At 33.2% G+C, this 142,621-nt stretch overlaps 13 protein-coding genes, 2 long non-coding RNA genes, 1 other non-coding gene and 1 pseudogene across 42 annotated transcripts; 10 read left to right on the top strand and 7 right to left on the bottom strand.

The window, feature by feature from the left end:
• Positions 1–564: 564 nt before the first annotated feature.
• Positions 565–7,406, top strand: LOC148240386 (uncharacterized). The gene is made up of 10 exons (XM_088209746.1): positions 565–678; positions 789–925; positions 2,908–2,989; positions 3,077–3,151; positions 3,554–3,647; positions 5,918–6,033; positions 6,118–6,306; positions 6,404–6,514; positions 6,613–6,726; positions 6,851–7,406. The coding sequence occupies exons 1-10, from the start codon at positions 565–567 to the stop codon at positions 7,205–7,207; spliced, it is 1,389 nt and encodes a 462-aa protein (XP_088065872.1). The 3' UTR covers positions 7,208–7,406.
• A 10,412-nt stretch (positions 7,407–17,818) lies between these two features.
• LOC148240385 (uncharacterized) lies at positions 17,819–21,333 on the bottom strand. 5 transcript variants are annotated; one of them, XM_088210021.1, is made up of 10 exons: positions 20,992–21,333; positions 20,783–20,911; positions 20,372–20,662; positions 20,206–20,256; positions 20,051–20,116; positions 19,768–19,981; positions 19,547–19,612; positions 18,561–18,851; positions 18,199–18,422; positions 17,819–18,033 (listed from the first exon to the last, which is right to left on the bottom strand). In XM_088210021.1, the coding sequence occupies exons 1-8, from the start codon at positions 21,244–21,246 to the stop codon at positions 18,844–18,846; spliced, it is 1,080 nt and encodes a 359-aa protein (XP_088066147.1). In that variant the 5' UTR covers positions 21,247–21,333; the 3' UTR covers positions 17,819–18,033; positions 18,199–18,422; positions 18,561–18,843. The 5 variants fall into 5 exon arrangements, with proteins under 5 accessions (XP_088066147.1, XP_088066148.1, XP_088066149.1 ...); XM_088210022.1 differs by having other exon boundaries at positions 18,199–18,677; positions 18,753–18,851; XM_088210023.1 differs by having other exon boundaries at positions 18,199–18,674; positions 18,753–18,851.
• Positions 21,334–31,383: 10,050 nt separating this feature from the next.
• On the bottom strand, positions 31,384–34,392 carry LOC148240384 (uncharacterized). 5 transcript variants are annotated; one of them, XR_015814146.1, is made up of 9 exons: positions 34,051–34,392; positions 33,842–33,970; positions 33,431–33,721; positions 33,265–33,315; positions 33,110–33,175; positions 32,827–33,040; positions 32,606–32,671; positions 31,620–31,910; positions 31,384–31,481 (listed from the first exon to the last, which is right to left on the bottom strand). XR_015814146.1 is itself a non-coding variant. In XM_088210032.1 (8 exons), the coding sequence occupies exons 1-8, from the start codon at positions 34,303–34,305 to the stop codon at positions 31,903–31,905; spliced, it is 1,080 nt and encodes a 359-aa protein (XP_088066158.1). In that variant the 5' UTR covers positions 34,306–34,392; the 3' UTR covers positions 31,384–31,902. The 5 variants fall into 5 exon arrangements, 2 of the variants coding, with proteins under 2 accessions (XP_088066158.1, XP_088066157.1); XR_015814147.1 differs by having other exon boundaries at positions 31,384–31,736; positions 31,812–31,910; XR_015814148.1 differs by having other exon boundaries at positions 31,384–31,733; positions 31,812–31,910.
• A 24,152-nt stretch (positions 34,393–58,544) lies between these two features.
• Positions 58,545–59,302, top strand: LOC148240383 (cation/H(+) antiporter 23, chloroplastic-like). The gene is made up of 2 exons (XM_088209745.1): positions 58,545–58,814; positions 58,934–59,302. Exons 1-2 carry the CDS (start codon positions 58,545–58,547, stop codon positions 59,300–59,302), a joined length of 639 nt encoding a protein of 212 aa, XP_088065871.1.
• A 2,672-nt stretch (positions 59,303–61,974) lies between these two features.
• LOC110808811 (UPSTREAM OF FLC protein (DUF966)) lies at positions 61,975–64,624 on the top strand. Its single transcript, XM_088210196.1, has 7 exons — positions 61,975–62,130; positions 62,478–62,667; positions 62,776–62,845; positions 62,911–63,020; positions 63,115–63,553; positions 63,649–63,723; positions 64,368–64,624. The coding sequence occupies exons 2-7, from the start codon at positions 62,535–62,537 to the stop codon at positions 64,480–64,482; spliced, it is 942 nt and encodes a 313-aa protein (XP_088066322.1). The 5' UTR covers positions 61,975–62,130; positions 62,478–62,534; the 3' UTR covers positions 64,483–64,624.
• Positions 64,625–64,762: 138 nt separating this feature from the next.
• LOC110808899 (elongation factor 1-delta, putative (DUF936)) lies at positions 64,763–67,671 on the bottom strand. Of its 2 annotated transcripts, none has more exons than XM_022034569.2 (5): positions 67,533–67,671; positions 66,833–67,440; positions 66,342–66,599; positions 66,173–66,264; positions 64,763–65,702 (listed from the first exon to the last, which is right to left on the bottom strand). In XM_022034569.2, the coding sequence occupies exons 2-5, from the start codon at positions 67,427–67,429 to the stop codon at positions 64,952–64,954; spliced, it is 1,698 nt and encodes a 565-aa protein (XP_021890261.2). In that variant the 5' UTR covers positions 67,430–67,440; positions 67,533–67,671; the 3' UTR covers positions 64,763–64,951. The 2 variants fall into 2 exon arrangements, with proteins under 2 accessions (XP_021890261.2, XP_021890345.2); XM_022034653.2 differs by having other exon boundaries at positions 64,763–65,471.
• On the top strand, positions 67,593–68,841 carry LOC110809020 (uncharacterized). Of its 4 annotated transcripts, none has more exons than XM_022034760.2 (2): positions 67,593–67,723; positions 68,148–68,841. In XM_022034760.2, exons 1-2 carry the CDS (start codon positions 67,718–67,720, stop codon positions 68,658–68,660), a joined length of 519 nt encoding a protein of 172 aa, XP_021890452.2. In that variant the 5' UTR covers positions 67,593–67,717; the 3' UTR covers positions 68,661–68,841. The 4 variants fall into 4 exon arrangements, with proteins under 4 accessions (XP_021890452.2, XP_021890527.2, XP_088066323.1 ...); XM_022034835.2 differs by having other exon boundaries at positions 67,627–67,719; XM_088210197.1 differs by lacking the exon at positions 67,593–67,723 and adding an exon at positions 67,782–67,965.
• Positions 68,842–68,968: 127 nt separating this feature from the next.
• LOC110825574 (uncharacterized) lies at positions 68,969–79,396 on the bottom strand. Of its 5 annotated transcripts, none has more exons than XM_088210193.1 (14): positions 78,833–79,376; positions 76,920–76,978; positions 76,609–76,819; positions 75,345–75,414; positions 73,983–74,179; positions 72,593–72,668; positions 72,424–72,507; positions 72,257–72,336; positions 71,653–71,779; positions 71,333–71,392; positions 71,165–71,215; positions 70,908–71,066; positions 70,197–70,329; positions 68,969–69,445 (listed from the first exon to the last, which is right to left on the bottom strand). In XM_088210193.1, exons 3-14 carry the CDS (start codon positions 76,755–76,757, stop codon positions 69,273–69,275), a joined length of 1,359 nt encoding a protein of 452 aa, XP_088066319.1. In that variant the 5' UTR covers positions 76,758–76,819; positions 76,920–76,978; positions 78,833–79,376; the 3' UTR covers positions 68,969–69,272. The 5 variants fall into 5 exon arrangements, 4 of the variants coding, with proteins under 4 accessions (XP_088066319.1, XP_088066320.1, XP_088066317.1 ...); XM_088210194.1 differs by lacking the exon at positions 78,833–79,376 and adding an exon at positions 77,913–78,802; XM_088210191.1 differs by lacking the exon at positions 76,920–76,978 and having other exon boundaries at positions 78,833–79,375.
• Positions 79,397–81,408: 2,012 nt separating this feature from the next.
• Positions 81,409–82,390, top strand: LOC148240382 (uncharacterized). Its single transcript, XR_015814044.1, has 3 exons — positions 81,409–81,830; positions 82,041–82,111; positions 82,345–82,390. It is a non-coding gene; the product is annotated as an uncharacterized LOC148240382 (long non-coding RNA).
• Positions 82,391–87,545: 5,155 nt separating this feature from the next.
• LOC148240381 (uncharacterized) lies at positions 87,546–89,064 on the top strand. Of its 2 annotated transcripts, XR_015814043.1 has the most exons (3): positions 87,546–88,504; positions 88,715–88,785; positions 89,019–89,064. It is a non-coding gene; the product is annotated as an uncharacterized LOC148240381 (long non-coding RNA). The 2 variants fall into 2 exon arrangements; XR_015814042.1 differs by having other exon boundaries at positions 88,715–89,064.
• Positions 89,065–90,548: 1,484 nt separating this feature from the next.
• Positions 90,549–91,866, bottom strand: LOC110810350 (non-specific lipid transfer protein GPI-anchored 14-like). 2 transcript variants are annotated; one of them, XM_022036507.2, is made up of 3 exons: positions 91,439–91,866; positions 90,987–91,088; positions 90,549–90,891 (listed from the first exon to the last, which is right to left on the bottom strand). In XM_022036507.2, the coding sequence occupies exons 1-3, from the start codon at positions 91,770–91,772 to the stop codon at positions 90,761–90,763; spliced, it is 567 nt and encodes a 188-aa protein (XP_021892199.2). In that variant the 5' UTR covers positions 91,773–91,866; the 3' UTR covers positions 90,549–90,760. The 2 variants fall into 2 exon arrangements, with proteins under 2 accessions (XP_021892199.2, XP_021892207.2); XM_022036515.2 differs by having other exon boundaries at positions 90,549–90,879; positions 91,439–91,848.
• Positions 91,867–95,774: 3,908 nt separating this feature from the next.
• LOC110810341 (oxidoreductase/transition metal ion-binding protein) lies at positions 95,775–96,125 on the top strand. The gene has a single exon (XM_022036495.1). The coding sequence runs from the start codon at positions 95,775–95,777 to the stop codon at positions 96,123–96,125; it is 351 nt and encodes a 116-aa protein (XP_021892187.1).
• A 4,174-nt stretch (positions 96,126–100,299) lies between these two features.
• LOC110810335 (AAA-ATPase At4g25835 pseudogene) lies at positions 100,300–102,141 on the top strand (annotated as a pseudogene).
• Positions 102,142–108,278: 6,137 nt separating this feature from the next.
• CPSF100 (cleavage and polyadenylation specificity factor 100) lies at positions 108,279–123,231 on the top strand. 6 transcript variants are annotated; one of them, XM_022056234.2, is made up of 20 exons: positions 108,279–108,559; positions 111,867–111,934; positions 112,134–112,302; positions 112,615–112,783; positions 114,740–114,836; positions 115,091–115,217; positions 115,306–115,421; positions 116,043–116,137; positions 116,221–116,372; positions 117,957–118,014; positions 118,104–118,211; positions 118,588–118,840; positions 119,780–119,964; positions 121,070–121,162; positions 121,387–121,485; positions 121,946–122,077; positions 122,164–122,208; positions 122,301–122,468; positions 122,777–122,851; positions 122,967–123,231. In XM_022056234.2, exons 3-20 carry the CDS (start codon positions 112,154–112,156, stop codon positions 123,066–123,068), a joined length of 2,223 nt encoding a protein of 740 aa, XP_021911926.1. In that variant the 5' UTR covers positions 108,279–108,559; positions 111,867–111,934; positions 112,134–112,153; the 3' UTR covers positions 123,069–123,231. The 6 variants fall into 6 exon arrangements, with proteins under 6 accessions (XP_021911926.1, XP_088066036.1, XP_021911924.1 ...); XM_088209910.1 differs by lacking the exon at positions 111,867–111,934 and adding an exon at positions 109,302–109,567; XM_022056235.2 differs by lacking the exon at positions 108,279–108,559 and adding an exon at positions 108,724–109,025.
• A 214-nt stretch (positions 123,232–123,445) lies between these two features.
• LOC110825739 (Calcium-binding EF-hand family protein) lies at positions 123,446–124,284 on the top strand. Its single transcript, XM_022056237.2, has one exon. It carries the CDS (start codon positions 123,710–123,712, stop codon positions 124,154–124,156), a length of 447 nt encoding a protein of 148 aa, XP_021911929.1. The 5' UTR covers positions 123,446–123,709; the 3' UTR covers positions 124,157–124,284.
• A 768-nt stretch (positions 124,285–125,052) lies between these two features.
• On the bottom strand, positions 125,053–125,134 carry TRNAS-GCU (transfer RNA serine (anticodon GCU)). Its single transcript has one exon. It is a non-coding gene; the product is annotated as a tRNA-Ser (tRNA).
• Positions 125,135–125,538: 404 nt separating this feature from the next.
• On the bottom strand, positions 125,539–135,359 carry LOC110825740 (las1-like family protein). Of its 4 annotated transcripts, none has more exons than XM_088209913.1 (9): positions 134,783–135,359; positions 132,849–133,034; positions 131,851–131,942; positions 131,672–131,746; positions 130,460–130,566; positions 130,288–130,343; positions 129,127–129,301; positions 127,603–127,893; positions 125,539–126,612 (listed from the first exon to the last, which is right to left on the bottom strand). In XM_088209913.1, exons 2-9 carry the CDS (start codon positions 133,020–133,022, stop codon positions 125,687–125,689), a joined length of 1,896 nt encoding a protein of 631 aa, XP_088066039.1. In that variant the 5' UTR covers positions 133,023–133,034; positions 134,783–135,359; the 3' UTR covers positions 125,539–125,686. The 4 variants fall into 4 exon arrangements, with proteins under 4 accessions (XP_088066039.1, XP_088066040.1, XP_088066038.1 ...); XM_088209914.1 differs by having other exon boundaries at positions 125,539–126,609; positions 132,849–133,031; XM_088209912.1 differs by having other exon boundaries at positions 132,849–133,031; positions 134,783–135,358.
• Positions 135,360–142,621: the final 7,262 nt, after the last annotated feature.

The following is a 142,621-nucleotide window of genomic DNA, read 5'->3' as shown; positions in this document are numbered from 1 at the left end:
TATATATATGTCTATATCTGTATATGTGCACAAACTGAAGTGTTTTTCTTTTACATATAATGAGTGTTTGATGTTTAGTATAAGAGAAAGACAAAAACATTACTAGTAATGAAGAATTTATCATACTAGAAAGAGAGAATGACAATCAAGATACGAACATATTTATATATGTAATGTGATATGTATATAGAGATCTACGTATCTATATATATGCATGTAATTAAGTGTTTGTTTAGGATGTAATTCACATCAACTAAGTATAAGAACCTATAGTAATATATGTGCACATATTTATTTGTTACCTAGTTGATGTTATATATAGATATATATATATTACTTAAGTTTTTGTTTATAATGTAATCTCACATCAACTAAGTATGATAACCTATAGTATTTTTTTACTATCATAACATTTTAGGTTAAATATAATATGATTTAGAGCCAATTAAGTATTATATATACAAGCTATCTTTTATCGATATTATTCTATCTATACACAATGATCATCTTAGGTAAGAATCTAAAAGTAATACTAATAACATTGACTCAATTGTTATAGCAGCAATGGATGGAGAGGCAGTAGCAAAAAGGGGCATCAATAAAATAGGGAATGCGGCGGTAATAAGTTTTGACAATGATGAGATAGAAAGAACGACAATGGACATTGGAGGCGTAATGGTATTGGAGAACTTGAATATGCTAAAATGCAATCCAATGAGAAAACTATTTTTACTTCTGCAAATGAAGATCTTGGGTCACTAATGAACTTACTATATGGAAAATTTAAGTCTAAAAATGATGTTGTTAGGCCTGAAATTGATGTTCTGGGTTCTGCAAATGAAATTACTGGTTCCACTACTGAAGAACTAGAGTCGTTAAGGGTTCAAATTGATGGATTTGCTGGAGAAAATTGTCCAGATTTGGGGTCAATAATAGAGGGTCTTTGTCGATTCAATCATTGTTGATTCTTATCATTATATTGATATTTTCTTAAATTTTCAAACATTTTTATTAAATTAAATCCTTTATATTTTATTAAATATCTAGACATTTTGATTAGATTAAATCTTTTTTATCTTTTTAAATTTTCAGAAATTTTTATTAGATTAAACTTTTTATCATTACACATCTCTTTCTATTGTCATTTTGACTTGGTATTAATAATTTTATTATAAACATATAATACACCTATCAGTATACAAATACAATTTAAATATAATTTCACTTCATTATATAAAATATGTCGAGTAGCATGCATGCTATGAATGATAACACTATTTACATACGATATATGCATTTTAAGTCTACTGCCTAATTATAACTATAGTCATATCTAATACCCACATCACACACATGTACTATACTCATCATAAAATATATATGATGATCCTTGTGAACACGTGTATATGTACAGTGTGATTAAAAGAAAAGATTGAGTAATTAATGGTGTCTCTAACTTAATAAAATTTATCATAATTTATATAAGTCTAATATTAGTTATATATAAAAGTTCATCCAAATGTTTGCACCCTATAAAAGAAATTCATCCTACATTTACACACTTGAAAGGAAAAGTAAAAAAGAAATTAATTATTTGTAATTAATATATATAATATAGGTTTTAAAATGAAGATGGAATAGAGAAATTAATATTAGGAAGTTATTTTAATTAAATAGAAATAAAAAAGGGTAAATAATAATAGGTAATAAGGTCCATGCATTTTCGTGTTCAGTTTTCGACATGATAAATACACAAAATGTATAGCATTTTATTCAATAGATAATTTTATATGTAATATTATTGCTGTCAAAAGCACTTTACTTTCAGCAGAAGAAAAATATATAAATTCGGGATATAAACATAAATTATTTTTCTATAAACCTTCTCTTTATATCTTGTGCCAATTAAAAAAATGTCAATATTGTACATATATCATTAATTAAATTTTAAATGTAAGAGTTGAGAATAAAATTAATTATAAATATGTAATTAAAAATTTAACTAAAAATACATAATTTTATGAAATTTTCATATTCATTGACAACCCTATATTAGATTTAAAATATCAAATACATTTTTTACAAAAAAAAATTAGGAGAATCAACAATTCAAAATATCATATGTATGTATATTTTACTGTATACAATTTATTAACTAAGAATATATAAATTTTGTAATATATTTTTTAAAAAAAAATTCTTCTCTCTATAAACTCCTTGATTTTGGACTTGATAGATATGCAAAATCCATAACATTTAATTCAATAGATGATTTAACCTGTAATGTTATTGTTGAGCAATCAAAAAGCATTATAGTTTATGAGATCTATAATGAGGATTATTCCGATCAGTAGAGATTATTCCGATCAGCTGTGGAAGTCACAAACTTTATAATTTATGAGATCTACCCAGACAAGACAACTCCCAAGCCAAGGAAGACAAAAGTAGAAGAAGGGAGTAGTTCTGCAGTGCCAACAGAGGAAGAGAATACCCTAGAGAGGAAGAAGGTTGGCAGGCCAAGGAAAAATAAGGTGGATGGGGAACAAGGGAGTACCCTAGAATGAAAGAAAGTTTGCAAGCTAAGGAAAGCGGTGGATGGGAAAAATAAGACTTCTTCGGTATGTTGTTTTTGAGTGTATATATATATGTATGTATATATATTGGAAATGTTAAAAAGTCATCATTAATTTTTTAATTATAAAATATTTTATCTAGATTCTTTTTTTTTTTTTTTGTGCAAGGTACGTGTTGTGAGGGAACAAAGGAAGAAAATGGAGAGAGAAAAGACTCCATCAGTGAGTGGAATGTATTTATTATATATATGTTTATATATATGTATAAGCTGCTTAGATAGAAATGCATATAATAGTTTCTCAATGTGTAAGATTTTGATCAAAATGTACTTAGTTCACCTATTAATTTACACATATCAACCAAGAAAGAAAACCAGAAAGGGGTGGCAGGAGATATGCCTTCTGTCGTTGATGAAGTAGTTAATTAACATATAAGACTGAAATTGATATTTTTATTCATGTGCATATTATTGGATTTAACTTGGTTTTGTGTTCTTGTATAGATGATGAATTCTTCAGGGACAAGCTCCATAGATTCCGAGATAAAGAAGGTAGCAAATGAGAATGATTCTGCCCAAGTAACTCACTTAACCTAATTATATAATATGTAGTTATTAATAGGTACATATGAAAGAAAAATACTGTGACTTCATTTTTTTGTACTTATAGATGACAGTGAAGACAACAAGGGTAGGAGAAAGAGGGTAGAATAATCAATTGATCCTATTATAATCAGAATAGTTTTTTCACACTATACATTTATAAATTTTATGGGTGAAATAACTTCGTTTTTTATTTTTATAGATTACAAATTATTATTTGGTGGGTACAATTTGATAAATATGTAAGTTGTTATACGGTTATGCTATAAGTAAACTATTTTTTTTAAGCAGAAATAAAAAAGAAAAGTTATTCTTCATAAGATAGAAGAAAATACAGACAAGTGTAACTCAAACTATAAGCCAAGACGCGTATTGAAGAGGTATGATCAGGAGATGAAAGAGAAGATTCTAGAGTCTATTGAGAATTCTTTAGAAGAGCTACTCATGAGGATGAGCTTACACTCAAACAAAGGTATTTCAATCAATGAAAAAGATAACAAGAGAAATAATGATGAGGAGCAAAAGATATATACCGATGGTCTTTGTGAAAAAACCACGAAGGACCTCCAATACTTCTTCGAATTTAAATCTAGAACCATCTGTAAGTCTCTCTTAATTAAATAAATGGGTAAAGATATAATATTTCAACCTAAACCTAAAACCACTAAGACTCGTATTTTGGCAATCATATATTCTTTATATTTATCTTTTGCTTTTGCTTAAGATGTTACATATATATGAACATCAATTAAGTATTTATTTAAAAAGTAATCTTATATTTAGGATGTAAATTCACATTAACTAACTATAATAACCTATAATAATCATCTACTTTCTGACTAGTTAATCTTGTAATATCATAATATTTTAGGTCTAAATCTAATATAATTTTAAAACTAAAATTAAGTGTTATATAAATAATTTATTGTTTGTTAATATTATTCTACCTATACATTATCTCCTCATATAAACTTTTTATATGTAATCATATTAGGTAAGAATCTAACGGTAATATTAGTGACATTGAGTTGATTGTTGCAGTTGCAAGTGATGAAGAGGTAGCAACAGAAATATAAAAAAAGACTGTGGAGATCATATACGAACTAATATTGGAGAACTCGAATCTATCAACGATGCAATGCAATGAGAATATTATTTTATCTTTTACAAATAAAGATTTCGATTCGCTAATTAACTTAGTAGATAGAACTATTAAATCTACAACATATGATGTTGGGGTTAAAATTGATGTTGTGGGCTTTACAAATAAAATTACTGGCTCCACAACCGAAGAATTAGAGAAAGTTGTTCAGATTTTGAGTCAATAATGAAGGAGGGTCTTCGTCTCCTAGACCATCATTGATTCTAATCACCATATTTATATTTTCTTAATTTTTTAGATACTTTTGTTATATTTAACCCTTTATCATTAGAGATCTCTTTCTATTGCCATTTTGACTTGATACTAAGAATTTTGTTCCTTACATGTAATGTACTTCCCACTATGCGCGTAACATATAGTTTACATATGTATGTGCATTTAATATGATGTATAACTTCTTTTCCGTACATATCATATGCCTAGTAGCATGCATGCAATGAATGTTAACACTATTTGCATATGATATATGTATTTTAAGTACAGACCAACACTATTTGCTTATGATATATGTATTTTAAGTACAGACAACTTGTGCTGCCTAATAATAACATTAATCATATCTAATATGCACATTATGTACGTATAATATACTCATCATAAAACATAAATGATGATCCTTGAATACATGCATATGTTTTATGTAATTAAAAGAAAGGATTTAGTAACTAATGGTATCTCCAACATATCAAAATTTATCATAATTTGTATAAGTCTAATATTAGTTATATATAAAAACTTATTCAAATTAAGTCCCTATAAAATAAATCGGTCTGCATTTACACACCTTAAAGGAAAATTAAAAAGAAATTTAATAATTATAGGTTATAAGATGAAGGCGAATGCGTAAAACTAATATTAGGAAGTTATTTTAATTAAATAGAAACAAAAACAGTAATTAATAATGGGGAATGAGCACTTTAGTTCGAAGTTGTATTCACATATATATTTTTTTATTTATTTGTTCACACGTATATATATTTTTTCAAAAAAAATATTTGATAATGAAAAACTAAATATGTATCAAGAATATCTTTATAATAAAATAAGACAAAAAGTTATTATTTTATTTGTGCTCAAAATTTTTACTAAAGGGCATTATTTAATTATCAATATGTGAATATATATATATATATATATGAAAATATTATGCTATTACAAATATATACAGACACACACACACATAATATATAAGGCTTAGTAGGCTGAGATAAAAACTATATTTGTTATTAAATAATTGCAGATTTTTTAGCTTTAATTGGTCAGATTTATTAGTGGGCAAAGGGGATGGATTGAAAGAGGGAAAAAAGAGAAAAGAGATGTAGATGGACGGAAAAAAATAAAAGTTAATAATTTTTTAGGTTAAGAAAAAAATATAAAATGTAATAAAATATGTTTCTTTTACTCTAAAATAAGGGAAAAAAAAAAGAGATATGTAATAAAATATCCAACGCCGCCATCCTCAATTTACATTTCTCTCTCTCTCTCTCTGTATCTCTCTCTGTGTGTGTCCCTCTCTCTCCCTCTCTCTCTCTCTCTCTATCTCTCTCTCAATTTACAGCATGTCTCGTACAAAAATTGAGAGTTCATACAGCCATACATTGAACGACATGAAGAGACAGGTGCATCTAACCGAAATTCAACCTCTAAAGGATCGGAAGCATCAAACTTAATTGATCGAGTACGAGCTATAGTCGGAGTAAGTATCGAACTATACAGATATGCGAAGGATCCGATGGGTTTTTTTAAAATAAATTTACTAACACGCTCCCCCTTGAAACAGAAAAGGGTAAGGGAGTTGCGAGCGAAGGTGCAAGAAGAAGAGAATGAGAAGAAAGCACGCGAAGCAGCCGAGGCAGAACGGTTAGCTGCAGAAGGAGAAAATATTGCATCTGAGACCGTGGCAGCTATCCCCATTTCTTTCAGAAGGCCTGATGAAGAAATTGTCCATCCATACGAACCCAGTCAAATGGTGCGTCCACAATCTGCATATATATGTGTATAGATATATATATATATATATATCAAATTTTTTCTAGGTTTTTTAGATTACAGCTTGATGTGTGTAGGGGCACCAGCAGCAACCTAAGAAACGACAGAAATGTCCAGTAGCAGGAAGAGCCACAGTTTCTTTTACCCTTCCAGAGGATCTTCTGGTCTTAGCTGATAACATCCAACTGGTTAGTAAATATTTCTGTCGCTTAAATCTCTCCTATCATCTTGTATGTCAAATGGGTTTTGTAGAAAATTGGTAAATGGTTAATTTTCTTGATGGTAGTATACTTCTGACCAACTCATTCCACCCAAAACGAGTCATCGGTACACAATCAGGCAAAGAACCGAAGGGTGGACTATAGAGAGACGGCGACGTGCAACTATGAGATATGATTCAGTAAGTCCCATTAATTTTTTGAACTGAACAAGCTGGTTTTTTCAGAGCATGCATCTAGAAATTGAGAACTCTACACATGGTTTCCCAAGAACATTGACAACATTTACTTGATGTGTTACTGCAGTATTTCATTCATAGGGAATCACAGGGATTATTCCGATCAGCGGTGGAAGTCACGGACTTTATACTATATGAGCTCTACCCAGAGAAGCCGACTCCCAAGCCAAGGAAGGAAAAAGCAGAAGAAGGGAGTGGTTCTCCAGTGAGGAAGAAGGTAGGCAGGCCGAGAAAAAATAAGGTGGATGGGGAACAAGGAAGTACTCCGGTAAGAAGGAAGGTTGGCAGGCCAAGGAAGGTGGTCAATTTAATTAAAAATAAATCGACCTCTTCTTCCATCCTCTTTCTCTTTCCCTTTTCCTTCCTCTGCACATCCACCTGCACAACAAAAAAGAATAAAAGAAATCTACATAAAATATTTTAGTATTAGAAAATTAATTGTGACCATAATATTTCCAATGTGTGTATGTATATACACGAAAAAACACCATACAGAAGAAGTCGGTTTTTCCCCATCCACCACCTTCCTTGGCCTGCCAACCTTCCTTCTTACCGGAATACTTTCTTGTTCCCCATCCACCTTATTTTTTCTTGGCCTTCCCACCTTATTTCTCACCGGAGAACTACTCCCTTCTCCTGCTGGCACTGCAGAACTACTCCCTTCTCCTGCTGGCACTGCAGAACTACTCCCTTCTTCTGTTATTTTCTTCCTTGGCTTGGGAATCGGCTTCTCTGGGTAGACCTCGTGCAGTATAAAGTCTGTGACTTCCACTGCTGGTCGGAATAATCCCCGTGATTCCCTATGAATGAAATACTGCAGTAACACATCAAGTAAATGTTGTCAAGGTTTTTGAGTAACCATATATAAATTTCTAATTTCTAGATGCACGCTCTAAAAAAGACTTGTTAAGTTCAAAAAATTAATAGGACTAACTGAATCATATCTCATAGTTACACGCTGTCGTCGCTCTATAGTCCAACATTTGGTTCTTTGCCGAATTGTGTACCGGTTATTCGTTTTGGGAGAAACGAGGTCGTCTGAAGTGAACTCCCTTACCCTTTTCTGTATCAAGATGGAGCATTTTAAAAAGTTATAAAAAAACATATCGAATCCTTAGCACATATGCATATTTCGATACTTACTCCAACCATTGCTCGTACTTGATCGAAGATGTTGGATGCTTCTGATCCTTTAGCGTTTGAATTTTGATTTGATGCACCTGCCCCTTCATGTTGCTCAATGTATGGCTGTATTTCGAAACCAGAGAATTCTAGACTCTCAATTTTTGTGTGGGACATGTTGTACAGGGATAGATAGATAGATAGATAGACAGAGGGACAGAGAGAGAGAGAGAGATGTTTATCTGGAGATGAATCAAGTAGTGAACGGTCATATATATTGAGAATGGCAACCTTGGATGGATTCTTCATTTTTTTCTTTCCTTTCTGTCTTGTTCTAAAAAACGTCTTTGATATTTTTAATCTAATTTAAGAATATTGTGAATGAATATGGAAATTTTATAAAATTTAATGTGTTTTTAGTTAAATTTTTAATTTTATATTTATAGTTAGTTTTAATTCTTAAGTAATACATTTATAATTTAATTAATGATACATGTACAATATTCAAATTTTTTTAATTGGCTCAAGATATAAAGAGAATGTTTATATTAATAGTGAAAAATATCTTACCTATTTTATCAATATCAATAGACATTTTTTGTTCATATCAAAAATTTATATGTTTTCCTTCTAGTGAAAGCAAAATGATTCTTGACCGCTCAACATTAACATAACAATGAAATGTATCTATTGAATTTAATGCTATGGATTTTGCATATCTATCATGTCCAAAACTAGACACTGAAATGCATGTACCTTATTACCTGCAATTAATTACCCTTTTTTGCTTCTATGTAATTAAAATAACTTCCTAATATTAATTTCTCTCATTTATCTTCATTTATAACCTATATTATACATATAAATTGCAACTAATTAATTTCTTTTCTCTTTTCCTTTTCAAGTGTGTAAAGGTAGGATGAATTTCTTTTATATGGCGTGTACATTCGGATCAATTTTTATATATAATTAATATCAAACTTATAGAAATTATGATAAGTTTCATTTTTAGTTAATAAAATATATATATTTTTTAGTAAAAGATACATATACTTGATGTTTTGAATTGCATAATTCTCTTATATTTTAGTAAAAAAAGGTATTTGATATTTTAAATCTAGTTTAGGAATATTGTGAATGAATACGAAAACTTTATAAAATTTTTGTTTTTAGTTAAACTTGTAATTTTATATTCATAGCTAATTTTAATGCCTAATTAATTATAATTATGACTTAATTAATGATACATGTACAGTATTCAATTTCTATTTTAGTTGGCACAAGATATAAAGAGAATGTTTATACTAATAGAGAAAAACATCTTACCTATTCTACCAATAGACATTTTCTGTTCATATTTAAAATTTATATATTTTACAGATAGTGAAAGCTTATTGATTGCTCAATAGTAAAATGTATCTATTGAATTGAATGCTGTGGATTTTGCATATCTATCTTGTCTAAAACTGAACACTAAAGAGCATGAACCTTATTCCCCATTATTAATTACCGTTTCTGTTTCTATTTAATTAAAATAACTTCCTAATATTAATTGTCGGCATCCGTCTTCATCTTATAACCTATAATTATTAAATTTCTTTTCAATTTTCCTTTCAGGTGTGTAAATGCTGACCGATTTATTTTATAGGGATGTGATTTGAATGAGTTTTTACATATAACTAATGTTAGACTTATACAAATTGTGATAAATTTTGATATGTTGGAGATACCATTAGTTACTAAATCCTTTCTTTTAATTACATAATACATATGCATGTATTCACAAGGATCATCATATATGTTTTATGATGAGTATATTCTATGTATGTAATGTGCATATTAGATACGATTATTATTATTATTAGGCAGCACAAGTTGTCTGTACTTAAAATACATATATCATGTGCAAATAGTGTTAACATTCATTGCATGCGTGCTAGCTACTGGGCATATGTTATGTACGAAAATGAAGTTATACATCATATTAAACGCATATATCATATGTAAACTATATGCTGCACGCATACTGGGAAGTATATTATATGTAAGGAATGAGATTCTTAGTAGCAAGTCAAAATGGCAATAGAAAGAGATCTCTAATGATAAAGGGTTTAATATAACAAAAATATCTAAAAAATTAAGAAAGTATAAATATGGTGATTAAAATCTATGGTGGTCTGGGAGACGAAGACCCTCCTTCATTGTTGACTCAAAATCTGAATAGCTTTCTCTAATTCTTCAATTGTGGAGCCAGTAATTTTATTTGTAAAACCCACAACATCAATTTTAACCCACAACATCTTATGTTGTAGATTTAATAGCTCTATCTACTCGGTTAATTAGCAAATCGAAATCTTTATTTGCAAAAGACAAAATAATGTTCTCATTGCATTGCATCGTTGGTAGATTCAAGTTCTCCAATAATTGTTTGTCTATGATCTCCACAGTCGTTTTCTCTATTTCTATTGCTGCCTCTTCATCAGTTGCAGCTGCAACAATCAAATCAATGTCGTTAATTTTACCGTTAGATTCTTACCTAATATGATCACCATATAAAGAGTTCATATGAGGAGATAATGTATAGATAGAATAATATTAACAAACGATGTATTACTTATATAATACTTAATTAGTTTTAAAATTATATTAGATTTAGACATAAAATGTTATGATATTACAAGAGTAACTAGTAAGAAAGTATATGATTACTATAGGTTATTATAGTTAGTTAATGTGAATTTACATCTTAAATGTAAGATTACATTTTAAATAAATACTTAATTGATGTTCATATATGTGTAACATCTTAAGCAAAAGCAAAAGCAATACAAAAAGAATATATGATCGCCGAAATACGAGTCTTAGTGGTTTTAGGTTTAGGTTGAAATATTATATCTTTACCCATTAATTTAGTTAAGAGAGACTTACAGATGGTTCTAGATTTAGATTGAAAGAAGCATTGGAGGTCCTCTGTGTTTTTTTCACAAAGACCACCGGTATATATCTTTTGCTCCTCATCATTATTTCTCTTGTTATCTTTTTCATTGATTGAAATACCTTTATTTGAGTGTAAGCTCATCCTCATGAATAGCTCTTCTAGGGAATTCTCAATAGACTCTAGAATCTTCTCCTTCATCTTCTGATCATACCTCTTCAATACACGTCTTGGCTTACAGTTTGAGTTACACTTGTCTGTATTTTCTTCTATCTCATGAAGAATAACTTTTCTTTTTTTCTTTCCGCTTAAAAAAAAATTTTACTTATAGCATAACCGTGTAACAACTTACGTATTTATCAAATTGTACCCACCAAATAAAAATTTGTAATCTATAAAAATAAAAAACGAAGTTATTTCACCGATAAAATTTATAAATGTATAGTGTGTAAAAACCATTCTTATTACAATAGGATCAATTGATTATTCTGCCCCCTTTCTCTTTCCCTTGTTGTCTTCACTGTCATCTATAAGTACTAAAAAATGAAGTCACTGTAATTTTCTTTTACATGCACCTATTAATAACTACATATTATGTAATGAGGCTAAGTGAGTTACTTGGGCTGAATCATTCTCATTTGCTATCTTCTTTATCTCGGAATCTATGGATCTTGTACCTGAAGAATTCATCATCTATACAATCACACAAAACCAAGTTAAATCCAATAATCTGCACATGAATAAAAATATCAATTTCAGTCTTATATGTTAATTAACTACTTCATCAATGACAAAAGGCATATCTCCTGCCACCCCCTTCTGGTTTTCTTCCTTGGTTGATATGTGTAAATTAACAGGCGAACTAAGTACATTTTGATCAAAATCTTGCACATTGAGAAACTATTATATGCATTTCTATCTAAGCATCTTATATATATACACACATATATATAATAAATACACTCCACTCACTGATGGAGTCTTTTCTCTCTCTCCATCTTCTTCCTTTGTTCCCTCACCACATGTACCTTGCACAACAAAAAAAATAAAAGAGTCTAGATAAAATATTTTACAATCAAAAAATTAATGATGACTTTAACATTTCCAATATATATACACTCAAAAACAACATACCGAAGAAGTCTTATTTCCCATCCACCCCTTTCCTTGGCCTGCCAACTTTCTTTCGTTCTAGGGTACTCCCTCGTTCCCCATCCACCTTATTTTTTCTTGGCCTGCCAACCTTCTTCCTCCCTAGGGTATTCTCTTCTTCTGTTGGCACCGCAAAATTACTCCCTTCTTCTGCTTTTGTCTTCCTTGGCTTGGGAGTTGTCTTGTTTGGGTAGATCTCATAAACTATAAAGTTTGTGACTTCCACAGCTGATCGGAATAATCTCTACTGATTGGAATAATCCTCGTTATAGATCTCATAAACTATAATGCTTTTTGACTGCTCAACAATAACATTACAGGTTAGATCATCTACTGAATTAAATGTTAAGGATTTTGCATATCTATCAAGTCCAAAATAAAGGAGTTTATGGAGAGAAGAATTTTTTCAAAAAAATATGATTACAAAATTTACATATTTTTAGTTAATAAATTGTATACAGTAAAAGATTCATACATACGATATGTTGAATTGTTGATTCTCCTAAATTTTCTTTTTGCGAAAAATATATTTAATATTTTAAATCTAATATAGGATTTTGTGTGAATATGAAAATTTTATAAAATTATGTTAAATTTTTAATTTCATATTTGTAATTAATTTTAGGCTTAACTCTTACATTTAAAATTTAATTAATGATATATGTACAATATTGAAATTTTTTTAGTTGGCACAAGATATAAAGAGAAGGTTTATAGAAAAATAATTTATGTTTATATCCCAAATTTATATATTTTCCTTCTGCTAGAAGTAGAGTACTTTTTGACAGCAATAATATTACAGATAAAATTATCTATTGAATTAAATGCTATGCATTTTGTGTATTTATCATGTCCAAAACTGAACACTAAATGCATGGACCTCATTACCTATTATTATTTACCTTTTTTTTTGTTTCTATTTAATTAAAATAACTTCCTAATATTAATTTCTCTGTTCCATCTTCATTTTAAAACCATTAATATATATATTAATTAAAAATAATTAATTTCTTCTTTACTTTTCCTTTCAAGTGTGTAAATGTAGGATGAATTTCTTTTATAGGGTGTGAACATTTGGATGAAATTTTATATATAACTAATATTAGACTTATATAAATTACGATAACCTTTATTAAGTTGGAGACACCATTAATTACTCAATTTTTTCTTTTAATCACACTTTACATATACACGTGTTCACAAGGATCATCATATATATCTTATGATGTGTATAATACATGTGTGTGATGTGGGTATTAGATATGACTATAGTTATTATTAGGCAGTAGACTTAAAATGCATAGATCGTATGTAAATAGTGTTATCATTCATAGCATGCATGCTACTCGACATATTTTATGTAATGAAGTGAAATTATATGTAAATTGTATTAACATACTGATAGGTGTATTATATGTTCAGAATAAAATTATTAATACCAAGTCAAAATGGCAATAGAAAGAGATGTGTAATTATAAAGAGTTTAATCTAATAAAAATTTATGAAAATTTAAAAAGATAAAAAGGATCTAATCTAATCAAAATGTCCAGATATTTAATAAAATATAAAGGATTTAATTTAATGAAAATGTTTGAAAATTTAAGAAAATTATTTTGTTGATGCCTCTATTTGCTGCTACCTCTTCATCCATTACCGTTGCAATAATTGAATCAATAAGATGATCACTATGTAAAGAATGTATATGAAGAGACAATGTATAGATAGAATAATATTGACGAAAGATAGGTAGTGTATATGATACTTAATTGATTCTAATATCATATAAGATTTAGATAAAAAAATTTATGATATTACAGGAGTAGCTAGTTAGAAAGTAGAAAATTGCTATAGGTTATTATACTTAATTAAAGTGAGATTGTTGTCTTCCTTGGATATTTTAAAGCAGTTTGTTAATACTGATACAATTAACGAACTTTGTACATCTTGACTTGTAATTTGACGAAATAAACTAGTTTACCTAAAGCAATGAGTTTGTAGAGAGAGGAATTCTTGAAAAAACATATGGAGATTTTATGAAAATTTATGCGTCTTTAGCTAAAATTTGTAAATATTTTAATAAAAGATATATACATTTGATATTTTAAACTGCATGATTCTCTTAATTTTTAGTTAAAAAATGTATTTGATATTTTAAATCTAATTAGGAATATTGTGAATGAATATGAAAATTTTATCAAATTTATGTATTTTTAGTTAAATTTGTAATTTTATATTTATACTTAATTTTAATGCTTAAGTAATAAAATTTATAATTTAATTAATGATATATGTACAATATTCGATTTTTTTTAATTGGCACAAGATATAAAGAGAAGGTTTACATTAAGAGAGAAAAATATTCTATCTGTTTTAGCAATGGACATTTTCTGTTTACACCCAAAATTTATGTATTTTCCTTCTAGTGAAAGTAAAATACTTTTTGAGTTCTTAGCAATAACATTGCAGATAAAATATATCTAGTAAATTAAATACTATGGATTTTACATATCTATCATGTCCAAAACTAAACACTCAAATGCATGGACCTTATTACCTATTACTACTTACCCTTTTTGTTTCTATTTATAGAAAATAACTTTCTAATATTAATTTCTCTTAATATATATTAATTACAAATAGTTAATTTCTTTTTATTTTTCCTTTCAGGTGTTTAAATGTAGGGTGAATTTGTATATATAACTAATATTAGACTTATATAAATTATGATATGTTTATCAAGTTGGAGACACCATTAATTACTAAATTTTTTCTTTTAATTATGCAATACATGTAACGGCCCTGGAAATTTAAATGAAGATGTATGTATTAAAAATTTTAAATGCGGAAGCGAAATAAAAATTCTGATTAACATCCCTTACACAATAACCAAAAACGTATTCAACGTATGAAAGAATAAGCTAATTAAAAGAAATACTCGAAATAAAAACTATAAATAGAACTATAAAATCTTTAGGCGTCTAACTCGCCGTCTTCCTGCAGAACGGGCTCGGGAACCACGTCTTCCTGATCTGAAATGGTTAAGTAAGGAATGAGCTACACTAGCCCAGTAAAGACATCACACTATCTCACTGCCACAGAAGTAAAGGTTGGTAGAAAACAAAAACGACCAATGGAGCATAATTTATAACAAACTCATTTATTAATAATAAAAACCTTTACGATCCGCCTCGGGTTGGCTGTTTTCGGCCGAATTCGGCCAAACTGGCATTGGTTCCTGCGATAAAACAACCTTAGGGCCCTCGGTGGGCAGAAAAATCACGGAAAACCAAGACTTACCGGCGGCGCAGCTCTCGGGTGCGGCGGCTTCTCCGGCGCGAGTGGCGGTTTGATGTTTTGCTCCGGTCAACCTGTAGAGAAAAGGACGGTGATCACAGTGGTGTAAAAATTGAATCGAACGGGAACCAGAAAGGGCCTCATCAGAGGCAAAAATCGAGGGATGTCGCGGCGCCGCCGCTGGACTTCGGTGGTGTTTTTCGGTCGATTGGCCGACGGTTTGGCTCCAATTTGGCCATAGGCGGATTCAGCATCGAAAAAGAGCCAAGGGGAGAAAATTTACCTCGTTTGGCGGTCGAAAAACCCTCCGGTGCGGCGGCGGGTGGCGGCGGCCGGCTCCTCCTCCGACTGGTTCTTCTTCTCCGGTGAGGGTACTGGCGGCTAGGGTTTGGGGTCGGGTGTGGGTGAGGTTATTTATAACCTTCCCCTATTAATCTCAGCCGTCCATCACGATTTAATCTGCACCGTCCGATCGCGATTAAAATTGGAACAACTCTGGGCCGTCCATCGCGATGCGATCTGGGCTATCTGTGCGTGATTCAATCTGGGCCATCCGCACGCGTGAGATCTGGGCTGTCCGTGCGCGTGAGATCTGGGCCGTCCGCACGCGTAAGATCTGGACCGTTCGATCACGTGCACGCGGATCGCTCATGTGGCTCCGTCCCGCGTGGCCTCCCGCGTCAGCTTCTTTGCCATACGGCGTGTTCTGGTTGGCCGGGGCTGCTGACGTGACTGCTGACGTGGCACAACCTTTCTTAATTGCGTTTTTACCCCCCGATTTCTGATTTTCCTTTCAAAAACACCCCCAGAATCTAAATTTTCACCCCTTTTTCCCAAAATCAATTTCAATTAAATCCCAAAAATAATTTTACCCTATTTTATCATTATTATTATTTTTATTTTTATTAAATTAAATTAAAACCTTATAAATTAAATATTAAAAAATTAAACTTTAAATTCTAATCTAAATTAAAAAATAAAAATAATAAATTTGGGTGTTACAATACATATGGATGAATTCACAAGAATCATCATATATGTTTTATGATGAGTATAACATGTATGTAATGTGGGTATTAGATATGATTATAATTATTATTTAGGAAGTGTACTTAAAATGCATATATCATATGTAAATAGTGTTATCATTCATTCATGCACACTACTGGGCATGTTATATGAAAGAAAATGAAACTATATGTAAATAACATTAGCAATCTAGTAAGAATATTATATGCTCAAAATGAAATTATCAATAGCAAGTCAAAATGGCAATAGAAAGAGATCTGTAATGATAAAGGATTTAATCTAATAAAAATGTCTTGAAATTTGAGAATACATAAATATGATGATTAAGATCTATAACGATTAGAATTGACAAAGACCCTCCATCATTATCGACATCAAATCAGCACAGCTTTCTCCGGCGAATCCATCCACTTAAATCCTTAAGACTCAAGTTCTTTAGCAGTGGAGCCCGTAATTTCATTTGCAGAACCCACAACATCAATTTTAGGCCTAACAGTATCATTTGTAGATTTAACTTCTCCATCTGCTAGGTTTATCAGCAACTCGAAATCTTTATTTGCAGAAGTAAAAATGATTTTCTCATTAGATTATATCCTTGGCATATTCGAGTTCTCTAGTATCACTTTGTCTCTGATATTTACCACCGTTTTCTTTATCTTCTCCTTGTTATTGACACATTTTCTATTTTGTTGATGCCCCTTTTTGCTGCTGTCTCTCAGTCTATTGCCAATGCAATAATTGAATCAAACTTCGTGCCATCCGTTAGATTCTTACTTAAGACGATCACCATGTAAAAAGTGTATATAAGGAGATAATGCATAGATAGAATAATATTGACAAAAGATAGGTGGCATATATAATATATACTTAGTTGGTTCTAATATCATATTAGATTTAGACACAAAATATTATGATATTACAGGAGTAGCAAGTTAGAAAATAGATAACTACTATAAGTTATTATATTTAGTTGATGTGAGATTACATTCTAAACAATCTTAAATAACGTGTGTGTATTTTTTATATATAAACATCCATTATGTAACATGTAAACATTTGCATATAGTACTATAGGTTCTTATATTTAGTTTATGTGAATTACATCCTAAACAAACATTTAATTACGTGCATGTATGTACATATGTAAATATATATACATATATATACATATCATACTATACATATAAATATGTGTGATTGACATTCTCTCTTTCTGGTACAATAAATATATGTGGTTCTAGGTTTAGATTGATAGAAGAGTTGGAGGTTCTTCTTTGTTTTTCCAGGAAAACCACCAATGTATAACTTTTCCTACTCCTCATTATTATTTCACCTATACAGCTCTTCTACATAATTCTTTTTAGGCTCCGACATCTTCTCTTTCATTTTATGCCTGTTCGTATTTCTTTCTGCCTCATCAAGAACAACATTTCCTTTTGCTTCCTGAACAAAAATTATATTACTTGTAGTTTAATCGTATTATAACTTAAATATTTATCGAACTGTACCCACCAAATAACTTTTTGTAATTTTTTCATTGGGTTCAAGTATCAATTTCTGCTTGAAACGCTCTATCAACTATAGGAACAAGAAACAAAGTTTATTTCAGCTGTAAAATTTATAAATATGTAGTGTATAAGAATCAATTTAATTACAAATGGATCAACCTCTTCTTCCATCCTCTTTCTCCATCCTTTTTCCTTCCTGTGCACATCCACCTGCACAACAAAAAAGAATAAAAGAAATATAGATAAAATATTTTAGTATTAGAACATTAATTGTGACTATAATATTTCCGATGTATGTATGTGTACACTGAAAAACAACATATAGAAGAAGTCGTCTTCTCCCCATCCACCACCTTCCTTGGCCTGCCAACCTACCTTTTTTTACTGGAGTGCTTCTTTTTTCCTCATCCACCTTATTTTTCCTCGGCCTTCCTATCTTCTTTCGCATTGGATTATTCCCTTCTCCTGCTGGCACTGCAGAACTACTCCCTTCTTCTGCTGTTTTCTTCCTTGGCTTGGGAGTCGGCTTCTCTGGGTAGACCTCATATAATATAAAGTCTGTGACTTCCACTACTGATCGGAATAATCCCCGTGATTCCCTATGAATGAAATATTGCAGTAACACATCAAGTAAATGTTGTCAATGTTCTTAGGCAACCATGTGTAGAGTTTTTAATTTCTAGATGCATGCTCTGAGAAATCCAGCTTGTTCAATTCATAAAATTAATGGGACTTACTGAATCATATCTCATAGTTGCGCACTGCAATCTCTCTATAGTCCACCCTTCGGTTCTTTGCTAAATTGTGTACCGATGACTCGTTTTGGGCAGAACGAGTTGGTCAGAAGTATACTACTATCAAGAAAATTAACCACTTACAAGTTTTCCACAAAACCCACTACTTTGAATTGGACAAAATTATTTACTAACCAGTTGGATGCTATTAGCTAAGACCAGAAGATCCTCTAGAAGGGTAAAAGAAACCGCGGCTCTTCCTGCTACTGGATATTTTTGTCGTTTCTTAGGTTGCTGCTGTGCCCATACACACATGTTAAGTTATATTCTTAAAAACCTAGAAAAAGTTTGATATATATATCTATACACATATATATATATACAGATAGTGGAAGCACCATTTGACCGGGTTCGTAAGGATGGAAAATTTTTTCATAAGGTCTTTTGAAAGAAATGGCTCAGCTGCCACGACAAAAGATAGCTCGTATAGATAATACGTAATTAGTTCTAAATCAGATTAGATTTAGACCTAAAATGTTATGATAGTAAAAAAAAATTACTATAGTTTATCATACTTAGTCAATGTGAGATTACACTATAAACAAACACTTAAGTAATGTGTATATATATAACATCAACTAGGTAACATATAAATATGTGCATATATATAACTATAGGTTCTTATACTTAGTTGATGTGAATTACATCCTAAACAAACACTTAATTACATGACTATATATAGATATGTAGATCTGTATATATGTCACACTACATATATAAATATGTGTATATCTTGTTTGTCATTCTCTCTTTTTAGAATGATAAATTCTTTATTACCAGTCATGCTTTTGTCTTTCTCTGTTATCAAACATCAAACATCAAACATTCATTATATGTAAAAGAAAAACACTTCAATTTGTGCACATATATAGATATAAACATTTATATATGTATCGCCTCAACTGTGTACATATATAATATGTTAATACCTTGACTGACTTTCTCATTTTCTGGAATGAAAAATTCTTCGTTGCCCATCGTGCTACATCCCTCATCTGTTACCAAATATGAAGCATTCATTACACTTAAAAGCAAGAACAAAAGCAATACATACACAACACATGATTGCCAAAATTTGAGCATTAGTGGTTTTAGGTCTAGTTCGAAATATATATATCATTATCAATTTGTTGAGTTAAGGGAGACTTACAAGTAGTTCTAGGTTTAGATTGATAGAAGAGTTGGAGGTCCTTCTTGGATTTTCCAGAAAAACCACCAATGTATAACTTTCGATGCTCCTCATTATTATTTCTCCTGTACATCTCTTCCACAGAATTCTTTTTAGGCTCCGACATCTTCTCTTTCATTTTATGCCTGTTCGTATTTCCTTCTGCCTCATCAAGAACAACATTTCCCTTTGCTTCCTGAAAGAAAATTATATTACTTGTACCTTAATCATACCATAGCTTAAATATTTATCGAACTGTACCCACCAAATAACTTTCTATAATCTTGTCATTGGGTTCAAGTATCGATTTCTGCTGTAAATGCTCTATCAACTATAGAAACAAGAAACAAAGTTAGCTTCAGCTGTAAAATTTATAAATGTATATTGTATAAGAATCAATTTAATTAAAAATGAATCAACCTCTTCTTCCATCCTCTTTCTCTTTCCCTTTTCCTTCCTCTGCACATCCACCTGCACAACAAAAAAGAATAAAAGAAATCTACATAAAATATTTTAGTATTAGAAAATTAATTGTGACCATAATATTTCCAATGTGTGTATGTATATACGCGAAAAAACACCATACAAAAGAAGTCGGTTTTTCCCCATCCACCACCTTCCTTGGCCTGCCAACCTTCCTTCTTACCGGAGTACTTTCTTGTTCCCCATCCACCTTATTTTTTCTTGGCCTTCCCACCTTATTTCTCACCGGAGAACTACTCCCTTCTCCTGCTGGCACTGCAGAACTACTCCCTTCTTCTGTTATTTTCTTCCTTGGCTTGGGAATCGGCTTCTCTGGGTAGACCTCGTGCAGTATAAAGTCTGTGACTTCCACTGCTGGTCGGAATAATCCCCGTGATTCCCTATGAATGAAATACTGCAGTAACACATCAAGTAAATGTTGTCAAGGTTTTTGAGTAACCATATATAAATTTCTAATTTCTAGATGCACGCTCTAAAAAAGACTTGTTAAGTTCAAAAAATTAATAGGACTAACTGAATCATATCTCATAGTTACACGCTGTCGTCGCTCTATAGTCCAACATTTGGTTCTTTGCCGAATTGTGTACCGGTTATTCGTTTTGGGAGAAACGAGGTCGTCTGAAGTGAACTCCCTTACCCTTTTCTGTATCAAGATGGAGCATTTTAAAAAGTTATAAAAAAACATATCGAATCCTTAGCACATATGCATATTTCGATACTTACTCCAACCATTGCTCGTACTTGATCGAAGATGTTGGATGCTTCTGATCCTTTAGCGTTTGAATTTTGATTTGATGCACCTGCCCCTTCATGTTGCTCAATGTATGGCTGTATTTCGAAACCAGAGAGTTCTAGACTCTCAATTTTTGTGTGGGACATGTTGTACAGGGATAGATAGATAGATAGATAGATAGACAGAGGGACAGAGAGAGAGAGAGAGATGTTTATCTGGAGATGAATCAAGTAGTGAACGGTCATATATATTGAGGATGGCAACCTTGGATGGATTCTTCATTTTTTTTCTTTCCTTTCTGTCTTGTTCTAAAAAACGTCTTTGATATTTTTAATCTAATTTAAGAATATTGTGAATGAATATGGAAATTTTATAAAATTTAATGTGTTTTTAGTTAAATTTTTAATTTTATATTTATAGTTAGTTTTAATTCTTAAGTAATACATTTATAATTTAATTAATGATACATGTACAATATTCAAATTTTTTTAATTGGCTCAAGATATAAAGAGAATGTTTATATTAATAGTGAAAAATATCTTACCTATTTTATCAATATCAATAGACATTTTTTGTTCATATCAAAAATTTATATGTTTTCCTTCTAGTGAAAGCAAAATGATTCTTGACCGCTCAACATTAACATAACAATGAAATGTATCTATTGAATTTAATGCTATGGATTTTGCATATCTATCATGTCCAAAACTAGACACTGAAATGCATGTACCTTATTACCTGCAATTAATTACCCTTTTTTGCTTCTATGTAATTAAAATAACTTCCTAATATTAATTTCTCTCATTTATCTTCATTTATAACCTATAGTATACATATAAATTGCAACTAATTAATTTCTTTTCTCTTTTCCTTTTCAAGTGTGTAAAGGTAGGATGAATTTCTTTTATATGGCGTGTACATTCGGATCAATTTTTATATATAATTAATATCAAACTTATAGAAATTATGATAAGTTTCATTTTTAGTTAATAAAATATATATATTTTTTAGTAAAAGATACATATACTTGATGTTTTGAATTGCATAATTCTCTTATATTTTAGTAAAAAAAGGTATTTGATATTTTAAATCTAGTTTAGGAATATTGTGAATGAATACGAAAACTTTATAAAATTTTTGTTTTTAGTTAAACTTGTAATTTTATATTCATAGCTAATTTTAATGCCTAATTAATTATAATTATGACTTAATTAATGATACATGTACAGTATTCAATTTCTATTTTAGTTGGCACAAGATATAAAGAGAATGTTTATACTAATAGAGAAAAACATCTTACCTATTCTACCAATAGACATTTTCTGTTCATATTTAAAATTTATATATTTTACAGATAGTGAAAGCTTATTGATTGCTCAATAGTAAAATGTATCTATTGAATTGAATGCTGTGGATTTTGCATATCTATCTTGTCTAAAACTGAACACTAAAGAGCATGAACCTTATTCCCCATTATTAATTACCGTTTCTGTTTCTATTTAATTAAAATAACTTCCTAATATTAATTGTCGGCATCCGTCTTCATCTTATAACCTATAATTATTAAATCTCTTTTCAATTTTCCTTTCAGGTGTGTAAATGCTGACCGATTTATTTTATAGGGATGTGATTTGAATGAGTTTTTACATATAACTAATGTTAGACTTATACAAATTGTGATAAATTTTGATATGTTGGAGATACCATTAGTTACTAAATCCTTTCTTTTAATTACATAATACATATGCATGTATTCACAAGGATCATCATATATGTTTTATGATGAGTATATTCTATGTATGTAATGTGCATATTAGATACGATTATTATTATTATTAGGCAGCACAAGTTGTCTGTACTTAAAATACATATATCATGTGCAAATAGTGTTAACATTCATTGCATGCGTGCTAGCTACTGGGCATATGTTATGTACGAAAATGAAGTTATACATCATATTAAACGCATATATCATATGTAAACTATATGCTGCACGCATACTGGGAAGTATATTATATGTAAGGAATGAGATTCTTAGTAGCAAGTCAAAATGGCAATAGAAAGAGATCTCTAATGATAAAGGGTTTAATATAACAAAAATATCTAAAAAATTAAGAAAGTATAAATATGGTGATTAAAATCTATGGTGGTCTGGGAGACGAAGACCCTCCTTCATTGTTGACTCAAAATCTGAATAGCTTTCTCTAATTCTTCAATTGTGGAGCCAGTAATTTTATTTGTAAAACCCACAACATCAATTTTAACCCACAACATCTTATGTTGTAGATTTAATAGCTCTATCTACTCGGTTAATTAGCAAATCGAAATCTTTATTTGCAAAAGACAAAATAATGTTCTCATTGCATTGCATCGTTGGTAGATTCAAGTTCTCCAATAATTGTTTGTCTATGATCTCCACAGTCGTTTTCTCTATTTCTATTGCTGCCTCTTCATCAGTTGCAGCTGCAACAATCAAATCAATGTCGTTAATTTTACCGTTAGATTCTTACCTAATATGATCACCATATAAAGAGTTCATATGAGGAGATAATGTATAGATAGAATAATATTAACAAACGATGTATTACTTATATAATACTTAATTAGTTTTAAAATTATATTAGATTTAGACATAAAATTTTATGATATTACAAGAGTAACTAGTAAGAAAGTATATGATTACTATAGGTTATTATAGTTAGTTAATGTGAATTTACATCTTAAATGTAAGATGTCATTTTAAATAAATACTTAATTGATGTTCATATATGTGTAACATCTTAAGCAAAAGCAAAAGCAATACAAAAAGAATATATGATCGCCGAAATACGAGTCTTAGTGGTTTTAGGTTTAGGTTGAAATATTATATCTTTACCCATTAATTTAGTTAAGAGAGACTTACAGATGGTTCTAGATTTAGATTGAAAGAAGCATTGGAGGTCCTCTGTGTTTTTTTCACAAAGACCACCGGTATATATCTTTTGCTCCTCATCAGTATTTCTCTTGTTATCTTTTTCATTGATTGAAATACCTTTATTTGAGTGTAAGCTCATCCTCATGAATAGCTCTTCTAGGGAATTCTCAATAGACTCTAGAATCTTCTCCTTCATCTTCTGATCATACCTCTTTAATACACGTCTTGGCTTACAGTTTGAGTTACACTTGTCTGTATTTTCTTCTATCTCATGAAGAATAACTTTTCTTTTTTTCTTTCCGCTTAAAAAAAAATTTTACTTATAGCATAACCGTGTAACAACTTACGTATTTATCAAATTGTACCCACCAAATAAAAATTTGTAATCTATAAAAATAAAAAACGAAGTTATTTCACCGATAAAATTTATAAATGTATAGTGTGTAAAAACCATTCTTATTACAATAGGATCAATTGATTATTCTGCCCCCTTTCTCTTTCCCTTGTTGTCTTCACTGTCATCTATAAGTACTAAAAAATGAAGTCACTGTAATTTTCTTTTACATGCACCTATTAATAACTACATATTATGTAATGAGGCTAAGTGAGTTACTTGGGCTGAATCATTCTCATTTGCTATCTTCTTTATCTCGGAATCTATGGATCTTGTACCTGAAGAATTCATCATCTATACAATCACACAAAACCAAGTTAAATCCAATAATCTGCACATGAATAAAAATATCAATTTCAGTCTTATATGTTAATTAACTACTTCATCAATGACAAAAGGCATATCTCCTGCCACCCCCTTCTGGTTTTCTTCCTTGGTTGATATGTGTAAATTAACAGGCGAACTAAGTACATTTTGATCAAAATCTTGCACATTGAGAAACTATTATATGCATTTCTATCTAAGCATCTTATATATATACACACATATATATAATAAATACACTCCACTCACTGATGGAGTCTTTTCTCTCTCTCCATCTTCTTCCTTTGTTCCCTCACCACATGTACCTTGCACAACAAAAAAAATAAAAGAGTCTAGATAAAATATTTTACAATCAAAAAATTAATGATGACTTTAACATTTCCAATATATATACACTCAAAAACAACATACCGAAGAAGTCTTATTTCCCATCCACCCCTTTCCTTGGCCTGCCAACTTTCTTTCGTTCTAGGGTACTCCCTCGTTCCCCATCCACCTTATTTTTTCTTGGCCTGCCAACCTTCTTCCTCCCTAGGGTATTCTCTTCTTCTGTTGGCACCGCAAAATTACTCCCTTCTTCTGCTTTTGTCTTCCTTGGCTTGGGAGTTGTCTTGTTTGGGTAGATCTCATAAACTATAAAGTTTGTGACTTCCACAGCTGATCGGAATAATCTCTACTGATTGGAATAATCCTCGTTATAGATCTCATAAACTATAATGCTTTTTGACTGCTCAACAATAACATTACAGGTTAGATCATCTACTGAATTAAATGTTAAGGATTTTGCATATCTATCAAGTCCAAAATAAAGGAGTTTATGGAGAGAAGAATTTTTTCAAAAAAATATGATTACAAAATTTACATATTTTTAGTTAATAAATTGTATACAGTAAAAGATTCATACATACGATATGTTGAATTGTTGATTCTCCTAAATTTTCTTTTTGCGAAAAATATATTTAATATTTTAAATCTAATATAGGATTTTGTGTGAATATGAAAATTTTATAAAATTATGTTAAATTTTTAATTTCATATTTGTAATTAATTTTAGGCTTAACTCTTACATTTAAAATTTAATTAATGATATATGTACAATATTGAAATTTTTTTAGTTGGCACAAGATATAAAGAGAAGGTTTATAGAAAAATAATTTATGTTTATATCCCAAATTTATATATTTTCCTTCTGCTAGAAGTAGAGTACTTTTTGACAGCAATAATATTACAGATAAAATTATCTATTGAATTAAATGCTATGCATTTTGTGTATTTATCATGTCCAAAACTGAACACTAAATGCATGGACCTCATTACCTATTATTATTTACCTTTTTTTTTGTTTCTATTTAATTAAAATAACTTCCTAATATTAATTTCTCTGTTCCATCTTCATTTTAAAACCATTAATATATATATTAATTAAAAATAATTAATTTCTTCTTTACTTTTCCTTTCAAGTGTGTAAATGTAGGATGAATTTCTTTTATAGGGTGTGAACATTTGGATGAAATTTTATATATAACTAATATTAGACTTATATAAATTACGATAACCTTTATTAAGTTGGAGACACCATTAATTACTCAATTTTTTCTTTTAATCACACTTTACATATACACGTGTTCACAAGGATCATCATATATATCTTATGATGTGTATAATACATGTGTGTGATGTGGGTATTAGATATGACTATAGTTATTATTAGGCAGTAGACTTAAAATGCATAGATCGTATGTAAATAGTGTTATCATTCATAGCATGCATGCTACTCGACATATTTTATGTAATGAAGTGAAATTATATGTAAATTGTATTAACATACTGATAGGTGTATTATATGTTCAGAATAAAATTATTAATACCAAGTCAAAATGGCAATAGAAAGAGATGTGTAATTATAAAGAGTTTAATCTAATAAAAATTTATGAAAATTTAAAAAGATAAAAAGGATCTAATCTAATCAAAATGTCCAGATATTTAATAAAATATAAAGGATTTAATTTAATGAAAATGTTTGAAAATTTAAGAAAATTATTTTGTTGATGCCTCTATTTGCTGCTACCTCTTCATCCATTACCGTTGCAATAATTGAATCAATAAGATGATCACTATGTAAAGAATGTATATGAAGAGACAATGTATAGATAGAATAATATTGACGAAAGATAGGTAGTGTATATGATACTTAATTGATTCTAATATCATATAAGATTTAGATAAAAAAATTTATGATATTACAGGAGTAGCTAGTTAGAAAGTAGAAAATTGCTATAGGTTATTATACTTAATTAAAGTGAGATTGTTGTCTTCCTTGGATATTTTAAAGCAGTTTGTTAATACTGATACAATTAACGAACTTTGTACATCTTGACTTGTAATTTGACGAAATAAACTAGTTTACCTAAAGCAATGAGTTTGTAGAGAGAGGAATTCTTGAAAAAACATATGGAGATTTTATGAAAATTTATGCGTCTTTAGCTAAAATTTGTAAATATTTTAATAAAAGATATATACATTTGATATTTTAAACTGCATGATTCTCTTAATTTTTAGTTAAAAAATGTATTTGATATTTTAAATCTAATTAGGAATATTGTGAATGAATATGAAAATTTTATCAAATTTATGTATTTTTAGTTAAATTTTAATTTTATATTTATACTTAATTTTAATGCTTAAGTAATAAAATTTATAATTTAATTAATGATATATGTACAATATTCGATTTTTTTTAATTGGCACAAGATATAAAGAGAAGGTTTACATTAAGAGAGAAAAATATTTTATCTGTTTTAGCAATGGACATTTTCTGTTTACACCCAAAATTTATGTATTTTCCTTTTAGTGAAAGTAAAATACTTTTTGAGTTCTTAGCAATAACATTGCAGATAAAATATATCTAGTAAATTAAATACTATGGATTTTACATATCTATCATGTCCAAAACTGGACACTCAAATGCATGGACCTTATTACCTATTACTACTTACCCTTTGTGTTTCTATTTATAGAAAATAACTTTCTAATATTAATTTCTCTTAATATATATTAATTACAAATAGTTAATTTCTTTTTATTTTTCCTTTCAGGTGTTTAAATGTAGGGTGAATTTGTATATATAACTAATATTAGACTTATATAAATTATGATATGTTTATCAAGTTGGAGACACCATTAATTACTAAATGTTTTCTTTTAATTATGCAATACATGTAACGGCCCTGGAAATTTAAATGAAGATGTATGTATTAAAAATTTTAAATGCGGAAGCGAAATAAAAATTCTGATTAACATCCCTTACACAATAACCAAAAACGTATTCAACGTATGAAAGAATAAGCTAATTAAAAGAAATACTCGAAATAAAAACTATAAATATAACTATAAAATCTTTAGGCGTCTAACTCGCCGTCTTCCTGCGGAACGGGCTCGGGAACCACGTCTTCCTGATCTGAAATGGTTAAGTAAGGAATGAGCTACACTAGCCCAGTAAAGACATCACACTATCTCACTGCCACAGAAGTAAAGGTTGGTAGAAAACAAAAACGACCAATGGAGCATAATTTATAACAAACTCATTTATTAATAATAAAAACCTTTACGATCCGCCTCGGGTTGGCTGTTTTCGGCCGAATTCGGCCAAACTGGCATTGGTTCCTGCGATAAAACAACCTTAGGGCCCTCGGTGGGCAGAAAAATCACGGAAAACCAAGACTTACCGGCGGCGCAGCTCTCGGGTGCGGCGGCTTCTCCGGCGCGAGTGGCGGTTTGATGTTTTGCTCCGGTCAACCTGTAGAGAAAAGGACGGTGATCACAGTGGTGTAAAAATTGAATCGAACGGGAACCAGAAAGGGCCTCATCAGAGGCAAAAATCGAGGGATGCCGCGGCGCCGCCGCTGGACTTCGGTGGTGTTTTTCGGTCGATTGGCCGACGGTTTGGCTCCAATTTGGCCATAGGCGGATTCAGCATCGAAAAACGAGCCAAGGGGAGAAAATTTACCTCGTTTGGCGGTCGGAAAACCCTCCGGTGCGGCGGCGGGTGGCGGCGGCCGGCTCCTCCGACGACTGGTTCTTCTTCTCCGGCGAGGGTACTGGCGGCTAGGGTTTGGGGTCGGGTGTGGGTGAGGTTATTTATAACCTTCCCCTATTAATCTCAGCCGTCCATCATGATTTAATCTGCACCGTCCGATCGCGATTGAAATTGGAACAACTCTGGGCCGTCCATCGCGATGCGATCTGGGCTATCTGTGCGTGATTCAATCTGGGCCATCCGCACGCGTGAGATCTGGGCTGTCCGTGCGCGTGAGATCTGGGCCGTCCGCACGCGTAAGATCTGGACCGTTCGATCACGTGCACGCGGATCGCTCATGTGGCTCCGTCCCGCGTGGCCTCCCGCGTCAGCTTCTTTGCCATACGGCGTGTTCTGGTTGGCCGGGGCTGCTGACGTGGCACAACCTTTCTTAATTGCGTTTTTACCCCCCGATTTCTGATTTTCCTTTCAAAAACACCCCCAGAATCTAAATTTTCACCCCTTTTTCCCAAAATCAATTTCAATTAAATCCCAAAAATAATTTTACCCTATTTTATCATTATTATTATTTTTATTTTTATTAAATTAAATTAAAACCTTATAAATTAAATATTGAAAAATTAAACTTTAAATTCTAATCTAAATTAAAAAATAAAAATAATAAATTTGGGTGTTACAATACATATGGATGAATTCACAAGAATCATCATATATGTTTTAAGATGAGTATAACATGTATGTAATGTGGGTATTAGATATGATTATAATTATTATTTAGGCAGTGTACTTAAAATGCATATATCGTATGTAAATAGTGTTATCATTCATTCATGCACACTACTGGGCATGTTATATGAAAGAAAATGAAACTATATGTAAATAACATTAGCAATCTAGTAAGCATATTATATGCTCAAAATGAAATTATCAATAGCAAGTCAAAATGGCAATAGAAAGAGATCTGTAATGATAAAGGATTTAATCTAATAAAAATGTCTTGAAATTTGAGAATACATAAATATGATGATTAAGATCTATAACGATTAGAATTGACAAAGACCCTCCATCATTATCGACATCAAATCAGCACAGCTTTCTCCGGCGAATCCATCCACTTAAATCCTTAAGACTCAAGTTCTTTAGCAGTGGAGCCAGTAATTTCATTTGCAGAACCCACAACATCAATTTTAGGCCTAACAGTATCATTTGTAGATTTAACTTCTCCATCTGCTAGGTTTATCAGCAACTCGAAATCTTTATTTGCAGAAGTAAAAATGATTTTCTCATTAGATTATATCCTTGGCATATTCGAGTTCTCTAGTATCACTTTGTCTCTGATATTTACCACCGTTTTCTTTATCTTCTCCTTGTTATTGACACATTTTCTATTTTGTTGATGCCTCTTTTTGCTGCTGTCTCTCAGTCTATTGCCAATGCAATAATTGAATCAAACTTCGTGCCACCCGTTAGATTCTTACTTAAGACGATCACCATGTAAAAATTTGTATATAAGGAGATAATGCATAGATAGAATAATATTGACAAAAGATAGGTGGCATATATAATATATACTTAGTTGGTTCTAATATCATATTAGATTTAGACACAAAATATTATGATATTACAGGAGTAGCAAGTTAGAAAATAGATAACTACTATAAGTTATTATATTTAGTTGATGTGAGATTACATTCTAAACAATCTTAAATAGCGTGTGTGTATTTTTTATATATAAACATCCATTATGTAACATGTAAACATTTGCATATAGTACTATAGGTTCTTATATTTAGTTTATGTGAATTACATCCTAAACAAACATTTAATTACGTGCATGTATGTACATATGTAAATATATATACATATATATACATATCATACTATACATATAAATATGTGTGATTGACATTCTCTCTTTCTGGTACAATAAATATATGTGGTTCTAGGTTTAGATTGATAGAAGAGTTGGAGGTTCTTCTTTGTTTTTCCAGGAAAACCACCAATGTATAACTTTTCCTACTCCTCATTATTATTTCACCTATACAGCTCTTCTACATAATTCTTTTTAGGCTCCGACATCTTCTCTTTCATTTTATGCCTGTTCGTATTTCTTTCTGCCTCATCAAGAACAACATTTCCTTTTGCTTCCTGAACAAAAATTATATTACTTGTAGTTTAATCGTATTATAACTTAAATATTTATCGAACTGTACCCACCAAATAACTTTTTGTAATTTTTTCGTTGGGTTCAAGTATCAATTTCTGCTTGAAACGCTCTATCAACTATAGGAACAAGAAACAAAGTTTATTTTAGCTGTAAAATTTATAAATATGTAGTGTATAAGAATCAATTTAATTACAAATGGATCAACCTCTTCTTCCATCCTCTTTCTCCATCCTTTTTCCTTCCTGTGCACATCCACCTGCACAACAAAAAAGAATAAAAGAAATATAGATAAAATATTTTAGTATTAGAACATTAATTGTGACTATAATATTTCCGATGTATGTATGTGTACACTGAAAAACAACATATAGAAGAAGTCGTCTTCTCCCCATCCACCACCTTCCTTGGCCTGCCAACCTACCTTTTTTTACTGGAGTGCTTCTTTTTTCCTCATCCACCTTATTTTTCCTCGGCCTTCCTATCTTCTTTCGCATTGGATTATTCCCTTCTCCTGCTGGCACTGCAGAACTACTCCCTTCTTCTGCTGTTTTCTTCCTTGGCTTGGGAGTCGGCTTCTCTGGGTAGACCTCATATAATATAAAGTCTGTGACTTCCACTACTGATCGGAATAATCCCCGTGATTCCCTATGAATGAAATATTGCAGTAACACATCAAGTAAATGTTGTCAATGTTCTTAGGCAACCATGTGTAGAGTTTTTAATTTCTAGATGCATGCTCTGAGAAATCCAGCTTGTTCAATTCATAAAATTAATGGGACTTACTGAATCATATCTCATAGTTGCGCACTGCAATCTCTCTATAGTCCACCCTTCGGTTCTTTGCTAAATTGTGTACCGATGACTCGTTTTGGGCAGAACGAGTTGGTCAGAAGTATACTACTATCAAGAAAATTAACCACTTACAAGTTTTCCACAAAACCCACTACTTTGAATTGGACAAAATTATTTACTAACCAGTTGGATGCTATTAGCTAAGACCAGAAGATCCTCTAGAAGGGTAAAAGAAACCGCGGCTCTTCCTGCTACTGGATATTTTTGTCGTTTCTTAGGTTGCTGCTGTGCCCATACACACATGTTAAGTTATATTCTTAAAAACCTAGAAAAAGTTTGATATATATATCTATACACATATATATATATACAGATAGTGGAAGCACCATTTGACCGGGTTCGTAAGGATGGAAAATTTTTTCATAAGGTCTTTTGAAAGAAATGGCTCAGCTGCCACGACAAAAGATAGCTCGTATAGATAATACGTAATTAGTTCTAAATCAGATTAGATTTAGACCTAAAATGTTATGATAGTAAAAAAAAATTACTATAGTTTATCATACTTAGTCAATGTGAGATTACACTATAAACAAACACTTAAGTAATGTGTATATATATAACATCAACTAGGTAACATATAAATATGTGCATATATATAACTATAGGTTCTTATACTTAGTTGATGTGAATTACATCCTAAACAAACACTTAATTACATGACTATATATAGATATGTAGATCTGTATATATGTCACACTACATATATAAATATGTGTATATCTTGTTTGTCATTCTCTCTTTTTAGAATGATAAATTCTTTATTACCAGTCATGCTTTTGTCTTTCTCTGTTATCAAACATCAAACATCAAACATTCATTATATGTAAAAGAAAAACACTTCAATTTGTGCACATATATAGATATAAACATTTATATATGTATCGCCTCAACTGTGTACATATATAATATGTTAATACCTTGACTGACTTTCTCATTTTCTGGAATGAAAAATTCTTCGTTGCCCATCGTGCTACATCCCTCATCTGTTACCAAATATGAAGCATTCATTACACTTAAAAGCAAGAACAAAAGCAATACATACACAACACATGATTGCCAAAATTTGAGCATTAGTGGTTTTAGGTCTAGTTCGAAATATATATATCATTATCAATTTGTTGAGTTAAGGGAGACTTACAAGTAGTTCTAGGTTTAGATTGATAGAAGAGTTGGAGGTCCTTCTTGGATTTTCCAGAAAAACCACCAATGTATAACTTTCGATGCTCCTCATTATTATTTCTCCTGTACATCTCTTCCACAGAATTCTTTTTAGGCTCCGACATCTTCTCTTTCATTTTATGCCTGTTCGTATTTCCTTCTGCCTCATCAAGAACAACATTTCCCTTTGCTTCCTGAAAGAAAATTATATTACTTGTACCTTAATCATACCATAGCTTAAATATTTATCGAACTGTACCCACCAAATAACTTTCTATAATCTTGTCATTGGGTTCAAGTATCGATTTCTGCTGTAAATGCTCTATCAACTATAGAAACAAGAAACAAAGTTAGCTTCAGCTGTAAAATTTATAAATGTATATTGTATAAGAATCAATTTAATTAAAAATGAATCAACCTCTTCTTCCATCCTCTTTCTCTTTCCCTTTTCCTTCCTCTGCACATCCACCTGCACAACAAAAAAGAATAAAAGAAATCTACATAAAATATTTTAGTATTAGAAAATTAATTGTGACCATAATATTTCCAATGTGTGTATGTATATACGCGAAAAAACACCATACAAAAGAAGTCGGTTTTTCCCCATCCACCACCTTCCTTGGCCTGCCAACCTTCCTTCTTACCGGAGTACTTTCTTGTTCCCCATCCACCTTATTTTTTCTTGGCCTTCCCACCTTATTTCTCACCGGAGAACTACTCCCTTCTCCTGCTGGCACTGCAGAACTACTCCCTTCTTCTGTTATTTTCTTCCTTGGCTTGGGAATCGGCTTCTCTGGGTAGACCTCGTGCAGTATAAAGTCTGTGACTTCCACTGCTGGTCGGAATAATCCCCGTGATTCCCTATGAATGAAATACTGCAGTAACACATCAAGTAAATGTTGTCAAGGTTTTTGAGTAACCATATATAAATTTCTAATTTCTAGATGCACGCTCTAAAAAAGACTTGTTAAGTTCAAAAAATTAATAGGACTAACTGAATCATATCTCATAGTTACACGCTGTCGTCGCTCTATAGTCCAACATTTGGTTCTTTGCCGAATTGTGTACCGGTTATTCGTTTTGGGAGAAACGAGGTCGTCTGAAGTGAACTCCCTTACCCTTTTCTGTATCAAGATGGAGCATTTTAAAAAGTTATAAAAAAACATATCGAATCCTTAGCACATATGCATATTTCGATACTTACTCCAACCATTGCTCGTACTTGATCGAAGATGTTGGATGCTTCTGATCCTTTAGCGTTTGAATTTTGATTTGATGCACCTGCCCCTTCATGTTGCTCAATGTATGGCTGTATTTCGAAACCAGAGAGTTCTAGACTCTCAATTTTTGTGTGGGACATGTTGTACAGGGATAGATAGATAGATAGATAGATAGACAGAGGGACAGAGAGAGAGAGAGAGATGTTTATCTGGAGATGAATCAAGTAGTGAACGGTCATATATATTGAGGATGGCAACCTTGGATGGATTCTTCATTTTTTTTCTTTCCTTTCTGTCTTGTTCTAAAAAACGTCTTTGATATTTTTAATCTAATTTAAGAATATTGTGAATGAATATGGAAATTTTATAAAATTTAATGTGTTTTTAGTTAAATTTTTAATTTTATATTTATAGTTAGTTTTAATTCTTAAGTAATACATTTATAATTTAATTAATGATACATGTACAATATTCAAATTTTTTTAATTGGCTCAAGATATAAAGAGAATGTTTATATTAATAGTGAAAAATATCTTACCTATTTTATCAATATCAATAGACATTTTTTGTTCATATCAAAAATTTATATGTTTTCCTTCTAGTGAAAGCAAAATGATTCTTGACCGCTCAACATTAACATAACAATGAAATGTATCTATTGAATTTAATGCTATGGATTTTGCATATCTATCATGTCCAAAACTAGACACTGAAATGCATGTACCTTATTACCTGCAATTAATTACCCTTTTTTGCTTCTATGTAATTAAAATAACTTCCTAATATTAATTTCTCTCATTTATCTTCATTTATAACCTATATTATACATATAAATTGCAACTAATTAATTTCTTTTCTCTTTTCCTTTTCAAGTGTGTAAAGGTAGGATGAATTTCTTTTATATGGCGTGTACATTCGGATCAATTTTTATATATAATTAATATCAAACTTATAGAAATTATGATAAGTTTCATTTTTAGTTAATAAAATATATATATTTTTTAGTAAAAGATACATATACTTGATGTTTTGAATTGCATAATTCTCTTATATTTTAGTAAAAAAAGGTATTTGATATTTTAAATCTAGTTTAGGAATATTGTGAATGAATACGAAAACTTTATAAAATTTTTGTTTTTAGTTAAACTTGTAATTTTATATTCATAGCTAATTTTAATGCCTAATTAATTATAATTATGACTTAATTAATGATACATGTACAGTATTCAATTTCTATTTTAGTTGGCACAAGATATAAAGAGAATGTTTATACTAATAGAGAAAAACATCTTACCTATTCTACCAATAGACATTTTCTGTTCATATTTAAAATTTATATATTTTACAGATAGTGAAAGCTTATTGATTGCTCAATAGTAAAATGTATCTATTGAATTGAATGCTGTGGATTTTGCATATCTATCTTGTCTAAAACTGAACACTAAAGAGCATGAACCTTATTCCCCATTATTAATTACCGTTTCTGTTTCTATTTAATTAAAATAACTTCCTAATATTAATTGTCGGCATCCGTCTTCATCTTATAACCTATAATTATTAAATTTCTTTTCAATTTTCCTTTCAGGTGTGTAAATGCTGACCGATTTATTTTATAGGGATGTGATTTGAATGAGTTTTTACATATAACTAATGTTAGACTTATACAAATTGTGATAAATTTTGATATGTTGGAGATACCATTAGTTACTAAATCCTTTCTTTTAATTACATAATACATATGCATGTATTCACAAGGATCATCATATATGTTTTATGATGAGTATATTCTATGTATGTAATGTGCATATTAGATACGATTATTATTATTATTAGGCAGCACAAGTTGTCTGTACTTAAAATACATATATCATGTGCAAATAGTGTTAACATTCATTGCATGCGTGCTAGCTACTGGGCATATGTTATGTACGAAAATGAAGTTATACATCATATTAAACGCATATATCATATGTAAACTATATGCTGCACGCATACTGGGAAGTATATTATATGTAAGGAATGAGATTCTTAGTAGCAAGTCAAAATGGCAATAGAAAGAGATCTCTAATGATAAAGGGTTTAATATAACAAAAATATCTAAAAAATTAAGAAAGTATAAATATGGTGATTAAAATCTATGGTGGTCTGGGAGACGAAGACCCTCCTTCATTGTTGACTCAAAATCTGAATAGCTTTCTCTAATTCTTCAATTGTGGAGCCAGTAATTTTATTTGTAAAACCCACAACATCAATTTTAACCCACAACATCTTATGTTGTAGATTTAATAGCTCTATCTACTCGGTTAATTAGCAAATCGAAATCTTTATTTGCAAAAGACAAAATAATGTTCTCATTGCATTGCATCGTTGGTAGATTCAAGTTCTCCAATAATTGTTTGTCTATGATCTCCACAGTCGTTTTCTCTATTTCTATTGCTGCCTCTTCATCAGTTGCAGCTGCAACAATCAAATCAATGTCGTTAATTTTACCGTTAGATTCTTACCTAATATGATCACCATATAAAGAGTTCATATGAGGAGATAATGTATAGATAGAATAATATTAACAAACGATGTATTACTTATATAATACTTAATTAGTTTTAAAATTATATTAGATTTAGACATAAAATGTTATGATATTACAAGAGTAACTAGTAAGAAAGTATATGATTACTATAGGTTATTATAGTTAGTTAATGTGAATTTACATCTTAAATGTAAGATGTCATTTTAAATAAATACTTAATTGATGTTCATATATGTGTAACATCTTAAGCAAAAGCAAAAGCAATACAAAAAGAATATATGATCGCCGAAATACGAGTCTTAGTGGTTTTAGGTTTAGGTTGAAATATTATATCTTTACCCATTAATTTAGTTAAGAGAGACTTACAGATGGTTCTAGATTTAGATTGAAAGAAGCATTGGAGGTCCTCTGTGTTTTTTTCACAAAGACCACCGGTATATATCTTTTGCTCCTCATCAGTATTTCTCTTGTTATCTTTTTCATTGATTGAAATACCTTTATTTGAGTGTAAGCTCATCCTCATGAATAGCTCTTCTAGGGAATTCTCAATAGACTCTAGAATCTTCTCCTTCATCTTCTGATCATACCTCTTCAATACACGTCTTGGCTTACAGTTTGAGTTACACTTGTCTGTATTTTCTTCTATCTCATGAAGAATAACTTTTCTTTTTTTCTTTCCGCTTAAAAAAAAATTTTACTTATAGCATAACCGTGTAACAACTTACGTATTTATTAAATTGTACCCACCAAATAAAAATTTGTAATCTATAAAAATAAAAAACGAAGTTATTTCACCGATAAAATTTATAAATGTATAGTGTGTAAAAACCATTCTTATTACAATAGGATCAATTGATTATTCTGCCCCCTTTCTCTTTCCCTTGTTGTCTTCACTGTCATCTATAAGTACTAAAAAATGAAGTCACTGTAATTTTCTTTTACATGCACCTATTAATAACTACATATTATGTAATGAGGCTAAGTGAGTTACTTGGGCTGAATCATTCTCATTTGCTATCTTCTTTATCTCGGAATCTATGGATCTTGTACCTGAAGAATTCATCATCTATACAATCACACAAAACCAAGTTAAATCCAATAATCTGCACATGAATAAAAATATCAATTTCAGTCTTATATGTTAATTAACTACTTCATCAATGACAAAAGGCATATCTCCTGCCACCCCCTTCTGGTTTTCTTCCTTGGTTGATATGTGTAAATTAACAGGCGAACTAAGTACATTTTGATCAAAATCTTGCACATTGAGAAACTATTATATGCATTTCTATCTAAGCATCTTATATATATACACACATATATATAATAAATACACTCCACTCACTGATGGAGTCTTTTCTCTCTCTCCATCTTCTTCCTTTGTTCCCTCACCACATGTACCTTGCACAACAAAAAAAATAAAAGAGTCTAGATAAAATATTTTACAATCAAAAAATTAATGATGACTTTAACATTTCCAATATATATACACTCAAAAACAACATACCGAAGAAGTCTTATTTCCCATCCACCCCTTTCCTTGGCCTGCCAACTTTCTTTCGTTCTAGGGTACTCCCTCGTTCCCCATCCACCTTATTTTTTCTTGGCCTGCCAACCTTCTTCCTCCCTAGGGTATTCTCTTCTTCTGTTGGCACCGCAAAATTACTCCCTTCTTCTGCTTTTGTCTTCCTTGGCTTGGGAGTTGTCTTGTTTGGGTAGATCTCATAAACTATAAAGTTTGTGACTTCCACAGCTGATCGGAATAATCTCTACTGATTGGAATAATCCTCGTTATAGATCTCATAAACTATAATGCTTTTTGACTGCTCAACAATAACATTACAGGTTAGATCATCTACTGAATTAAATGTTAAGGATTTTGCATATCTATCAAGTCCAAAATAAAGGAGTTTATGGAGAGAAGAATTTTTTCAAAAAAATATGATTACAAAATTTACATATTTTTAGTTAATAAATTGTATACAGTAAAAGATTCATACATACGATATGTTGAATTGTTGATTCTCCTAAATTTTCTTTTTGCGAAAAATATATTTAATATTTTAAATCTAATATAGGATTTTGTGTGAATATGAAAATTTTATAAAATTATGTTAAATTTTTAATTTCATATTTATAATTAATTTTAGGCTTAACTCTTACATTTAAAATTTAATTAATGATATATGTACAATATTGAAATTTTTTTAGTTGGCACAAGATATAAAGAGAAGGTTTATAGAAAAATAATTTATGTTTATATCCCAAATTTATATATTTTCCTTCTGCTAGAAGTAAAGTACTTTTTGACAGCAATAATATTACAGATAAAATTATCTATTGAATTAAATGCTATGCATTTTGTGTATTTATCATGTCCAAAACTGAACACTAAATGCATGGACCTCATTACCTATTATTATTTACCTTTTTTTTTGTTTCTATTTAATTAAAATAACTTCCTAATATTAATTTCTCTGTTCCATCTTCATTTTAAAACCATTAATATATATATTAATTAAAAATAATTAATTTCTTCTTTACTTTTCCTTTCAAGTGTGTAAATGTAGGATGAATTTCTTTTATAGGGTGTGAACATTTGGATGAAATTTTATATATAACTAATATTAGACTTATATAAATTACGATAACCTTTATTAAGTTGGAGACACCATTAATTACTCAATTTTTTCTTTTAATCACACTTTACATATACACGTGTTCACAAGGATCATCATATATATCTTATGATGTGTATAATACATGTGTGTGATGTGGGTATTAGATATGACTATAGTTATTATTAGGCAGTAGACTTAAAATGCATAGATCGTATGTAAATAGTGTTATCATTCATAGCATGCATGCTACTCGACATATTTTATGTAATGAAGTGAAATTATATGTAAATTGTATTAACATACTGATAGGTGTATTATATGTTCAGAATAAAATTATTAATACCAAGTCAAAATGGCAATAGAAAGAGATGTGTAATTATAAAGAGTTTAATCTAATAAAAATTTATGAAAATTTAAAAAGATAAAAAGGATCTAATCTAATCAAAATGTCCAGATATTTAATAAAATATAAAGAATTTAATTTAATGAAAATGTTTGAAAATTTAAGAAAATTATTTTGTTGATGCCTCTATTTGCTGCTACCTCTTCATCCATTACCGTTGCAATAATTGAATCAATAAGATGATCACTATGTAAAGAATGTATATGAAGAGACAATGTATAGATAGAATAATATTGACGAAAGATAGGTAGTGTATATGATACTTAATTGATTCTAATATCATATAAGATTTAGATAAAAAAATTTATTATATTACAGGAGTAGCTAGTTAGAAAGTAGAAAATTGCTCTAGGTTATTATACTTAATTAAAGTGAGATTGTTGTCTTCCTTGGATATTTTAAAGCAGTTTGTTAATACTGATACAATTAACAAACTTTGTACATCTTGACTTGTAATTTGACGAAATAAACTAGTTTACCTAAAGCAATGAGTTTGTAGAGAGAGGAATTCTTGAAAAAACATATGGAGATTTTATGAAAATTTATGCGTCTTTAGCTAAAATTTGTAAATATTTTAATAAAAGATATATACATTTGATATTTTAAACTGCATGATTCTCTTAATTTTTAGTTAAAAAATGTATTTGATATTTTAAATCTAATTAGGAATATTGTGAATGAATATGAAAATTTTATCAAATTTATGTATTTTTAGTTAAATTTGTAATTTTATATTTATACTTAATTTTAATGCTTAAGTAATAAAATTTATAATTTAATTAATGATATATGTACAATATTCGATTTTTTTTAATTGGCACAAGATATAAAGAGAAGGTTTACATTAAGAGAGAAAAATATTTTATCTGTTTTAGCAATGGACATTTTCTGTTTACACCCAAAATTTATGTATTTTCCTTCTAGTGAAAGTAAAATACTTTTTGAGTTCTTAGCAATAACATTGCAGATAAAATATATCTAGTAAATTAAATACTATGGATTTTACATATCTATCCTGTCCAAAACTGGACACTCAAATGCATGGACCTTATTACCTATTACTACTTACCCTTTTTGTTTCTATTTATAGAAAATAACTTTCTAATATTATTTCCCATCCACCTCTTTCCTTGGCCTGCCAACTTTCTTTCGTTCTAGGGTACTCCCTCGTTCCCCATCCACCTTATTTTTCCTTGGCCTGCCAACTTTCTTTCGTTCTAGGGTACTCCCTCGTTCCCCATCCACCTTATTTTTTCTTGGCCTACCAACCTTCTTCCTCACTAGGGTATTCTCTTCTTCTGTTGGCACCGCAAAACTACTCCCTTCTTCTGCTTTTGTCTTCCTTTGCTTGGGAGTTGTCTTGTCTGGGTAGATCTCATAAACTATAAAGTTTGTGACTTCCACAACTGATCGGAATAATCTCTACTGATTGGAATAATCCTCGTTATAGATCTCATAAACTATAATGCTTTTTGACTGCTCAACAATAACATTACAGGTTAGATCATCTACTGAATTAAATGTTAAGGATTTTTCATATCTATCAAGTCCAAAATAAAGGAGTTTATGGAGAGAAGAATTTTTTCAAAAAAATATGATTACAAAATTTACATATTTTTAGTTAATAAATTGTATACAGTAAAAGATTCATACATGCGATATTTTGAATTGTTGATTCTCCTAAATTTTCTTTTTATGAAAAATATATTTAATATTTTAAATCTAATCATCATATTTATATATTCTCAAATTTCAAGACATTTTCATCAGATTAAATCCTTTATCATTAGAGATCTCTTTCTATTGTCATTTTGACTTGCTATTGATAATTTCGTTTTGAACATATAATACGCCTACTAGTATGCTAATGTTATTTACATATAGTTTTATTTTCTTTCATATAATATGCCCAGTAGTGTGCATGAATGAATGATAACACTATTTACTATGATATATGCATTTTAAGTACACTGCCTAAATAATAACTATAATCATATCTAATACCCACATTACATACATGTTATACTCGTCATAAAACATATATGATGATTCTTGTGAATTCATGCATATGTATTGCATAATTAAGAGAAAAGATTTAGTAATTAATGGTGTCTCCAACTAATAAACATATCATAATTTATATAAGTCTAATATTAGTTATATATACAAATTCATCCAAATTTACACCTATAAAAGAAATTCATCCTACATTTAAACACTTGTAAGGAAAAATGAAAAGGAATTAATTATTTGTAGTTAATATGTATTAAGAGAAATTAATATTAGAAAGTTATTTTCTATAAATAGAAACAAAAAGGGTATGTAGTAATAGGTAATAAGATCCATGCATTTGAGTGTCCAGTTTTGGACATGATAGATATGTAAAATCCATAGCATTTAATTTAGTAGATATATTTTATTTGCAATGTTATTGCTAAGAACTCAAAAAGTATTTTACTTTCACTAAAAGGAAAATACATATATTTTGGGACAATTAAAAAAATAGATAAAATATTTTTCTCTCTTAATGTAACGTTCTATTTATATCTTGTGACAATTTAAAAAATCGAATATTGTACATATATCATTAATTAAATAATAAATGTTATTACTTAAGCATTTAAATTAACTATAAATATAAAATTACAAATTTAACTAAAAATACATAAATTTTATAAAATTTTCATATTCATTCACAATATTCCTAAATTAGATTTAAAATTTCAACTACATTTTTTAACTAAAAATTAAGAGAATCATGCAATTTAAATATCAAATGTATATATCTTTCTTTAAAATATTTACAAATTTTAGCTAAAGATGCATAAATTTTTATAAAATCTCCATATGTTTTTTCAAGAATTCCTCTCTCTTCAAACTCATTGCTTTAGGTAAACTAGTTTATTTTGTCAAATTACAAGTCAAGATGTACAAAGTTCGTTAAATGTATCAGTATTAACAAACTGCTTTAAAATATCCAAGGAAGACAACAATCTCACATCAATTAAGTATAATCACCTATAGTAATTATCTACTTCTATAATATCATAACATTTTGGATCTAAATCTAATATGATATTAGAATCAATTAAGTATTATATACACTATCTATCTTTTGTCAATATTATTCTATCTATACATTGTCTCTTCATATACATTTTTTACATAGTGTTCATCTTATTGATTAAATTATTGCAACGGTAATGGACGAAGAGGTAGCAGCAAATAGAGGCATCAACAAAATACAAAATGCGCCAGTAATAAGTTTTAATGAGGACAAGATAAATATAACGATGGTGAAGATCGAAGATGAAATAATTTTCAAAACTAGAATTTGCCAATGATACAATCCAACGAGAAAATAATTTTTATTCCTGCAACTGAAGATTTCAAGTCGCTAATGAGTCTAGTAGATGGATTTGTTGAGTCTACAACTAATGTTTTTAAGCCCACAATAAAAAAATAGAGGATAAATGTTAAATAAGTTTTAGAAAATTATGAAGAATTATTACCATTTTTCCATGAAGCTAAATGCTACAGTCATTGCTTCTAAATCTTCCAAAAACTTTAGAAATTTTGCAAGATAAAGATTACTCCATTTTACATAATAAAAATTAATTGTTTTTCTTATATTGGCTGCAACAAAAGAAAAATAGAAAGATGAGCTAAAGGATTAAAGTGAGCCAACAACAATAAAGAGCAATCTAAGTTTTCAAATAGTAAATTGAAGAATATAAAATAGATCTTAAAACCATAGCATAGAGTTAGGAACTTAAAAGAAGTTGAAACATATAGAAAGAACATAAAAATCCAATTAAGTCATTAAAGAAGGCTCAAAACGCTAACTTTCGATATCAAACAAAGAACAACTCTATGAAACCAAAACTTTAATAAGTCAAGAACACAATTTACTTATGTTGTAGATTTAAAAGAAAACTAAATAAGTATAGGAATTTTTCACAAGAACCAATGCAAGTTTGGCCGAATACGGCCGAAAATGGCCAACTCGAGGCGGATCGCCGATGCAAGCGGCGGGGCCGTCGCTGGAGCACGGCGGAGCCGCCGTGCCAGAATTCTGAAATTGGCCGAGTAGGCCTTGGGTCTGATTTTAAGTTATTTGGGGACATGTGCAGGTACCGTAAGTGTGTTTCAATTCTCGAAAAAAAAATTCAGAGAATCTAGGAACTGCCTGTAGGCACAGTGAAAAATCGGTTTTAGATTTCGAATCAAGTAAGGACCCTTCACCCTATTTTCTATCACGGGATTAAAGTCTAATAAGTGATAAAACTGTATTTTATGAATTATATAGATACACGTAATTTATTACGATTGCTAATAGAGCCCGAACAGGACGTATTTCCCTGTCAGTTCCTGTTTGGTTTATTCTACAGTTTTAAATGCAGTATAGTATCTGTTTTGTTCATTCTAGAATTTTGAATGCATGAATCACTGCTTACTTTATTTCGGCCTTAATTTCGTGAATCTAATAATATGCTTGCCTTGTTGGGTGCTCGTTAATTGTTTAAGTATTCATATTTATGTAGAAAATGGAAAACTAAGAAAAAATAAAAAATGTATGTGAATTGATAAATGGATAAGTTGACAGCCTCACTAGATATCCTGGGAGATGGTGGACGGATCGGGTCCATAGAGAACCCTATCGGGAATGTTGTCTCATACCAGACGGGGTATGAAAACGGCCCATTTTACCCTCATACCGGACGGGGTATTGAGGTTTATTGTTTGGCGCCCATACCGGACAGGGTATGGGGACGATTTTGGAAATTAAGTTTGTTAAGGGAATAGTTCACAGGTAGTGGGGACCCCTATGGATCCCCACGGATACTAGTAGGCTGATAAAAATGGATAACTGTTGTTTGATAATTCAAATATAAAAGTATGACATGTACTATGTTATAGATTGTGTATGAACTTATGATATCTATGATGTTATTGTTTTCATATGTCGTTTTTATAAATCTCACTGAGGAAAGTGGACGGTAAATGGTTTGATTATTGATAAATAAATTTACTTGAAACTTTTGCTCCATTGGTTGTTTTTAGTTTTCTACCAACCTTTATTTCTGTGACAGTGATATAGTGTTATGTCTTTACTGGGCTAGTGTAGCTCACTCCTTACTTAACCATTTCAGATCTCGAGGACTTGGTTCCCAAGCCCGATCTACAGGAAGACGACGAGTAGTTACCTAGATGTTTATTAATTTCTCTTATAGTCTTTCATTTCCAGTATTTTCCTTTAGATGACTTATTTTCGGTATTTTTAGTACGTTTTAGTTATTGGTAAGGGATATGAAGCAGAACCTTTTATTTCGCTTCCGCACTTATATTCTTTATATACATTTCCCTTTTAAATTTCTGGAGTCGTTACACTTGTAATTTCATCTTATGTTATGAGCTAGCTAATTAAAATTTCTATAAAATGAATTTAATGGTTTTTTCTTATTTGTCAACCCATGTATTATTTTTTTTATTTTTCAAGTTTTGTTTATATCTATTTGTAGCTGGATGAATGTATATTTAATTATTTTATCGTGTTATTGTATATTAGTACATATGTACTACATTTTTTAAAACTAAAAAATTTATTATTTTTAGATTTTTTTAACCTTACTCCCCAATCCTTAGTGAATACCCACTTAATTACTCCATTCAATAAAACCCAATTAGAGATCGCTATCATTATCCTAGACAGCTCATGATACATAATTTTTTTTTCGTAGATAATACTTTGATTATCATACAATACCGCTATACTCTTTTGATATATATCCAATGTGAGATTATTATCGAGACCCTTAAATGCTATACATATATATTACATATATACCTCCTTTACTATCTTATTAATCCCTGATTAATTAAAAGTTGCCAAACTTCAAAATCAGTGAATGAGATAAAAGAGCAACTTATGAATTTTTAGAAAATTTATCTAATATAAAAATTTCTTTAAGAAAGTTTATTTACTTATATTTCAATGCTTAGCATCTCTCCTGAATAGAATGCGAGTGAAAACTATCTATATCTAGTACTTCCATCATATTTTAACATTTAAGCAATACTTCTATATTTCTTGTTTATTAAATTATTTTTTCAAGAAATATTATTTTATAAACTGATAGTTCTATAAATACATATTCATTCTTGAAACTTTTAGTTATAAAGGTTTATTAGTTTTTAATTAAAAAAATATTTGCAAGTGTTACTGTAGGCACCATTTATGATTTAATTTATTTGGTAAATATTATATTTTTAAATTCAGTCATTTGTTGACATAATATATAAATGATTTTATTTATTATCCTTTGTTTTCTTTTGTTATTCAAAAAATTGTATAAAATTCTTGCTTCATAAATATTAATTTAAAGTCTTCTCTTAAATATGTACTCACTTGTATATCATGTATGCATTCATTCAGTGAATTTTATTTCATTTAACTAATCTGTACAAAACAATTATATTTTATTATGTAGTCAATTGACAAATATTTTCAACAATCAATAGTAGGCTCATCAAACAATATACTTCTCTCTCAAGAAGAAATTCAGGTAATTCGTCTTCTTCTTCTTGTCTTTAGATTATATTTATACAAGTTATAAGAAGATATAATACTCTAATACTTATATAACTAACTTCTACTCTTGATCTATTTTATTGCATAAAGTTACACGAGTAAAATTATCTTAAGAATATAATTGAAAACACATAAACTCTTTCAAATTATTGATCTTTGCATATATTAGGCTTAGGAAAGAAAAAGTGCTCCATTAACAAGCTAAAGAATCACCCTAGATATGTAGAACAAAATAAGTAAGACACTATCTCTAACTCATAAACCTTCAACCACAAGATTGAAAAGAAATGGACATTGGATCCCCATCATAGTGTCTCTTTTCTAGAAAAACTTACTAGTTGAAGAACAATTAATCAATTTAAATAAAGAAATAAAGGCATTCAATGCATAATTTAACAAATATATTTCAAGCAATTCTAATTCTTTCTTATAAAGATTCTAGGACATGCTAATTGATTGAAAAGTTTTCTGAAAGTAAATTTTAAAAGGGGCATCTCTAGACATTTTTCTTTAATAATGAATTCAACTAACTCATTTGCTATTGGAAGAGAATTTAAAAGTTTCATGCTATTCTTAAAACTACAAACTACGAGTGGCTAATTATACCATCCATAGTTTATATCAAGCATTATATTCATTAGCACTTTCACCAAAAAATTTTAAATCTCCAATATCAAATAAATACGTGTAAAATTTTGAATTAATGATAAATTGTCATCCTTCTAAATAAATAAGATAAAAGAATCAGTCTTGGAAAAAAATGTTCAATATAAAGAATTTCTAATAAAGTTATTACCTATATATCAACTTTTTGCACTTCTCATTGATAAATATAAATCCAAACAATCTTGATCTAACGCTTTTTTTTTTAATCACACTTTATCATTTGAGCAATATTTCTAGTACATTTCTGATAATCTCTCAAGGGATATTTTTTTATACTAATAATTCTGTAACTTCATAATGAAGATTGAAAAATTTTATTTATTGAGACTTATCAAATTTTAACCTAGAATTTTTTTTTTCAATTATTGCTATAGGCGCCCATTTACCATGTACTTTTATTTTGTAATATTAACTGTTTATAGTTGAATAATTTATTTGTTGATATAAAGTTAACTAGATATACAACTTTATTTACTGTCCCTTGTTATTGTTTATTAAAAAAAAAAATTCTTTCCCCCCATTTACATTATGTATGAATACTTCATGCAAAGCCTTGTCTTTAAAATGTTCATAGTTTCATATGCATGCATGACCTAATTAAGTAAATTTTATTTGAAATTTTGCGTGCATATCATCTATTTATAGTTCGATAATTTGTTAGATAAAATTAGACAGATATATACAATTTTATTTACTATACTTTATTATTTTTTATTATTAAAAGATTTTGTTTCCCTAGTTAAATTTGACACTGACATACTTGCTTTTTATTAGTATGTAAAATATTGTTCTTTGCATATGCTTGCTAGTGTATGCATGCACTAATTAAGTGAGTTTTACTTGAAATTAATTAATTAATCCATACAATTTTTTTTTTTCTTTTGTTATGCAATCAATAGACAAATATATCCAATAGATAGAAGTTATTGGTGAAGATGCAATATTGCAAAACTCTGAAACATAATTCATGGTAGGTTTATCAAACACGAGAATTCATTTTCAAGAAGATATTGGGTGATTCTACTTTTTCTCCTATTTGTCTTTAGAATATATTCATATGTCGAACTATTATTCCCTATATTATCAAGTATTAAACACAATAAAACATGGAAATATTTTCAAAAGACGTGACGTATTTGTGTAAAATAGCTTCTATGTAGTTTTAATTTAGTTTGAAAATTAAATATATGTATGCTACTTTAATTAATTTCTCTATATATACAAATTATGAAATTAATATTGATGAATAGCAGCCTTCGCATATGTGCCAAAGTACATTGAATATGAATCTGCTATAGCATTATTGACTACTCCAAAAAATTTCATGTAGGAAGAAATTTATGAGATAATTTTTTTCTTTTTACTTATAAGTTTCAAAAGATTGAATATTTTAGTATGCATATATTTCCTCAACTAAGCATAATATATAACCCAAGAGATTTTTATAATAGATATCTTTTAGCTTCCACGATTAAATAACTAAGATAATTATGATATATATTACTTGCTTCATTTAATTGTATGCAACAACTTTTATATGTATACATATCCACGTGTAGTTGTATATATATCAACAAGTGAGTAATAATTGATATAAATATATATATGGTACTTTCACCGCTGCAACACCTTGTTTATATATGTAGGTTGTGCACAATTGCTCCACAAGTATATATACGAAGAAAGGCCCTACAAATGTAATTAGTGCATAGTGAGAAATTTGAAAAAATAGTTATTATCTTTTCATTGAAAAAGACAATATTTATTTAAAATTTCTAATACATGATAAGTTTAATGAATAAGAACTAGAGAGATAATTAACATACAAATCAAATATATAAGTTAGGCTATAAATCTTGATACTCCTTCAAATAGAAGTGATAGATAAAACTGATGAGAGTGAGTACATATTAAAACACTTGAAACTTTACAAGGTTGATCTTAGTTGGACCTTAATAACCCCTCCAAACTAGCAATGATGATTCCCATATATTAAGTTTTTCTTTAAACCTCATAAAAAATGTTTGAGGCAATAGTTTAGTCAATAAATCCATATCTCATTATCTTTGTTTGAAATGATTTCCATAGCTAGTTTTTTTGAGAAGTAGGATGTTACTTAATAAAGTGAAAATTCAATTCTATATGTTTTATTTCTCATGAACACAAGATTATGGGCAAATCTATTGTCTTGTTGATGGTACCATGTCTTATGATAAATGGTTCAGAAAAATTAACTTTAAGTTCCTAAGAAAGATATATAATCAAATTAACTTAGTATAAAGTTACTGTTGGCTTTTCTATAAATCCTCAAATTGTTCACTTTCCGTCTTGGACAATATTAACGTAACGAGTATAAGTATAACATAGTTTTGATATATTTATCATGTATAATAAATTAGTCATGACATGCTACATATTGCTTTGGGTATGTGACTAATAAATCTGTAAGTTTATTTTAATTCATTCAACTTTATTTATTTAGATATTTCCTAATTAGCTACTCATAATTTCTAAAATAATTATTATTTTTTTGATATATACGGTCAATCCGCATAGCAAATGTATATGTAAGTTACATTCAAAATCTAAGGTTGATCTCATGGATGACTCATCATCTAATAAAATAGATACTGCTGAAATAGAAGCTGAGGTATGTTTGAAATTTCTAATATGTAAAAATTAATCATTTAAATTTGATTACTAATAAAACTTATTTTTACAATCTAACTGCAGCCACTTCATGGGATTCCCGATCAATCAAAGGTTGTTAAAGATTCAACGATCTTTCCCTTTGAGAAAAAGTTAAAGTCTATGAGCACTTATACTGAAGACAATGATCAATAAGAATCTAATAAGGCAATTTTACTTTTTTTGCTAAACAATAGGTTCTGTATATGGTTTTCTCAACGTTAACCAACATGTATTGAGAAAAAAATACTACTGAGAAAAAAAGCCAAATGTGTGTTTGAAATTTCTATTATGTAAAAATTAATTATTTAATTTTGACTGCTATATAAAACTCATTTTTATAATGTATCTGCAATAACTTCATGGTATTTTCGATCAATCAAAGGTAATTAAAGATTTAACACGCTTTTCCTTCAAGGTTGAGGGCTCTTATACTAGAGACAACAATCAACAAAAACTTAATGAGGTAATTTTATTTTCTCTACTAAAAATAACTTCTATACATGGTTTTTTTAACATTAACCATCGTACATAAATATATTAGTTTTTTTAAAAATAATTTAAATAAATATTTTTTATAAAAAAACCAGCAATATATGCCAATAGACACGAAAAAGGCTGGAGAATTAAGTTAAGAAAATATATATGTTTTATTTATTTGTTTATATATGTACATGTTCATGTATATATATATATATATATTTAAAAATTTGGTAATAAAATAAAATACCAAGTTCTTATTTTAATTGTGCTCAAGATTTGGATAGAAGGGTATGTTTTTAGTTATCACTATATGTATAATATTGTACTATTATATATATATATATATATTAAAACAAATAATATATAAGACTTAGTGGGTTTATTTTTTTTTCTTTAATTCTCTTTTCTTTTTTTTTATTTATATGTGTGTATATATTTATACATATATATTTTCTTTTTCTTTCTCTTTTGTGTCAGCTGGGTACCAGCTGGGTCATCCTCTCTTTTTTTTTCTTTTGGCCCATTATATATATGTTGCAATTATATATATACACACACATATATATCCCGCCTGGGTATTACACACTAAGTGAGTCAAATCTTCTTCGTATTTCTTAATGTGATTCTTGAGGGGTTTACTACGAGAGTTGTCCATTTAAGATTTCAGAGGATTAGAAAGTTACAGTAAAACAAAAAAAAAAAAAAAGTGAATTCTGAGAATGAATTTTTTCATTACAACAAATTTTGTTACAATATATCTAGCTTTTGTTTTTTTGAAGTTCATGTCCTCATGACTTAATGTTTATTTCTATTTATTTTTTATCATCATTATTGTTAATAGTGTTATTATTATTATAATTATTATGCAAAATAAATCATATGATTACAAGAAATCATTCGGCCCAAAACTAGTCTCATTTTTTTTTTTACTCTTTCATTTTTTCTTTCCTTTCTTCTAGCCTAGAATTTTTAAACAATGCTAAACCTAGCCCGACTCATCTTTTTTTCCTTCTTCTTTTGCTTTCTTTTTTTCTTTCTCCCAACCCATTTCATGGCGCTACCCCAATATGGTGTAGTTTCATTGAGTCAAAGAAAGAAAACCCAAGGGTTTCTGGTGACCAAATAAAAAAAAAAAAAAAAAAAAAAAAAAAAAAAAAAAAAAAAAAAAAGAAGGGAAAAGGAAGAAAAAAAAAAAAATGGGATAGAAAACAAAAAAAACAAAAAAAAAAAAAGAGGAAGAAGATAACAAAGGAAGAAGAAAAAAGGAAAAACAGGAGAGAAACTCTAAACTTATAAAAGCTCAAGCAAAAATAAAAAATTTGAAATGGATTCCAATCTAGTTTCATTAGGTAAAATCAAATCTTGAATCTCACTGTTTATATTTATTTATGGCACACGGTCTTTTCTTTTTTTTTTTTTACGTAAATTTAAGTTTTCGTTCTAGGTATAGACACTTTTAGTTAGGCTTAGAAGTGTGTTTTCTAAAATCAAGATTGTCTTCATATATGTTGACATTTCTACTAAAAAATTTTGCTAACTCTTCAAATTTTTCCGACAATTTATTTGGAAATTATACACATATTGTGGTTTTATTCAAATAAGAATGAAGGACATAAAAAAGAATGGACATAGAGTTTTAAGCTTTTTTAAATGGATTAACCGAGTTTTTATTTTTTTTTTTTCTACCGTATTACGAATTCTCTAAAATTTTTAATCTTTTGTTATGGCTTTAATATTTATAAAAGTTCTTCAATTTACTATTTTAAAGTATAAATTGTTCTTTATCGTTGTTGGCTCACTTAAATTCTTTAGCTTATCTTTATGTTTCTTGTATTGCGGTCAATATAAAAATGCAACTAATTTTTTATTTCGTAAAAATGAAATAATTTTTATCTTGCGAAATTTAAAAAATAAAATAAAAGATTTAAGGTATGTAATGACATTAGCATTTAGCTCCATGAAAATAATTGGTAATAATTCTTCTTAATTTTCCGAAACTTATTTAAAAATTTCCATCTCCCAAATGTATGTACCTCTCAATAAATAATTTCTGTAGACTTTCTATTAAAACTTGATCTCTCTTACTTCCAAAGTTCAAGTTTAATTTTTTATTTAAAATTTGTTATTGAATAAAGATTTACTCTAAATTATTATTCGGAATATCCAAATTTAAAAGATCGTTCATTATATGAAATACGACGAGTATTTTTAGTTATTTCTACAAACTAGATATTAAAAATTTGAAAAAATAATTTACTCTTCAGTTTTTCTTAAGAAAATTATTTTTTTGGATATAAAACTCCCTTATATCTCAAATTAAAATCTTATTTTGTGAGTTTTATTTCACATCATCATGATATAATAGTACCATCTAGGCTATAATTGTCGTAAATAATAGCTTCCACTCTATATAAATATTATCACAACCAACAAATTGAGGCTTCTTATTGGACTCTAACATCTTGCCCTCGGCTTAGCAACATCACTTGTAGATTTAACAGCTTCATCTACTAGGTTCATTAGCGACTCGAAATCTTCAGTTGCAGAAGTAAAAATAACTTTCTCATTGGATTGCGTCATTGGCATATTCGAGTCCTCAAATATCACTTTATCTCCATTCGTCATCATCATTTTTTCTAGCTCATCCTTATTAAAATTTATTACCGACATGTTCTCTATTTTATTGATGCCCTTCTTTGATGTTTCCTCTTCATCCATTGCAGCTACAACCGAATCAATATTATTAGTATTACTATTAGATTCAGGTTGCATATATAGTAATTAATTAGTTCTATCATCACATCAAATTTAAACTAAATAGATTTAGATCGAAATATTATAATATTATAAGAACAGTCAGTCAGAAGGAATATAATTATTATTAGTTTTTATATTTAGTTAATGTAAGATTACATCCTAAACAAACACTAAAATATCACATACATATTTTTATATTTAATTAATGTAAGATTACATCCTAAACAAACACTAAAATATCACATACATTGCATATATTCACATACATTGCATAAAATATCACATACATTCCAAAGGTTTTGATACTCAACTGATGTGAATTACATCTCAAACAAACACTTAAACACGTGCATATATATATATATGTGCATACCTTGATTTCCCAAATAGACACTTAAACACGTACATATATATATGTGTGTATATAGATATATATTTATATATCATACTATGTATACAAATATGTGCATACCTTGATTTTCCAAACAGACACTTAAACACATTCATATATATATATATATATATATATATATATGTGATGCACATATTATTATGTATACAAATATGTGCATACCTTGATTTCCCAAACAGACACTTAAACACGTACATATATGTATATATATGCGTGTGTGTGTGTACAGATATATGTTTTTATATCATACTATGTATACAAATATATGCATACCTTGTTTTCCTTTCTCCTTTTCTGGTATGATAAATTTTTCAGTATCAATTATGTTTTTTGCCTCAGTATCAGTTATGTTTTTTGCCTCACCTGTTACCAAAGATTAAACATTCATTACATTTAAAAGCAAAAGCAAAAGTCAATATATACACATGAGAATTGCCAAAATATGAGTGTTCGTGATTTTAAGTTCAAGTTAAAATATATATCATTACCCATTTGTTGAGTTAAGGGAGACTTACAGAAAGTTCTAGGTTTAAATTTAAAAAAGAGTTGGAAGTCCTTCATGGGAAGAAGACCACCAACATATTGCTTTTGCTCATCCTCATCAGTATTTCTGTCATTGTCTTCTTCATTGATCACAACACCTTTATTTGATTGTTGCCTCATCTTCTCTTTAATTTTAATTTTCTGATCGTACCTCTTCAATAAACCTCTTGGCTTGTAGTTTGAGTTGTACATCTCATGAAGAACAGCATTTCTTTTTGCTTCCTGAACAAAAATTATATTACTTATAATAGCAACACAAAACCAAGTTAAATCTAATAATCTACTCACGAATAAAAATATCAATTTCAATTTTATATGTTAATTAACTACTTCATCAATTACAGAAATCATCTCTCTTACCACCCCCTTCTGGTTTTCCTCCTTAGTTGATATTTGTAAATTAACGGGCAAACCAAAGTATTTTTTAATCAAAATCCAACACATTGAGGAACTATTATATGCAGTTCTAACTTAGCGGCTTATATATTCATATATAAGAAGTATATACACTCCACTCACTGACGGAGTCTTTTCTTTCTCCATCTTCTTCCTTGGTTTCCTCACCACATGCACCTGGCACAAGAAAAAAAAAAGATAAAAGAAATCTAGATAAAATATTTTAATATTAGAAAATTAGTGATGACTTTAACATTTCCAGTATATATATATATACACACACACACAGTCAAAAACAACATACAGAAGAAGTCTCTTTTTCCCCCTCCACCACTTTCCTTGACCTGCCAACCTTCCTTCGTTCTGGGGTACTCCCTTGTTCCACATCCACCTTATTTTTATTTGGCCTGCCAACCTTCCTTCGTTCTGGGGTACTCCCTTGTTCCACATCCACCTTATTTTTCCTTGGCCTGCCTACCTTCTTCCTCACTGGAGTATTTCCTTCTCCTGTTGGCACTTGAGAACTACTCCCTTCTTCTGCGTTTTTCTTCTTTGGCTTGGGAGTTGGTTTGTCTGGGTAGGTCTCATATAGTATAAAGTCTGTGACTTCCACTGCTGATCGGAATAATCCCCGTGATTCTCTATGAATAAAATACTGCAGTCCCACATCAAGTAAATGTTGTCAAGGTTTGGGTAACTGTATATGTATGCTCTAAGAAACCAATTTGTTCAGTTCAAAAAATTAATTGGACTTACTGAATCATATCTTTTAGTTGCACGCTGGCGTCTCTCGATCGTCCACCCTTCTGTTCTTTGTCGAACTGTATAGCGACGATGAGTTTTGGGTGGAACAAGATCTTCAGAAGTGTACTACCACCAAGAATATTAACCATTTACAAGTTTTCCACAAAACCCATTTGACCTGCAAGATGATATGAGAAATTTAAGTGATAAAAAATTTACTAACAAGTTGAATGTTATCAGCCATTTCCAGAAGATCCTCAGGAAGTGTAAAGGAAACTGTGGCTCTTCCAGCTATTGGACACTTGTTTCGTTTCTTGGGTCGCTGCTGATCCCCCTACACACATTACGTACTCTATGATCTAAAAACTGCAGTAAAAAATTTGATATATACACACACACACAAATATATAAACAGATTGTAGAAACACCATTTGCGTGTATTCAAAAGGATGGACAATTTCTTCCGTAGGTCTTTTGAACGAAATGGGTACTGCTGCCTCGGCCTCAGGTGCCACATTTTCCCCTTCTGCTGCTTCACGTGCTTTCGTCTCATTCTCTTCTTCTTGCACCTTCGCTCTCAGATCCCTTACCCTTTTCTGTTTCAAGACAAAGCGTTTTAATAAGTTCTAACAAAAAAAAAAAAAAACCCATCCAATCCTTCGCATATTTGTATATTTTGAAACTTACTCCGACTACTGCTCGTATTTGATCGACAATGTTGGATACTTGGCTTCCTTTAGTGGTTGAATTTTGATTTTCCCCACCTTCTTCTTCACCAGGTCCCATGTATGGCTGTATCTCCCAGCCAGTGGGTTCTGGGCTCTTGATTTTCGCACGAAACATGTGCTACAGATAGAGAGATAAAGAGTGAGAGAGAGAGATAGATAGATAGAGATATATATATATATATAATCAAGTAGTGAATGGTCATGTACATTGAGGATGGTTGCGTTGGATCGGTTCTTCACAGGGACGCGAAGATGGCAGTTTCATTTCTTTTCCTTATTTTAGTTAAAGAAAAAACATATCTTATTATATTTTTTCCTTTAAGTTTTATCCTAAAAAATTATTTATTTTTTTATTTTTTCCCGCCCATCTACACATCTTTCTGAAAAAAAAAATAAATAAATAAAATAGCACATTTGTTCTACATTCTGCAATACATCTGACCAGTTAAAGTATAAAAATTTGATTTTAATTATAATTTTATCTAAACCCGCTAAGCCTTATATATTATGTGTACATATATATTTGTAATAGTACAATATTTTCATATATATATAGCGATAATTAAAAAATACCCTTCTATAAAAAATTTTGAGTACAATTAAAATAATAACTTTATCTTTTATTTCATTATAAAAATATTCTCTATACATATTTATTATTTTATCACCAATTTTTTTAAAAAAAATATAAATATATACATATATATAAACAAATATATTTATTTAGTTCTCTAATCTCTTCGGTGTCTATTGGTATGTATCGTTGGTTTCCTTATTAATAAAAAAATTTATTTAAATTTTTAAAAAAATTAATATCTTCATGCATCGATTAATTAATTAAATAACACGCATATAAATTTCAAGTAAAACTCAAGTAATGCATACATGCATAAGCGAGCATATGCGAATAAACAATATTTTACATATTAGTCAAAAGCAAGTATATTTGTGTTCAATTTAAATAAAAAAATAAATAAAACTTTTTAATAATAAGGGATAGTAAATAAAATTGTATATATCTATATAATTTTAGGTTAACAAATGATTGAATTGTAAATAGTAACTCTTACCGATAAACTAAATGGTAAATGGTAATATGCTAAAAACTAGAAGAAAAAAAAAAAAAAAAAAAAAAAAAAAAAAAAAAAAAAAAACTTAAAGTTAAAAATTGATAACCTTCCTTGCCCTTTGTAAACACTGTTTGAAAAAAAAAATTGATAAATATTTGTAATAAATTTTTCAATGATAATTCTTTTTTAATATTTGAGATAATATTTTTTGAGACTCTTTTTTTTTTTGTGAATGATATTTGCAAAAAGCATTGTCAATATATGCAAGTATGATAGAGACAAAGTTATCAAGTATCCACATAGTTTAGACACATGTTCTATTAAAGTAAAACATTAAATAGAAGTAATAATTTTTCTTAAAAGAATACTTTATATTGAATAAATTTTCTAAAAAATCTTTTTTTTTTTAATTGAGAACGTTTATAAGATTTTTTTTTAAAAGCTAGCGAAAGAATACTTAAGGTTATGAATAGCATATTAATCATCATAGTCTATATTTATGAGAGGTATAAAGCTTTCACATTCTCCTTTCATAACAAATAAGCTAGTAAGTTTCATTAAAAAAGATAGTTTAAAATGCAACTTTTAAAGTTTACTTTGAGAAAGCTTTCTTAATCAATGTTAGGAAAGAATAAGATTTGTCATTCGATCTCTCTATTTCTTTTCAACCTTGTAGAAAAAAGTTTTTGAGTTATAGGTAATTTTTTTAGAATGAGTGCATGGACTATTAGTTTGAGGATGATTCTTTATTTTGTTAAAGAAACTTTTTCTTTTTATCGGCATAATACGGAACTGTCAATAGTATTACAGAGAAATTTATGTATTTTTTACCAATAAGATTAATTTTTTGAAAAGTGACGCAGATCGAGAGTCAATGGACGTAGAAACTAATTAGATTAACTATTAAACTATCATATTTTCTTGTAAACTAAATATAAATATATTCCAAACATAAGAAGAAAATGAAAATTGCTAATATAAATATATTCCAAATATAAGAAGAAAATGAAATTTGCTAAAATTTCTTCTTGAAAATGAATTTTGGTATTTGATGAACCTTAAATGGATTATACGTCAAAGTAATGCAATATTTTATTTGTGCTTATAATCTCTAGTTATTGTACATGTTTGTTTATCTACAGTAGAGGAAGCTTTTTAAACTATGCATCGTTTCGTCTTCAAATGTTTGTTTGCAAGAAGAAAAAGAAGAATCACTTGAGTTTCTATTTGAAGATGACTTCTAGGATTTTAGGAATCTATCATGAATTATACTTCATAGTATTACAATATTTATCTATAATTTCTAATTGTTGAACATTTATATACATTGACGTAAAAAAAATTTTGATAGATAATATACATATAAATTTTAAATAAAGTTCACTTAATTAGTGCAAGCATGCATTTAAAATTGGGAACATTTCAAAGATGTTAGACTTATTACCTTATTAGTAGGTAGGTAATTTCCAATATGATTATTAATCACCGTGATTTGTGCTTAAGATGTTAGACTTCATAATTCATGTTCTCTCCTTTGATTTCACTTTGTTAATAACGAAGCACAGAAAAACCCGCTAGTATCACGAAAGTAAGCCTCTGTGTGTGTGTGTGTGTGTGTGTAAAGATATAGATAAGAAGGTAAACGAATGAATCTATAAGTTCAAGTCCAACAGAAAAAACCATTTTGACTCGTGACCAAAAATTATAGCAATACTGGTTGTCTGTAGGTTAATTAAGTTACAGCAAAAATTAACGATGACTCTCCACTTTCTCTGGCCTTGGTTCATCTAATCCTCACATGTTAAGTAATTTCATGATAAAGAAATTAGAAAAAGGGAATCTATCATGAACAAAACAACTCAAATTCCTAAACTGTACTCTGAAGCTCATGTTTGGTTTAAGAAGACGAATGAGGGAATTGAAATATGTTATGGTAAAAATATAACACTATCTTTCAGCGTTTTTGCCAGCCATGGCCAACCGGCTGGCCCAAATGAATTGTCTGCATCTCTTCCTTTTTTCGTCGCGCAATTGTTCATTGCCAATGTTGCTTATCAACTTATCCTTTATGTTACCCGATTTCTCCGCATGCCTCGTTTTGTCGCTCAAATTCTCGTAAGTTCTGCTCATATGCGTGCTTTTGTGTGTGTGTGTATATATATATATATATATGTATATAGAACTCATGAATCTCTGCTTTGATTGGGTTTTGGTTACTCATTATATACATGCAGTGCGGTCTATTATTGGGTCCAACTGGAATCGGGGAGACTTGGGTTTCCAGTAATTACCTTTTTCCATACCGATATGCGTTGGCGCCGGAGACTTTTTCAAATTTATCTCTTATCTACTACGTGTTCTTGGTGGGTTTAGAGATAGACCTCTCTCTAATCAAGCGATCTGGAACTAAGGCTTTCAGCATTGCCATGGCTGGAATTCTTTTACCTTTTCTAGTTGCCATCTTCTTCTATAGCAAAGTTATTGATGCTAAAAAAAAAATTTCTAAAAATAGTTTCAAAGGTGCATTCTGGGCTGTAGCCCTAGGGGCTACCAACTTCCCTGATCTCGTTGTAATACTTTCTGAACTCAAATCGGCAATATAGCTCTGTCTTCAGCTCTTGTCACTGATATTTTCACTTGGCTTCAACTTACATTCGTCATTTCACTCTTCACCAAGCTCCAGAAAATCTGGGCTTTTCTCTCCTTGCTCTCCACTCTTTCCTTCATTTTGTTTTGTTGGTTTGTAATACGTCCATCTCTCGTTTGGGTAATTTCCAAAACCACAAAAACCAGGAAGTAACGTGACCGGCGCCCACTCCATTATAGGTGCTTTCGTGTTTGGACTTATATTGCCAGACGACCGGGAACTCAAAACTTTGGCTATGGACAAACTTGATACTTTTGTGTCAGCACTTTTAATGCCTCTTTTCTACATTACTAGCGGACAACTCCGATCTTTTCCACATGTTTAATAAAGTATCTTGGAGCATTGTTGCCGGGACTGTGCTAGGGAGTTGCATGGTCAAGATTGTCAGTACTATTTTAGTCTCTCTATTCCATGACATGGAATGGAAAGACGGTTTGACTCTAGGTTTGCTCATGAACACAAAAGGTATTTTGGCCCTCGTCGTCATCAATGTTGGTCGTGACATGCGGGTGCACAAACATAATTATATATCATGTACCAATTATATATTTGAGTACTTATATATATTTATATTATTTATCCATGTTATTGAATCAATTACTCACGTACAAACATATGCACGTTTTGGACAATATAACTTCTCCATTAATAATGTTGGTTCTTTTGATAACGTCTATCGTGACGAAGCTCATCTTGTCCCAAATTTACAAGTCCAAGAAAGCGACTGTACAAAACAAGCCCAAGATCATGGAAAGCAGTGACCAGGACAAAGAGTTTCGGATCATGGCTTGTGTCCACAACCGGTACAATGCCTTGAGCATTACCAGCCTCCTTCGGCCTTCTAATCCCACCCCACAATCTACCATGTGTGTATTCGGCATCCATCTCGTAGAGCTCACGGAGCATACTGCAGCCTCCATGCTCATCATAAACAACGAGCAAAAGACTAAAGAAGAGCATTGCGCCAATCAGTCAAGGAATGATAGGCAGTCTGGCCACATCTTGAATGGCTTCCAACTCCTCCAGACTGGGAATAGCTCTATCATGACTCATAACATCACTGTAGTTTCTCCTTACCACATCAAGTCGTGGGTTTGGTGCGAATAGCATTAATCTTCCAAAGAAAAAGGTGGCCATGTTCTTCTTGGGAGGACCTAATGATCGAGAAGCTTTAACATATGCATGGAGGATGGCGGGAGATCCAAACGTGAAGCTAAAGGTGGTGAGATTTATCGGAGGGGAACAATGCAATAGGAAGCAAGAACAACAATCAGTTAGTGGTAGCATAGATGGGGAAACTTGTTCAGTAGCAGGAGAATCTGCATGTCGGAGGGAGAAGAAAATGGACGATGAGTTCCTATACGATTTCAAATTGAAAACCACGAACAATTAAATTCGAGTGAGAGTTACGTAGACAAAATGGTGAATAGTGGAGCAGACACAATGGCAGCAATAAGAGAAATGGCGAACGAGAATGATTTGTATATAGTAGGAAGAGGAGAAGGAGTGAAGTCTCCATTACTAAAAGGGCTTTCGGATTGGGAAAGCAATCAAGAATTAGGAACAATAGGAGATGTGTTGGCTTCATCTTGTTTTTCATCTCAAGCATCGATTCTAGCGGTGCGGCAGTCATCTGCTTTTGCCGCTAGTTTCATGAACAGACCTGTTGGATGTGGAGATAATGATCGTAGTCATTATCAGACTTCCATGAGACGTACAAGGAGAGTTGAAGAAACTGAGGAAGAGGATGATGGCTGACTCGTAGGTTACTGAGGGTGTGTTTTCTTTGTAATTTAATAAAGGCTTCAACACAAGTTTTCCTTTCTGTAGTACACCAAAAAAATTCATTTTTTATTATTTATTTAATAAAACAAAAAAGCATTAATTAATATTTGTTGGGAGATAACTCTCACGTCCCAACTTTTAGCTTCTGCCACGCACCTTCTCTCCTTCAGCATGTATCCAATACTCCTCTCCTACTTATCTCTCTATCTCTGTGTACATATATGTGTGTGTTATAAAACTTTGTAAACTTAGCTTAATTCTTATTATTATAATAATTTCATTTAGTTTCATGGTTAAACTTGCCTGGTGCAGAGAAGCCTTCTTTTTCATATTGGTTCAAGAAAAATTTGGAGATAAAAGTACATATTACACTCAAAACCGGCTTGGGTTTTACTAAAATCCACCTTATTTTTCATCCCTAAACAAAATGTTATAGTGAAAACAATCATTGGTGTGATTTTCCAAGCTATAAATACGTGATATAAAATCTTATTATAATCATATTTGTTTTGATGTGTATACTAAGAATATAACATACATTAAATTCAAAAAATTTTACATTTAAAATAACATGTTAATTTTTTAAAATTTAATCTACGGAATAAAATAGGCCGCATCAAACACTGTATATACCAAATTAAATTACTTGGATGCATTTAGGGAATAAAATTTTATATTTAGCATCTCTAGATATATGCATTGATGATCCAAATTAAGCATTGATTATTGAAGAAGAAAAGCAGCTGCAAAACCAAATTATATATAATTTTTGGAAAGGGTAGAAAATGATATTTGGTCAAAAGGTCTGATCTGCTTGAGGGTTTTGGTAAGTTTGTTAAATCGCGGCAAACCAGACGAAAACTTTTCCGCTTCTTGTTCATCTTAATATTCTTCTTCACCATCCACGTTTTCTTTCACTCTAACTCTCTCTCTCTCTCTCTGGTATAGATTGGGAAGCCTGGCAAGAAATAAAGAAAACAAAGGCCAATAACGTACTGGGTAATCTCGAAATTCCAAGATTCTTTTGTTTTTTTTACTTGTTCGAGGAGAGAAAATGTTAGATTTCCGTTATGTCAGTGTAAATACTATATAATATTGTGTTGTTTATATACGCATTTGATACCTACATTGTTGTGTTGCTAGGCCTGCATAGGTTTTCAAGTATTAGAATATATGAGTGCGTTTGGTTTTGGGTTCCTAAGGCCGGCCAGAAGAGAGACAAGTAAAGAGATATAATTATATAGATATATGGTGGGTTTAGGGAGACTGATTTTTTGGGTTTTAGGTTGTGAATAAAATAGTAATATATAGATGGCTGAAAAGCAGAGGAATGTTTGTTCTTGTAGTGAATGTGCTGATTATATGAAGGCATTGCATAGCGTAGCAGACAGAGAATCAATATAATGGAAGGATCAGGAGGTAGAGGAGAAGTTAGAAGACTTCACATTGTCTACTTTCTCAGCCGCATGGGTCATATCGAACACCCCCATCTCATTCGTCTCCACCATTTCAATCCAACTGGTGTTTATCTCCGAGGTCCCTTCTTCTTCTTCTTCTTCTTCTTCTTCTTCTTCTTCTTCTTCTTCTTCTTCTTCTTCTTCTTCTTCTTGTTTGTAATTAGTGTTAAGAGATGAATGAATTCAGATGTGAAGAGGTGGCTTGGGGAGTTGAGAGGAAAAGAAATGGCGGAAAACTTTGCTTGGGCCTATAAGAGGTAAGTATGATTAATTGGTTAATTAAGTTTATTTTAGGAAATTGATGAGTAATCGATGAATGCAGGAGGTACAAGAATGGATATGTTTGGCAAGATTTGCTTGACGATGATCTAATTACTCCAATCTCCGATAATGAATACGTTCTCAAAGGATCCCAAATTATCTCCCCATTTGGTAATTTAATTTCATCTCTTCCTCAATTTCTGATCTTCTTCAATCTCTCTCTCCACCCATCTCATATCATGTTACATTAATTCATTTCATGCAGTACCCAGAACATCCCAACCCCAACCACAACCACCCACAAAACCATCCTCCCAAATCCATAAAGAATCCCCTGTTTTCGTCTCCGACAGATCCACGATCACAGACGATTCCATCAAGCAGGAAGAAGAAGAAGAAGAAGAAATGAATGATGGGAAGAAGGATGAGTTGTGTAATTCCCAGCGCTTGGAGACTGATCCAGTGTATTCGAAAAGCAAGAGCTGTTCAAGCGGAGCTTCCCAAATGTTTCGGAATTTGATTCATTGCGGTGGTGTTGAGACTGAGGAATCAGTACTGGTGAAACTGAGAAGGAAGGATGATAAGCCAGAGATTTGCGGGGGAGGAGAGGGAGAATTAGGAGGGTCCAGCTGGGTAGTTGGGAATCCTTTGAATCAACAAGAATTAGATCAAAAACATAAACACAATCACAATCACAATGCTGGGTACGTGTAATATAACTATAATATAACATATATACATATATATATATATGTATTAACTTTCTGGGTTTTGGCTTGGTTTACGACGAACGATGCAGAAAAAGCAGTGATTCAAAGAATAAGAAGAAGCCGTTGGCCGCCGCGTACAAGCCGACAGCCACCCCTGCTTGCTCGTAAGCCACCTTAATTTACTCATTTCCTCTTTTTTAATTCTAATTTATTATAAATATGTATTAATTTCTTAAAAAAATTTATTTTTAATCCATAAAAAAAGTTAAATATTATTTCTTCACGAAATTGTTTCATAATAAAATAATTTTATTTCATAATATTTGGAATCTTACAATTTTATTTCATAATAAAACAATTTATATTTTTTTATGAATGAATCACAATTTATCATAAATCTTAATCAAATCTTAAAAATTAATAGTAAATCACATAATTCAATTTAATTTCTACAAATTATTTGAATTTAGTTAGAATAAAATCTATATCATCTTCGCATAATTTACTCTTAACAACAATTATTCTATTTAATATCAATTTTTAAAATATTTTTCTTTAAAAATTATACTCAAATGGGTCAAAAAAATTTATTGGAAAATATATTCTTAATCTTATAATTCAATTTAATTCATAATTCCCAATTCAAAAGATTAAATTTACTGGAACATCTACTTATGAATCAAGAAACTTTCCTAGAAGAGTATAATCTGTAATTTCCTTTTATACTACTTCGTTCCTCTCATTTCTTTGAATTCAATCTTCTGAGCATCAAAAGATAGTAATCTGGTTTTAATGAAAAACTTTGCAGGCAATGTGGGAAGTCTTTCAAGCCAGAGAAAATGCACTCTCACATGAAATCCTGTAGAGGAATGAAAGCCTTAGACAAAACTGGTGCCATGACTTGCCTTCCAGCTATTTCATAACCAGCTGAATCACAGACAGTTTCTATCTTCATCAATCATGTGTAAAAATGATTTTTTTTTTTTTTTCTTCATTACAAGCTTTTGATCTTTATATTATCTTGGTTCTCCCCCAAGTTAATCATGTAAAAAGAAACACAAGTATTTTGAATTTATTTCAGCCTCTTAGATCCACAGAAATATGATATAGAATGCAAGCCAAAAGCTTTAACTCACTTACAAACCAAACTGTATGTTGCTGAGAAATGCAGTTGAGAACAAATAAAGTTCTTAGATTCGCATGAACCATGAAAATAGAACATGTTTTATAAGTCATCTTACTTCATGACCCTATTCTTCTAAGAATTAGCAAAGATTCATCATGATACGAGAACTCGTTCCCAACAGTATACAAAATCACTAGTTTAATTGGATGTCAATGGATTTCAATATATTCTAGGGGTTAAAGTTGTCAGCTCTCGGCTAAATTTATCTACTTACCGGCAATAGCAGAATCAACATTCGCAAGTAAGAACTCATACAATTTCTTTCTAATGCCTTCTATCTTCTCATCAGCTTGCATCCCACTCCCAACTAGATCATCCAACCAACTGTTAACCCTTTTAAGCTGTCCCAGAAGAGATGCAATATCAGTGCTTCCTTCCCTTCCACTTAACCCAAATCGTTTATCTAGTGAACTCTCCAAATACTTGAAGAACCATTGGCAAGAAACCGTAAGGAGCTTTTCTGCCAAATTTGCTGCCTCCTTTAATCCACTTTCACCAGACAATGTGTCCTTTCCGAAATACATTTTGTTTGCAGATGAATTATGCTTCTTCAAAGACTGAGAACTCCGGTGGGTAGCATCTGAATCTGGTCCGGAACTGTAGTGACTTTGAGGGCTTTGTTTGCTTTGAGGTGGATTATTTTCAGATATCAACTTGCTTGGATCATTTTCTATTATGAGGTAATGATACTTCTCACCAAGGCTAATTCCGGCCTTCTCTGGGTTACTGCACAGAGTGAATTTGGAAAGATTAGTGTGTATGGCAGCTTGCACCCAGGACTTGGCATTCTTCTTGGGTGATGTTCTGCACATGCTTAGTGAATTTGCCTGAGGATTCCTTGCATGAAGTAAAGAGTTAGCAGCCACTGCTGCTATCTGCATACTATGATGGATGTCCAAAAACTGCTCCACCAATGGTCCTGGTTTCTGAGAGGAATTACACAGTTCCACAAATGCACTAACCATAGAATTTAAAAAAAAAATACTGTAAATCACAAACGGGTTATTTACATTCGTATATAATTACAACTGCATCCACTATTTTTTTAAAAATCACATCCATGGCAAGAACACCCCCGTCCATTTCAGTTAAATGTGACCTGACTCGATCAAGTTATTATGAATTATCAAACAAAAGAAGCCAACATAACTTGCAACATAACAGGACTGCGAAGTCATTCCGATACTTGTCTTGCCCATTTTTATCAGTTGAAAGATCTAATGCTCATTGCACATGCTGCACTGCAATAAACTAAGCTATGACTCATAGTTGCTAAATAAATTAGTCCATCTAATCAAACAAGCATTTGATGTTTTTGATACTTGATTTTATCAACTTAAGCAGTCTAGAACACCAAATTAAAGAAAGATTTTCGAGTTAGTGCCAGGCTACTGTAGTGATAGTAACAGTGAATACAGGAAACATACTGTAAGCAATTAATGATGGCCTCTGAACAAGACGCTTCTTCCAGTGCTTGTACAGCAGCCAAAAAGGAAACATTCCTATGAGACACAGCTTCCTGAAAGCATTTAGGACATAAGGTGAGATTGTTGCTGAAAGTTTATTGAAATTCTTTAAATTTTGTTTTGATTGAACCTTTCCAAGATCTTTGATTGTGAGTGGGAGTGCGTCCCAGGAGATCCTCTGGTCTGACCAACTTTTGGAATTGAGTGGAACCTTAACAAGATGGCTAGGAATAGTTTCATCAGACAATGATCTCGCAGAGTTTCTTGAAGACTTCTCCACCAGTTTTGATGAAACATTATCATTTTTGTTTTTCAGTGGAGAAATGCTCAGACTTGGGCGCTTTGATGATGGATCATTCCTAGGAGAAGCTTTCCTATCAGCAACAACCTGCATCAATGTCCTCAAGGCATGACCATTAGTAGGCAATATAGTGTTAATTAAAAGTCTTCAACGATCAAAGTTTCTTCTTTTTCTTGCTAGAACTTTGAAAGTAAGCAACTTTATGTGGGTCTACGAGGAGGGAATAAGTGCTTAACCACTCCCACAAAGCAGCACTTCAACTCGTAATGAAACAGCAATTTTTTAAGGAAATGGTGACTGGAAGTGCTCAAGAAGCTTACTTGTTTAGTTTTCAGACGCGAAGAAGGAAGCTGAGCAGAAGAATTCCTTGGCGTTGAAGGAGTCTGATCCCAAACCCTCCTCGCAGAATCCAAACTAAGTCTCCCCAAACCCTTATTTATGGCTCTTAACTTATTGGAGCCATCAAACCCATCTCTCTTTATCTTAAAGTTGCTACCTTTCTTAGTTTTCTTGTCCTTGGAGAAATGCACAGATGGCCGAGTGGGTAAAACATCGCTAGGCACCAAGTCAGTGGGAGTTCCTATGCAGGGTCTTCTCTTGGGTAGGGACTTCAACCCACGAATAACGGGAACTGGAGAGCCTTTATCGAGTCCACCCACATAAACAAACTGACCCAACTGAATCTTGTCTGCGTAAATCAAATCCACGTCTTCTGGGGAGATGGAGACATAAGCAGCATGGAGAGAATCAGAGAGCTTGAGAAAGAAGCCATTGCTGTGCCAAGGATCTTCTGCAAGTGAAGGGACGATCTCTATCACCTGAAGGAGAGGCGAACGATGTTCTCCTGTTACCTTGACGTCCTTGTTTCCCACGTTTTCCAGAAGCTTTGAAAGTAATCCTGGGGTGAGGGACGCCATGCGCCCTTTCCCTGAAAATGTGAAAGCAAAAAAACCATGAATAATAGTGAGACTTTTGAGGTTAGTAAAGGAGGAGTTTTGGGGAGGGAAGCAGAAAGGTCACTGTCGAATCTCAATGAGACATTGGGGAAAGCAGAAGCACAGATATACAGCTGTCTGAATTGGTATGTAGGTAACTTTTTAGGCTTTGAGATTTGCAGGAAGTTGCAGAGTAGACGCAATGGATTCTTAAAGTCTTGAAGAAATGGAAGGACTTGAACAAAACAGTAAAAGAAGGCTCTGCTTCCCATGTTTGTAATACAGACGAAATCTTTAATTAAAAGTTTCTTTTTTTTAGTTATGGCTTTAAATTTATTTTATATGATAAATTATTTCACTTAAAATAAATTTAATAAAGTATACAAAATTATAAAATCAATATCTTAAATTCAACACTTTCGAGAAAATAAACCTAATTTGTCCTTCAACTTTTTTGGAGGTGGTGAAAGTTAGCTACTGCAAAGTGATTAGAGATGTGTTTACACACAATGAGTTTGGTACCATTTCAACTTCTATTCAATTTTACCAGCTAAATATAGACATGAAAACAGACATTTCAACTTCATAATTCTGTAATTATCTCTTTAATTATGCATTAAGCAAGCGCTCTGCTCTTCATTAGTTAGTTTCTTCTTTCACATTTTGTTTTTAAGAGATCAAAGTTATATACTTTCTGCAGGGTGTTTGGTCGTCGAGCATAATCTTGTTTACGATCATGGGAAGTGAGTTGGTGATTTCCAGCAAACGACGCTACGATATTAGCATGTCAAAAAGAACCAGAAAGCCATGGAATCTGAAACCAACCGACGAGAATATCATTAAAGTACTTTCTCTGCAGGCTACGGTGATGGATTCAGCTGCTGCAGAAGTTGACAAAGGAAAAGCTGAAGCTGACAAGGAAGAAGAAGACGAAGAAGAAGAAGAAGAAGGGATTGATGGAAAGAGCTTGAAGCAACTAATCAATGGCGATGAGGATGACGAGAAGAAAAACAGGAGTTCTTTAGAACAGCACTTCAAACAAGATCAGGACAAGAATCTTCAACTGATAAAGAGGCAACAAAATGAAGGAGATAGAGTGAAGCTAAAAGGGATGATGAGCCGATATGTAAAGGTTTTGAGCCATTTGATCAACCTCAAGCACCATCCACGTTTAGCTTCCCGGAAAAAGCCTCTCCTCGCCTTACCAATCTAGCTTTTCATGCAATCAACGTTCCCATATATACATACATATACATATACACACACATCCATGGAATGTATGAGTTGGCTTCTTAATCTACACATAATATTATTATTGCCTGGGCCAACTTTCAGAGATTCTCTTTCACCCTTGCAATGTTTATTAACAATTAGAGATGGATCCAGTACTCCAAGTTTTCATCTTTTGCTTTTCCTGCTTCATGGGCTCTTGCATATATCTTTAATATATATTTGTCATGTATGTGAAACAAGGCACGTTATAGCTAAAATCCATTCTGCTAAGATATTAAAAAAGCTATATATCAAATGATTTCTTTATATGCCTGTAACGTTTGATTAACAGCCTATATGAATCAAATAATATCATAAGTGCATATTGAGATATCAGCATTATCCCAGCAGACAGCTTTTCTCTCTATTAAAAAGAAAAATTCTATGAATTCTATGTTGATCTGGAAGCATAACCCAGATTATCACTTTCCAGAAAATTTAAACTAAAAAAATTGGCAAAAGCTTTAGTTAGCCACTCCTAAATCAGACTTGCAGACCCCATGGTAGCACTTTCTTCAACATTGAATTATTGCCACACACCCAGTTTTGTTTCTCATTCTAACAGAAGCTGTGTTAGATTTTTTGACTTTCTGGGATGAAGATTCATGGTGTATGTAACAATCACCCCCACCAGGGAACATAATGCGGGAACAACGCCCAAGCCATATCGTGTAACTGAAAAATAAACTTGTGGTAATTTGTTTATCTCCATTCTTGGTGAGGTACCTGCATCAGAATGTATTCTATCAATCTCCAACTTTTGGGTTTCGAACAAATTCTTAAGCTCTTTGTGGAAGTCTAAAACCAGACATCCAACAAGCCCAACCGAGCAAGACCTAGAAATAACAAAGAAATAACAACTGTGCTGCATTTAAAGACTGAAGAATTCATCGAAGTAGGGGCAGTAGCACTTAAAAATTTTGTTTCATATCCTCATAGAAAAAAAGAAAACGAAAATTTTCTCTCACATAATAAAAAGTGTTGAAGTACCAAACAAGGCATAAACTAAATCATAAGAAGTTATTAAGCTTACCCACCATATAGCACGAATCAAAGGCCTAAAAAATGCTCATGTCTATGCCTATATGAATCATACCCAGACTTCAGGGTCAGATGCAAAGAACAATGTTAGTGGCATAATTTGAAGTGCATTATAGTCATAGTTTCATTACAGTCCAACTCTCCGTACCAGCTACAAAATGCAACTGAGGTAGCTACAGGGTAAAGATTTGAAATCTCTAAATAACACGGATAAATATGAGGGGATATAAAGAGAAACATCCTAACTGCAAATAACAATAAGAGCAAGAGTTCCAAGCTATCATTCAGTAAAAGAAACAAAGAAATTCTCCATTTCTAAATTTTTATTTTTCTCTCTCGCTCTCCTCCACCATCTGTTTTTTTTTTTTTTTTTCTTTTTGGTTCATGGACTGCATGAAAGGGGAACTGAAAAGACTGAAAGAGGGGAACGACTTACTTTGATATGACTGAAGAACATAGAGCGCAAGCCCACATGACATTTTGTCCAAGAAGCTCAATGATCCACAAACAAATGCACATCCGTTAAGGTCTTCTCCAATCAACACGCTCTGCATGCTTACTGCAGTTACCTATCATGGTTAAAAGCAAATTTAGATGGAGATACAGCCACAGAAATCCAACAAAAAGACTAATAAAAGAAACATTGTTCTATAATGAAAATCAACATAAGAAAGAAATTCCTGAGGCCCAGATCAAAGACTAGCACTCGAAGACCATTTAATTAAGTGTCAGTGCCAGCACAGGAATAAATACACACTCACATGCACACATGTATAGTATGCTGGTGCGCTTCCAACCAATGCCACCATAACAGCATCATGTCAACAAGGCTTCGCAAAAAAGCTGGATAGCAGCTTCATAATCAAGAAATTCTAAGGTTCAACCAGTACACCATAATATGTAACCAGAAAATGTATCTTAAATTGGCTGGAAAATATCCAGTTCATAATTCTCATCATGAGTTTGACAGCCTTCCACCTAAAACTTTATCCAGGTCCTAGAACGAGTACCCAATAATCACCACAGAATTTATGACAATAAATTACGTACTCAATATTCACATTTCTCTTTGTAGAATTTCTTTCAGTTAAGAAGGGAATCGGAGACTGCAATGAACAAGAAAACAGCAAAAAACTTTATACCATACCGTCATTAGTGCATTTGCAATGCCAATAAATATTGATATTGCATACATCAAAACACTCATCCCTCTAGGTAAAAGAAGGATTGCAGCACCACAAAACATCCAAAGAATGCCCCCAGCAAAATAATAGGCCTTCAAACGTCTTGCATTCCATGCAATCTCCTGCAGCGTGGTTAATTGTTGAATGTGAATGGAAGCAAAGAAAGTTGAAAAATCATATAAAGATATTAACACACAGAACAAAGAGTCAAGAAAGGGACCTGAAGAAGGACAGACACGATGAAGCTGCAAATGTAGATTATGGCAGGCACCTAATCCATAAACCATAAAACATATTAAAAATAGCATTCAGATTTGAAATCAAATTATTGTTGAGGATTAAAGAATTTTAACTGGAATTTAATAGCTGGAAGGGTCTGTGCAACTACCAAAGCTTTAGCTGATTGGGCCATTCGCAAATCATCAATAACGTAGAATGCAAGATATGCCTGAAAGAAAAAAATATATTTTTGTTCATGTCAAAGCATGAAGCAAGTAATCCTTGCAAAAAAAGTTTCACATGCGCTAGAGAGCTAATCGTGAACCCATGATTCTATTAAGAGAAGGCTTTATAAGGAATTTATTCTTGAGTATCTGACAGATAATTGGACCTTTAGCTAAAACATGCCAGTATTAATTTGTTACACCTTCTGGCAAGTGAAACAAGGGGGGAAAAGCTCTTATGAGAAGAAAGGAAGTGCATACTAACCTGTGAAACATTGAGTACTAATCTGGTAAGCAAATAAACAACGGCAACTTGGTAGTATAGAACTTTCTGGAACCAGTAAACCCATGATATTCTAGCATGACTATTTCCTCGTACACCTATCTTTAATCTATATATGGAAAAACAAAAATTCATTTCTCTAATGAATCAATGCAATGAGTTCTTGAAATATCAATAAGAATAAGCAATGGAATAAAGATGCTGAATTCTAATTTTATTGCAGTCAGTAATTTAACACTTCGATGATGAACCTTCTCATTGATGGTTTCTTGTGTTTCATTTTGATAGAAAACACGAAACTTTTTTTTTTTGGTCGATAATCACATGAATTCTTTGCCTGATCAGTAAGAAGCCAAAAAATGAAATTTCATATTTATCATAGAAATGAGGCAAGTTTAATCATGTAATTTATGCCCATATTTTGTTGCTTTGTGTTCAACCAAAAGATATCCAGAAACTAGGACAATTTACTTTCGAATATAACATTGTGATTCAATCACAGTTTAATACGTCAGCAATGTGCCATATTAGGTCCACTAAGAGATTAATATGAAACTAGAAGTATTTGTAGAATATCTAAGCATACCCAGGTTCCTTGCTACCAAGTTGAAATATGCCCACAAAGCAACATCCAATAATAATTGATGAATATGCAATCCAGCGATACTGAAATTTTGAAACAAACATGTAACAATATCCAAACAAGGGTTAAGGCTCTCAAGAGGCAGATTCACACTTCCTTAAACAGCAAACCTGATTTTCAACATCATCATGTGTTCTTGCTTTACTGACGCCAAACACTACTAAAGCAATTGCATACAGGCTGAGGTTGGCGACCTGCAAGTAACAAAATAAAGACACTTCACTGATGCTAAACTGCATAGATTGAAAAAAAAAAAAAATTAAAAAGAGCTAAGTTCACCATAGTAAAAGCATTCCGACAGCTTGCCAGCACTACCCTGCTTGTTGAGTTCAGGGAGATGCAGTTCACCATAGACCTTCAACAAAAGTAGTCATGGTCCATAGAATACATTATGCATTCAAGCATGCAGCATGCATACAGATGCAAGGAAAAGGCAGAGTGGAGAAGAAGAAATGAGGATGGATGAAGAAAAAACAATTAGCAGCTAAACTTTATTCCAAACTGAGCTTAAATTCCTCTAGTAAAAGGCTGTGCTTTTACAAGCAAGCGATGTCAAAATAATATTGGATATGCAACAGTATGAGTGACAACCACAAACAGAACATATAAGCAGCAAAGAAAAATGAGCATAACAAAACACAACCAAATGAAGCCCTAAAATCTTTCCTACTGTAGTCCTCAGTTTGTCTGCATTTTTTTTTCTATGAGCCAATAATATCTAAAATTCATTAGTTGAGTCCATAAAAGTGCCCAGGAAATAACATGGTCAAACGCAAAAGATCCTGTAATAAATGGTATAAAAACTGGAGGGTTTTTTCATCAATTAATGTGAATAAAATATTACCTACCCCTCTCACAACATTGCTAAATCCTAAACTACAGTTGCAGAAACCTACACAAGCATGCACATAGATACATGTGCTTGCACATAAACCCAGATCCCTTTTCTATTTGCTCTGGAAATAGTATGACGTTATGCACATTTCTGTGTGGTGAATAATAAGCTACAGAGCTTATTCCACATGTGAAACTTGAGTAGCAGCTCAATAAAACAAAACTCAAGTCCTTAATATTACACAAATGTAAAAATCATTTTTTCCCATGCTCAGAGGTTCCATGCCATAATAATACACATTCAAAAAAGGCAGACATCAAGTTACGGATCATTTTCTGCAAAAAATACCAAATGATGCAGGATGAAAAGCAATTAAACTATCTTGTACTGCCAATTTAGAAATAGAAGAAGTTTAGGTGAGAAACAAAAGAATAAAAGCAGGTAAAATGAAATTAATCATCAACGCAGAGAAATATAAAGAGGTATATATTGAACAATTAGACAGAACAATAATCAGAAGAATAAACACAGAGAAAACAAGGAATAAAATCCTAATAAAAGAACTCTTAATTCATCATCATATTCTCTCTGTTGGTAGCTACTAGTATTCATATAAGCATTACTTACAACTAACAAGCAAAATTATAAAAGAAAAATTTTAAAAGATTTTTTCCTATAATATTTAGAACCTACCTAAAAACACAACGCCTAAATTAACCATATTAACTTAAGTAACTTAAAATTACACAATAATAACAAGTACAAAAATTATTTAATGGAAAGCTCATTCCAAATTGAGATCTTATTCTACATCACAAGTTACAGTATACTTACATATGTGAAACTTGAGTAGCAGCCCAGCCAATGTTAAAGATTGCAGCAAATACACTATATGAAATTGTTTCTATTTTTGATGATTGGGTGTTGAGGATTGTACAGGGAATGCAACCACCAAAGACTGAAGAAAATGAAACAGCAACCAACAAGGATCCTGCTGCGTGCCATATTTTGAAATGCCCAAACCTGTCAATCTGTCAAGAGAAAGAGGAAGCAATAAAGACAAAGGACATTCCCAGAAGAAATAATAAACAGATAAGAAACATAAATCATTTTCAATTTTTAAGGGAAAAAAGCATTGACATAAAAACCAAGAATGTCACAATATGAAATCTTTGAATAATGCAGTAATAGCTGCCCTGACACTGTTCTTTTTGGACTTCAAATTTCGAAAGAGGTTAAGTGTTTGAGCTAAATTTCAAGGAAATCAAATAGTTTTTCTTCTTTCAATTACTGGGACATGATTGCTATAAAAGTAATATGAAAGTTATAGCACCTACGAGTTTTATACTTTCAGCAGACAACTATTAACTTCTGTGGATGTGTATAGTACATACAAGCAATAATTTCAAGATAGTGCTTCCTTCTTTTCTTTTATATTATATAGACGAAGGAGAAAAATCAAAAGTAATGTGAAATGCAGAAAACAAATAGAGAAGCTCTAAAAGAAAAAGAAAAAAAAAAACAAGAAACATTTAGAAAACGAATCCAAGCTCTCAGTAATTGAGTTTGTTAGCACACATGAATTTCTCATCTAGGTTCCTTGTTTTTCCACTTTCGTTTTCATGAATTGAAATCTTCAAGACAAATCTTAGGCACCGTGCAAAAGACTACCAAAAATTCCCAAATCATAAATTTTACATATATTACATCAATTTTTAGAGGAGAAGAAAAACCATCCTAAAAGAAATGGAAGCCCAAATAAGTACTGATTCTAATGTTGGGTCGCCATTCTAACATTGAGTTTAGTTCAAATTTCAATTTTATAGAATAGTAATGGAAATTTATTTCATAAAAATAGAATAATAATGGAAATAAAATACAAATCTAATAGAAATCTTAATGAAAATGACATTAAAATTCTAAGTCAATTCCATGTCAAATTGATTTTAAATGTTTTCGTGATTCCTTATTTGACATGTGGAAATAAAAATTAATTATTGATAATAGAGCATATGAGTAGAGAATGATTTTAACCATGTATCCAACACGTAAATTATTACTAAGTTTTACAAATCAAGTAATTAAGATCTAAGAATTAAATGGGAATTAAACAGGCATGAACCCAAAAGTATCTTAAATGACATCTATTTGCCAAATAAGAAACATGCATCTGTAACATATTTAGTAATGAAGTACCAGTTCGCCAGCAAAGATAGTGGCAAATCCATCAGCTACCTGACCTGACAGCATGACAATGGCAGCATCCCTTGACAAAAAGAATAAAAATATTATAAAAGTTAGAATACACATCAAAGAAACAAAAAAGCTAGAGGTATTGAAGGATGATCATATGAGCACAGATCTTCTTGGGGGGTGTTTTTTTTTTTGCGGGGTTATGGGTTCTGTCAGTAGAGAATAATGCTAGAACACTCGAGAATCAGTATTTCCCTCCTTCCAATCTTCGGGACAGAAAGGCTTTTATGTGGGCCAAAGGCTGAGAGGTGTTTAAGGATGTCCTTTTAACTTAATTACAATGGAATTGGTGAGCAGTTCACTATTCACTTTTCTGCTTTATTCTTTGTTGGAGGCTTTTGAGGATGTCTTATCCTCTACGTTTACACCTTTCTCTTTTCTTTCTCTATTAACAATACTTCTTTGAGGTAACTTTCTGCTAAAAAATATTGTTATGAACCTTAGAAGTAACTTTCTATTCATAAAATTGGGATATTAGCAAAATAATCCCCTAAAATTAATATAGACAACATTTTTAATCTCAATTTCTATACAAGGACCAGAAAACACTTCACAGATCTCTTATATGGCTTTAACTCTGCCTTATTTGCTGCTAAAATATTTTAATGAGTCACAATTTAATGCAATAGATAGCACCTCCAAAATTTAAACCTTATTTTGATATACAACTTTAGAATTTTTAGGATGTTTGCTTCCACAGATGAAATTCATAAACAACTTTGAACTGTAAAATTTAAGTCATGATAAAGCCCAGATAGCATGTGAAGAGATCAGGAGTTAGAAGTCTTAAATGGTTTATGCATATGAGGATAAAGATTCAAAAAGTAACAGCAGTTTTAGAAATTTAAGACCTAAAAATTGCTTTCAAATTACACGCAATTGCTAGCCTGTGTTTTCTATGTATTCACTTAAATTTCTAACAGAAATAGATGTTTTTAGTTTTTCTATAAAAAGAGGACTAAAGTGCTTTTTAAGTTATTTTAAAGGGACCTTTTAATTTACCTTAAAACTTCTGATGGGAATTGATCTTTACGTTTTTTTCTATAAAAAGAATATCAAGCTGTTGTTTGTATTACCGTGAGGAGACTTTCATTACTTTTCCTCAGAAAATCTGATGCATTTCTAAGGGAAAATAATAGAACCACACATCATTTAAAAACATAAGTTAAATGAGTATATGTCACTAACTAGGTAACGAGATGCACACCTTGGTGAGAGTCCAATGTCTGTCAAGAACAATAAGAGATATGTAAACCAACAAGAAGCGGTAATGTCATTTAACATGTGCCCCACACCGTAGTAAAAAACAGGCCATCTTCCAAGGGGCTGAGTGTATGAATCTTCAATACCAACCATTGCAGTCAATGAAGTCAAATATCAGTCAATGACCGAGAATTAAGGTTCCTTATCAGTGAAATCTGCAGTTTGAATTCAAGCTTTAGAGATAACGGCATATAGCAACTCAATTAAACAATTATCTATTGTCAAAAATTGTTCTTGATAGCCATGACTTGTAACCTGCTTAATGATGTTAGGAAGAACTTTACTGATAAGTAGCCTTTTCTCCCCTGTCTTCTCTGTGTGGAGGCAAGGGAATTGGTTGAAATGAATAAAACAAGTACTAACCTAACTATGTCAAAACAGAGTTAATGATTTGTTTCTTGTCTTGCTAACATATCAAGAAGAAACCTGATTGATTGAAGTAAATAAGTTTTTAAAAGAAAAAGAGCCTATCAGGAGGATTTGAAGACTCCTAAAAGCTTATTTTTTCAATTCAGTAGTTACATTTTGTGATTCATGGACTCTGATTTCCTTCCAAAAATGCAAATATTCATCCTTTAAAAGTGTGTATATCGAATCAGATGAATTTCAATAGATCAAGAATCCTTGACAAGCTAACTGTCAATGAATCAAAATTTATCGTTCTGAGTTTTAACATAAATTTCATAACAGAGAAACACATTAAATTGAATATAAAGCAAAAAAGAACAACCACTTCGAGAAAAATTACTTTCGAAGGGGTCTTCTTGTTTAGCATAAATACATGTGTGAATCACACTAATAACAGGACATTTCCAATTGCAAACTCACAACCAACTAATCTTTCCAATACACTAAAGCTATATGCATTTGATTTACAAATTCCAGGGAATCAAAAATAGCAAAAAATAGATATGATATAAGGATTTGAATAAAAACGGTATTATTATTTCATATCAAGTCAAGATCAATGGATTTCTATGATTCTTCATTGCCAGGTAGAAACAAAAACTCATCACCGAAAATTCAATATAGGGGTGAAATTAGTTAAATTCTAAATAAAATACGAACACTATAATCTAATCACATATGTCAAGTAATTGAAGTCAACCAAAAGAATAGAAATAGACTAGAGACTGCACCAAAGGTGTGCTGAGCAATAAAGAAAGAGAATTTTTAAAATCTGAATTTTTGTTTGTGCAATCCTCTGAACTAAGAAATTTCTAATTCCACAAGAGAGAGATTTCTAACCCTCCATGAATGCCCATTTTCCAAATTCAACTTCTATCATCCAAATAGTACTTGAATCGAAATATACAATGAGCTTCAGCTAGGTATATGAAATTTCCATAATAACTACCAAAATTAGGAGATTTTTGGAAAAGTAAAACTACCCTGGAACTAATCTAAAAAAGAAAATTTTTTCGAACAGACTAAGTTAGATATTTCCTCAATAGGGGAAACAGAGTTTTGAGGGGAGGGGGAAGCCGATGGCCTTGAAGGAGTCAATATCATAGCATATCAAGCAATTCCTTCTACGGTTTTACCTCAATCAACAGATTTCTCAAAATTCTGCTCTTACATAGGATTTATTTAATCCCACAAAACCAATCAGAGAACTTTACCAATTCAAATTCTAAAGTAGGAACCTTTGTAATTGACCTGACCAAATGATACCAAAATCCCACTGAAATATTCCAAACAGAAACCAGTGATAAAGCCACCCAATTATATCGAGAAGTAAGTCATGAAAGAAGCTGTCAGTTTAATACGAGAAGAAGAAATGTCAAAATTAAAGCTTTAACCACGCCCAGCTATTGTTTCAATACTAAATTTTAATCAGACCCATCAGTTTTTTCGGCCTCAGAAAAGATAGAACTTTATTCGAACACACTACATGCACCAAGAAAGGCATAATTTCCCAACAATCATATCATTTCCAATCAACCAGTCGTAACCCAAAGAGCCTTCATAGCCAGAAATAACAAACCCTAAACAAATGAAACGTATGCTCACTGTTCAATCAAAGAAAAAGAAACGAAGCAAAACAAAACAATAAAACGACCGGGGTGAGAGGAAGAAGTTATTGGCTAAAAATAGAAGTAAAGAAACACAAATACAAAACCAAGATAATGAGGAAAAACAGAGATGAGTTGGGAAGAGAACCAAACCTATTAGTGAGAGCAAGAGCCTCCCATTTGTCAACGAAAGCTATGGCGAATACCCATAAAAGAAAGGCAATAAAGGAACCCCAAAACGTCAACTTGTCTTGAAACAAACACTCTCCAAAAGAATAATACTTGTTTTACCCACACGCCAGTTGAGAGAGAGAGAGAGAGAGAGATGAGAGATGGCGGGCGGTTTATCTAGTTTTCCGCAATGGCATTCTCCAGAGACTGCGCAGGAATGGCGGGGGAGTAAAAGGACATTATAATCCCTGGAAAGTCTATTGATTTGGAATCTAAAAGGATGATTGCAGAGGATATTAATGTCAAGTTGCAGAATTGGGTATGCATAGTTTGTCCATTTGCATGGCGCTAACAGTGACATCAGGTGCAGGACTTTTGAGTTGGGAACTCTTTACCCCCATCTCTCATCACCATGATGATAAACAGGGCAATCCGCTCCGCTGACAAGGAATCGTGGGTGGATCCAAATCCATTACATATCCTGAATCAGATCTTCTTTTTTTAACACAAACTGATCTATATATTTATTAAGATACTTTGATGAAAATAAAAAAGAATGAGCGACAGATTGGAGCGGTATAGATTTGGTTTTCCTAAACCAATTCAAACCAAATTCATTGTGTGTGTGTGTATATTATTTTATTATTATAAATATATTTTTATTTTTATTAATAAATATAATATATTACATTAATAAATATTCTTATATTTATATTTTTAAATTTATAATTATATTTACATTGATAAGATGAGTTTGAGGTAGAGTTTTATTTATATTTTCAATTTAAATATGTTTTGCTTCGGTTCAAGACATTTGAATACTTCTAATTCTAATTAAGTTTAGTAAAACTCTACCTCAAATTCATTATGTGTGTGTGTGTATGTATATATATATATATATATATCTCTACCTCAAACTAATCTTATCATCATTCTTAATCTATTTATTTTTTTATTTATAAAATAAAGAACTATTTTTTTTTTTTAATTTTTACTATCATCAGTCTCAGTTTTGAATAAAGTATTTTTTTTTTCTTACATCAACTAATCATGAAAAAGTTAATTAGTTTTGATAAAGAATTTATTTAATTAGAATTAGAAGTATTCAAATATCTTGAACCGAAACAAAACTTATTTAAATTAAAATAAATAAATAATTTGAATCAAAGACTAAAATTTTTTCTTTTTCGTCCAATCTAATTTAGTCTAATTCGATCGAATTTGATCCGGATTAAAATGTTTAACTTTTGAAAAAATATTTTAAAAATTTTTGTTATTTAAAATAAGTCATTTAATTTTTAACATAACCTTATTAATTAAATTTCAAATTATAAAATAAACTTTCCTTTTTTTAGTTAAAAAGTTTAAATGGAATTCAATCATAAATTCAAAATATAATGTATTTTTACAAAATTTTACTTTTACTTTTTTGGTATAATTTGGTTGGTAAATACATATTGATAAGTACTACAAAAGCACTTATATGTACATACATACATACACACACATATATATATATGTACATCATTGAAAATAAATAGTATATAAGAGTGATTCTCATACCTCCAAAGAATATCTTTAGGTTTACAATTTGCTAAAGTCATTATCCTTATGAAAGCAAATAATTTGTTGAATAAAATAAATAGTCTTTCTTTTTAAATGGCCTTAGTAGAATTATTGTAAATTGTATACTAAATTTTTATTGAGAAACTATTATCTCACTTCTTAAATCTTATGTTTATAAATTTTATAAAATCTACCTCTAATTATTATTAGTGATTTATATTAAATAAAAATTATATTGATCTAAATTTTGATTATATAAATTGTGGGTTGAAATATTGAATAAATCATGTATTTTATTTCAAATTTTTTTTATAAAAGAAAAATTCATATATTTTAACATCTATAAACAGAATATTTCAATTCGAATTCATGTATTTATAATAAATAAATAAAAATAAAAATACTAACTACACAATTAAGTAATTAAATCAAGTCAAATAAATAGTTAATTGCATAATTTAATTAAAATTATATTAATTAAAAATCAAATTAGATTAGCAAATTTGATAAAGTTGTGGTAGGTTCAAATAATGAAAATGATGTTGAAAAAGAAAAGTGAAAAATTGGAACCAATTGATTTTCTTGTTTAGTTTTTAGTATTGGAAACCAATTGAATTAAAAGGTGTGATTTTCAATTAATTAATATTAATGATTGCTTCTTTCTTAATTTAAAAGGGAGTGAGATGTTAGATTTTTATCAAAACTTCTACTATTTTTAGCTCATTCACTGTCTCTAAATATTTCTTTCTTTCATGTTATTCGTCTTTATATTAAATATTATAGATATAAAATTGAGAATACTATCTTTAATTTCGATTTAATAGATACTCGGTACATATACATACGTACAAAATAAGAGATTAATGCCCTTCATTTTCGCATTAAATATGTTAATCGTGAAATTAAGAATAATGACTTGATTTTATATCGAATAAAAGTAAAAGTATATATATATATACTTACAAGATTAGAGATTAATTGTAGCACCCAAAAAAGAGGAAAAAAAAAAAAAAAAAAAAAAAAAAAAAAGGGAAGGCCACGTCAGCAGCCACGTCAGCAAGCCCGGTCAGCACCCGGCCAACCAGGGCCTGCCACGTGGCAAGACCGCGTCACTCCAAAAGGAGCCACGTTGGCGATCCGCGTGGGTGCGATCCGACGGCCCAGATCAATCACGCGATCGGACGGCCCAGATTCAATCGCACGGACGGCCCAGATTCAATCAAAAACGAACGGCCCAGATTAAAACAAAATGAACGGCTGTGATCAAAAGGCAAGGGGTTATAAATAGAACCCCCACACCAGACCACAAACCCTAGCCGCCAGCCGCTCGCCGGAGAAGACGAACCAGAGACCGACCGCTGCCACCCGCCGCCACTCGCCGCCGCACCGGGGAAATTTCCGACCGCCGATCGAGGTAAATTTCATACCCCCGACTCGTTTTTCCCCACTGATTCCTCCTATGCCCAAATCGAAGCCGAAATCCCGGCCAAACGGCCGGAATACGCGGCCGAAGCCCAGCGGCGCCGCCGCGCCCCCTCTCGGTTTTTGCCTCCGACGAGGCCCTTCCCGGCCTCCGTTCGATGCAATTTTTATATCACCGTGATCACCATTCTTTTCTCTACAGGTTGACCGGAGCCGAATCACCAAAACACGAACCTCGCCGGAGAGCCGCTGCACCCGAGAGCGCCGCCGCCGGTAAGCTCCGTTTTTCCGTGATTTTTTGGCCCCCCGAGGGCCCTAGGGTTGTTTTCTGACAAGGACCAATGCGAGCGTGGCCGAATTCGGCCGAAAACAGCCAACCCGAGGCGACTCGCCGCCGCCAGCGGCGGCGCCGTCGCCGGAGCACGGCGGAGCCGCCGTGCCGGAGTTGCGATTTGGGCCGAAGGAGGCCCTGAGCCTAATTTGGATTTTTTTTGGAACACGTGCAGGTACTGTTAGTGTGTTTCAGTTTCCCGGGAAAAAATTCAGGGAAAATTAGGGACAGCCTGCAGGCGCACTGTGAATCGTATTCGGATCCCGAAAACAGGTAAGGACCCCTCACCCTATTTCCTATCACGGTATTAAAGTTCAAAATAATAAAACGGTATTTCTTGAATTAACGCATGTGTGAAATTGCTTAAGGTTGCTAATGGAGCCCGAGTCTAGTGTGATTGATGATTTACTGTTATTTGGCCTGTTTTACAGCTTTAAATGCATTATGGGGTTTGATATGTTCATTTTATAGTTTCGAATGCATATATTACTGTTTTATTAATTATGGGTTGAATGACTGAAGAAGTGATACTGTATGTTGTCTGTTCGGCATGAATTATGATTTGCTTGTTTAAATGTGAATTGATGATGCTTATTGAGGAAAAGTGAAATGAAACATTGTATAGACTGATAATTGTATGATGGGGTCAGCCTGACTAGATATCCTGGGAGATGGTGGACGGACCGGGTCCGTAGGGAACCCTACCGGGATTGTGGTCTCACATGCCGGACGGGGTATGGAGATCTTATGGTTTTGGCGCCCATACCGGACGGGGTATGGGGACGGCCCGTTTCACCCTCATACCGGACGGGGTATTGAGGTTTATGGTTTTGGCGCCCATACCGGACGGGGTATGGGGACGGCCCGTTTCACCCTCATACCGGACGGGGTATTGAGGTTCATGGTTTTGGCGCCCATACCGGACGGGGTATGGGGACGGCCCTGGAAACTGATTATGAATGTTAAAGGTTAACGGGTAGCGGGACCCCTAGGGACCCCCATGGATACTAGTAGGCTGGTAAATGAGAAAAGGATATGTTGCATAATGATTGAATTACAAAAGGCGTGATAAGTGCTATGTTTTACAGCTTATATTATTCCATGATTGTGATAATGTTATTATTTTCTTATATTGTTTTCATAAATTCCACCGAGGTAAGTGGATGGTAGAAGTTTTATTATTGATAAAAGGTTTTGTTGTAAATTATGCTCCATTGGTCTTTTTGTGTCTTTCTACCCACTTTTACCTCCGTGACGGTGAGATATCGTGATGTTCTTACTGGGCTAGTGTAGCTCACTCCTTAATTAACCATTTCAGATCAGGAAGACATGGTTCCCGAGCCCGTTCCGCAGGAGGACGACGAAGGGAATGCCTAGAGACTCTGTAGTCATACGCATAGTTTATTTTCGAGTTTTCTTTCTTAGTTAGTTTAACCTTTTATATTTTAAGTACGTTTTTTTGGTTTTTCGTGTAAGGGATGTTAAATGAAATTTTGATCTCGCTTCCGCATTCGATATATTTAAATACTCATTTCATTTTAATATTTTCCGGGGCCGTTACAGTTGGTATCAGAGCCGCATTTCCTCGGACCCATCCCTTACACAATAATGTCTTAGAGTAATACTCACCGATGGGTCGTTACTCAACCATTCCTTGTAAATGCAGGTACACAGAAATGAGGAGAGGAAGGCCCCCACTAAACCGAGCGGCCCAAGATAATTCGCTTCGGGAGGATTTGGACAGATTATATGAGATGGTGGAAGCTCTCGTAGCTGCCCAGCGAAGGCAAGAGGAGAGAAGGGAGTTACCCGGACCTCCTCCGCTAGCGCAGGTTGAGCCCCCGTTACAGCAGGCTGATCCCGAGCCACCCCGGCAGGAGCCTGTTCCTCCATAGTACCGCCCGGCACCACAGCCGCGGTACGACCCGGTACCACAGCCACAGTACCAACAGGTACCGCCACAGCATATTCCAGTGCCCCCACCCCATCAGCAGGCGCCACCACAGGGTCCCCCAGTTCACCCTCAGCCGGCCCCAGTTCCTTTACCTCGGGACCCCGCTCCCTCCTTGATCGACCCCGGCTTCATAGAGAGGTACAGGAGACTGAACCCTTCTACTTTTTCAGGGGGATCCTCTTTCGAAGAGGCCCAATACTGGCTGGCGGAGACTGAGAGAGCATTTGAGACCTTGGGAGTAATTCCTGAGCAGAGGGCTGCCATTGCCTCCTACATGCTGGTAGGGGAAGCAGTACGCTGGTGGGAGCTCAAGCGGGCCACCTTGCCTGTACCAGTTACTTGGGAGCAGTTCCTAGCGGCTTTCCATGCGGAGTATCTCCCTAAGCACATCCAACATTTAAAGGAAATTGAATTTGCTCAGTTGGTCCAGGGTAATATGACAGTGTCGGAGTATGCCCGCAAGTTCCTGGAGCTGGGTCGACATGCCCCGGAGACATTGTTGGATGAGGGCCGAAAGGCCAGGAAATTCCAGTGGGGTCTCCGCCCGGAGATCAGACAACACTTGTTGGTGATGGAGCTCGAGACATATTCGGCAGTCCTGGCAAAGGCGCAGATCATAGAAAGGAGCTTCGACACCCGCCCTCAGCTAACGGGAAGTTCCCGACCTTCAGCCCCGCTCCGCAGGCCAGCGCCTACCATGCCGGTCCAACCCAGTAAGAGACCCAGGCCTGCCGTTCAGGGCCCTCCTCAGGTTATGGGGGCAGCTCGTGGGAAGATCTGCCAGTACTGCGGTAGGGATCATGGGGACCGACCCTGCTACCGCCTCAACAACACCTGTCGCATATGCGGCAGTGCCCAGCACTATGCGAGGGAGTGCCCTAGGAACCAGAATCAAAGGAGGCCTCCAATCCAGGGCAGAGTTTACAACCTTACCCAGAAGGATGCCGATGCAGACCCGGACGTGGTACATGGTAAACCCAAGAAGGAAGTTTGTATCCAAGAGATTCCAGTAGTCCGAGACTTTCCAGACGTATTTCCGGATGAACTGCCCGGTCTACCAGGGGACAGAGAGGTCGAGTTCACCATAGACTTACAGCCAGGAACCCAACCCATCTCGGTAGCTCCTTACCGAATGAGCCGCATCGAAATGGAAGAGCTAAGGAAACAAATCACTGAGCTACAAAACAGTGGCTTCATTAGACACAGCATTTCCCCATGGGGTGCCGGGGTTACTTTTGCAAGGAAAGGAGATGGAACGTTGAGGCTGTGTATTGATTATAGAAGGATAAACAAGGTAACAATTAAAAACAAGTACCCTCTCCCCCGGATTGATGACCTTTTCGATCAGTTGCAGGGTGCACAGGTCTTTTCTAAAATAGATCTACGATCAGGTTACCATCAGGTAAAAGTGAGAGCAGAAGACATCCCCAAGACGGCATTCCGAACCAGGTACGGACACTATGAGTTCCTGGTTATGCCGTTTGGGCTAACCAACGCCCCGGCCATCTTTATGGATCTAATGAACAGAATCTTCAGAGAGTTCTTGGATAAATTTGTCATCGTGTTCATCGATGATATCTTAGTCTACTCAAAAAGTAGAGAAGAACATGCTCATCATCTTGCCCAAGTCCTCCAGGTACTCAGGGAAAAGAAGTTGTATGCAAAGTTGAGCAAGTGTGGATTTTGGCTCGAGCAAACCGCCTTCCTAGGACATGTTATATCGAAGGAAGGGGTGTCGGTGAACCCCGAAAAGGTTGAAGCGGTACTTGGTTGGAAAAGGCTGACAACAGTTAAGGAAATTCGCAGTTTCCTAGGGATGGCGGGTTATTACCGCCGGTTTGTCGAAGGGTTCTCCAGTCTAGCGGCCCCTCTAACCCGACTCACAAAGAAGAATGCAAAGTTTGATTGGAATGAGAACTGCGAAAGGAGTTTTTCAGAATTGAAGAAGCGACTGACTACTGCACCCGTGCTGGCTCTACCGAGTGGATCAGGAGGGTATACAGTTTATAGTGATGCCTCCTATCTGGGCCTGGGTTGTGTCCTGATGCAGCATGGAAAGGTTATAGCATATGGGTCTAGACAGCTAAAGAATCATGAGAAGAACTATCCTACCCATGACTTGGAGCTTGCCGCAATCATACACGCCTTGAAAATCTGGCGCCATTATTTGTATGGAGAGACCTTTCAGATCTACACCGATCATAAGAGTTTGAAGCACATCTTCACTCAGAAGGATCTCAACATGCGTCAGAGAAGGTGGATGGAACTCCTCAAGGACTATGATTGCGACATCCTATACCATCCAGGTAAGGGCAACGTAGTAGCCGATGCCCTCAGTAGGAAGAGTGCAGGCACCCTAGCCCATCTGATGGTTTCGGAATGCAGGTCCATTGGGGCTACGCAGCAGGTTCGACTGCAAGATCTGAAGAGGGCCACATGTTTGAGCCACCTAGCAGTCCAACCCGAGTTAATCCAAAGAATAAAGGAAGCCCAGTCAATCGACCCCGCCCTAGTAAACCGCAAGAAGGATGCAGAACAGGGAGTGAACTCAGAATTTCAGATCTCTGCCGACGGATTGATTCGTTTCAAGGACAGAATGTGTGTCCCAGACGACAATGAATTAAAAAGAGACATCATGACAGAGTCCCATAGTTCAAGATTCGCCATGCATCCAGGAAGTACAAAAATGTACCAAACTATGCGACCCCGATTCTGGTGGAATGGGATGAAGAGAGATATGGCCGACTTCGTATCTAAGTGCTTGGTATGTCAGCAGGTCAAAGCAGAACATCAACGCCCAGGGGGGTTGCTTCAGCCCTTACCGATTCCAGAATGGAAGTGGGAACACATCACCATGGACTTCGTATCGGGACTACCCAAGGCACGATCGGGACACGATGCCATATGGGTAATTGTTGACCGACTCACTAAGTCTTCCCACTTCCTGGCCATCAGAATGACTGATTCGTTGGACAAGTTGGCAAGAATGTATGTCCGGGAAATAGTCAGACTGCATGGGGTCCCAGTAACAGTGGTATCCGACAGGGATCCCAGATTTACTTCTCGGTTTTGGAATAGTTTCCAGCAAGCTATGGGAACAAAGCTGTCCCTCAGTACTGCCTTCCACCCCCAAACCGATGGACAATCAGAGAGGACAATCCGTACGCTGGAGGATATGCTCCGAGCTTGTGTCCTTGACTCCGGAGGCCATTGGGACGACCATCTACCCCTGATAGAGTTTGCCTACAACAACAGTTACCAAGCAAGCATCGGCATGGCCCCATACGAGGCGCTATACGGGCGTCCGTGCAGGTCACCGATTTGTTGGGAGGAAGTGGGCGATAGAAGATTGTTTGGCCCGGATTTAGTGGAAGAAACCACGTCCAAGATAGTTAAGATCAAGAAGAACATCCAGACAGCTCAGAGTAGGCAAAAGAGCTATGCTGATACCCGGAGGAGAGACCTAGCCTTTGAGAAAGGTGACCGTGTGTTTCTTAAAGTCACCCCCTTCAAGGGAATCAGTAGGTTCGGCAGAAGGGGAAAATTAAACCCCAGATACATTGGACCCTTTGAAATCTTAGACAAGATTGGTACCACTGCCTACAGACTTGCACTGCCCCCTGAGCTCTCCCGGGTTCACAATGTGTTTCATGTATCTATGCTGCGCAAGTACAATCCGGACCCTTCTCATGTCGTGGCTCATGAACCGCTTTCACTCCGAGAGGACTTGTCTTATGAAGAAGTACCGGTCAGTATCACGGACCGAGAAAGCAGAATACTCCGTAACCGGGAAATATCATTTGTAAAAGTCTTGTGGCAGAACCACACGCCTAGGGAGGCGACTTGGGAGCTGGAATCAGAATTTAGGGCCCAATATCCTCATCTATTTAATCAAGAGTAATGAGGCAAATTTGGGGACCAAATTTCTTTATGGGGGGGAGAGTTGTAGCACCCAAAAAGGAGGAAAAAAAAAAAAAAAAAAAAAAAAAAAAAAAAGGGAAGGCCACGTCAGCAGCCACGTCAGCAAGCCCGGTCAGCACCCGGCCAACCAGGGCCTGCCACGTGGCAAGACCGCGTCACTCCAAAAGGAGCCACGTTGGCGATCCGCGTGGGTGCGATCCGACGGCCCAGATCAATCACGCGATCGGACGGCCCAGATTCAATCGCACGGACGGCCCAGATTCAATCAAAAACGAACGGCCCAGATTAAAACAAAATGAACGGCTGTGATCAAAAGGCAAGGGGTTATAAATAGAACCCCCACACCAGACCACAAACCCTAGCCGCCAGCCGCTCGCCGGAGAAGACGAACCAGAGACCGACCGCTGCCACCCGCCGCCACTCGCCGCCGCACCGGGGAAATTTCCGACCGCCGATCGAGGTAAATTTCATACCCCCGACTCGTTTTTCCCCACTGATTCCTCCTATGCCCAAATCGAAGCCGAAATCCCGGCCAAACGGCCGGAATACGCGGCCGAAGCCCAGCGGCGCCGCCGCGCCCCCTCTCGGTTTTTGCCTCCGACGAGGCCCTTCCCGGCCTCCGTTCGATGCAATTTTTATATCACCGTGATCACCATTCTTTTCTCTACAGGTTGACCGGAGCCGAATCACCAAAACACGAACCTCGCCGGAGAGCCGCTGCACCCGAGAGCGCCGCCGCCGGTAAGCTCCGTTTTTCCGTGATTTTTTGGCCCCCCGAGGGCCCTAGGGTTGTTTTCTGACAAGGACCAATGCGAGCGTGGCCGAATTCGGCCGAAAACAGCCAACCCGAGGCGACTCGCCGCCGCCAGCGGCGGCGCCGTCGCCGGAGCACGGCGGAGCCGCCGTGCCGGAGTTGCGATTTGGGCCGAAGGAGGCCCTGAGCCTAATTTGGATTTTTTTTGGAACACGTGCAGGTACTGTTAGTGTGTTTCAGTTTCCCGGGAAAAAATTCAGGGAAAATTAGGGACAGCCTGCAGGCGCACTGTGAATCGTATTCGGATCCCGAAAACAGGTAAGGACCCCTCACCCTATTTCCTATCACGGTATTAAAGTTCAAAATAATAAAACGGTATTTCTTGAATTAACGCATGTGTGAAATTGCTTAAGGTTGCTAATGGAGCCCGAGTCTAGTGTGATTGATGATTTACTGTTATTTGGCCTGTTTTACAGCTTTAAATGCATTATGGGGTTTGATGTGTTCATTTTATAGTTTCGAATGCATATATTACTGTTTTATTAATTATGGGTTGAATGACTGAAGAAGTGATACTGTATGTTGTCTGTTCGGCATGAATTATGATTTGCTTGTTTAAATGTGAATTGATGATGCTTATTGAGGAAAAGTGAAATGAAACATTGTATAGACTGATAATTGTATGATGGGGTCAGCCTGACTAGATATCCTGGGAGATGGTGGACGGACCGGGTCCGTAGGGAACCCTACCGGGATTGTGGTCTCACATGCCGGACGGGGTATGGAGATCTTATGGTTTTGGCGCCCATACCGGACGGGGTATGGGGACGGCCCGTTTCACCCTCATACCGGACGGGGTATTGAGGTTTATGGTTTTGGCGCCCATACCGGACGGGGTATGGGGACGGCCCGTTTCACCCTCATACCGGACGGGGTATTGAGGTTCATGGTTTTGGCGCCCATACCGGACGGGGTATGGGGACGGCCCTGGAAACTGATTATGAATGTTAAAGGTTAACGGGTAGCGGGACCCCTAGGGACCCCCATGGATACTAGTAGGCTGGTAAATGAGAAAAGGATATGTTGCATAATGATTGAATTACAAAAGGCGTGATAAGTGCTATGTTTTACAGCTTATATTATTCCATGATTGTGATAATGTTATTATTTTCTTATATTGTTTTCATAAATTCCACCGAGGTAAGTGGATGGTAGAAGTTTTATTATTGATAAAAGGTTTTGTTGTAAATTATGCTCCATTGGTCTTTTTGTGTCTTTCTACCCACTTTTACCTCCGTGACGGTGAGATATCGTGATGTTCTTACTGGGCTAGTGTAGCTCACTCCTTAATTAACCATTTCAGATCAGGAAGACATGGTTCCCGAGCCCGTTCCGCAGGAGGACGACGAAGGGAATGCCTAGAGACTCTGTAGTCATACGCATAGTTTATTTTCGAGTTTTCTTTCTTAGTTAGTTTAACCTTTTATATTTTAAGTACGTTTTTTTGGTTTTTCGTGTAAGGGATGTTAAATGAAATTTTGATCTCGCTTCCGCATTCGATATATTTAAATACTCATTTCATTTTAATATTTTCCGGGGCCGTTACATTAATTGATCGATTAAATATTCTAATTTTATTAATTACTTAAACATAAGTAGTTAAATCTGTTGTAAATAAATTACATAATTCGCAAAATTTACGCATAATTTATAAAATTTATTGTCAATCACAAATTTGATATCAATCAAATTATAATAATTATGGAAATACATAATTAATTAATAGTAAATACCTCGAATATACATAAGTTACTATGGGGAAGATGAAAGATTTTTCAATTAAACCACCAAACTGGTTTGAAGATATATATATATATATATATATATATATCATGTGAAGAAGATGAAGATTTCAAGATATATATATATATATATATTAATATTATGACAAACTGGAAGCTGCTAATAGAATAGGAAAGTCAGAAAAAGTGCTGTGGCACCAATCTCCATGGATCCTTTTCTTCTGCAACAACCATTATTATTGCTGGGCGTGGGAACACTTGCACTCATCTCCTTATTCCCTACCACAAACACTTTTATCAATAATCAATTTATATATTTTATAGCGTATTATATACATATACATATATATATATATATGTTAGTATGTAGCAGAGTTGAATTTTACCAGTAGGAATGGGAGATGGGCTGGGGGCGGCATGAGTAGAGCCCTCGCCCAGTTGATAGAAGACTCGAGCTTCCGGAGACTTAGGATCCATGTGCAGCAAAACTTCATTTCATCAAATCAATTAATTAATATCCTCCTCCTCGACAAAAAAATAAAACCAGCACTGTGTTTATATATATATATATATATGGTTTTAACCCATAAAATTAAGTTGGATATTGACCCATTTTGATTATTTTAAGTAAGAAAATGTTTAACCGTTAATAAATACTTTTTTTATCAAACTAAAATTAATTCTATAATTTTAGTAATATATTAGAAAATTAAACCTTAATGATTTAAGCTACCAACTATTCACAACACAACTTACCATGAACTATATTCCAAACTCTTGACTTTGATGTTGAAAGCTAGGAATTACTTAATATATATATATATATATATATATATACCTGGACACTGGGAGACATTGGCAGGGGCATGGCAAACGATGGGGAGGTGGAGGGCGAGGGTGAGATTGATTTGGAGACCGAGATCAGGGTCATTTCTATCATTGATGATGACACACAAACACTTTCTGTTATCTTTCAGGACCTGCTTCAGCCCGCTGCAACAGTCTGGTGTTGGAGATTTTGCAGTTCCCCCAACATATGGCAGACATGTGGCAAGCCCTACTAACTCTTCTGCGCACTCTTCTTTGTCTTTCGACGAATCCCCCATTGTTCCTCTCATGCTCATCACCATTATTATTACCACTGAGAATCTCACTCCAACTCCCCTTGCCATGGTTTAAACAATCTAAACCCAGTCTACCCACAATCCTCAATTGCCATATACATGTATATATATGTATATAACTATGTTTGTGTAATAAAAAAAAAAAAAAAAACAAAGTACCCAAAGAAGATAAAGTGGGTGCGAGTGAGGAATCCTACCAACCCACTCAAAGGAGTGAGGTTAATTAGTTTGTGAACACCTGGAATTGCCATTTTTGGTTTCCCATTTTTAGTTTCAACACATGACATCATTCATCGTCTTCTTCACATCATAATGTTTTTGGGTAGTGAACATATGGGCCTTGGGTTACTGTTCCAATTGGCAAACTACAGAGAGCCCATAATTCTTATGGGTTTTATTGATGATACTTGAAAAAATATTGGGCTGGCTTTTTCCTTTTTGAAAAAATTAAAGGGAAGAAATTGAAGCCTCAAATTGAGCATAACATCAACTTCATCTCTTCTATCTTTTACTTCTTGAACGTGAATGAAGTCATTCGTTGGACTAAAATTCTCGAGAAAAAACCTAATCGATCTACTACCACTAAAAATATATAAACCCTTTTGAGGTTTTTACTCATGGAATATATTTATGTACGATTCACATTTTCAATTTAATAAATTTATGCAAAAAATAACATATTAAGATATATATAAGAAAATCGTTGGACAAAGATCATAGATAAAAAAAAAAGCCTCAATCAACTTGCTACTATTACAATTTACAAACTCTTGAGATTTTTACTTTCCAGAAATATTTATGAATTATTCGAGATTTTCTCTTTAGTAGATTTATACCTAAGGAAACATGTTATAACACACGTAAGAAAGTTGCTGGACTAAAATCATAGAGAGAAAAACTCAATCAATCTTGCTACTACTACAATTTACTAACTTTTGAGGTTTTTGTTTCTGAATATGTTTACATACTATTCACATTTTCAGTTTAGTAAATTTTATGTAAAGAAATATGTAAAAATATAAATAATTAATTAGACATTTTTTATTAGCTTAAATTTATAAAATAATCTATACATGTTTTGTAACACTCCGGCCCATTAAAAATAAAATCAAACCCATATGTTTCTTAAAAACAGGAAAAGTTAAAATGACGTCGTTTTGATAAACCCCAAAAACAACTTCTTTTTGATATAAAGAAAAGAAAAAGAGGAGGTAGAAACAACATCGTTTTGAGATTATCAAAAAGACGTCGTTTTGATAATAAGAAAAGAAAAAAAACGGAGTTACGACTCTGCAAGAAGGAGAAGAAGAGGATGCGTACACGCTTCTGAAGCTTATTGGAGAAGGAAGAGGCGAGGCGTGAAGGAATCTTCTTGTTCCTACTTATAAGAGGAAGAGAGAGTCGGGAGAGAGAGATGGATTGGGTAAAGAGAGAAAGGTGGAAAGAGAGAAAGAGAGAGAGAGAGAGAGAGAGAGAGAGAGAGAGAGAGAGAAAGAGGGAATGAAGTAAGAATAAGAAAAAAAAGGAGAAGACAGCAGCGGCGGTGACACACCCAGTTTATTCTCGATTTGTGTCGAAGCAAGAAAAGGGAGAGTGGAAAAGTAGTTGGGCACGACAGAGCAACGCTGGAGAAGAAGATCGGAGCGCGAAGACTAAAGCATTATTTTGCGCATCTGCACCGTTTTCCAACGTGATTTCACTTTATCTGCATCAAATCTGAGCGTGCGGTGCATTCTGTGCCATGTTTCAATCGATTTGTGGCGACACACGGTGGTCCAGTGGTAGCGCGTGACGATTTTCGGTGGTGGCGTATGTACACTTCGGTGAAATTGTGTGGAGGCGTGTAATAATACATCTTTTTGGTGGTTACACATGATTGTATTTGGCATTTGAAAACTCTTTTGTAAAATAAATTCGTAAATGAAAATCAGGTAAGTACGTAAGCACTTACAAATATAGTTTAATCTTTCTAAAATACTAAAACTATGATATTTAATAATTGGTAATTAGGCACAGGATTCCAACGAAATTTTACTATTGATTGTTGTGTTCTTATTTATATTTATTATTGAAATTGCTAATGAATTATTTTGTTATATTTTTAACTAAATTCGTATAGATACTGGTTTCTGTATAATTGAAAGTATATTAAGGATATATAGAAGAGTTTAGAGTGATGAATAGCTACAGTATGTGTGTTATAGCTATAGAATATATTAAATAATAAAAATTAAAAAATTTATTAGTGAGTTGAAATAAATAAATAAATATTAAAAAGATTTAGAAAATCTATTTAACTGATATCACCAAGGAGGGTGTGTATGTAGCCTTTTGGCATGTGACTGTGGTAAATCCTATCCGTGGATATAGTTTTAGCTAGACATAGCGAAGCGATAAAAACTGTAAATTGTATACTGTGTACTGGAAACTGTTAACTGAGAACTAATTTGTGAAGTATTTACGTGGTAGATGAGATCCTTACTGCTCTAGTTGATATCGGTGAAAATGACATCAGGCGGTAGAACTATTTTAATAGGATATAAACTAATAAGAATGAATAAAAAGTCATGTGTAATATTTATGATACTGAAATACTTAATTGATATCTAATGCACTGTGTACTATCTAAATTGCGATATTGAATACTGAGTTATGTTATTTATTGAATTGTTTATATCCTGAGTTATGATACTGAAATAATGAATTCTTAATGTTTACTAAATAAATTGATTTAAAACGCTTTGTTAATGAATTATAATGTAGATACCACGCGTTTTTTGAATTAAAGAGAAAAGTATTTTTAATATTTTTTGTCGATAGTTTTATATTTTTTATCAACTTGGACATATTACTCTATTATTTTTTAGTACGTACATACTTACTGAGCATATTAAGCTCAGTATATTTATTATTCATCTTTTTCAGATCAAAATATTCAGAGTTCCGCTTTTGAATAATGAGAGACTTATCATAAAATCGTTTAATATTTATTTTAAGTCAAACAGTACTTAAGATTAATTATTTCTTTTGTAGTAACTATTTAATTTAGAATTCAGACATTTTTTATGAATATTAGATATTTTGAGCTAAGTATATAAAATATATTTTTTTATTATTTTAAGATTAACGCGCAAAATATTTCTATATATTATTTTATCATGGTATGATATGCGTACAATCAGTACTGTATATGAAAATGTATGTAAAAGATATTTTTTTTATTATTTTAAGATCAACTGTGTAAAATATTTCTATATATTATGTTTTCATTATATGATATGGGTACGATGAGATAGATGAAAATTTGTGCTATTACATATTTACATAGTAATTAATTAGTTAAGTTGGATCTCAGTTGCCACATGCAAGATTCTTTAGAAATCCAAGTATAGTCGGAAATTAAAAGCCATTAATAATTATTAATCAATAATTAAGTATAAAACTTTAAAGTTAAAGATCCAGTCTAGTGGTAATCCACTTTCTGAGGGAAACTGATCATCTTGACCAGCAAATACATATATATATATATATATATATATATACATACATATAGAAAGAGATATTTTTCAAAATAATTAAGACAAGGGTATATAATCATAAACCAATTTTTAATGTTATAATAAAATTATAAACGTAAACCATGATGGTTTGTTCCCTATGTTATAATAAAATTATTAATCTAGCAGGATTTCCTATGATCGAGGGCATTAATTCACGGGCACTTGTTCGGGGCTGATATATATATATATATATATATTATATGAGTCGACCTTTCCAATCATCCCATGCCAAATCTGTCGTGTAAAATTTTTCTTTCTGAACGAAATAATAAAAAAGTCAATGGGTCGGTGACGCGTGTCAGTCTTTGATTACTCCTCTTTTTCTCCAATCTATCTCAGCCACTGACCTCCCTCGCCGTCCATTTTCATTCTCAAAAGGTAGGAATCTCTATAATCTAACCTCAATATACTAGTACTACATATATACATGTATATATGTATCTCTCTTCACCCCCAAGATTCATGAAAACCAACTGCAGTAACAGTAGATATGGATAGTTATAATTCATCAGGTGGTGGTGTGCCGGTGCATGTGTTGTTCTTCATGGTGATACTGCTGATGTTTCTAGGGTTATCCTGGTACGTGAACTACGAGCCGGTGGTGGAGAGTGTGTTGGACCAAATGAAGACGGTGGTAATGGTGTCCCCTCTCTTGCTTTTGCTGCTGGTTCACTGTTTCTCTAACCATCGAAGCAACTACGGCTACCTCCTTCCATTTCCTGATCATAAGGATTCTCTTCACACTCCTTGGGGCCTCGCTTTCGTCCTCGTCTTCCTCCTCTTCATGGTTTCGTATCAGTCTTACTTCCAACAACGATGGTTTCCTCTTCTCGCCAGATAAATGTATATATATATATATATGTCATGTATCTTCGTTTTAGTTTCTTTTATTGTTTAGTCAATCATTCCCATTTTGTATGGAGTTGGTAATTAGCAGCAAGTATGTATGGAATTAATTAGTTGATGGAGTAATTAAAAGATTAAGTAGAGTATGAGTAGGGTGACTAGCTAAAGTAAAGTACTTTCAATATTTTATTTTTCTTTCCTTCAACTCATTTGATCATTTGTAATAAAGAATAATATACATACTTTATTTGCTTATTTGAGTATTTATTAACTAATTTATTTGCTTATGTGATTTTATTAGTATCTATATATTCACTAATTGATGAATTTATAAATTTGATCTAAGAATAATATATATACACTTTATTTTCTTGTGTGTGTGTGTGTGTCATTTTCTCTACCATATGAGATATTACCTCATGATGTTATGGGGTTGAAAAATGCATGAGAGATATAGATTGCCTTGTTTGATCTTCCTACTAACTCCCACAATGTGCCACTCACATGAGCACACAAGAAGACTCCTTTAATCACCATATTTTATTTTTAAATCATGTTATCAAAAATAGTTACATCTTTAAAGAAGTAGGTTTAATCCCAACTAACACCGGAGTATCCTAGGCATGTTATCAATGTTTTTATAATTAAGATGTCAAACTATATTAATAACTCAAGTCCGATCGTATTATTGTTATCTAAATAGTAACTAACCACAAGTAAAACAGTAGATCTAATTTGACATTTTGAATCAATTTTTTGACGCATTTGAAAACAAACCCGTGAGTAGATAAGATTCAAGTTACGTCTTTTAGTTTTTATAATATATTTTAATTTTATGAGTATATTCATTTTTACGAGTCATATACTTAATTCACTTTTAACATAAATTATTAGTTTATAAACTTAATCATTGTGTTGATGGTTTGAGATTGTTATGTAATTAGAAGTTATTTATAAAAATTTATTATAAATAACTGTTAGATATAAATTTATTAGTCACTTGATAAATTCTTAAGTTATTTAATATATGTGAAGATGGTATAAAGAAGTAATATAATATATAATAAAGAACATATAAAACAAAGAGCAAAAATATTTTTCCTCCCCTCCAAAGTATCAAAATCAAGAAAAAGAATGAGAGTAATAGCAAGTATTCTCTAATGACTCGGTTTTTGAAGTCAAATCTCTTTATTTATTTATTTTTCAATTCTCCCGTGTGAGAACAAGAGTGAAACTTTTTCCTCTACATATTCCGCCCAAACTTCCAATAACCCAAAAATTTAAATATAAATTTAAAGCAAATCCTTTAAATTAAAGAATCTTGAGAGTCATCATAGAGAATTCAAAGATTTAAGTCCTTTTTTTTTTATAAGTTGAAATTTTTTATGCAAAATCATAATAAAAACGATAAGTGTTTGGTTATTTGTTCAACTATTTTTGTTTTTTTTACTAAATATCAAATTAAACTTAACGAGTTCGTCAACGAACCAAACATATTCAATTAACTAAATATGTATTTTTTTTTTTTTGCAAAAAAAAATAATAAAACCATGGAGATGCACCATATTCATTTAAAAAATATAATTAAATTCATTATTTCATCCCATCAAATACTTAAAGCTATTCAATCAATTTTCGGTGTGTCAAAATGTTCAGAGAAGAAAAAAAATAAATTAAAAAAAAAAAACCATGAAACGACATTGTTTTGAAGAATGGAAGAAATGGGTTTACACGTTTGGGCTTAATAGAAACAGGCTGGCTAACAATTATAGTTTAAATTAATTGTCTACTTGTGATCCATTTAGTTAATATTGGGTTGGGTCATTGTAGTTTCTTTAATGGGTTTTCAGGCAATAACATATATATATATATATATTTTTAAAATAAAGATTTAAGTCAATTTTTAACACCCATTAAAAATATTTTAATTAAGAGAATTTAATTGCTTTCGTTCAAAAATGTTATAAATTTATCAAGTTTTATCCAAATTTAATCCTGTCAATATATTAATAAATGTTATGATTAAGAATTCAAACTCGTATATATATGAATGTTATATAGATGGAAATAAGTAATTTATAATTTAAGAGAAATATATGTATAGAAATATTATATGATATGAATGAGTAAAAAAAAAAAAGATATGTTTAAAGCTTCTTTAGGTATGTTTCTTTTGGGTCTCGTGTCCATAACATTAAAAGATGGAACCTCAAAGCAGAATCAATTCTGCTTCCTTATTGTTCCCCCTCCTCAACTAACTTATATCACAAGCCTCCCTTGACCGGTAGTTAATAAACTAACCATATACACATAGACATATATATATATATATATATATATAACTTGAAAAAAAAAAAAAGAGACTTCCTATAGGGAATTTAGAATTTGAAAAATAAGTATAAGTTTGGAAAATATATGTAAGTTTATAGAAAATCATAGTTATAGAACTTATTAGTTGAATAATTGAAACTTCTCTTATATAATTGGTGTATATATATGGTTTTGTTAATAAAATATATATTATTTAATTAAAAGATTATAGGGAAAATACTTTATGATATAATGCTTAAAAGGGTGAAAAAATACACATACAACACACTAATTTCATGCCAATATATAGAGAATTACCCAATTATATGAGTTAGGTAAAGAGAAAAACACATATCTGAATATTATATATATATATGTATATGTATATATTGCATGGAATCATTGACATTCTGTATTATATGCAAATGGGTAGAAGCTCTTTTAATTTATGGCTTTATTCTTGTAGGAATTAGTTCAGCTTTTCTCTCATCAATTCACGGGGCAAGGCTGACCTATCTAGCTGCCTAGCTTTGTGGCTTTTCATGCGACCGCCCAAGCTTCTCCACTTTCTTTAATTAATTTCACAAATTCAACAGTTTTATATTTAATTCAACTAATCCATTCATTACACAAGTTGTATATGTATATGTGTATTGGGTATGTATATATACTATAAAAAAATTGTACCTTTCTTCAAAGGGAATTTACATAAAAATTCGAAAGAACAATAAAATTGAACTTTGTTTTAAAAGCACTATAAAGATGTTGAGAAAATTTCAAGTAAAAAAGGAAATTCAATGTTATTACCACCACCTCCCTTTAATCTATATATACATATATATACATTAATTCATTCTTCACTCCCTTCATATGTAATATAATATTATATATATATATATATATATATATATGAAAACATAAACAGTTGATAGAATTAATCATTGTTTATTACTTCAAGTTTTTGAACCAGTCACTTTTTAATTATATAGTTTTTATGTTCATTCTTTTATACCAGATTGCGAATTTGGGTACGTGTATATTTTCAAAGATTAATTTATTATTATTTTGACCACAAAAATTGATTATATTATTGTTGATATGTAAGTAACGTTAATTAGATTGTTATTAATAAGTAAGTGCCACCTAAAAGAAATATTTACCCAGTGTGTTGGATGAACTTTGTGTGTGTATGTATACATATATATATATATATGATTAATATGGCATGGAGATTGAAGTAGTTGAAGGTAAAAAAATGATTACAGGTGATATTGACGATGATGAGCATAATAATTCCAAGAACATTCTCTAACCACCCAACATTGATATATACATATAATAATATATATATTATTCCAAAACAAAAATATGTAAAGCAAAAGCAGATTTATAAGCCAAAAAGCAAAAGCCTTCCCTCTCTGTCTCGTGTGTTCATGCATGCGCTAACTCCAACTCCAACCATTACCAAAGCCTCTCTCTTCACATATTACTTGCTACAGACATATATATATATATATATATACATAGAACACAGTACTAATGGAGATATATTATGTGTGTGTATGTGACTGATCGAAGAAAAGTGGTTCTTTTATTTTTTTTTTAAGCAGCCAGCAACGTCCCACAACAACAGCCAAGCAAGTAAAAAGCAAAAAAGAATAGAGTATATAATATATATATATATATATAGCAGAGATTAGTCTGTGGTAGGCTCCTCCATTAAACTTTTACTTTTACCTTTATCTTTTGCCTCTTCTTTTTTCAGCCTCCAACACTGTCTTTTCTTTTCTCTCTCACTCTCTTTTTCTCTTCAATATCATCATCTCATCATCATATATACATACATATAAAACAAAACCCATCTATTCCCATTTTCTCACACAATTGCAAACAGATAATTTTCTATATTTCCCCACCAACCCTATTATACTTCTGCTCAATCAAAACCCACATCCAATCTATATATTTTAATTATTCACATCAACCAACAAACAAACACATACGACATGGAGATTTTGTCTCAACTCTGGTCACTTCTTGGCCTCGTCACCGTGTTGCAGAACATCCTTCCTTCTCAACTCCTCTCACTCTTGAATTCCCTCTATGAATCTCTCCAAGATTTGCTTTCTCCTTATGCTTACTTCGAAATCCCAGAGTTTAACGGCTACTGTGGCGTCGACGTTAACGACCTCTACCGCCATGTGACCCTCTACATGAACTCCCTCAACGCCTCCGCCTCCTGCCGCCGTCTCACACTCTCCCGTTCCAAGTCCTCCCCTGCCGTCACGTTCACCGTCGCCCCCAACCACTCCGTCCATGACACCTTCATGGGTCAATCCCTCACCTGGACCCATCATGTTGATACCCTCCAGGACTCTCTCGATGAAAGACGCTCATTCACCCTAAAGCTCCCTAAACGACTCCGCGCCACCCTCCTCTCCCCTTATCTCCACCACCTCACCTCACGGGCCGAGCGATTCGAGCGTCTCTCACGCGACCGTCGCCTCTATACTAACAACGGCAACGCCTCTTACGACTCCGGCTGGGTCTCCGTCCCCTTCCGCCATCCTTCCACTTTCGACACTCTCGCTCTCGACCCAAACCTCAAGAAGCAAATCACTGACGACCTAACGGCTTTTTCGGACGCTAAAGACTTGTACCACCGCGTTGGCCGCGCATGGAAGCGAGGGTATCTTCTCTACGGCCCTCCCGGCTCGGGAAAATCCAGCTTGATCGCGGCCATGGCTAATTACTTATGTTACGACGTGTACGATCTTGAACTGACTAAAGTTACGGACAACTCGGAGCTCAGAGCTCTTTTAATACAGACTACCAACCGGTCTATTATCGTCATCGAAGACATTGACTGTTCGGTTGATCTGACGGCTGACAGGAGTACTCTCCCGAAGAGGAAGAGATCATCTGTACAGTCCCATCGACGTGGTGGCCGAGGAGATAATGGAGATGATGACAATGGGAGGGTTACGTTATCAGGGCTCCTGAACTTCACCGACGGCTTATGGTCATGCTGTGGGGAGGAGAGGATCATCGTCTTCACCACCAACCATAGAGATAACGTGGATCCTGCTCTTGTCCGGTGTGGTCGGATGGATGTTCATGTGAATCTTGGTACGTGTGGGGCTCATGCGTTCAGGGTGCTAGCCAGGAACTACTTAGGGTTGGAATCTCATACGTTGTTCGACGTGGTGGATAGCTGTATTAGATCTGGTGGGGCTCTCACTCCTGCACAAATCGGGGAGGTAATGTTAAGGAACAGAGTGGACGCTGACACGGCGATGAAGGAGGTGGTGGCGGTCATGCAGGCCAAGATCCTCGGTAACACAGGCGGGACTCAAAGAGAGAGAGAGTTGACCATCGAGTTCGACGATCACACAACCAGGTCACCGGAGAGCGTCCTGGTAGTCGGTTCACCGGAGAACTGGGACTCCTCGCCGACGGGGAAGAGCAGTTGCGGGAAGAAGAGAGCCAAAGAAGGGTGCATTAACAATCACAGCAACAGCAATAACCATGGGGAGAAAAGGCTTAAGTTCTTGGTAAGGCTGAGGTCGTTGACCAAGTCTGACTCTGGTCGGAGAGGTGTTTGACTGTTGACTATTACTGCCAATGTGTTGAATTTGTGGATTTGTTTTGGGCCCCCTCGGTATTGTGCAATGCTATTCGACCAATTTTTTTTTTTTTTCTCTTCTTTTTAAATATCATGAATTAATTTCTTTTTCAGTTCTAATTATCACGAATAATAAATAAAATGATAACGTGGTAAAATGTTATATAAATATGATTAGTGCACTTTATTTTTATTTTTATTTTTTAATGAGTTCTGCTAACTTATTTATATATCATACGTATTTAATAAGTTCTTTACTAAAAAAAATTAAAAACAAAATCAACTTGCTATTATATATCCAATGGTGTTTGCATTCAAAATTAACATGATATATCTCGGCCTTACTTTATTGATAACTTATGTTATTGGGGGAGATTTTATCGAAATATTATCTAATAATAAAAAGAAATATGATAGAAGACAACATAAAATTTCACTGTAAAATTTTAGAAATATGTTATTTGATTATGAGCTAAAAGGTCCTGCGAAAGAGGGCCTTAATTTTGCTTAATATAATGAATGAAATGAATAAATTGATGAGGTACAAGAAATCTCCATATGAATAAATAACAGAGTCGCCTTCATGATAACTTTGTTTGTAACCTATTATGACATATGTTTTATATTTTAATATATCATTTTTTTATATTATTAATGTTATAGGAAAGTCATTGTAAAATATTAAATTTATTAATGTTTGAAATGTAACATCTTATGTAACGCAAGATACAAAATTTTTTATAAAAATATAGTCAATAAATTTAAAAAAAGTCATCATTGCGCTATTTGAGATGAGATTAGTTACTAAAATACATATCAATCGATTTATACAAAAAAATATAAGTTCAAGAAATAGTTATGGGTGAGAAGGTATAGCATAGACTTTTTGATTTCAGCTAAAAATTTTATGTTTTAAGACATAAATTAAATAAATAAACATCAATATAAAGATGATGGAAAAGTCAAAAAAGGAAATGACAAAAATAAATTACAAAATTAAGGAATTAAGGTCCTTCAAGAGATGTAGTGTGCGAACAAACCTATTTAATCACGTGTTTTTGTAATTCGGCTTTTACATTAGTCTAGATATCATACAATGTGTCAAAGAGGTAATTCTCAAGCTTAAAAAAATAAAAAAACTTATCAAATAAAGCACGTCCTATTTATTTCGAGTAATGTTTATAGTCCTAACCATTCTAATTAAAGCATGACAATAATGGAAAGAGCTTATTAAAAGTAATCATCGAGCTCTTGTTGCGAAGACATTATAACAACCTCTCTTAAACATTCTATTAAATAGTTACGCTATTTTGTTTTAATAATAAGTAAAATTTACATGAACAATGAAGAATGTGTAAATTTTTATTCTGAGTGAGCCAATGATTATTACCGAGTGAATAAAATATTTTCTGATAGATACATCATAGGTATTAACACTCAATAAAATATAATATTTTCAACAAATTAGCTTAATACTAATTCGTCAATTTTCAAAATTTACAAACAAATAAATTATAAAATTATAACAAAAGTTTTATCTAATGCAACAAAAATTAAAGAACTTTTTCTTAATTCCCTCAGCCATGTTTTGCCTTTTGAAGCCCATAATACATTCTTTTCCTACTTCTCAAGTGTAACGCCTCAAGCCCAAAGTTGGACGCAGTTACAATCCCACACATTTATGACTAAAACTCAAAAGACATAAAACAAATATCGAAGTGAAGCAACAAAATAAATTTTAAGTAATTAATTAATAAATAAAACGTTTGAAAATATAATTAAACATGAAGACCCAATAATTAAACTCTCTAATTATAAATAGTTTCTATTTCTAAAACTAAAAATATAATAAAAAAGTTTTTAGTCCCCAAGTTGAAATTTATCAGTCACTTGTACGTCTCAAAATTCTCAAGTGCAATTCATTCTTTAAAATTTAGATAAAAATAAAAGGAGAATGATAAATTTATAACTCGATGAATAATCAAAATCTAAACTAGTTAAATTAGCTAGATTTGACTAGTACGAGGAATTGACCGTAGATCCATTTTATATTGAAATAATGTTATATAATTATTTGCTACTATCTTTCAAGGGGGGGAAAATCAATACTAGCTTGTTTGTGGAACCAAAAGTCAATATAAGTTTCCTAATTTTGATGGCATGCAACTCTTGAAAGATTACATAATAGCATAAGTTTTTGATGTCCTAAAATAGATATATGTTATAAAAGTTCTTAATTCTAATGACATATTTCTTATATATATATATATATATATTAAAAAATTACAATTTATTTTCTAATTGGTTGTTAATAAGTTATTGAATTTCTTAAATCGTGAAATATTCTTAAATAACATACACTATACTTTTATAACTATAGTACTTAAGGTTAGGTGACTTAAATTCTCATCTTATTATAAGTTAATAACTTTACGTAATGTTATATTACAAAGTGCATGGAAATAGTCTAAAAATTATTATCCTTTATATTATTCATACTTCTCAATCTACTTTTGTTCCTGGTACCGATAATACTTTTGTTGTATTGAATTGTTTCACTATATGAATAATAGTTAGAGGTTTGATAATGAATTTTTTACATTAAAAATTGATATGAATAAAGTTGTAATAGAATATCATGACACTTCCTAAATTGTATAATATTAAAATTGATTTTGGTGATTATTCGATGTCATTAAAGTGAGGCTCTGTTATGACAATCTCCTAGTAAATATTTGTGGTAACATTAAAAATAACTATCCACTAAAGAGAGGATTCTCTCTCCTCACACGTTTATTTTATTGATGGAAATACTTTTACTTATGTTAATAAGTGCTGAAAAAGATGACAAAATTCATGACACAAAAATTTACAGAATGACGCCTTCTACATCTCACCTACTCTTTGCAAATGATAATATTATCTTTGGAAGAGTAAAGTTTAGGAAAGTTGAAACATTAAACAACATTCTAGGAAAAGTATACGAAGAAAATTGGATAAACTATAAACTTGTCACTGTAACACCCAAGTGTTTTTTTTTTTCTTATTTTATCTTATTATTTTTATTTTTTATTTATTTGAATTTTTTAGATTTTTATTTAATTTAATTTAATGAAAATAAAAATAATAATAATGATAAAATTGGACAAAAATATTATTTCGATTTAATTGAAATTGATTTTGAGAAAAAGGGGTAAAAATTTGAATTATGGGGGTGTTTTTGAAAAAAAAATCGAAAACCAGGGGTCAAAACACAATTTTAAAAAATTGTGCCACGTCAGCACCCACGTTAGCAGCCACGTCAGCGGCCCGGTCAGCAGCCCCGACCAACCAGGACACGCCGTGTGGCAAGGAAACGCTGACCAGGGGACGGGCCACGTGGGCGATCCACGTGTGCGCGATCGGACGACCCATATCCGTTCCCGCGCGCACGGATGGCCTAGATCAAATGTGCGCACGGACCGCCCAGATTCACGCGTACGGACGGTCCAGATTGCATCACGATGGATGGTCCAGATTTAATCCCAATTAAATCGCGATCAGACGGTCCAGATTTAATCTTGATGGACGGTTGAGATTAAAAGGCAAAGGGTATAAATAACCCCACCCACACTTGACCACAAAACCCTAGCCGCCAGTGCCTCGCCGGAGAAGAAGAACCAGATGCTGGAGGAGCCGGCCGCCGCCACCCGCCGCCGCACCGGGGAAGTTTTTGACCGCCGATCGAGGTAAATTTTTTCCTCATGGCTCGTTTTTCGATGCTGAGTCCGCCTATGGCCAAACCGGAGCTAAACCACCAGCCAAACGGCCGAAAAACCTAGCTGAAGTCTAGCAGTGCCGCCGCAACCTCCCTATATTTTTACCTCCGATGAGGCCCTTCTCGGCCTCCGTTCGATGCAAATTTTATACCACTGTGATCACTGTTCTTTTCTCTACAGGTTGATCGGAGCCAAATATCAAAACGCGACTCATGTCGGAGGAGCCGCCGCACCCGAAAGCACCGCCGCTGGTACCAATAGTGCGTTTCAGTTTTTCAGAAAAAATTCAGAAAAATTAGGGACAGCCTATAGGCACACTGTAAAGTCGAATTCAGATCCCGAAACAAGTAAGGACCCCTCACCCTATTTTCTATCACGGTATTAAAGCTAAATAAATAATTAAACTGTACTGTGTGACTTTATAGATGTATAATTGATTTAGGTTGCCAGTGGGGCCCGAATCTGATACAGTGTTGGTCTGTTATTGTTTGGTCTAATTTCTAGTATTAAATGCAACATGATGTTTGATGTAATTATGTTATGGTCTCGTATGCATGAACTATGGTTTCTTTTATTATGGTTTGTATTATGGTGAACCCGGTACTGTATTGTCTTATTTGGTGTCAGTTACTGGTTTACATATTGTGTATGATTAGATGATTGAGATTAAGAAAAAAGGCAAAAAGTTTATGTGAATTGATAAGTGGAAAATATGGACAGGCTGACTAGATATCTTGGGAGATGGTGGACGGACCGGGTCCGTAGGGAACCCTACCGGGAATGGAGTCTCTCATACCGGACGGGGTATGAAGACCTTATGTGTTTTAGCGCCCATACCGGACGGAGTATGGGGACGGCCCGTTTCACCCTCATACCGGACGAGGTATTGAAGTTCATAGTTTTGGCACTCATACCGGACGGGGTATGGAGACGGCCCTGGAATCAAGTTGTAAATGTTAATGATTCATGTGTAGCGGGGACCCCCTATGGATCCCCAGGGATACTAGTAGGCTGGTAAAAGAGAAAATCTGTTTTCCGATGATTGAAATGTAAAGATATGATATGTGTTATGTTATAAAGTGTATATGATTTTATGATATTATAATATTATTATTTTCATATGTTGTTTTCATGGATCTCACCGAGGTAAGTGGACAGTAAAGATTTTTATGTTAATAAACGAGTTCGTTATAAATTATGCTCCATTGGTCATTTTTTTTTTCTACCCACCTTTACTTCCGTGGCGGTGAGATAGTGTGATGTCTTTACTGGGCTGGTGTAGCTCATTCCTTATTTAACCATTTCAGATCAGGAAGACGTTGTTTCCGAGCCCGTTCCGCAGGAAGACGACGAATGGGACGCCTAAAGACTTCATAGTTATATTTATAGTTCTTATTTTGAGTATCTCTTTTAGTTAGTTTGTTCTTTCACGTTTTGAGTACGTTTTATTTATTGTGTAAGGGATGTTAATCAAATTTTTATTACGCTCCGCATTTGAGATTTTTAATACATACATTAAAAATCTCCCATACTCTTTGCAAATGATAATATTATCTTTGGAAGAGTAAAGTTTAGGAAAGTTAAAGCATTAAACAACATTTTAGGAAAAGTATACGAAGACAATTGGATAAACCATAAACTTGTCAACAGTCAAATGTTACTTTTTTCAAAGAAGTTAAAAGACAAAGGCAAATAGACCTAAAAACAATGTCAGTGGTGAACTTGTGGATGTTTATGTTAAATATATGCGTTACCTACCATGATTAGTAAGTTCTTGATAACTAATTTTAATATTTTAATAAAAAAATTTATAAAAAAGAGTGCAAATACAAATAAAACACGAAATATTCTAAAGCAGATGAAGAAGTGATGCTCAAAGCAATAAGTCAAGTGAATTTGATTTATCTTATGAATATTTTTTTTATTACCAAAAAATAGTTGTTCGCAATATATGAGGTCATATATAAATCTTAATAGAGTAAGAAAGATGTAGAAATGAGAACATATTGGATTACATGATCAATTTTAACTCCATTGTTTACAATTGAAAGTAAATTTTTATGTAAGCTTAATTTTATTATTTGAAAATTTTGTTGTCATATTCTAATTAAAAAATTTAAAATTTATCAAAAATAATTTAAATATGGTTAAATAGCATAACAAAGTTAGTTAGTTTAAATTTTAAATTTTAAGAAATTTGATTGAGAGATAATTAAATATAATTATTTATAAAATATAAATAAAATTAAAACTTAAATTAAACTAAAAATTCGTAGAAGTTATTTACAAGTTCATATTTATTTGATAAACTCTATATGAATTAAATATTTTGTGAACACAAGGTTTAAAAATTCTATTATTATTTAATTAAAACATAAATTTATAAATAAATTAGTCAAAATTTTGAATGAAGTAAAAATAAAAAACCTAAATAATAAAATATAAAAATTCAAATTATATTGATTCAAGTCTCAATGCCGCCCCCTCCGTCTCGACCTGCCCATCTGAATCTCATTGCCGCCGCTCGTCCTCTCCGCCGTCTCTTTCAACGCCGTCGGCGACTCTCAGCTCTCTCATCATCAGCTGCAAATACTTCAATTTACCATTTCCCCTCTCTAGTCTTCTTCCATTTTCGTCAGTCTCTTACACCAGCGCCCCTCTCCAGTCTCCGTCAGCTTCGTCAATCGGTCCAGCGGCCTGTGCTTTTGCAAATTCGAAGTTTGGTTACAAATTAAAGTATGATTTCTAGATGATGGCATTTGCTATGAGTAATTATTGATTGATTCAGCTCTGGGTTTTTTCCCCTGTATTTTGTTTTCAGTATTTCTTGCTTATTTGGTATGTTTTTCTTTTATTTTTATTGTGATTTTAATATTTTTATTTAAAGTTTTATTCTTTAACTTTATTATCTTCTCCGCTGGTTTCCCGTTTGCTCTTCTTCTCTGCTTCTCTCCGCCGCACGAACTCAACTGAGCTTACTACTTTCTAGATGCCGAAGGTTTCGCCGACTCCTCCTTCTAGTGTCATCCTGGCTCTGGCGTAGCTACTGACCTTCTCCCCACTGCTAGCTTCAGACTTCATTTGCTAACTTCTTGGCCCAATAAGCATTCACATTCTCTCTGCTTCCAAATCCCCCTTGATTTCACTAACAGCCCCAGTAGCCCTATTATCTCTTCTTTTGAACATTTAAACGATTCTGTAGGTAAATTCCGTTTTTTTTGCTTCGGGCCTGCTTATATTTGAGTCTCTTTCGCTCTGATTTTGCTTGTGGGACTTATTTCGTTTTGTTCTAGTTGCTTAACATTCTTTCATTTACGCAGTTCTATTTATGCTGGTGCCATTTTGTATTACCTCTTTGATCTCTTGTGGCGTTATCTTAGCTGGCTCTTAGTAAATGGTAGCTTTTTGCTGTTTGGGAAAAATATGCATATCAAGCTTGAACACTCTTTCATTCAGATTTTTGTATTTTTTTCACTAGAAAAGAAGATTTATTGAAAGGAGGAAAATACAAATGGGAGTATGAGTTATCCTCCTAAAAAAATTCTGAAAGAGAAGAAAGGGAGATTAGCTGCAAAACAATGAAGTAGCATCCCTATGTGGATGGACAAGGAGACTTGTAAAGCACCCGTGTTTCCTGGCTTACAAAGAAGCTAAAAACAGAGTTCTATTCCAAAGATATTGTGGGGACTAAACAGCTATCACAACATCAGCATGGCACGAAGAAGTTCTCCTTTCCATTAAACTGTATGCTTCCAGGCTCTGGATGAAAGGAAATAAAAGAATCTAAGGCAGCTGGATAAACTCATGGTTCCCCTAATTTATCATAGAGCCTGTCCAATATCCAATAACATTCTCTAAATCACAATGGAGAATCAACAAGTCTCTTACTCAAAGTTATGCAGCTCATCACACATTTTAGGAGATAAAACCGTATTTTTTTCTTCGGGCTTGTAACAGATTCTTTGTGTTAATCCAATTGGACATACAAATAAAGATATTGTTTATTGCATTGGATTAAACTTGTCTAAGATAGCAAAACTTCTGATTTTGGTCTTGTGATATCTTTGTCAATAATTTGGGTTTTGATGTTGGATAAATACTTTTTGGTTTTATAAGATTGTTTTTTTTTTTTTTGAAAAATAAATGGTGCATGTCAATACGGTCCACCTGAATTTTATTATTTATAAATTGTAAAATATATGCCTTCTCTTCATAATGGATATTTGGTGAACCATATCTATCGGATTACTTGGTGACTGTTCTTCTTTTCCTTTTTCTTGTTCTTTTCTTTCTTCCTTGTTTAATAATTGTATATTCAAGCTCTAGGTCATAGTTTAGTTGGTATAATGTGAGTGGTTGTGTTGTTGCGTATTGTTTATTTCATTATTCAGTTTAGGACTTGCAGGCAGAGATTTTGGTTATACAACTGAACATATTTGGTTGCTTGGATTAGAAGCTAGTATGGGAAGTTGGTTAATAATAGTGTGGCCATGGTCTCACTCTTGGTGGGTTATTGCTCTTTTTCTTTTTAAATTTTAATTTAAAATTTTTTAAAAGGTTATTATAAACAAGACACCAGGGGAAGGTGAAGGTGAATGCTGTCACCGTACAAAAGAATTCACCCAACAATCTTTAGAAAGCTCAGAATTGAAGGACATAAAAAGCACAGATTTCTTAATTGGTTAAAGTACCCAGTCCTTACAACCACATCTCCCAGGGAACAATACAATCAACACCCAGCTCTGCTAATAAGTTAGCCATCTGATTTTTTTCTTGTTAGTATGAATTAGAAATACTCCTTTTTTAACTACTTCACACCATTTAAATCTCATTCTATAAGGTTCTCAAAATTCTAGCCACACATGTGAGAATGACCTTTAAGGGAAATACTTATGGTTTGGAGACTGAAACCAGTTTTTCTAATGCTAAAAAAAGAAGAGAGACTGTCCCGAAAGACACTGATGTTCCTTTCTTTCATATCACCTATATAGTAGCCAAAGAAATGATGGGGATGAGCTTCTTTCTTTTCTTACTAGTGTGAATACCTTTGTTACAATTTAGACATACTACTAATTTAGTCCCTAAACTATAGTAAAAAATTTTCACTGTTAACAATCTCATGAATAGAGGTAAACATACCTAACAGATGCTTTTTGTGTAATAGAGAATGTGAATCTCTGGGTCATTTACTCATCAGTGCAGTGAATCTATAGGACTCTTGGATGCTGTTCTCAGCTTGATAAACCTTTGTGGGGGGTATGTGGAAATGAGCTTTGGGCTTGGAGCGAGTGGCCTCTCTAAAAGAAATGCTGCTCTCATTCCTTTACTTACCTTTTCGGTCATTTGGAAAGGAAGAAATGAAAGAGTTTCTGGAAATTCTTTCGCCTCTGATGGGTATATCAAGGGTCATTGGCTTAGGACTCTTTGCTTTTTGTGTAAGGGTCATCCCATTTGGGATGAGGCTGGTTTTTCTTGATCGCATGATCTTTTGTCTCCTGGCCCCATGGTTACTCCTTGGTACTCTATATTGGGGGACTTTTTTTTTTTCTTTTTTTTTTCTTTCTGAAAAAGGAATACTGGCAATGCTTCTTTTCTTCTACTCATTTTTATTATTTCTCCAAGTAAGTAAAAAAATAATTTTTCCCTTTATTTTCCTTTTCTTTGTTCCTCAACCCAAGCATGTTATGAGTTGGCTAATTTGGTTATCTAATTTTAAGTAACCATGCTTGATGGAAATTTCAACTCTCCTACTACATGTATCCCTTGTTGTCTTTTATTTGAGATCACCCATATTCCTCCTTCATCGAACTTGGTCTTGTTACTTTTTTGTTAATAAATGCGATACTTGATATAACCTTATAGTTGCTATGTTGAATATTTCATTTATGACTTTTTATTGATTACTTGCACATGAATGAAAGCCTTGGTAGGAGTAGGAGCTTTCTTTATTTTAAGTTTTGCTACTTCTTTTCTCTTTTGGAATGTATTAAATTCCCCACCTGTTATAATTTTAATTTTAGTTTTCTGTCCTTTGTGCCTGTAGGTTGTGCTGTTAAGAGTTCAAGGTTCATACTGTCATAAATGCCACTCACATTTATTCACTTAACTAAGGCACGATTAATTTCTTGTAGGCTATAATTACTTGGCTTATACTGTAGGATGGGTGCTTAGTATCTTCTTGCTAAGTTTCCAAGTTTAGAGCCTTTTCTTTACACATATAACCAGTTTGATAATGGTGTCTAACACTTCCATGGTGATCCCTTTCTTGTAACTATTTTATTACTTGAGAATGATGAGTGGTTTGCAACAGGTAAGAGTCTAGAAGAGGAAATGGGGACATCAGTGCAGGTTACCCCATTATGTGGAGTATACAATGAGAACCCGTTGTCTTACTTGGTCTCTATTGATGGCTTCAATTTCTTGGTTGACTGTGGCTGGAATGATCAGTTCGATCCCTCATTCCTCCAACCTCTCTCCAAGTATACTCTTTCTCTCTCTCTCTCTCTCTGTGTATCCATGTATACACAGCCAGTCACATGCTATTATGCTTCTTTTTCCCCCCCTCCTTTTTGTCTGATTTTGTTCTTGTGGAAACACGAAGGAGCACCAACAAATTTTATTCTTCTTGTTCCCATTAACAATTATATTTTCTATTTCTTTCCTGTGTCGGTTTCTGTTATTCTATAGTTTGTGGTTAATGCTTGTCGTTCCTAAAACCGAGTAAATGAACTCATTGATGTTATGTAATATTTAATTATTTTTATCCTTACTAGCTATTGCTGCTAACACAGGATAGCTTCTACAATAGATGCAGTATTGCTTTCACATTCAGATACTCTTCATCTTGGGGCCCTGCCCTATGCCATGAAACAACTTGGCCTCTCAGCTCCAGTTTATTCCACTGAGCCCGTGTACAGATTAGGTCTCCTCACCATGTATGATCAGTATCTCTCCCGGAAGGTGAAATTACATCTTGTACATTTTTTAGCTTTACATATTGGCAAGCATGCATAAGTAGATACTTGGATGATTTTTAAACATCCAAAATGTTTTCTGCTTATGCATTTGATGTTTTAGGCTTGCCATCCTTGTTTAATATGTTTCTTGCTAGGAGATTTTGGACATAATTAAGAACGAACTTTCCTCTAATAAGATCTTCTGGGAGATTACTTGTTATCTAAATAGAAAACGTTTTTTGATGCTATGAAAGTTACCTCATGGAATATGGGCGGAAAGAATTGGAAACTGTAAGGTTACTGATAAAAGAATACCTTTTGGTATGCCTCACTAAGGATATATTTTATGATTGTTTCTACATTTCATTCCTGGTAGAAGACGAGATATCTGTTATTATGATGGGTCAATGGCCTAAGTTTGCAAATGTAAGGAGAAAAGAAGAAAAAACAAATGATGAGATAACTTATGTAATTAATGGTTTTGGGGAATTTAAATGTTACATGGCTCTGAAATTTGGAAGTCTAGAAATGAAATGTTTCTTAAAGTTACAGGACTTGACTGGTAGACAGTCAGTTACGGTAAAATTTTTAAGGATTTCAATCTTCTTTTCTCTTTGAAGGTGTTTGTCTATTTTGTCTGGGCTGTTACTATGGTTGTGGTTTGGTAGATTTTGCTATTGGCGGTTTGACTTGGGATGTTGTCAGAGGATTTTGGTATGGGCAATTCCTTTGTAAATCATTGGATTTAGTGAAGTCAACTCACTATATATAAGGTGTAAATCAAAAGTTCACCTTGAGGGTGATGCCTGTGCTGATCACTAAGTGTCAAGGGCCCATCACGCTCATGAGGATTACACTCTCCTACCTGTTCCTCCAGATTATGCCCATTATTGATTTATTTGGAGCATTGCGATACTGCATGGAGCCATTTAGTTAAGGATACCTAGTTATATTTTGTGTTTTTATTTCCATTCTCTTTGTAGCAAAAAAAAAAAAAAGCAAAAAAGCATAAAATCAAAAGTGGACTTAAATGCAAGAAGAAGAAAAAGGACTTGATTGTTACATCCTAACTCAATCTTAGTAGAAACTGAGTGATGCCTAAGTAAACATGCCAGATGGTTCTGATGCATGTATTCCTATTGTTTATCGGTGATGAGCTATGACTGCAAAATAAGCATTCATGAGCTATTAAGATAGGGTAGTTTGCCTGACTGCTTTGCCTCCTAGCTTCAAATTTCTGTTTATCCATGTTGTAATTAAAAAAAATCTTGTCTTTAGAATTAATAGATTTAGATGACAAAAGATCGTATCTATAATGTTTTTATATTTCTTGGTTCAGTGTTATCCTTGTCTCTCAGTTCAGCGTTCTAAATTTCTGTTTATCCATATTGTAATTAAAAAAAATCGTCTTTAGAATTAATAGATTTAGATGATAAAAGATCGTATCTATAATTTTTTTTTAAATTAAATTTTTGATTAAGCAATGAGTCCACTTCAAAAGAGTTTTGTCTTTCGTAATGAATTAATTTGTTTTTGCCATATGAGTCCCATTTGTTTAAATCTTTATTTTGAACTCTACAGTACTCTGACTCTATTTCGCCATTTTCTGATACTAATCTAAGTTATCTGATCTGAGGTAAATCATATTGATAATGACTTCTTAATCAGTTTTTTCATAGATTTTTTTTGTATTTGAGTGATTGGTTTTCTTCTCAATGTGCTTTATTGTCGTTGGCTTCTCTCAAAGAAACCTGTTCTAGCTTCGTTATCGTCCTAGCTTCCTTGTTTTGGTTCAAAACTTTGTCTAAGAAAATTAAAGGAATCTATCCTCAATATATCATTTATTTAACATTTTGAAGCCATTTTTGTCATTTCCTTTTCACATTGTTTTGTTTTCTTTACTTAGCTGTGTTTGTACAGTAAAAGGTTTGATTGACATGTTGCTGTGCTTCCTTTGCAGCAAGTTTCAGAATTTGATTTATTTACATTGGATGACATTGATTCTGCTTTCCAAAATGTGACAAGGCTGACGTACTCACAGAATTATCATCTGTCTGGTAAGTATTTACTGTAGGATGTGTTCTTGTTTAATCTATGTAAAATGCTGGGTATCATATTTTCCTTGTGGAAGTGAGTTGGCTCCGTATTTGCATATCTGCTTGCCACATGTCCAAATTCTCTTAAAATTTTACCAGGATGATCTCCTCCTGCGGGAATCATGACTGTCCAAAAGGGGAAGTGTTATAGAAGCTTTATTTTATTTTATTTTTCGTTTTCGAATATATGATGTTCTGGACACAATTTTTAATAGGAAGAGGAGAGGGAATTGTTATTGCCCCCCATGTGGCTGGACATCTCTTGGGAGGTACTGTGTGGAAAATAACAAAGGATGGAGAAGATGTCATCTACGCTGTTGATTACAATCATAGGAAAGAGAGGTATATTCTCTTACGTTCTCAAGCTACATATACTTCTGACTTTAAAATTAATGTTTATGAGCACTTATTGGTATTTTTATCTTCCCAGGCATTTGAATGGAACTGTTCTACAAACTTTTGCCCGGCCTGCTGTCCTAATAACTGATGCCTACAATGCTTTGAAGAATCAACCTCCAAGACAACAAAGGGACAAAGAATTCCTGGGTATTTTTTTCCCCATATCCAACTTTGGTTGTTACTAATACATGAATGAACAAATGGGCAGAATATTACATTTATCTATTCCTAATCATCCACAAACTGTAGCTACTATCTAGGAACAAAACAACTTGAAAATTCTATTCATCAACAAAACTGTGCTAATCAAACTAATTATTAACCATAGTTAACAGCTAATTAGTAACAGTGATAGCAGAATTAAGCTATCCTATTTCCTAACATACTGTGTTTATTTACCTTCTTCTACAATATAATCTTTTTATCAATTGCATGAACATGCGTGGCAGATACCATTTCAAAGGCTCTTGAAATGAGAGAGTTTAAAGAGGATTCGGAAATTCTGGGATTCTGTCCCTAGTACATGAATGAATAAAAATGCAGAATATTGCATTTATCTACTTCGAATCATCCACAAACTCCAGCTACTATCTAGGAACAAAACAACTCAATAGCTTTATACATCAACAAAACCATATTAAGCACAGTTAACAGCTAATTGGCAACAGCAATAGCAGAATTCAATTAGCCTCTCTCCTAACATGCTGTGGTTATTTACTTTCTTCTACCATATAATCTTTTTATCTATTGCATGAACATGCATGGCAGATACCATTTCAAAGACCCTTGAAACTGGTGGCAATGTATTACTACCAGTTGATACTGCTGGGAGAGTGTTTGAACTTCTGTTGATACTGGAACAGGTAATAAGATGGGATATAGATGACATAATATTGGTCAACTTAAATTACAATTGTTGAGTCTGAAATTTTGATTAAACTTGCAGCATTGGGCACAGAAGTCTTTTGGCTATCCCATTTTCTTTCTTACTTTTGTTGCATCTAGCACAATTGACTATGTGAAGAGTTTCCTTGAGTGGATGAGTGATTCTGTAGCAAAGTCTTTTGAAACTTCTCGAGATAATGCCTTTCTTTTGAAGTAAGTGTTCCCCTTCCTAATGCAATTTGTCTTTTTTTTTTTTTTGAAAATAAATAATGAATTTTCTCTTGTTATTTTGCCTGTTGCTAACTTTGCTTGCTAAGGTTTTTAAATTCTAATAGTCTTTTCATATAGTTCTGCACTTCATAAAATGTTGAAAAGTTATTCATATGTTTATTATCTTGGCATTTGTTATAGATAATATTATGGTTTATTAGGGAGAATAAATGATGTGTTAAGTGGGCAGACAAGTGTATTGAGGAGAATAAGTCAATATATGTTGCGTGTAAACTAAGGTGTTAAATGTGGACATGTGTATTAGGGAGAACAAGTTTAGATAAAGACAAAAGGGGTAGTTAATTCTGAAAATAACTTTCAGATAACTACTTTTTCTGTTGTATAAGTACAACTGTCTTCTTTGGTAGATTTTTATGCAAGAAGAAATTTTTGAAAACGTATTGAGTACTTCTTACTTAAGAGATCATTGGGTTCCCTCTTAATGAGCCCATACTATTAATAAAAGATTAGGGATCTGTAGGTTCTCCCTTAAAGAACCTATATTAATAAATTCCCATAACGAGATCCTATATCAAGACTGTAACAATTTGGTATCAGAGTCAATTGTTCTGGATAAATCGCAGTCCATGTTTGAGAATTTTTTAAAGAAATATCATTAAGATCGTGGATAGGATCATCTCAAATTTGAGATTTAGAATTGACGACTAGGAGGAACTTTCTACCGGCCGAACAAATCAGAGGGAAAATAGAGAAGGCAAAGTGCAGCCTGGCCGCCAGCACAACCGTGGCAATGATTATGTGACTGACAGGACTGCTCCTTTTATTCTGAAGTGTACTAATTTAGATTTTTTCCATTTTGATGGTTCTACGGACCCCTTTCCTTTGATTGGTCGCTGGGAACATTTTTTCTGACATCAAATCACCGCTGCAGAAGAGCAACTTTACTGATTTTCCGTGGACTTGAATTGTAGACTCCCTGCAGATGGACGTTATACATCTAGAAACCCTAAACATTCCTGAATAAGATGCATGATAGGCAAAAAATTTTTCCTGAAAATATTTCTATCACCATGGACTTGAGGATAAGTGCAATTTTTCAGGAGGGAAGAAATATCATGGATGATATTATGGTGTTAAGGAAAGTAAGTGATGTATTAAGTGGGTGGACGGGTGCATTGGAGAGGATAAATTAGTATGTGTTATGCGTAAAATGATGTGTTAAACGTGAATATGTGTATTAGGGAGAATAAGTCTAGATAAATTCAAGAGGGTAGTTAATTTTTTTAAAAAGATGGTAGTTAATTTTGGAAATAACTTTCAGATAACTACTCTTGTATAAAATACAAATTGTCTTCTTTGGCATATTTTTAGGTAAGAAGAAATTTATAAAAGTGTCGAGCACTTCCTTACTCAAGAGAGGGTTAGGTTCTCTCTTAATGAATCAATGCTATTAACCAGAAATTAAGGATTGCCAGGTTCTTTCTTAGCAAGCCCATACTATTAACTAAAATCCCATAACGAGATCCATAAATCGGGACCATAACAGCATTTTATGCATATTTTCAGGCATGTACATCTTTTGATTAACAAGAGCGAACTAGATAATGTTCCAGATGGGCCAAAGGTCAGTTGACTTGTATTCTCTTAACTGGTAGGTTATCTTTAATTTTTCTCAACCTAATATATGCTGTTGTCTGACATACCTTTTTTTAGGTTGTTCTAGCGTCCATGGCTAGTCTGGAAACAGGGTTTTCCCATGATATATTTGTGGAATGGGCTATGGATGTTAAGAATCTTGTTCTTTTTACTGAAAGAGGCCAGGTATCTTATCTTCTCTTGGGCCTACGTACTAATATTTTGTTTTTCTTATACGAAAAAAGATAATGATTTATTTTAAAAAAAGGATAATTATAACTCCTACTCAAGCTATTATTATGCTTTTCTTGCTGTTATTGGTTGTGTTGGGGTTGAAAATATCTATTACTGAGAATTGTATCATTCTTCTGGTTGTCAGATGCAAATGCAATAACAATAATGTCATTTTTGCTGTTTTGTCCCGTAAAAATTGTACTGTAATAACCAGTATCTGCATTGCATATAGTTCAGATATGGTTTGTTGTAAAATTGATTTCAGTTCACTTTATTATTTTTCTGCAGTACAATACATATGTACTGATGTTTGTCATTGCATATGTAGTTTGGCACTTTAGCTCGCATGCTTCAGGCTGATCCACCTCCAAAAGCTGTTAAAGTCACCATGTCCAGGAGGGTTCCTTTGGTTGGGGAGGAGTTAATTGCTTATGAAGAAGAACAAAACCGACTGAAAAAGGAAGAAGCTTTAAAAGCTACTCTCATCAAAGAGGAGGAAGTGAAAGTATCTCATGGGCCTGATAAGAATTTGGTAGACCCAATGATTATAGATACTAATAGTACACATACTTCACTAGATGGTATTCTTCTTCATCTCTGATAGGTTTTACTTGCAATTTCCATTCTGTAAATGAATTCCAGATTTTCATGAATGTTCTTTTTAAAGATTTGAGAATATAATTTCAAGAGTTTTGTACCGTGAAGAGGAATCTTCTATTTGGAACAGTTTGTTGGCATTTATAACTAACGTCACTTATGTTCTAGTGATTATCTTTTTCAGTTTAGATTCCCTGGATTATCAATTTCGCTACTTTGTAGGATTACCTTCTGCTTTAAGTATTTGATGTTTTTAATGATTCGATCAGCAAGACCTTCAATGCAGAATTTTGGTATGCGACTGAGAAAAATCTAAAAACTAAAGATTTAACTGGATTGATGTTTTCATTTCATGTCTCTGTCCCTGGATTCTTTGGAGCTTTGTAATATATCATCAATTGTGAATTTACAAAAGTCATTAACCCAGCTGCTGCTATAACACTTCGATATTTGAATTCTTTGTCAAGTTTGATGCCTTTATATAGTCTTTGCATAAAAGATTCTTGGATCCCGTATTTAAAAAAAAAAAGAGATTGTTGGATCCCATTACTGTAAATGCTTGCTGCAAAATAAAGATCACAAGATCTTATTTTGTAATACTAAGTAGAGGAGCAGTCTTTAGTCACTGGCAATACTAGTAGTCTCATGTATCCTCCCAAATTACTGTGTCCAATTCAGTACCGAAAAGCTTGAAGTCTTGATGGCGTTTACGTCGCAAGAAGAAACTTTATATTGATTATCTTAAATGTAGTCTTGTTTTTCCTTATTCAGTTTCTCCGATCAAACCATTTTATGCTGAATAATCATTCTGAAGTTTGGTCTCTGATTTTTGTAGGAGACACACATTCTTTTCTTAATATTTTAAACCTAAATTGTGCCTTAATGTGGCATCTGTGCTAAACGATCCTGGTTGTATCTTGCAGTTGTCAGTTCTCACGGGGGTAGATATCGAGACATACTAATTGATGGTTTTGTCCCTCCTTCCTCCAGTATTGCTCCAATGTTTCCCTTCTATGAAAATACATCTGAGTGGGACGACTTTGGTGAGGTAATCAATCCCGATGATTATGTAAGTAAGGATGAGGAGATGGACCAGGCAGCTATGCAAGTGAGTTTTCTTTTCCAAGAATCTGCTCTTATTAGGTTCCCATCAACTGTTATGCTGTCTATTTTACTCTTTATTTGGATCAAAGAATGAACTCATATGAATGACTGCATTATTAGGACTTTGTTTTTGCGAGATATTCCATTGGGGTGCATATCTCAGTTATCTTTAACTTTGTTGCAGTTTTGGTTATCAGTGATCCCAGTATGATAGTTTATATTCTCAGTTCCAAACTTTCGAATTAGTTCTTGGGTTTGGATTGTTTGGAGGATGAGTATTTGTAATTTGAATTTGATTGGCATATTTAGAAATAATTCATTGGTTTATTAGAATACTGGACTTGGTTGGCATAAAAATTAAGTTAGTCATTTATGTTTCTTCATTTTGTTTTTTTTATTATCCATAAGTGTTAAGGAGGTATTTATCTGAAGTGTTGGATCCTTATTAAGTCAGTTCTAATGGAGCAAGCATCTTCTGCTAGTGAAATATTATCCTGGCTAGAATCTGAAACTCCTTTCCTTTTCCTTTTCTTTTGGCTCTCACTAGGAGCAGTAATAACAGTGCACTTAAGAGGCTGATTGTCCTAGGATTTATGGGTAGTCACAGGGCTAAAAATTGTTGATGCAGCTGTCCAAACTGAGACTTTAGATGATTTGAAGAGATTGAAGAGCCAATAATTTGTTGAAAATAAAGATAGACCTCTTGGAGATAAAGCAGCTTAGTTAAATGTTCATTGCTCAATGGAAGATAGTAGATTTACCTCTTCCTAAAAACTTATGAGATATCTTGGCAAATCCTACAGTAATTTCAGCTAACAATCTTTTCTTGCTTTATGTACTTTTTCATCATTCTCAGGATTAAAATGAAGAGTTGCACAGTGAAAAGAGTTCATACATTCTGATTCTTGTGTTTATGCCAGGGTGGTCAAATGGCTTCTGCTTTTTGAAAATTTGATTCATTTTATTTTTACATGTCATCAGGTTTTTCCTTCTCTGAATTTACTACTTGCTAGTTGGAGTTACTATTGTCTCTCTTTATATTGAGAAGTCATCTTATAGTAAACCGAGTCTTTACCTAGTTGATCGTAAATGATGACATTTCATTTCAGGCTGGTGGCACTATGGATGGTAAACTTGATGAAGGCTCTGCTGGCTTGATACTTGATACTAGGCCTTCAAAAGTTATATCTAATGAGTTAACTGTAAGTGGAATTCAAACTTAATCAACATAATGTCTCTAACTCTTTGCTGTGGTTCTTTTGCCACTTAATATGGAATGGTTCTCTCCTGAACTAGGAACCTATTCACAATTCTTGATATTGAATGGTGTCGCCTGATGTGGAATGATTTTTAGCATTGACCAAGTCAAGTTGCTATTCCGTCAATTTTGCTATTTTTTGATGCTTTAGTTTACAATGGTGACCAGGTGCAAGTGAAATGTTCACTAATTTACATGGATTATGAGGGACGTTCTGATGCTCGCTCTATCAAGTCAATGCTTGCTCATGTTTCTCCCCTAAAGCTTGTATGGATATTTCTTTTTCCACGAACTTGTACAAGATTGCTATTCATTTATTCACTAAGGACCTGGTGTTTTCCTTGATTCATATAGCTCTGATGTGTAAGATGACATTTCTTTTAGCGTCATGCTTTGCATGTCTATATAAGCATGTGAATATGCATATTTTTGAACGATGCAACTCATGCAAGTTGCAATTTGCTACACATTGTTAACAAATCTAATACATCGAGACATTGAAGTGGTAGTAGGTAGGATTCGGGTTTTTGTAAAATATGATGTATTTTATTGGGTTTTGACACCATCACAGTTTCTAGGCTTGAGCCGTTTAAATTTCCGATGTCCAGGATCAAGTAGTAACTCCATTTGTTGCTGTTGTCTATATTATTCCTTGGAAGCTTAATTGTTTGTAGAGGCTGATTTGATATAACTAATAGTTAACATGGATTTTTTTTTTTCCTTGGAGGTTTTGGTACATGGATCAGCTGAGGCAACAGAGCACTTGAAACAACATTGCTTGAAACATGTTTGTCCTCATGTTTATGCTCCCCAGATTGAAGAAACTATTGACGTTACCTCTGATCTATGTGCCTACAAGGTTTAAATTGAGACTAATCTTGTATCTTCATGGTTCATTGTTTTCAACATGAAAATTCATTTTATTCTCTTGTGTGTGATATACAGGTACAACTTTCTGAAAAGCTGATGAGTGATGTGCTCTTTAAGAAGGTAAAGATTATGCTTTATACGGATGCATGGTGCTCAGAATTTGATGTTACTTTTTCTTATCTCTCTTTCTTTCTTGATATGCTAAAATTCAGTTTGGAGACTATGAAATAGCATGGGTTGATGCTGAAATAGGGAAGACAGAGAATGATACACTGTCTTTACTTCCCATCTCAACCACTGCTCCGCCACATAAGTCTGTCCTTGTTGGTGATTTAAAAATGGCTGATTTCAAACAGTTTCTTTCTAGCAAGGGTGTCCAGGTACTTTATAGATTCCATATATAATTCTTTCTAGCTGACTCAAGTCAGTCAGCTGTAGCTTAAGATTAACTTTGCTTTGTGTATTTAGGTTCCATGTGAATAGGTACTTGTTCATTTTGGCTTGTGTATGCATAGATGCTTGTTCACTGATGCTTGTGCATCATAGCTCAATTTGAACATATGAACAAATCCTGGTAATGAACACTTAATAGTCATCAATCCATGGGGATTCTACAAACAGTTTGCAAAAAGGTCAAAAAAAGAAGTGCTTCGTCCTCAATAATGTCACGAGATTGTATCCATTTCAGGTAGAATTTGCGGGCGGGGCATTGAGATGTGGTGAATATGTCACATTACGTAAAGTTGGGCATGCTGGACAGAAGGTGAGAAACATTTAATTTTAGCTTGCAAGCTCTGAGGGAAGACTGGTCATGTTTAACCAAATATGCAACACGTATTATATTTGGAAGTTTATATAGTTGTCTTTTCTTTGCACAGGGTGGAGGCTCTGGGACACAGCAAATTGTCATAGAAGGTCCTTTGTGCGAGGATTACTATAAGATTAGGGAGTACCTATACTCACAATTTTATTTGCTTTGAGGATCTGAGGTACAAATTAGTTGTAAATGAATGTTATGGTATTTCTAGTTTTTGTTGTAAATCCTTTATGGTTCAATGTAGAGTACGGAGTTTACAATCAAAAACTAAGCAGGAAATGTTCTCAATTCTCATGGCCAAATGAAGATCAATGGACTTTGCTCAACTGGGGCCTGAAACCTCCTCTGATTTTTGTTTTTTAGTGGGTATTTGGTTAAAAAATGTAGAGTAAATTAGTCAGCAAGAAAAACCTCAATCACGTATTATATATATTCCTACCCTAATCCCTGTCCCAATTACAGCCAAAAGATATTTCTTACAACTTTCAAGGATTCCAAAATTTATGGTCTATATCTCATATCCTAACATGTAATATCTTAATTAAGAGAATTTATGGCACGTTGTAAGCTTGAGAATTGGTCATTAATTTACACATGGCATCTTAACCAAGATCCACATGTAGACAAATCGAAGCAAACCCACGTGAAAAATCTGTAATTTCATCTTCCACCATGTCCGTCACTCATCCTCCCCGCCCCATTAATTGACAAATCAACAAATCCTCTGTCCTTCATTCTTCCTACAAGACAAGAGAGAAGGAGAAAAAATCCAAGAGATCAGAAAGAAAGCGAGTTTTTGGAGAGATGGGTGTGGTGGTAATAGACGGATCAACGGTCAGAGACTTCGTGAGCGACGAGGAACAGTTCAAGAAAAGCATGGACGAGAAGTTTGCGGCGCTCGACCTCAACAACGACGGGGTGCTATCGAGGTCAGAGCTTCGCAAAGCCTTCGAATCCATGCGTCTCCTCGAGACCCACTTCGGTGTCGATGTTGCTGCCACCCCGGATCAGCTCACACAGCTTTATGATTCCATTTTTGAAAAGTTTGATTGTGACCAGAGCGGCACCGTTGATCTTGACGAGTTCAGGTCTGAGATGAAGAAAATTTTGCTGGCAATTGCTGATGGGTTGGGGTCTTCTCCTATTCAGATGGCTCTTGAGGATGATGATGATAATAATAATTTCCTCAAGAGGGCTGCTGATCTTGAAGCCTCTAAGCTCAATCAATCTGCATCTGCATCTGAAACATGAGCCCTGCCTATGCATTTTTAGCTCATCTTATATGGCTGGGACGTGTTAATATGAGTTGTATGCTTGTACTCTACTTTGATTTTCTTCTAGTTCTGTTTATCATCAATAAAGCTCTTTTCTTAAATTCAGTTCGTTTACCTTTCCATGCTGTTGCTCTTGTGAAAATGTGTCCCTGAATCTTGTCTTCAGTCTCGTGTGGGGATGAAACTGGGGAATCCAAACTGGACTTTAATAGAGAAATGGATTAGTGTCATCTGCAATGGCTTATTTTGTGCAAATATAACCAGATACATACTCATCCATTCAAAAAAGAATAAGGCCATCTAGTCCCTAAAAGAGAAAAATAGAAGAAAAAGGGGTTTGTTTCTGCAATGATCAAAAGGGTATGTTTTATCTGTAATGTACAAAAGGGATTAGAAAAATTTATACCGAATCACAAGCTCTGGATTCAGATGATGGATCACCATCACCAATTCAAATCTGACCTTTCTTAAACACAAATGGATATTATGTCTGCAAACCAATTGTAATGACATGATGCTGTTCTCACCAAGGGAAAATTTTTAAGGCAGCTATGTCCATGAAAGTTTTAGTTATGGTGGCAACTGGAGATGGACTAAACCGCTGTAAGGAGACCAATGATGGGAACCGAATCAACCACTTGTTTGTTTGAAGAGAAAACGAAGAAAAAAGAGAAGATGAAATCAGACAAAAGAAAATGGGAACCTTCAAGAGGAAACCTCAGAAACGCTGGGAACCTGCGAAAGAAAATTCCAGAAAAAATAAAAAAAAAAAAAAAAGGAAAAAGAAAAAGAAAACGATGAGAACTCCGTAAAAAATATTCGGAGGAACAGAAAAGTGAAGACGAAGGCAGAAGAGAAGTAACAAAAAGGAAGCGTCGCCTGAGAGATTCGAACTCTCGCGGGGAAACCCCATGTACTTAGCAGGCACACGCCTTAACCACTCGGCCAAAGCGACGCGTTGATGTCTCTGGTATCGTAATAAATTATTTCGAGACGTTTTTCCTGCCGTTTTATCCTCCACTCCACAGTACTCTGAATCTTCTCCTCTGCTGATTTGAGGTGTGTTCTCATCACCTGCTTATACGACATTTGTTTGTTTTCATTTTTTGTGGTTATTCGTGGTAAAACAACTTCATCTGTTTGTGCATTGCTGAATCTGGATAGTCATCTAGATGTAGTTATCTTCTCCATAGTATTTTTGTTTTTTGAACAAGGAAGATGGAGTAGAATTGAAAAGTAAGGAGGTGAAACTTACCTGGGGACTATTCACAAACTCTAGTGTAAAGTTACTTCTTTTCCATATAGAGTTCTTCTAATCTGCTAGCAAGTTTGTTCTTTTCTTTGCCACTATTCTCCAGATTCTTATAAATTTGCAGTTATTAATTAACTATTTTATAATTGAATAACTATTACAACTAAATTTGCAGCTCTTAACAAAAATTTCAAAAAGTATACTATAAATAACATAATCGGATTGAAATAATAGGCGGCTAATCAGGAGCAGGTGTTAAACCCAAATCTTTACAGCAGACCCAATGGCTAACAGCTCTTCCTTCCCAACTTTCTTCCAACCCCCGCCCATCATAAGAAATCCTTCCATTGATGGACCATTTTCACTATCTGGTTCACATTTCTCTACCAAGTTCCTCGTCTTCCTTATCGTCTTTGGACATAAACCGTCCAACAATTGTGTATCTCTTCCGATGTCTTCCACTGGTAAACAATCTTCACCATCTAAGTCACAGTGCTCAACTGACTCCCTCATCTTCTTAAGGCTTGAATTGTCTAACTCTTGAGTGTCGCAACTAGCTTCTCGCTTTTCACCACACTGCCTCAGCTCCCAGTCCTCAATTGTAACCTCAAAACCCTTCTCAGGGATGTCATCACTATCAAGAGCGGGAAACTGACCGGAAGACCCCATAAGAGCTGGTAGCATACCAATTGGACATGGGTTCCATGTTTCTAACTTCACCCATCTCTTTGAATTTCCCATATCAATGTGTTTTCTTTTGATACCTTTGGTCTTCATTCTTTCGAGCTTGACCCACTCTAGCTTCTGTGCTGCTTCTTGAATAGATTCCTCTTGCTGGACAAGGGTCTTAGCCATTGTAATAGAAGAATCTTCTTCGGCAACATAATCACTGGGCAAACGTAATAAAGCTAGCTTTCTAAGTTCCTCCTTGAAATGATGGACTCCCATAAGCTCTGATAGTTGAATGGCAGAATCCATGAGCTGGTTATTGCCACATGCTGACAATAGAAGACATTTACGTAAAAACTCGATGGGTATTGCATTCATGACATTTATTTTCAAAGAACCATTCTGGTAAGAATGCTTTAGTCCCTTGATGTGTCCAACAAGCCACAGAAATAAATAAGAAAGATGTTGCACTTGAGATGCGCCTGTCTTGTACTCTGATAGAAGATGCCCTTCTAGATGAGATTAGACAAAATTAGTAATGAGGTACAGAAGGCAATATGATATGAAAAAGATATTTACAAAATGCTGCTATTAAAGGTTCCATACACCATTTATCTTAGCTATGTTTGGAACAAATATAAAATTTGTGTCGAATTCATTTGCGTATCAATGCTTATTTCAATTCGAAAACGATGGAAATCTTATTTAAGATGATAAAAATTAGTTATTATGAAATTCCATGTAGAATTTCATGAGCTTAATTTTTATAATTCCTTATTAGAATTAGTATTGCTCCTAGTTAAAAAAAGATTGAATTTACAAATCAATTCTGCAGAAGTTTTAAACTTGTTCCAAATATTACCTTAGTTGACAAGCAGACTTTAATAATAATAAAATGTGTGATTTTTTTACATGAATTGCGAATCAAGTTGATTTGAGAATCATAACATAAGTAGCAATTCTCAATAGCAACTATAAATGAAAAACAAACATGGAATACTCTCCAAACTGGGTAGAAAAGGCAATTAATATTGTCTACATGGCCTTTTAGATGGATGATTCATAGCCAGTCCTTTCATCTATTATAACTGTGTATGCACACTGATGTGTATTCCTCCTAAACACTCATTGACATATACGCCAGTGCACACATTGTTTCAAATTCATGCTATGGAAGCCAGTTGGCATATATGCCAGTACACATATCTTCGGATTTAAATGGCATCTTACTAAATACTGATCCATATAGGAATAAACGCCACCAGCCAATATAGTAAAAAGTAGCTTAAGTTCAGTTAAACAAATCAGCATCTCAAAAAGGGAAAAAATAACAGATCCCTAGGAGTACTAAAAGATGATTAAAGATCAGACTCCTAAATGAAAACAATTATTTTCTAGTAAAATATTAAAGCAAATGGAATCAGAAGTTCATTTTGAAGTGTCTGGAACAAAATGTAAAGAGCACAAGATGGATATAATGTCAAAGAAGATTTGGCAAGTACCTGTTTCATTTTCCATGTGTTTATGAGATCCAACCATATCAAGAATGGCCTGGAGAAGATTAAGAAGCACTTCTGGTTCTTCATTGGAGAGTTTTGTTATCACAAGCCTCCATTCATCCAACAAATTTTCTGGATTTTGACCAGCTTCGTACTCTTTTGGAAGTTCCACATAATTTGAGGAATCTAAAGCCTTCAGCAAAAACTCCAATAGTATAGACACTACTTCTGATGGGAAGGAAGAATACAATTGCTTAAGGGTTTTCAAGGTCTTTTTGGTATATTTCTTAGAACCTGCAAACACAAACCACAACAAAAGAGCACACAGGTTACCCATGAAAAGAGCAGAAAACAAATGAATAAGATGGGAAAAATGAACTTCTAGAAAACTTTACAACAGCAAATCAAATGGCCCTTTCCTTTTTTTTGAAAGGAAAAAGTGGAATATCATTGAAGAGCATCAAGGATGAGCCACCAAATACAAAAATGAACAGAAGTGCATAAACTACAAATAGGTCAATAAGCAAATTAAATGTAGCCTTAACTATCATGTAAACATTGACAATTGTTTCGTTGGGTTGAAGAACGGTACCTTTTGGAGGAAGGAAAGGACGATCTAACACTAGACACCTATCCATTTTATGCCTAAAATGTTCTTCCTTAACCCAAGATTTCATTAAATTGACAACCCAAAATACACTTTCAGATTTATCAATGATTTTACTTTGCATGAATAAAGATTCAAACATTGTTGCTGTCTTCTCGCCATAGTTTATGTTGAGTAATATGCTTTGATCATCATCCAAATTTTCTATACACAGGGGAAGTGAGTGGAAAGGTTTTAACTCATACTTAAGCATGTCAGATTCTGCCTTTTTATGAAAAGAAATGTAACAAAATAGGCATACTATTTCTTTAATATGCACCTATCATCATTATTACCTGCTTTAAAGTTGTTTTTTTAGTGTGTTCTGCTAACCTCATATTGTTTGCAAGGATTCCTTATATTTCAAACAATGGTAGGAAAAAGAAAACGGTATCTAATATTAGAATGAAGAGATTATAAACTTGTATAGAAATATGATTAGGACCTAAAATATAATAGTGCATGTCTTAGTCCCTGCCTACCTTGTCTCCTGGTGGGAAAAAAGAAGAAACTGATCATTAAGAACATGAAGTCAATAAAGTTATATTTAGGACGATTGACTGCCTAATGCAAACGGTAAAACATGCATGTTTCTACTTTTAGTCACACCTAATGAATGATGGTGGATCTTTGGCATGCATACCACAAGAGTGCATGAGTGTCTGCATGCCATCAATTCAGTACTTTAAAGCCATCATTTATGAACTAAAAAAGAAAAAGAGCAACAAATATTCAGATAAGCTGAAAAAGAAAAACAGTGCAAGGCATTATAATAAAAATAAAAAAGAAAATGGGGAAGTTTGAACTGCCCCCTTTCTCAATCCTTAAATAAAAAGGCAATCCTGTTAAAAGGACAAATTAAAAAGAATGGTTTTACGCACGTTTTCCTTTGCTTGGTGAATATCCAAGCTGGGGACTCTTCTCAACATTCAAGCAGGATGCCAATTCACGAAGTCTAGATTCAATTTCTCTGCTGACGTTTGTGGTTCCGTCTTTCCTAAATGGAATCTTCAACTTCTGAGGTTCCCAGTAATAGGATTTCAACCAATCAAGTGCCTGATATTTGTAAAAATCATAAAATTCAAAAAGTGAATATTGACTAGAAGATGCAGAATCACAGGATTTATGAACTATAATACATGCAATTTTTAACCAATCCTCTATAATCTTCTACTTCTTAGGTTTTCAAAGATCCTTGTTTAAGGTGTCGTACTATCCATGTAGAAAAGCGGAAACAGCACTGACAACAGCTAATTACAAAAATCTCCTCATTGTTTGTAAATGGATTTGTTAGTAAAAAGAACTCAGGGCCAAAAGCCTTGAGAGGCTCCCTAGTAAAAAGAACTGACTTTGTTTTTCTCCAAGTATTCTTTTCTACTTTTCATTATTTTAATTGGAAGGCTCTTAAATTAGGTTCACTATGTTTTTGTGATAGTTCGGGAACCAATACGACTCGGGTAGAAAATGTACCAGAGTCCAGACTGTGCTTCACAAGGGGCTTAAGCGATCCCCTTGAATATTAGTCTTTCTAACCTTGAAACCAACTTGTTGTTTGGAAAATATACCTCTTAAATTTTAAGTATCAAGGTTGAAAGGTCGATGCTCAAGCAAAATTATTTGAACTTGATGAATAAGACTACAAGTAAACTTTGGTTTTCTGATACTTCTGACCTCACCAAGTATGAGGTTGAGGGTTCAATCCCCAGGCTATGTGCCCATAAAACAATAATGGGGTTTGCAGCAAAAAAACTTAACGAATAAGATCATAATAGCCAAATGTTATCCAGGAAATTGCACCTAGAAAGCACCTAATGCTCTAACATCAAAAAGCCAGTAATGTCATAGGCTTGTTAAAAAATAGGCTAACTAAGAAAATATATGCTCATGCTCTTTAGAGTAGGGAGTGTTACAATTTTTTAAAAGTAGGCCATATTAGATAAATACAAACGTTTTGTTTGCACATGCATATCTAACTTTTTTTTTTTTTTCGAAAAAAAGAAAGATATAGCTCAGAGATTAAATAAATTAAGAATAAATTATACCTTATCTGCGGAATCCTGAAGCACTAACAGTGAAGGGAGCTCACGATGAGAACCCTCTGTGAAAAGGCATAAAAACATATGCTCAGTATTGCAAATTGTAAGATGCAAACAAAACAAAAGTCCTCACTGTTTCGATAACATCAAATAGCACCCCATGATTAGAGCCGCTCACCATGACGAAGATCAATCAACATACGCGGAATACCAATTGCCTCAGCAGCCTCAGCAATTGAAACTGATGTTTTCTTCCGTGTCTTCTCAATAACACAATTAACAAGCCTTAAGATGCAAAACTAGAGCAGGTAAGCATATGAACTTTCATCACTAAAAAGTATTTGCATATATGAACAAGCTAAAAAACAAATGCACAAATGGCTGTTCCAATTTTATCGCTGGAGCTTTTGCCAAATCTGAGCTGTAAATAAGAGTCAAAATATTATGTTAAAGATCAGGGTTCTGTATGCACCATATCGAACTTGCTAGGCATAAACAATTGATGACTGGAAAGAGGTTTCTCAAACATCAAACCAATAAAAGCCCAACATGAGCAGCAATTAAGCATGTCAAGGAAAGAGAGGGATGGCTGCTATCAACCAGTAAATTAATACATTTTAAGACCATTCTCAGAAAAACTTTTTCAGCTTTCACCTTGCATTAAATTCCCAGAACCAATTCATGTTGAAACAATATCAGATAATGTTAAATTTCTCTACTACTTCTAGCACTAATTCACTACCCCCTTTCAGAAGATAGAAAATTGAATGCACTTACTTTACAGAACACTTCAGAAACATGAAGGTAATATAGCAGATATAGGTATAATCCTCAGTACAGAAAAAAGAGATTAGTTGTTTTCAAGTTTCCTTTAAATAGTTTACGTTTACGCATCAAGCCACTCAGGCAACCTTCTTTTTTCATCTTTTTTCTTACACGAACTTCAAAGTTATCTTCAATTTAATATGAGGTCCTCATCTTTTGATAGCTTCAAAATACATCAGTCTGAGCATGATAATGCAAAGTCTACATTATGACTTATTCTTCCTGATTATTTCCAAAAAACAGACTTATTCTTCCTGATTGCAAGCATTGTACTGTGCCATCACCTGAGTGCTTAGGGGTTGCACTTCATATAGAAACGGATATCTAATACAATGAACACAAATTGTAGCTAAGAGTGATATCTTATCTGGAGAACTTATATATCTGTATGAAAGATTGCAACTATAAATCAATTAACCAGAAACTACTTAAGAGAATCTCCAAAGCAGCTATGTGACTATGTTTTGCATGTTTGATTATCGAGTCAATACAAGATTGAAATATAATAATAATGTCGTTAATAACTAATAAAAGATGGATTGCAAAAAAAGGGACAGAGTATGACCTTAATATCGACATGCAATATAGCATTTGCAACAAGTGCTCTGAATATAAAGCATCAACAGGCTGTTTTTCTCTTCTGTTAACCACAAAAGAAAACAAGAGAATAAACAAATTAAGAGCCCAATCAACTTCAATATATTATAAAAGCCTTATGATTAGGAAACTAAACCTTATTGATACCTAATGAAACCATCTTTCTGCTGAATTTCAATGATTGAAGCAGTGACATCAACTGCAGCTGGTATACATCCTCTCATCCGCCATGTTGATATCTAAAACCCAGAAACTGAGAATTAGAAAGGAGGCAATATGTTCTATGCTTGCTTGAGACAATAACAGAAACAAGAAGGAAGAATGAAAATTAATCAACTGAAACATGAGATAGATACACAAAAAAAGAAGCCTCTAAATTAAACTAATATCACCTGACTCCTTATTTTGTCAAATAAAAAACAGTTTAGTCCCTAGACATAGACCTTAACAAAAATATCATCTAATATTAATGAAAGATAAATACTTTAATCCACTTATTTTTTACAGAAAACAAGAAAATTAATCTTATTCAAACAATCTAGGGGTATTTGTTAAGTTGTGTAAGTAGCCTTAAATATTTCTGTTTGATGCCAAAATATTTTGGAAAAGAGTAATTTTCTCTCAATTTTAATTTATCATCTAGAGCCATATAACTAATATCTCTTCTAACTTTTTCTCAGTTGATGTATAACTTTTAAATTTTTAAATAGCAGAGGTTGTGATTAATGCTAGAGCTGTGACTAAGGCTCAATAAAATGTAAGAAAATTTTAGAGTACAAATGGTGCTTTTCTTGCTTATTGGCATTAAATTTATAATATCAATTGATTTCTTTTTCTTTTTTTTTGGGGGGGGGTTAAAAAAAGAGGACTAAGCATCTTTTATATTCAGTTTAGAAGATTTTTTGTTAACCTCTCCAAAATCCAATTACACTGGGACTAAACTGTTTAATTCAACAAATTGTGGACTATTTGTTTATACCTTAAAAGATATGTTTGTTATTATCCCCTGAGGCATTGCACCTAAGCTTTTCACTCTCTGACTTGAATCTAAGTATAGAATGAATTTAATGACAACATATGTCCATCACCTGTTTTAGAGCCAAGAAAATAGATAGTACCAATCAGTAAGGTAAAAAAAATCTTACTCTTTTAAGTGCAGAGGCAACTTTGTCAGCAGATGAAGAGAATAGAGATTCTCTGACAAATTCCCATTCATCCCAGCTCATCCAAGGCACCAATTTGAAGTTGTCAGACGATGATGGTCGCTCATGATCACCTTTGGCTACAGCATCTTCTCCAAACCCTAATAGTGCCTCCATTGAGTAACTCTGCTGGCAGGTTAGACAAAGCAAATAGCAAAAGCTTAGTTCTTGTCACAAAGGTGAGACTGGGGCTCCCCAAAAAATAAACTCACTGAAAATTCTGGAGTCATTTTTAATCCATTAAGAGCAGGTTTAGATACCAAAAATAGAATTTGTTGATTAATGAAAGTTTGGGTCCAAAACTTATGGAACCAGAAGGTACAAGCATCAATCCTTTGGTGTAGACTAAGTAGACTAAGGTCTAAATTGCATGCATTTATTTGTCTTCTAATTAAAGTTAACTAAAGTGCAAGTGTTATATGTGACATCCATCATCAAATATAATCACTAAATAAAATTAGTAAACAATTACAAAATGAAGGAAGGTTGGGGAAAAGCAAACACAGAGAACAGATAATATGAACATTAACATATAGTAAAATGAAAGATGATCTCCACATTCTGCTTTCTCCTTCATTGCATTTCCTCTTCGATCAATGATGGATCCCATGAATCATTCCACAACATAAATTGTTCAAACACCACATCCATCCATGTGAACTACCAAAACGAATTAATAACTAAGTCAAAAATCAAGCGAATGAAGTCAATATTTGGTCTAAACATTTCTCTCTCCTGATTGAGCATCTTGACAAGAACAGAGCCATAAGTAATAGACATGACTCAGCTTTACTACTCCTACACACTCACACATGCATTCCCTAAAACATGCACTCCCTAAAAGTCCAATAAATTAAAAATTACAAGACCATGAAGAATGGGGGCATGAATACATCCAAAAATGTAAAAATATGTCAAAATAAAAATGAAAGTTAAAATAAACCAAAATTGACAAGGTCCAGTGCCTTTTCCTTGTGCAATGCTCCATTTGATGATTCCTTCTCATTCTCTTATTGGTGAGGGCCCTTTAATTTAAATTCCCTTTTCCCTTTTAGCATTTATCCCACAGAATTTGGGTTCCCTTTTTCATTTGTTTTTTGGTTTTCTTTTAGATACACAACCATGAACCACGAGAGACGATATGTTCTAACAAAGCATAATTAACCAAAAGTAGTAAACAAAAAACAAGAAGGTGTGCAATCATAGTACAAGTGTAGAATGAACATACTAAGTGCGCAAACAATCAAAACTCAACTATATACATAGATAAAACCAGAGTATTAATAAACAAAATGAATAGTAAAATAAACAAATTATCAACATGCTAAACAGTAAGAACAAGAGAAAACAGCGACATCATCACATTTAACTATAATCTTTCCTTAGGTCACCAAGACATTAAACCAGATCAACAAAGAAAGAACAATGGTATCTGCTAATCTACATCTATCCAAACTAGTAGCAGCACAGGCAAAAATACTTTGCTAAAGCAATTAACCGAATGACTTGTAAGCATGCAGACAGCAGGTTAGGAGCATCAATCCTACTCTTGAAAACTTGGATTTCAATCCATATTAAAATATAGCTCGCTTACATCGAAACTAAGTTATTCTTTCCAACTAGCCATGGCTTTTCATCAAACAAGAATGGGGACCAAGACAAATGCATACAGAAATTGAATGGAAAACAAATCAAAGAAAAATGTTACTAACCAGCTCATTCTAATCATCAACACATAACAATAAGATTATCAGCAAGAACAGTGCATGATCAAATATCCCAAAACATTCAGTTCATTGTGCTTTATCATAACACAAAGCAAATTATGAATCAAGTAGGAAGTCAGAAGACTCTACAAAGCAGAATACCCCATTTACCTTCCAAAAACCGAAATTGCTTCCCTGTCTTTCCTCTTCTTCTCTCCTGTTTTCTTCTTCTCTGTCTCTTCTTTGCTTATCCTATTAGAGAACCAACAATCCCCTCCCTATTGGCTCTCACTCTTACTAAGTTGTGAAACCCGGAAAATCTCTCCCCCTACTCTCTAATCTTCCTTTCCGCTTAAACCTCAAAACCCAGATTTCAGTAGCCGATATGCCTCTTACTTCCTCTCTGTTTCTCTTGTCACTCTCTGTTGAAAGCTTCCACCAAAAACTCTAAAAAACGAAACCTTTTCGCACTCCCTCTGCTTCCCTCTCTTTCGGCTCACTCTCTGTTGGCGGCGCCTCCCATCAGAATGTTGTTTCTCTGCGTCGCCTGCTTTCTCTGATTTTTTTTCCGTCCACAGGTATCCCCTTTTCTTCCTCCTATTCACGCAAGCTAAACTCTTCTCTGTCTCTCTGTCTCTCTCTCTCTCTCTCCTGCTACTCTGCCGTCCTTGTTCTTCGTCTCCTCTGCTCCACCGTCTCGCTGCCTCCGCACGTCTCTCCCGCTTTGTTGTACAAGTTGACCAGAGGTACGGAAGTTTAAAACGGTGCGTTTAGAATTCAGAAGATGATGGGGGTGGGTTGGGTTGGAGCTCGAGTGGGTCGAAATGGGCTTATGATTTTGAGGCCCAATAGGATTAAAGGCCCAATTGCATATTCCCAATAAATACCTTTCATGATTAAATTATTAAAATTAATTATTGCTATAATGGAACATTAGTTGAGCGATGTGTTGGTGAAGGTAGCCATGTTCGTAATAGTGCAAGCTCTCGTATATCTCATTCTCTCAATATCAACCAACATATTTTCTTCCACATCATCATCAACATCTTCGTATTCTGCCAATGCTCGTTGAATTCTCGCTCTTCTCCAAGTTATGTCTGCTGTTGACGAGTTTGAGTTGTCTTCTTCTTCTTCTTCTTCGGAAAAAGAAAATGCCTCACCACCATCACTTTCTTCTTCCTCGATGACACACCTTCATCAATCATGATCACACATATGAGCTAAATAATATATTATTATTATATATAAAGGTTATATATATGTAAAAAAAGTACATATCTAATTTTTTTATATATTCGGATATATTCATCGAGAATGATAATATATATATATTTAATATAGTTTTTAGATGATTAAGTATTTAATTTTTCGTTTAATATTACAGTAGCTAAATTACAACTAGCATGTAACGACCTCAAAAATCTAAAAAAAATATATATATAATAATTTAATTGCAGAAACGAAATAAAATGTTAAAATTTACATCCCTTACACAATAATTTAACAATACTAAATAATATTAGGGAATGAATACTCTGAAAGAAACACGAGAAATAAGAAAAGTAATGAAAAATATAAAGTATCTAGCATCTACTCGCAATTTTCTTGCGAATCGGGCTTTGGAACCAGATCCTCTTGATCTGAAATGGTTAAATAAAGGATGAGCTACACTAGCCCAGTAAGGATATCGCACTATATCACCGGCACAGAAGCAAAAGTTAGTATAAAATCAAAACAACTAATGGAGCATTAAATTTAGCAAATTCGTTTATTAATTATAAAATCATTTACCGTTCACTTACTCTAGTGGAATTTATGAAAATAATCTATAAAAACAATAATACCATACAGATCATAACTTCATGAACAATCAGTAACATAGAACATATCATAAATTCATATCCATTAATAATAAATCAAATCATAACCGTTTCTTATTTCACCATCCTACTAGTATCCATGGGGGTTCATAGTGAGTGTCTCTGCTACACGTGAACCATTTTCCTTGATAATCTCAATTACAGGGCCGTCTCCATATCTCCTCCGGTATGAGAGTCAAGACATTAAATTTCAATACCCCGTCTGGTATGAGGGTGAAGCGGGCCGTCCCCATACCCTGTCCGGTATGAGCGCCAAATTACCAAGTCTCCATTCCCCATCCGGTATGAGACAACATTCACAGTAAGGTTCCCTATGTACCCGGTCCGTCCACCATCTTTCAGGATATTTAGTAAGGCTGTCATTCTATCTGTTTATTTGATCACACCCATTTCCTGTTTTCCTTTAGTCTCTATTACCAAATCAAACATAATTACATAAACAAATAAACATGCATCCGATAATGTAATCATGTCTCAAATTCTAAATCAAATAGTAGTCATGTAAGATAGTAATACATGCATTTAAACCATCAAATAGATTAAATCAGATACTATCATGCTTTTAGACTGTAAAATAAATCAACAAAAAAAAATGTCTGGTTCGAGCTCCATTAGCAATCTGTAATTAGTTATGAATATATATTTAATTTGTACAAAATATTATATTATTATTTATTTAAACTTCAATTCTATGATAGGGAATAGAGTGAGGGGTCCTTACTCGATTTGATGTTGATAACCTAAACGGTTTACTGCATCTACAGTCGGTCCCTAAGTTTTCTGAATTTTTTTCCAGGAACTGAAACGCGCTTATAATACTTACAAATATTCCAAATAAACCCAAAATTAGTCTCAGGGCTCATTCTACCAATTTCAAAAATCCAGCAAGGCAGCAGTCCGATTCGGGTTGGCTATTTTCGGCCGAATTCAGCTGATTTTACATCAATTCTTGCGAACACACACGCTAAAGGGCCTCGGTGGGCCGAAAAAATACGGCAAACCAAAACTCACCAGCGGCAGGGCTCTCCAGTGTGGTGGCTTTTCCGGCTCACGTTGCGGTTGGGTGTTTCACTTCGGTCAACCTGTAGAGAAGAAAACGGTGATCACAACGATAAAAAAATTACGCGAAACGGGAATCGGGAAGAGCCTTATCGGAGGAGGTTTGTGAAATTCTCCGTGCCGGTGCCGCTGGGCTTCGTCAGTATTTTCAGGCCAATTAGCCAATTCTTTCACTCCAATTTGGCTATGGATGGGGTTAAAATTGAATTTCGTACAAAAGGAGAAATTTTTACCTTTTTTGGTGGTTGGAAAGGGTTCTGGTGCGGCGGCGGGCGACGGCGGTTGGGTTGTCTTTTCCGACGAGGGGTTCTGGCGGCTAAGGTTAAGGTTTGGTGAGGATGAAGGTTATTTATACCCATCTACTTTTGATCTGGGTTGTCCATCGCGTTTGATCTGAACCGTCCGATCATGATTAAATAAGGAGTGAATCTGAACCGTTCATCGCGATCCAATCTGGGCTGTCCATCGCGATTCACTCTAGATCGTCCGATCACTTTTAATCTAGTCGTTCGATTGCATTTGGGAGGGAGCGCATCCAGGCCGTTCGTGCGTGCGGGAACAGACTTCAGCCGTTTGATCGCGTGCATGCGAATCACCCACGTGGCTCCTCCCGCGTCAGTGCCTATACCACTTGGTGCGTCCTGGTTGGTTCGGGCTGCTGACCGAGCATCTGACGTGACAATTTTTCTAAATTATGTTTTGACTTTCGGTTTCTAATTTTTTTTTTCAAAAATACTCACAGAATCTATTTTTCACTCTTTTTTTAAAAAATTATTTTTAATTTAATCATCTATCAATTTTACTCTATTTTTTCATTAAATTAAATTAAATTAAATATATTAAATAAATAAAAAATTATATTTATTAATAAAAAATTAAAAAAAAGTTTTGGTGGGTGTTACATAGCATATATATATATACATACGCATACATAAATATGTAGATAATTATTTCCCATATTTTGCAATTACATCTACGAATAATATGGGTATAGGTTTATCTATGTTAGATTAACTTTTTGACTTATTATTTCATGTAGTAATTTTGTAACACCCAAAAAATTTATCTTCATTTTTATTATTATTATATTATATTATATTATTTTATTTTAATTTATTCTATATAAATGTAATTTAGTATTAATAGGATTTAATTTAATTTAATTTATTTTAATAGAAATAATAATAATAATAAGAAAAAGGGGTAAAAATTATTTTGAGATTTAATTAAAAATAATTTGGGAAAAATGAGTGAAAATTTGAGTTCTGGGAGTATTTTTGAAAGAAAAATCAGAAATCGGAAGTCAAAACGTAATTTAAAAAAGTTGTGCCACGTCAGCTGCTCCGGCCAACCAGGACGCCCCAGGTGGCAGAGATACTAACGCAGGAGGCCACGTGGGCGATTCGCGTACGCTCAATCGAACGGCTGAGATCCGTTCTCGCGCGCACGGACGGCCCAGATTGAATCACGATGAACGGTCAAGATTCATTCTCTATTTAATCGTGATCGGACAGTTCAGATTAAAAGTAATGGACAGCTCAGATCAAAAGTGGATGAGTATAAATAATCTCATCAGCACCCAAACCCAAACCCTAGCCGCTAGAGCCTCTCGCTAGAGAAGACAGCCTAGCCGCTGGGGAGCCGACCGCCGCCACCCGTCGCCGTACTTGAGCAATTTTCGACCGCCAAACGAGGTAAAAATTCTACCCTTTTCTCATAATTCGATTCTAAACCCACATATGGCCAAATTGGAGCGAAAGCACCGGCCAAATGGCCGAAAAATGCCGTGGGGTGTCTCAATTTTTGCCTCCGATGAGGCCCTTCCCAATTCCTGTTCGATGTGATTTTTCGACCATTGTGATCACCGTTTCCTTCTCTACAGGTTGACCAGAGCAAAACACCAAACTGCGACGTGAATTGGAGGAGCCGCCGCATCAGAGAGCCCCACCGCCGGTAGTTTTGGTTTTTCACATTTATTCGGCCCACCAAGGACCCTAAGTGTGTTTTTTCAAAAGAACCGATGCAAGTTTGGCTGAATTCGGCTGAAAACGGCTGAAAACAGCCAACCCGATGTGGATCACCGCCATACTGGAGTTTTAAAATTGGCCGAGTAGGCCCTGGGTCTAATTTTTTGGGTTATTTGGGACATGTGTAGGTACTGTAAGCGCGTTTCAGTTCCCAAGAAAAAATTTAGGGAACCCAAGGACCGCTCGTAGGCGCAGTGAAAATCTAGTTTTTGACGCCAAATCAAGTAAGGACCTCTCACCCTATTTCCTATCATGGAATTAAAGTTCGAATAAATGGTAATACTGTATTTTTACAAATTAATAGATACGCATAATTAATTAAGGTTACTAATGGAGCCCAAAATCGGACATTATTCTCTGTCGATTCCTGCTTGATTTATTTTACAGTTTAAATGCAATATGGTATCTGCTTTATCTATTTTATAGTTATAAATGTATGAATCATTGCTTACTTCACTACTGTTTGATTTTAGGAATTTAAGATATGTTTGCTTTGTTGGATGCACGTTGCTTGTTTATGAATTTATGCTTGAGTTGGTAACGGAGACTAAAAACAAATAGAAATGGTATGTGATTTGATAAATGGATATGATGACAGCCTCACTAAATATTCTGGGAGATGGTGGACGGACCGGGTTCATAGGGAACCCTACTATGAACGTTGTCTCATACCGGATGGGGTATGGAGATTTGGTCATTTGACGCTTATACCGGGCATGGTATGGGGACGATTACTTCACCCTCATACCGGACGGGGTATTGAGGTTTATTATTTTGGCGCTCATATCGGACGGGGTATTGAGGTTTATTGTTTTGGCGCTCATACTAGACGGGGTATGGGGACGGCCCTGAAATTAAGTTTGTTAAGGGGAATGATTCACGTGTAGCGGGGACCCCTATGGATCCCCATGGATACTAGTAGGCTGATAAAAAAGAGCAATTGTTGTTTGATAATTTGAATATAAAGTATGATATGTGTTATGTTACAGATTATATATGAATTCATGATATTTATAATGTTATTGTTTCCATAAGTTGTTTTATAAATCTTATTGGGGTAAGTGGACGGTAAATGGTTTGATTATTGATAAACGAATTTGTTTAAAATTTGTGCTCCATTGGTTGTTTTTGATTTTCTACTAATCTTTGCTTCTGTAATGGTGATATAGTGTGATGTCCATACTGGGATAATGTAGCTCATTCCTTATTTAACCATTTCAGATCAGGAGGACCTGGTTCCCGAACCCGATCCACAAGAAGATGGCGAGTAGACGCTAGATATCTTATAGTTTTTTTTATTTTTCTCATTTCTCGTATTTCCTTTAGAGAACTTATTCCGTGATATTATTTAGTACTTTTAAGTTATTGTATAAGGAATATTAATTTAAATTTTTTATTTCGCTTCCGCATTCGAATTTTTGTATGCATTTCCTTTTGAATTTCCGGTGTCGTTACAAATTTGGTCCATCTGCCTACTAAAAAATGAGAAAATATTTCAAAATTAATCATAGATATATGATCTTGTGAGCATGGTGGACTAAATCTCTTCAAGATGATTCTAACATACACACAATCAATGAGTTAACTATCTCTTTAGAGGAAGCATTGTAGGTAGACATATTGCTCATCTACTAAAGCTAATAAATATACACCACCCCCTTAAGGATGTGCCAAATTTAACATATATGGATGTCTCATGTTCAAGCAAGTATAGACCAATAGGTATTGAGAGGTATCTAAGATACCACAATGGATGGATCAAATGTATTTTTTTAATTACTTGAGGGTTTCGAACTCTAACAATATAGAATTATTGGCAATTTAAAAAGCAATCGAGGAGGCATCATCCCATGTTAATGGTTCACAATAGGTAACATAAATAAGCAAGCTTCTTTTATATTTGAACTACTACTGGCCAGAGCTCATAGAGATATATATACTTCATTATTTTGTGAGGTCTTATGTGGAGTCAATAAAGTGATAATGTGGTGAATATATGGTTATGGTGTCCTAAGTGGGAAATAACAATATTATGTAAAATTCAACTCAAAATAAATATGATTGTTAATGAAATTAAATGTTTAAAATCATTCAACTTTGTTTCTACCAATAAAGAGAAAGATTTTATGACAAATCTCTTACTAGAATATGGGAGGTAGGGACATAGACCTCATAGCTTATCTTAGGATTTGGTGTATGTAGAATGTGAATATATAGAGAGGAAATTCTTTTACTACATTGCTACAACAGTTGTGCAATTTTTTTATCACATGCTAATTTTCTACTTTTTGTCTTCTTTTATTTACTTTGATGTCCATAAACTATCATATTAGATTGTATTAGTTTTTGAATTGTTTTTCAATGAAAATTGTAAGAACCAAAGCCTTTTTGTAATATTCACAATTTATTATACAAATAAGTCTAACGTCATATTATATAATGTATAAGAGAGTTCAAGACCACCAATTGAGAACCTTGATTGTACAACATGGTGAAGGATTGATTTAATACGTGTTTTGGTTTATATATTTTATATTTTATATCTCTGTCTTTGATTCGATTTTAAATAAATTAGTAATGATTGTTTCTTGGTGACCAAAATCTAATAACATAAGTTACAAACATAATGAAAACTTTGTTCTCATTTTGTGTAAAAGACTACGAGGGAAAAAAACTTTGAGAGTCCTATAAAAAAAAAAAGGAGTTTCAAAAAATTTCAAAGAAAAATCTTAAGTTACGACAAAAGATTAGAAATGAAGTCTCTTGTTTTTCATCTAAGGTTCTTATCTTTCTAGGTAAATTCCTTTAGATGATAAGAAGATTATAAGAGGGATCAAAAGAAAGAAACGTCTAATTATGGAGACTTGATAAGGAGGAGGTAGAAACTTATAAAGGGAAGAAAACAAGTATTTTGATTCAACAAAAACCAAAGTTCTAACATAGTGGCTATTGATTTTAGGTTAGAAGAATGTAATTAAGGAAAAACACAATGATATGATTAAAGAAATGCATGAAGTGATTAAATTTAGTATTTTAATTTTTAT

Source organism: Carica papaya, chromosome 8 (assembly GCF_054855325.1).
Source record: "Carica papaya isolate Zhongbai chromosome 8, ASM5485532v1, whole genome shotgun sequence".
Classification (NCBI taxonomy): Eukaryota; Viridiplantae; Streptophyta; class Magnoliopsida; order Brassicales; family Caricaceae; genus Carica; species Carica papaya.
This window is presented reverse-complemented; position numbering and strand designations above follow the sequence as displayed.

What these genes read in the sequence shown, in the direction of transcription:
- LOC148240386 (XM_088209746.1), top strand. Translation starts at nt 565, where the DNA reads ATGGATGGAGAGGCAGTAGCAAAAAGGGGCATCAATAAAATAGGGAAT. An exon ending in GAGCTTACACTCAAACAAAG is followed by an intron (nt 3,648 to 5,917) that starts GTATTTCAATCA and finishes ACAAAAATTGAG; the next exon opens with AGTTCATACAGCCATACATT. An exon ending in GAGTACGAGCTATAGTCGGA is followed by an intron (nt 6,034 to 6,117) that starts GTAAGTATCGAA and finishes CCCTTGAAACAG; the next exon opens with AAAAGGGTAAGGGAGTTGCG.
- LOC148240385 (XM_088210019.1), bottom strand. Translation starts at nt 21,246, where the DNA reads ATGACCGTTCACTACTTGATTCATCTCCAGATAAACATCTCTCTCTCT. An exon ending in TAACTATGAGATATGATTCA is followed by an intron (nt 20,663 to 20,782) that starts GTTAGTCCTATT and finishes GTGTTACTGCAG; the next exon opens with TATTTCATTCATAGGGAATC. An exon ending in GGGAAAAACCGACTTCTTTT is followed by an intron (nt 20,257 to 20,371) that starts GTATGGTGTTTT and finishes TTTGTTGTGCAG; the next exon opens with GTGGATGTGCAGAGGAAGGA.
- LOC148240384 (XM_088210031.1), bottom strand. Translation starts at nt 34,305, where the DNA reads ATGACCGTTCACTACTTGATTCATCTCCAGATAAACATCTCTCTCTCT. An exon ending in TAACTATGAGATATGATTCA is followed by an intron (nt 33,722 to 33,841) that starts GTTAGTCCTATT and finishes GTGTTACTGCAG; the next exon opens with TATTTCATTCATAGGGAATC. An exon ending in GAAAGAGGATGGAAGAAGAG is followed by an intron (nt 33,176 to 33,264) that starts GTTGATTCATTT and finishes TTGTTTCTATAG; the next exon opens with TTGATAGAGCATTTACAGCA.
- LOC148240383 (XM_088209745.1), top strand. Translation starts at nt 58,545, where the DNA reads ATGAACAAAACAACTCAAATTCCTAAACTGTACTCTGAAGCTCATGTT. An exon ending in GTTTTGTCGCTCAAATTCTC is followed by an intron (nt 58,815 to 58,933) that starts GTAAGTTCTGCT and finishes ATATACATGCAG; the next exon opens with TGCGGTCTATTATTGGGTCC.
- LOC110808811 (XM_088210196.1), top strand. Translation starts at nt 62,535, where the DNA reads ATGGAAGGATCAGGAGGTAGAGGAGAAGTTAGAAGACTTCACATTGTC. An exon ending in AATCACAATCACAATGCTGG is followed by an intron (nt 63,554 to 63,648) that starts GTACGTGTAATA and finishes CGAACGATGCAG; the next exon opens with AAAAAGCAGTGATTCAAAGA. An exon ending in ACAGCCACCCCTGCTTGCTC is followed by an intron (nt 63,724 to 64,367) that starts GTAAGCCACCTT and finishes AAAACTTTGCAG; the next exon opens with GCAATGTGGGAAGTCTTTCA.
- LOC110808899 (XM_022034569.2), bottom strand. Translation starts at nt 67,429, where the DNA reads ATGGCGTCCCTCACCCCAGGATTACTTTCAAAGCTTCTGGAAAACGTG. An exon ending in CAATCAAAGATCTTGGAAAG is followed by an intron (nt 66,265 to 66,341) that starts GTTCAATCAAAA and finishes AAATGCTTTCAG; the next exon opens with GAAGCTGTGTCTCATAGGAA. An exon ending in GCCATCATTAATTGCTTACA is followed by an intron (nt 65,703 to 66,172) that starts GTATGTTTCCTG and finishes TTCTATGGTTAG; the next exon opens with TGCATTTGTGGAACTGTGTA.
- LOC110809020 (XM_088210197.1), top strand. Translation starts at nt 67,942, where the DNA reads ATGTGTTTACACACAATGAGTTTG. An exon ending in GTTTACACACAATGAGTTTG is followed by an intron (nt 67,966 to 68,147) that starts GTACCATTTCAA and finishes TACTTTCTGCAG; the next exon opens with GGTGTTTGGTCGTCGAGCAT.
- LOC110825574 (XM_088210193.1), bottom strand. Translation starts at nt 76,757, where the DNA reads ATGGTTGGTATTGAAGATTCATACACTCAGCCCCTTGGAAGATGGCCT. An exon ending in ATGATGATGTTGAAAATCAG is followed by an intron (nt 72,337 to 72,423) that starts GTTTGCTGTTTA and finishes TCAAAATTTCAG; the next exon opens with TATCGCTGGATTGCATATTC. An exon ending in TTGCAAATGCACTAATGACG is followed by an intron (nt 70,330 to 70,907) that starts GTATGGTATAAA and finishes TAACCATGATAG; the next exon opens with GTAACTGCAGTAAGCATGCA.
- LOC110810350 (XM_022036507.2), bottom strand. Translation starts at nt 91,772, where the DNA reads ATGGCAAGGGGAGTTGGAGTGAGATTCTCAGTGGTAATAATAATGGTG. An exon ending in CAATGTCTCCCAGTGTCCAG is followed by an intron (nt 91,089 to 91,438) that starts GTATATATATAT and finishes GATGAAATGAAG; the next exon opens with TTTTGCTGCACATGGATCCT. An exon ending in CCCATCTCCCATTCCTACTG is followed by an intron (nt 90,892 to 90,986) that starts GTAAAATTCAAC and finishes TATTGATAAAAG; the next exon opens with TGTTTGTGGTAGGGAATAAG.
- LOC110810341 (XM_022036495.1), top strand. Translation starts at nt 95,775, where the DNA reads ATGGATAGTTATAATTCATCAGGTGGTGGTGTGCCGGTGCATGTGTTG.
- CPSF100 (XM_022056232.2), top strand. Translation starts at nt 112,154, where the DNA reads ATGGGGACATCAGTGCAGGTTACCCCATTATGTGGAGTATACAATGAG. An exon ending in AAGGGACAAAGAATTCCTGG is followed by an intron (nt 115,422 to 116,042) that starts GTATTTTTTTCC and finishes CATGCATGGCAG; the next exon opens with ATACCATTTCAAAGACCCTT. An exon ending in TTGGGCATGCTGGACAGAAG is followed by an intron (nt 122,852 to 122,966) that starts GTGAGAAACATT and finishes TTCTTTGCACAG; the next exon opens with GGTGGAGGCTCTGGGACACA.
- LOC110825739 (XM_022056237.2), top strand. Translation starts at nt 123,710, where the DNA reads ATGGGTGTGGTGGTAATAGACGGATCAACGGTCAGAGACTTCGTGAGC.
- LOC110825740 (XM_088209913.1), bottom strand. Translation starts at nt 133,022, where the DNA reads ATGGAGGCACTATTAGGGTTTGGAGAAGATGCTGTAGCCAAAGGTGAT. An exon ending in TTGCCTCTGCACTTAAAAGA is followed by an intron (nt 131,943 to 132,848) that starts GTAAGATTTTTT and finishes TCTGGGTTTTAG; the next exon opens with ATATCAACATGGCGGATGAG. An exon ending in GTTGATTGATCTTCGTCATG is followed by an intron (nt 130,344 to 130,459) that starts GTGAGCGGCTCT and finishes GCCTTTTCACAG; the next exon opens with AGGGTTCTCATCGTGAGCTC.